Source organism: Natrix helvetica, assembly GCF_964273705.1.
Source record: "Natrix helvetica genome assembly, chromosome: Z".
Taxonomy (NCBI): Eukaryota; Metazoa; Chordata; class Lepidosauria; order Squamata; family Natricidae; genus Natrix; species Natrix helvetica.
This window is the reverse complement of record NC_138554.1, coordinates 86889867-87012653: the sequence shown is the minus strand read 5'-3', so window position 1 is coordinate 87012653 and position 122787 is coordinate 86889867. Positions and strand designations below refer to the sequence as shown.

The window sequence follows — 122787 nt, the reverse complement described above, 5'->3', positions numbered from 1 at the left end:
TGCGATCCCCCAGATAACTAGGTCCTGAGCCATGGAGCGCTTTAAAGATGACAATCAACACCTTGAAACGCACCCGAAAAGCCACAGGCAGCCAGTGCAGCTCGCGCAGGAGCGGTGTTACATGGGAGTACCTAGTACTCCCCATTATTGTCCGCGCGGCTGCATTCTGAACCAACTGCAGCCTTCGGATGCATCTCAGGGGGAGCCCCATGTAGCTAACTAAGGATTGGATTGGATTGGATTTATTAGATTTATATGCCTTAGATTTATATGCCTTATACAACATCCAAATGGAACCACATGAATTAGACAAAATAATTCAAAGTACAGAAAGAAAGATCATAGGGAGAATATATATATATTTCTTCTGAAATATAAAATGGAAGAAGAAATAGTGAAGGAACAAATGGTAAGATGGGCACAGAACATTGGCTATAATATTGAATTAGATAAATGGGAAAAATGGGGGGGGGGGACAAATTTAAAAATGACACTATCGGTTGCATACAAGGAAAGCCAGTACAAAATGTTTTACAGAGGGCACCTGCCACCAGCAAGATTAATAAAAAATCTCAGCAAGTATATCACCAAAATGTTGGAAATGTGAAATAGCACTGCAACATATCACACATGGTGGACATGTGAGGAAGCCAAAAGTATTGGAAAAGATTAAAAATTGGTTAGAATCGATAACAAGAGTTAAAATTCATTGGAAATCAGAAGTGTTTTTATTAGGAATAATGACAACCAAATATAAAAAAGAAATCCAGTATTAATTCTACACATAATCATGGTGGCGAGGATTTCCTTCGCACAGAAATGGAAAAATAAATTGATACCAAGCGAAGACAAAATAATAAGAAAGGTTATGGACTGTGCTGAAATGGACAAATTAACAAAAGAAATTCAGGGAAAAGAAGAGACTGAATATTATCAGATATGGGAAAAATGGTATAGGTGAATGGAGGAAAGAAACAAGGGTCAATGAAAGAAGCCAATAAAGCCCAAAAATAGAAGTTAAGGAGGATTACCATGTATATATGCACCCAAGAGAGTTGAAACTTATTAGAGATAATCAGCCAATATATCAGATAGATAAGTAGATAAGTAAAATAAGAGGGTTAAGAATGGTGAAACACAAATGAAATATATTAAAAAGGGAAATAACATAAGGAGAATTGTATCAATTTGAAACATGAAGAAGGAACATGAAGTTCCACTGTATTGTGTAAATGTAGTTTATGTCTAAGTTTTGTTTGTGTGTATTTTGTATGTGTGTAAATAAAAAAATTAAAAAGAAAGAAACTAAATGCTTGGGAAGTTATTTAAGCTTAAAAATGAAAAATGTCATTCCAAATCGTATAACTTTTATGTTTGTGATTTGCAGTTACAAAAGATGTAACTGACAGCAATCCTCTAGCCAAAATCTGAGCATAATATTATGAAGATCAATTCTCAAAAACAAAGGAGAAATTTAAAGAGCTTTGTCCTATATAAGTAGTGGATCCCTTATTAATTACCTGGAAAATGTTCAGAGGTAGAAGTGATATTTGGAAAACATTTAGCAGAAAACTGATAAATATGCAGTATCTATATCATTAATAAGGGAATGATCAAGACTCTCTTGTGTCTAGCTTATTAATGGTGACTACAAAGATTACAGATAATGTTCCTGGCAAAAATGTAGAAACAATCTGCCACTGGTTCCTTTTGCAATGCTACTTTATCTCCCTAGTCTAGTTTATAATCCAGGGGTTTTTTTTTAAGTAGTCCCACCTAAATACTAATCAGGTCAAACCTTAGGCTTAGCCTTTTCAAATTTTTAAATTCAAAGAATAGGTAATGCAATATAGGTGCTTCCTGGCTTTGACTTTGGAGGTGGCATACTTGTCTGATTCTTCATAACCAAGCAATACTATGAACTAACTATTTATCTATAAGAGTTGAGAGGAAGTATTGCCTAGGGTAGAGTGTTGTTTGAGATTTTCATTAATTTTCTGCATTTTCCTTCAACAAGCAAGTGGGAATGAATTGGCTCCAATCACACCTGCTGGATGGTACTAGGCTTGGCTTGCTGGTAAGAGTGGTCAGTCAGGCTTGGTAGAGTCTGTCCCAGGCTTGGCTAAGTTTTTTCCCTCATGTCAGGTTTTATCAGGATGCAAGCACCAGCAGCCAATTCAAGAGTTATGGTTTGAGTTAGCAGTCCTTTGTTTCTGAGGTAAAAAAAAAAGAGAGGCCAAGAATACAGTTCTTTACAGACATATCTTTAGTCTCATGTTGTGGAATCTCACCCATTCTGTCCAAGTGTGGAAATCCAAACATTATTTCAGAAGGCAGACAATGTAAATTTCATGGAACATGACATTCCCACTGCCTCTATGATTGAAGCACTTTTGCAGTAAGATGAGTAAATGTCCAAAAGGGACAACAACTTTTGTTGAAAACAAACAAACAAACAAACAAAATATCATAGGGTAGAGCACCTTGACTCATAAGCATTTAAAAATGCACTAAGACGTAAAAGAGGGAGGGAAGAACAGCTTTTTAAAAATTGCAATTAAAAAAAGGTACTTTGAGTCAACACTCCAAAATATCAGATTCCATTCAGATGGAAGCAAATTCTCATTAAGTATGTTAAAACATTTACAAATGTAAGCAAAATATCTCAAAATCATTTATTTTTATAGGTTTAATTAAGCATTTTAAACCTCAAAAAGTTCCAGAAGAAAAAAAAATCAAAGTTGTATTCAGAGCAGACAAGGAACTATAACTGCATAACTTTTATATGCAGATGAAAAGATCACAACAATGAAAGGTAAAGGTGCAGGAGCAGGTCACCCATTTACTCCAAATTTCTCAGGAGAGAGAGAAAAAAGTGGTTAAAGTGAGCAGAAAAACTTCAGCCGCCTTTAATGACCCAAAAGGAAGGAGGGGAAAAAGGGGGGGATGCACAGAGGCATTCACAGATATCACTAGGGGCATCTCATACACACACTCATAGTAAAAATGAGCAGACACTCACTCTCCCTGCCTTTCCTGCTTCCCTCCAAAGAATGACCCAGAAGGAAGAGGGGGGGACATTCACACAGGCAATCACAGGTCTCTGGATCCCTTCGCTTATCACTCCCTAGGGCATTGGGGACACATACTCACAATCATACTGCAATCAGACCTTCATGCTTGCTCATGCCAACCAATCATAATAAGTATTTCAGGGAGCGTTTTTTCCCCACAAGCCACCAATCTTCATTTTCTTTTATTTCTTTATTAGAGGATCTCACCCTCCCTTCAGGTTTGGAAATGATAACACACATGCATACACACACATACCATTAAACAACCTTGTAACTTACTATTTCTTTATATGAAAGGGAATCAGAGTACATTTACACCAACTTTTACCATCAACATACTCACATTTGCACTGCAATCAGATTGCTTGTGTAAATTAATTTCACATAGAAAAATCCCATTTCATAAGCCAATGAACTCCATTTTCTATTATTATTATTTTTTTCAAAAAGTTTTATTGGTTTTTTAAAACATTTATAAGGAAAAGGGTAAGTGGAATGGTTACAAATTTTGGCAGTTGCAAGTGTGGCAGACACCCCCTCCCTCCAAACTCATAGGATACATCTAAATATAAAACATTAATACATAATCATAAAAAATCAGCATATTAATTCTAGAAAAAATAGTTTTCAATCAGTTTATATAGTTATGATATATAGTCTAGATATGATTTCATTATTACCTTCGGTCTGTTTATAACATTGTGGTTTTCTTATTCATTTTTGTGATCTGAGCTTTCTTGGTGTTGCCCCTTCACCCCCCGCTGGCAGAGCTCCGGCCCCTCCCGTGTCCTGTGTGACCATTGTGGTGTCTTCTGTTTTTTCTAGGTTCGCTTTATTTTTTTCCATAAAGGCCTGTGCCTCTATGGGTGTATTGATTCTGATTCTTGTCTCCTCCCAGAATATCAGCATACCTTCAGGCATCAACCATCTAAACCACACCCCCTTCTGGTATAGTTTATTCGCCAATTGCGAATAATTTTTCCTTTTCTCCCTAATTTTTTGGGGGATCTGCTTCAGGATGGTTATCTCCCTGTCATGATATGTCAATGTTTGCCCCCTTTGTACACCCAGAATTTCATCTCTTGTGCTTTTCCTAAGGAATTTAATATGAACCTCCCTGGGTACATTGTGTGTTCTGGCATATGCTGAATTCACTCTATAGATCAGATCTATCTCCCATTCCATCTGCTGTTTATCTTTGTGTATGTATTCAGCTAAAATATTAGTCATAATGTCCCTTATATTTTCCCCATCTGCTTCTATTACATTTTGAAATCTAAGATAAAAGGACATTCTCTCAAACTCTGTTTTCATTTGTTGGATATCAAGTTCTTTGTTTCCCTTCTGTAAAGCCTCTACCCCCCCCTCTCGCCTCCGCCACCCCACCCTCCACAAGGTCCAGTCTCTGTGAGTTCTTATAAATTTGGACTTGATTCTCTTTAATTTCTTCCTTCATTTCTTTTAATTGTTTCTTAATTTCTTCCTGGCCCTGTATGAGTTGCTGGAGCATTTGTTGCAAATCCATCTCTGTACTTTTAGGTTGCATCAGTTCTGTAATCTTTGACTGTGTGGCAGGACTGGATGTTGCAGATGTCGGTGCAGAAGTAGCAAAGCCAGGTTTTCCCGGGGGTGGTCTTTTTGGAGACATAGTTTATAAAACAAAGAGATCAGTCAGTGTAGAGACTGGGCAGCTGGAGAAGTAGAGCAGGCAGATGAGTCCAGGAGGCAGAGGATCCAAACAGGTGGGAGTTTCTTTAGTCACTCTAGCAATAGATGAAAGTTTTTTTCTCCAAAGAGTTCAGGAAATAACAATCCACAAGAGATTCCTCTGGGTGACACGGAGACAAAGACCGGAAGCCTGAATTTTAAAGGTGGAGTCAGGTTTCACAGTTCATGAAGACAACGGAAGTGTGCCATCTTGCCCTGCCAGCTTTGGGCTCAGAGGCATAGGAAAAATTTTAAAAGTTCAAAAAGTTCTCAGATCATCAATAAGTTCTGGAACTAAGTCCCATGAAAAACACTTTTACTGGGGTGAGGCATCATTAGTTGGCTCTCCCCCCTCCTCCTTCCCCTGGGGGCAAGAGCAGAATTTTTACAAGCCGCTTGTCCAAGGGGGGGGGAAATCCCCCTCCCCTCTAGCCGCTCCTCCAAGAATAAATCCGAAAGATTAACTTTTAAAATTACTGAAAAGTCCTTCAACTCAAAAGTAAGGGGATGAAGAGAGGAAGCATCTCACCACACCGCTACTGCTTCCTTCAGTTTTGCATTCTCCAATCAGCATGGGGCGAGACGCAGGCGCGTCCTCCAAAACTGCTCCCCGGTGCCTGGAGCAAAGCGGAAAAGCCCCCACCAGCCGCCGCCGGTGCCAGAGCCTTCTGCGAGCCGCTCCTTTGGCAGGGCGCCTCTTCGGGGCGTCCTGTGCCCCCCCCGAGGACGGGGATCTCAACTTCCCTCCAGGTCTGGAAATGATTACACACACACATACATGCACAAATACCATGGAATGACACTTTCAGGCCTGGGGGAGGTTCTGTCCCTTTAAATCTTCAATTTTCTTTCCTTGGGGAACATGTGGCTCATTCTCCAAGCATGGGAAAACTCAGAGAGCAGCTTAAATCCTAACTACACTTCCCTTCCCCACAGCTTCAAGCCCAAGCTGAGAAGCTTACTTATTTTTCCAACTGGTCAAACATATCACAATCAATTCAACACCATTCAATTCCACATGTTATTAGTATAGATACACACCTAAGAATTTCAACAGACATTACATCAAATTAATCAAGTCCAATTAGCTAGATCTTCCCATTCAATAGGCTTTACCTTTTTATTATTTGCTAAATTTCTTACTTTTGCTTGAAGTTATGCCCACTGTTCTATCTCCTTAAACACTAGATTGTTAATGCCTGTCTCTGCCCTGGGGTGTTCTGTGTCCTCTTCCTAATTTGGACCTGCCAGCAGACGCTGGCTAATTTTTAAAGATCCAAACTCTTCTATCTTGATCTCCCAGCACGCGCTGGCATACTGGTAACATTATGGGGATATCACAGATGAGAAATGAGGTCTGGATTCACATGCTCCAGGAAAGAGATGAACAGGTAAAATCATTTAAACACACAATAACTACAAGGATGAAACTTTTCTCGTAAATGAACTTAAAACATTTCCTGGGTTGTTACTTTAAGGTACAGGGAAGGAGGGAAGGAAAAAAATAATTTTCTTTACTCTGTTTTTGTTGGCCAAACAAACACAAAGTAAAGACTCCCCTCTCCCTTCACTCAGTTTTCTGGGCCCAACAAACTGAGTGAAAGCAATTTCTGCCAGTTTACTCTTTTCTTTCTTTGAACAATTTTAAATTCTTGTCTTTTTGGATTGGAGACATCTTAGTTACAATTACCTTGAGGGTGCACAAAGACTTAGACACACATTTACACAATGTGTGTAAGGAGAAAATAATAGGGGAGGAGAACTCCCAGGTTTACACATCCTAGTCATTCCCAGCACAAATCTGTTAAATTAGGGAAGGCACAAATCTTAACAAACAAACCACGTGGTTGCATAGAAGACAGAGAAAGAGACAGACAAGAGAAAAAGAAGAAACCCCAACATTTTCCCTTTTCTTTAAGTACCTTTATGTAGCCAAATTAGTTTTCTGGTATCATCTTTCAGCAAAGCCCATTTCTCTACATATCTGTTTTGCTTTCCTTCTTTTTATTCCGGCCAGGATGGGCATCTGCTTTTCGTCCCAGGCCCCCAACAGCTCCCCTAGGGGGGTTTCCATGGCTGTCCTTGAGCTACCGCTTCCCATGATCCCGCTCAGATGTGGGGCTCACTTTGTCCTAGCCGGGCTTGCCGCTTCATATTCCCCGCTTCAAATTCACGTCCTTAGAGGACCTTTTTGCACCCGTTTAAAATTCTTCAACATACACTGGAGAGGTGTCCTTGGGACACTCCCTCCCCCACCCATGTTCTAAAAACTCTACCACTGACCTGCAGTGCCGGACACTCGACGGTCACTCAACAGGAACTGCAGTGGTTTAACAACCCGCACAACCTAACACCGACTTCTTTAGGATCAACATCCTGAGTCCAGGGCGGTGATCAGGCACCCTTTTCTACTCTCAAGATGAGTAGATACACAACACTATATTATACTCGCCTGCCGGCAGGTTTTCCTCACCCTCTCATCCTGGCCAGGATTCGTTCAGATTCTCTCCTTTCACTTCACACAAAGGGTCTTTGGATTGACTGGAGGTGCCCTCGGCAGCAGAAGGCGTCCTTTCCCCATTCCTCCAAAGCAAAAAGCCTCTTGGCGCCTGAGGTACCCGGGGCTCAGATTCCTTACCCGGGGCAGGGTCCTAGTTGTCTGGAGCAAAAGATAGCCTGGCAGTCCCTTCATGTGTCACCAGAAATGTTGCAGAAATGAGACAAAACCAGCTCTTTGTCGAAGGGAAAGGTTTATTGTGCAAGGTTCAGCAGTGATAGCTCAAGCAGAATCTGAACCCCAAAGGGCAGTTTGTTACAGAGTTTTACACTTTATCAGGCAGGATATTGATCATTCTCCTAAATACACATTCTTCCCATGTCACGTATACCTTGTACACATTAACCCTAGTGACAGGATATCTTGATTGCCTTATGAGGATAGAATAATACCAATTTCCTAGCTAGACCTAGTTGGGTAGATAAGGTATTTAATCCCCTGTGGAATGGATAAGGCTCGTGGTATTCTTGTCTGGCTTAACTTTACATTTTATGTTAACTCTTTACTTTAAGGGGAAGGAAAAAGCTAAGCTTCTGCTAGGGATGGCCTTCTCCTCCTTCTCCCCCTGATTTCTCCCCAGTCATGCTTGTTGCACACCATGGCAAGGGTGGACTGGATGGGACAGATCAGCTGGGAGGCTAGCAAAGAAGCCTTAGTTTCCCCGCTGCCGCAGCTCTCAAAAAAAGAAGGCGAGGATGCTGGCCGGTACTCACCCCGTCGCCGCTTTCCCAGCCAGCTGCCCAGCTAAGCAGGGCAGGTAGGGCCTGGGCTGCAGCTGGTGGGGAGGAGGCAGTAATGCTCCATATCACAGGGATGGTGGTGGTGGGCGGTAAGGGAAGCAAGTTCCAGCCAGCATCCCTACCTCCTTCCTGTTTAAAAGGTTCTGAGCAGCGGGAAAAGGGAGCTGGCCCCGCCAAACCTCCCATGCCCACCCCCACCCCAGGTGTTATGCTTGGAGAAAGCCCTCACTCATCAGCCGATCAATACCCTGTCTGGTTGCATGTGTGTGTGGGTTTCATGCTCTCTGTGTGTGTTTCTGAGCCTCTCTCTTCTTTTTGGAAATCGATTGCCCGCCATGGCAGAGGCTTCCTTTCGGGTGGCCTTCCTCCTTCTCTTCTCGTGACCCTCTTGCTGGCTGTGGCAGGGTTGGGAGCACACAAAGGGAGATCCCCCTCAAGCGAGCACCAAAGGGTAGCAAAGGCACAATCCGGCTGCTCACTTAAGGAGGGTCTTAGCAGGATGGAAAAGAACATGGCTTCTCTCCTGAACTAAGGCCCCAGCTACCACCTTGCCGTTTCCCCCCAGCAGCGCCTCAGCCCGAAGCATCAGGAAGCTAAGTCTGCCTTACACACAAAAGTGGTGTTAAGGGCTATTTCACTCATGCACTAAGGCTCCAGCGACCTCCTCTTCATTCCCTCCCTCCCCCTCCTCTCATGGGGAGGGGGGAAGGAATAACACAACAAAAGAATGGCAGCAGTAATTATATGAAGCATTATATATTGGATATTCTTACTAATTTATTTTATTATTTGTAGAAGAAACAGCTCAGGGTTCATGTCAATTTTTTGTTCTATTATTTCTTCTAACCATTTTTGAATTTTTGTCCAGAATTATTTGGCTTTCGGACACGTCCACCACATATGATAGAAGGTCCCCTGTTGGTGGTTACATTTCCAACTGTTTGGAGATCTATTTGGGATCATTTTGGCCAATCTCGTTGGTGGTAAATGCCACCTATAAAACATTTTGTAGATGTTTTCCTTATGGATGCTGCCATTGTCAATTTGTAATTTCCCCCCCATAATTTTTCCACAGTGCTCCAATTCAATATTGTACCCAAAGTTTTTAGCCCAAATTATCATTGTTTACCTTCACAGTTTCCTCCTCCATTTTGAATTTTAAGAGACAATTGTATGTTTTTATAATCATTTTTTCTTCAGTTCCTGTTACTATTTTGTCCAATTCTTGTTGTTCATTTTGAAATCCGTACTGTTTTAAATCCTTTTTGTATCTTGTTTGAATTTGTAGATATGGCCACCAGCCTAATTCAATTACCCGTAATTTTAACTCCTGATTTGTTTAAAGTTTTCCTTGCCCATCCAATAACTCCTTATATGTCAATATCCTGTTCAAATCTATTACATTGAGGTAGATAATTGCTTCCATGATTGATATCCATCTAGGAATTTTTGTGTAGAAGTTTCTTTTGATTTTCATCCATATTTCTAATAAGGCCCCTCTTACCTGATATCTCTGGAAGTATTTATGGGCTTTACTCTTTCTCTCCCAGATAAAAGCATGCAAGCTCAGATGTAAATTATGGCCCCCTATCATCGATATTTTTTCATTTTGGAGTACTATCCATTCTTTGAGCTATGATACCACTGCTGCCTGATAGTAAAGCTCCCAATCTGGGAGGCCAAATCCTCCTTTGATTCTAGAGTCCTGTAGTAATTTTAATTTTATCCTAGCTTTTTATCCAGCCAAATAAAATTTGAAATTATTTTATTTAGTTCCACGAAAACGTTTTTCTCTAATTTTACTGGTACAGTTTAGAATAGAAATAAAAAATTTGGTAGGATATTCATTTTTATGGTCACAATTCTTCCAATCAGCGACAATTGTAATTTAGCCCAATTTTCCAAGTCCTTTCGTATTTGTTGTAGTAATTTTGAATAATTGTTTTCTTTTATAGTAGAACAGTTAGCCGTTAGCCAGATTCCAAGATATTTTATCTTTTTAACTATTTGCATTTCCAATACTCTCTAATTCCTCATTTTGCCTAGTGGGCATCCTTGTCTGACCCCTTTATTTATAGAGACTTTCTCTGTTAGATCTCCATTCACCATTATTTTAGCTGTCTGGTTTGAATATATTGCCTTAATCATTCTAATAATGTTTTCTCCAAATTTCATAATAGCTAATTGTGTAATAAGAAACTGCCAATTTAAATTATCAAAAGCTTTTTGTGCATCTACCAATACTAGTGCTAATTGTTTCTCTAGATGTGCTTCATAGTATTCTAATACATTCATTATAATTCTTGTATTATTTCTTAATTGTCTTTGGGGTAGGAACCTGTTTTGATCTGAATTTTATTTAATATTTTTAAGTCTTTCACCAATAATCATCATAAATATTTTATAGTCAACATTTAGCAGCGAGATTGGCCTATAGTTTTGGATCAATTATTTGTCTGTTTCTTCTTTTGGAATTAATGTTATAAATGCCTCAGTCCATAAACTTGGCATTTTTGCTTGTTCTAATACTTCTTTGTACAATTGCAACATGATTTCCTCAAAAGTTTCCTTTAATTTTATATATATGTCCATGGGAATCCCATCCGGTCCTGGTGATTTAATGTTTTTTTTTTCTTTATTGCCTCCTTCATCTCTGTTAGAGTTATTTTCTCATTTAGCATTTCTCTTGCTTCCTCTGAAATACTTGGTAGGTTTCTCTCTTGCAAATAATTTTGGAGTTCTTTTTCTGAGATGTTTTTCTGACTGTATAGAGTTTGAAAAAAGTTTTGGATTATACTTTCTTCTTCTTCTGTCTTATGGAACAAATTCCCATGTTCGTCCTGTAATTGCTGTATTAGCTTTTTTGTTTTTTCTTTCTTCAATTTTTGGGCCAGACATCTATCTGGTTTATTTGCTGTTTCAAAATAGTTTTGTTTTGCCATTTTTATATTACGTATCATTTCTTCTTGAAATGTTAGATTGATTTTTATGTTTCACCAAATCTCTCTCTTCTTTGATTTTAGTATTTTGTGGTTCTTTATGCAACACGGTCTCCAATTCTTTAAGCTTCTCCTGTAATAATGTTTGCTGTTTCCTTTTTTCCTTATTTCTCCTTGCCGTATATGCTATTGTTACACCCCGCACATAGGCTTTTGTGGTATCCCATAGATTTTGTAGTGCTGTTTGGCCTTTCTTGTTTTCCTTGAAGAAAATATCTAATTCCTTATCCATCATTTGTATATATGATTTTTCTTTTACAATTCTCTGATTTAGCGTCCATCTTAATTTTTTTCTCTGATCTTTCCATTTTACCATTAGTGGATTGTGGTCTGCCCATGTATTTGGCAAAATGTCCATACCTTCTGTGTTATTGATCAATTCTGTATTCGTTCATGCCATATCTATTCGTGACCATGAATTGTATGGATGGGAAAAGAAAGTGCACTGTCTCTTCTTTGGATTTATCTGTCTCCATGCATCCCTTAAGTTTAATTCTTGCACCATTTCAAAGAAGGTACTCGGTTGTTGTCATCTTTTCTTTTTATTCTTCTTTGTATTCCTATAATCCATTTTATTGTCTGCCACCATATTGAAATCACCTATTATACAGACATTTTCCCAATCCGATTCAATTATTTTCTTGTGTAATTTATTATAGAATTCTTTTTGGTTTATATTGGGAGCATAAATTGTCTCCAGCAGAATTTTTTTTTCATTTGTTGTTATTTCCATCATTAAAAATCTGCCTTCTCTATCACTGAATATTTTCTTCAAATTTAACCAATCTTTTATGTATACTGCAATCCCTCTTTTCCTATTTTGTGCTAACGCTAGATGCAGCTTTCCTAATTTGGGACATTCTAGAATATTATTATATTTTTCTTTGATATGAACTTCCTGTAGGCAGACAATATCCATATTCTGTCTTTTGAGTCTTGTTAATGTTTATTTTCGCTTAGCCCATGAGTTTATACCAGCGATGGCGAACCTTTTTGGGCTCCCATGCCAAAAGCGGGGAGCACAAAGGGACCATATGCGGGTATGCCATGCCCATAATACATGCGCGTGCAACCCCCTTCCCCTTTTGGCCCACGATAGACCCGTTTTTCTTCCTCCTGAGGCTCTTTGCTATCTCCCAGACTGCACTGGGGGTGACTGAACAGCCTGGTCTTGGAAATGGAGGCTGTGGCCGATGGGCTTAGCCCTGGGCTCTTGCTCCACCTGCCCGGAGATGGAGCCCAGGGAGGAATATAATGGTCGTTTTGGAAGGAATGGACCCAGCACCTTCCCCTTACATCCACAGCAGCCCCGCTGCCTTCAGAAGCAACAGAGGAAAGTGCTTCTTTTGATGGGGTGGCCGGCCTGGCCAGCGCTGGGCCCCAAGCCTCACAATCACCCCATCCAGTGCACAGACTTTGTCTCTATTGCAGCCTGCGAAGTCCCGCGCTTTGGCCAGCCGATGCCCTGGGAGACCCCTTCTCTGGCTCCATGTTCCTGACCTGGGTTATGGGGCAGCCCCTGGGCATTATCCTCCACCCCCTACAATGCTGTTGCCACCGCTGCCTCTTCCAGGTGTGTTGCCTACGTCCATGCCACCTCGGCCTCAAGTCTCAATAGTCATTCTGCCTGTTTCATCAGATGCACTAGAAGCATTTGCAATCGGTATCTGCCCCGCCCACTTCTCCCACGGTGGCTTCTCCTTCTTCTGGCTGCTCCAGCATCCCATCCAGAAGCAGCACTGTGACAGCCGCCAAGAGCAAGGGGATGGCAGTGGCAAGGACAGGCAAGAGCTTCCCCCCTCCCCACCCAAATAGGCTACTTGCACAGCTCGGCGGTCTCTTTATGCAGGTAGCTCACCTTCCCATCAGCAGCTCCTCCAGCATCCTGGCTGGAAGCAGCAGTGCAACAGTTGCTCTTACCAGGGATGAAGGGGTGGCAGTGGTGAGAATGGGCAATCACCACCCCTTCATTCCTTCCCCAACAATGGCTGTTGCGCTTCTGCTTCCAGCCGGGATGCTGGCAGAGGAACTGCTGTTGGGGAGGCAAGCTACCCGCATAAAGACACTGCTGAGGGCCTGGCAGAATATATCCTGGCTGGAAGCGGCAGTGCTCTGGACCATTGATCTTCATCAGAGCCATGGGCTGGAGCTGTGCAAGAAGCCTGCTCGGGCGGGGGGAGGGAGGGAAGCCTGGCCAGCCCGTCCTCGCCATTGTCACTCCTTCACCCCTGGTACCGGGACACCACCGAGGGCCTGGCAGAATATATCCCAGCTGGAAGCAGCAGCACTCTGGACCGCAAATCCTCATCAGAGCTGTGGGCTGGAGCTATGCAAGAAGCCTGCTCAGGCGGGGGGGAGGGAAGCCTGGCAAGCCTGTCCTCACCACCGCCACCTCTTCGCCCCTTGTACCAGGACACCGCCAAGGGCCTGGCAGAATATATCCTGGCTGGAAGCAGCAGCACAACAGCCACCACTACCAGGGGTGAAGTGGTGGCAATGGTGAGGATGGGCAGTTCCAGGCTTTCCTCCCTCCAGCCTGCCCGAGCAGGCTTCTTGCACAGCTCCAGCCTGCAGCTCTGACAAGGATCCACAGTCCGGAGCGCTGCTGCTTCCAGCCAGGGTATATTCTGCAAGGCCCTCAGCGGCGTCTTTATGCGGGTAGCTCACCTCCCTGCCAGCAGCTTCTCCACCAGCATCCCAGCTGGAAATGGAAGCATAACAGCCACTGTTGGGGAAGGGAAGAAGGGGTGGTGGTCGCCCATTCTCACCACCGCCACCCCTTCGGCCCTGGTAACGGCGACTGTTGCACTGCTGCTTCCAGCCAGAGTACTGGAGGAACTGATGGCAGGGAGGTGAGCTATCCCCATAAAGACGCCACTGAGGGCCTGGCTCGCTAACTTGGGAGCAACTGTGGTAGTTGCCCGGTTGCTCCTGCCCTTCCCCCTGTAGCTGCAACTGCTGCTCTTCTGGGGTGCCCAAGCCAGCCAGGCACGCCAGACGGTAGATCCTCATCAGAGCCGTGGGCTGGAGCTGTGCAAGCACTCCGGTGGAGAGGGAGGAATGCCCGTCCTTGCTGCTGCCACCCCCTTGCCCCCGGCAGCTGTCACAGTGTCACTTCTGAATGGTGTGGGAGTGGCTGCAGGGGTCTGCTGGCCACTCCTGCCCTTCCCTTTGTGGCTGCTGCTGCCACTGCTTTTCTAGGACGCCCAAGCCAGCCAGGCACTTCAGACCACATTTGAGCCCCAAGCTGGAGGGCTGGGGCCATGCAAGAAGCCCACTCAGGTGGCAAGGGAGGGAAGCCCCAGCCACATCTCTACTCTGCTAAGAAGCAATCGCCGTGAACCCCTTTCTGCGTCTTTTGGCATGCATGGCCGTTGCTCTTCCTGTTGCTGGTTTTTGCATGTGCATGCATGCCAGGAACCAGATCACCAAATGGCTGGTGCGCATGTGCACCCTAGAAACAAAAAGATCATTTTCCTGGCATGCACATGTGCATTGGCAGCTCCACTTCTGCTTTCTGGCACCTCAATGTGCACCAAGACCAGCTGGTTGCTGCACCCGAACCTGGAAGAGCAACTGGTGATGGCTCCGCGTGCCAGGAGAAATGGCTCTGAATGCCACTTCTGTCACACGTGCCATAGGTTCGCCATTGCGGGTTTATACTATTGATGTTCAAGGATATCATCTTTATTTTGTCTTCCATCTTATTTGTATGTTGGTTTGGGTCCTTTCCTTGTTCTTGTCTTAGTTTGTGTTCTTGTCCTGGCTCCTTCTCTCTCCTGTCATTCTGTTTCCCTTCGGTCCCTTATATCCTGCTCTGTAAATTTTTTCTCTGATGTCTGTTCTCCCTGGCTCTTACTTTCTGCTTCCTCTCTACTATCTTGTTCGTCTTCCCCTATTATATAGTGATCATAAAACTCCTATGCCTTTTCTAGCGAGTCAATGTGGATTGCCATCATTTTACTTTCTGTTTTAGCTAGTTTCTTTTCCGTTTGTTCCATTCTAGCTTCCACTATTTTTATTTTTTGCTCATTTTGTGTTATCTTTTCCTGCATTGTACCAATTTTATCATCTAGTTTGCGTACCTCCCCCATATCACTCTTAAGTTCTTCATGATTTTTTGTCATTACCTCCTGCATCTTCATCATTTTCTCCTGGATTAATGTTAGGGTTGATTGCATGTTCTGTAGATTTATAGTGGAGCCTGATTTCTCACCTCCTAACATGCTTTCCACTGAACGTGGTTCTGACGGGGATGCTATTGTCAAAGTTGTCTTCCCCCTATTTTGGTAACTGTGGTGGTTGTACTCGTCATTTTAATGTTTTTAAAAAGTTTTTCCACAGTACCATATATCCCAGTTTTTCCCCTATATCTGTCTTTCTTTTTTTTGTCTCTACCTCACTTCCTCAAAATTCTTCTACCTACTTTACTACTATTATTGACCACAATATAGAACACCCTATATTATAATACAATCAATATCCTATTTATACAATTGCTCAGTACAATTAATAATCTAATAATAATCTAATGATGGTCTAACAGTTCTGACTACTAACATAAACAGTGACACTAATCTTAATCTAACTGTTATTTAATTATAAGAAATATAAAAGTTATAGATATTGCATTTACTATGAGTGATACTTATAATACCTATATCGCAAGCATCTTCAGGCTGGTGCCTTTGGCTTCGTGCTTGTGCGAGCAAAGTGTGGTCAGAGCTGCCGTCTTTCTATAAATATTGGTGGGGGTGTGTGGAGTGCTGGCTTTGTTGCTATAAGTGGGTTGGTTGGCTGTGTTGTTATATCTTGATTAGTTGATGGAGTTGATGTATGCAGATTAGTCAGCTGTTTCGTAACATCCTGTGTGACTGAGGTACTGGCTGTGTGCCCATTAGTCTTTGTGTATAATATACTATATAAGTCTATATAAGTTTGCTTTCACATACGCATATGTCCAATGGGTATTATCTATAAGTATCTATGAGAATATATAGCAGAAAGTATAAAATATAAAGGTCTTTAAGGTATTCTATATAAAGTTCCAAATCTAATTTTAAATGAATAGCTGTACAGTAAATAATATCTATACAGGATTTTATATAATTGTATCAGGTTACTTAGATTGCAAAGATTTCCGGAAACTTAGAAAGTTATTTTTCCTTGTTCTTACTGTTGCATCAGCTTCTCCTCCCTTAATGTCCAGGAAGTTGCATTCTATCTATTTAGGACAGTCACTATCACAGTTCACTCACTTCCCCTGCCACATCAAATATTTAGAAACACTGTTCTAAAGCTTACTTTCTGAGAATATTCCCTGTGATTAGCTAATCTATTAGCAGCTTCCAGCAAAAATGTCCAAATAAGTATCTTACTAACAACCCTTCATAAATTGATTGGCTGATAATGGACAAGCTGGGTTTTGCTTCTTTTCTTAACAGTTGGATTAATGCTGACCTCCAATCTCTCAGTAGCTATGCTGCCCATGTATGCCAAGAATGAGGTGACAGTTTGTCCCTCCCTGGACCAATAGCATGCACTAAGAAGGATCGATTCTATGCAAGCAAGAAACAAAAAACAGAATAACAGAGTTAGAAGGGACCTTGGTGATCTTCTAGTCCAACTGCCTGCTCAAGCAGGAAATGTATACTATTTCAGACAAATAGTTGTCAATGTCTTCTTAAATTAAAATGTCAATTGATCATAGCAGCTTGCATATCCCAGGATTTCATTTACTGAGGGCAGATAGCATTTCAGAAACATTTGGTAAAAAGAAGGGAGGGTGTCTCTGCTTGTATATCAACAACTGATTGTGCAATAATGTAACTACACTAAAGGAATTCTGTGATGTGAACTTAGAGACATTATATTATCAATTACAAACTGTTTTATTCACCACAAGATTTTCCTCATTTTTTTTTTTAAATTTTTTTTATTGGTTTTAAAACATTTATGGGGGAAAGGTAATAGGGTACATAGAAAATTTTGGTAGCTCCCATGTTAGTAGTAGAAATCCCCCCAAATCTCACGCTTCTACAATTTTAAAAATAACATATAAAGGATAGCATAAACAGAATTCTTACTTTATATCAGACATGTGTTCAATCATCTCTTTCTTTGTCACTTTCTAGTATATCAACAATTACAATAATATTTCAGATATATTTATTTTTGTGACCTGAGCCTTTTTGATATTGCTCCCTCCTCCTGCCCCCAGGTGGAGCCATGCCCCCCCCTTCCCCATGTCTTGAACATTGCTGCCTTTTTCCCCACCTCCACTATCTTCATCCTCTGGGAGAGAAAAATGTTTTTTTTAAAAGGCCTCTGCCTCATCCACTGTCTTAATTCTAATTCGGCTTCCCTCCCAGAAAATCAGCATTCCTTCTGGCAATAACCATCTAAACCAAATTCCTCTATTGTATAGTTTCTTTGATAGGAAGAATACTTCCTCCTTTTTTCTCTTATCTTTTTCAGAATTTGCTTTAGATGGTAATTTCTTTATCTTGGTATTTTAGAGGTCCCTCCCTTTGGGCCCCTAGCACCTCATCTCTCGTGGTCCTCCTGAGGAATTTAACATGTACCTCTCTTGGAACATTATGGGTTCTGGCATATGCTGAATTAATTCTATAGACCAGGTCCATATCCCACCACATCTGCTCTTTGTTTCTCTTAAGTATTCTGCTAAAATTGTGCTCATAATATCTTTAAGATCTTCATTTTCTGTCTCTGGTAGATTCTGGAACCTGAGAAAAAAAAGACATTCTTTCAAATTCTATTTTGGCCATAAAATTTTCCAGTTCTAAATTTCCCTTTCGGACCTCCTTAACCTTTTCCTCCATCCCAGCTGCCCCCTCCTCCAGCACTGCAATTCTCTGTTTATTTTATGTTGTGTTATGTTGTACCCCTCTGAGTTCATCTTTGAGGTCTGCCACTTCCTTCCTCAGTTCATTTTGACCTCTCATAATTTCCTGAAACATTTGGTTGACAGATAATTCTTTTGAGCTCTCTCCAGCCATTTCTTTTTGTAGCAATGAAGTAATTTTCGGCTGCTGGGTACTTGGACTGGAAGTCGCTGAGGCAGGAGCCGAAAGTGACTTGCCCGTTGGTGGTTTCTTAGGTCCCATTGTCTAAGTTCAGAGATGGTAAGTCTTTTACAAAGAAAATGGCGTCACTGGAGTGCGCAGTCGGGCTGGTCCAAGGTAGCAGGCGAATCCAAAAGTAAAAAGTTAATTCTCCTTCACTGTTCCAAGACACAGAGGTACACCAGGAAGGGAAAAACCAAATAATCAAATCCAGAAAGTCCACGAAGCAGAAGAGATCCAGAGCACCCTCAAGGGAGGTATTAAAAGATGCCAGAAAATCATTTTTTCCCCAGGGTGGTTTCAAAAGGCAGACTTCATTTATAAGTACAAAAACGGGAATGGAGGGGAGCCATCTTGACTCCTCCTTTTCGCAGGGAGAAGAGCAAAAGTTTTGATTTTTAAAAACAGCTCAGCAAGCACTCTTGCAACTGTGATTTCAGTCTTTCTCACATAGTTAATTCAAGTGGCAAGTCAGCCTTTGTTCTCTCTCCATTCCAAAGTGGAGAGAGAGAGTTTGAATGCCACTTTGTCCGAGGGGGGGTTATAGAAAAAAAACTCCCCCCTCTAATCTTCGGTTTTAAATAGATTGAACAGAAACTTACGATAGCCTGCTGCTTATCCATTACCGATAGTTGAAGAGATTAGGAAGGATCCTCCACAATCAACATTTCAGCCACGCTTCCTTTGATTAACTTATTTCTTCCAGAGCCCATTCGGCGAAGGGGCAAGGATGCCCCCCTTCTGCTCCCCGGCTCCTGGGGTGAAGCTGGAAAACCCACCACCACTGCCGCCGAGTCTGGGGGGTTCCAACAAGCTGCCCTACAGCAGGGGACCCCTCCAAGGCCTCCTGTGCTCCTGAACGGAGCCCACCGAGAAGACAAGCGGCAGACGAAACGTCCGTCACCTGCAGGGACCGGAGGTCGAATCCTCATTTCTTTTATTTACAGTGTATGTTCCTCTACCAGCTTGTATAAACAATGCATTACAAATACTAGCTCACTAGATTATGTGGGCTGAAGAGAAATACCAGATTCAATCCTCATTGTGATAGGAGATTTCAACAGTGCTATCTTAAGCGAAGAACTATCCAAATTTTAGCACATCAACTGTCTAACTAGGGGCAAGAATACTTTAAACCACTGCTACACAACATGAAAATATGCTTCTCAATCTTTACCATGAACAGCTGTGGGACACTCTGATCATTATATGATTCACCTTGTACCTGTTTACATACAAAGTCTTAAAACTATAAAACCAACAATTAAATCAGTGAAGTCTTGGCCTGAGGAGAAAAAACTAAAGCTACAGGCTTGCCTTGACTGCACTGATTGTATTGTTTTTGAAGATATCTCAGCAGATTTGGATGAATTCATAGATACTGTAACATTATATGTTAGTTTTGGTGAAGACCTATGTGTGCTGACCAGAAACCTGTGAATATACAGTAACAACTAGCCTTGGTTCACAGCTAAACTCAAGCAGCTACATCATGCCAAAGAGGAAGCCTACAGAAAAGGAGATAGAAAACTATACAATCCAGCCAGAAATGTATTAAGAAGGGAGATCAGAGCTGCAAAAAGAAGCTACTCTGAAAACCTAAGAAATCAATTCTCAACAAATGAGCCAGCAAACATGTGGAAAACTCTTTAAAATATCACTGGTTACAGCAAACCTCCTTTTCGTGCTGAAGGAAATAGACAACTGGCAGATGACCTGAATGTTTTCTATAGGTTTTACTGTAGGTTTGAGAAGAAACTGCTATCACCTATCTCCACTATCTCCATCTCAGATACACCAACAACAACCAAGCCTTCTACAACCCATCACTTTGGGGCCCCCACCTCTGGTGATTACAGAAAATGATATGCAAAGTCTATTTCACAGACAAAAGCTTGGAAATTTACCAGGTCCAGACAAGATAACTCCTTCTTGCTTGAAAACTTGTGCTGACCAATTGCTTCCCATCTTCACCCGTATCTTTAATAAATCATTAGAGATGTGCTATGTTCTTTTTTGTTTCAAATGCTCTACTATCATCCCAATGCTGAAGAAACCCTCCATCAAGAAACTCAATGACTATAGACTGGTTGCTTTGACATCCATAGTTATGAAAACATTTGAAAGATTAGTGCTGGCCTACCTGAAAACCATCACAGATCCACTGTTAGACCCATTGCAATTTGCCTACCGAGCAAATAGATCAGCAGATGATGCTGTTAATATGGCTCTGCACTACATCCTACAACAGTGACCGGACCGAGTGCCCAAAATGTGTGAGTGTGCCCAAACCCCCAAATGCAATGTGTGTGCAGCCTCAGTGCACGCGCATGAACCCCCACATGCACCTCTCCCCCATGCCTGCGTGGCTGAGACCCAAAGACCAGCTGGCTGGTGGGAGGCACGCATGGATGGCAGAGCTGAGCTGCATCGATGGCTCGCGTGCCAGAGAGGGTGCTGTGTGCCACCTCTGGCATGCATGCCATAGGTTCGCCATCATGGTCCTACAACATCTTCAATCTCCAAAGACCTATACAAGGGTCCTTTTTGTAGACTTCAGCTCAGCATTCAAAATCATTATTCCAGATATTCTTCTAATTAAACTAAATCAGCTAAATGTGCCTGACCACACTTGTAAGTGGGTCATAAGCTTTCTAACAGACAGGAAGTAGCAGGTGAAGCTAGGCAAAATCATTTCAGATACCTGTATAATTAGCACAGGGGGCGCCCAGGGCTGTGTGCTCTCTCCTCTTCTCTCTCTATACCAATGACTGCTTTTCAAAGGATCCTTCTATTAAAGTACTTAAGTTTGCAAATGATACAACAGTGATTGGTCTCATTCGAAATAATGATGAATCTGCATACAGACAGGAGGTTGAACAATTAGCCTTGTGGTGTGCTTGGAACTGAACACACTCAAAACTGTACAAATCACAGTAGATTTTAGGAGAAACTCTCCTATACTATCACCTCTTACAATACTAGACAATACAGTATCCGTGGTGACACAGTGATTAGAATGCAGTACTGCAATACTTCAGGCTAATTCTATTGAACTGCTAGCTGCAAGCAGTTCAGCAGTTCAATTCTCCCCCGCTCATGGCTGATTCAGCCTTCCATTGTTCTCAGGTCAGTAAAATGAGGACCCAAATTGTTGCAAGCAATATGCTGACTCTGTAAATCACTTACAGAAGGCAATAAAGCACTGTGAATTGATATATAATAGCCATTGCTATTGCTATCAACAGTAGAGACCTTCACGTTTCTAGGTTCTATAATATCTCAAGACTTAAAATGGACACCTAACACAAAAGCATCATCAAAAAAGCACAACAAAGAATGTTCTTCTTGTGCCAATCCAGAAAGCTCAGGATGCTCAAGGAGCTGCTGATACAGTTCTACAAAAGTATTATTGAGTCTGTCATCTGCACCTCTATAACTGTCTGGTTTGACATTGTGACCAAACAAGACAGAAACAGACCTTAGCAGATAATTAGAACTGCAGAAAAAACCATTGCTACCAATCTGTCTTCCATTGAGAACCTGTATAGTGCACAAGCCAGAAAGAGGACTGTGAAAATATCTACAGACCTCTTGCATCCTGGACATAAACTATTTCAATTTCTACCTCAAAACAATGCTATAGGACATGTCAGAACAACTAGGCACATTTTCCCCCATGCTATCACTCTACTAAACATTTAATTCCCACAACACTGTCAAACTATCTACTAAGGCTGTATTCTATTCTTCTTTTCATCTTTCCTATTGTCTATTACCGATTACCTATCTCCTTATATTCTTTTGATTATAACTTTGTTGCTTCTTTCTTATAAATTATTTTGTTTACTTAGTATCCTAGTATGATTTATGTTGATTGCTTATTTAGAATCCTACGATTATCACTAAGTGTTGTATCTTATGATTTATGATGAATGTATTTTTATGATAACTGTGATTTATCACTTATTGCTTGCATGTACATTGAGAGATTATGCACCAGATACAAATTCCTTCTGTGTCCAATCACATTTGGCCAATAAAGAATTCTATTCTAAAACCTCCAGTATTAAAGCAAGTCATTTCACTGATTAATTGTTCTCATTATCAGGAAATTTCTTCTTAGTTCTAGGTTGCTTGTCTCCTTATTGGTTTCCGTCCATTGTTTCTTGTCTTTCCTGTAGGTGCTTTCAATAATAGATTGACCTCATCTTCTTTGTGTCAGCCTCTTAAATATATATTGGAACACTGCTATCATATCACCCCTTGTTCTTCTTTTTATTAAACAGACATACCTAATTCCTTACAACTGTTCTTCGTATGTTTATGTGCAGAAAGGGTTTTGAATCCAGTGCCAATGCACCCAGCAGCTCTATAAATTTTGATTGTGTTTATTTTATCTGGAATTATTCCTTAATATGAAGTGCTGCCAATGAATTTCCCCAAATCCTTTTTCTATTAAAACAACACTGCCAATGAGTTGCTAGAGTATTTAGCTATTTAAACAAAGTCTGTGATAAGAATGGAAGGGGAGAGTATCAGATATGAGAGGCAGAATGAAAGATAGCAGCATCATAACCAGCAAAGAAAGTCACAGGAAAAAAAGTCCTCATCTGTCCAGCTGCAAGAACCAGAACGGGAGGGGTGAAGAGAAAATCTTTTATGAAAATGAAAATGATTGTGTATGTAGGATTTTGTGTAGTTTTAAAGGTCAAGGGAGCCTTAAAAGTTAGGAGTAAAAATGTAAAAGCAAAAGGGGGGGGACAGTAACAGCCAAGCTCTATCTTTAATACTTTTGCTTTTGACTTGGATTCAGAACCATGATGCAATGGAATGTGGGAAACAGGCCAAACTTGAAACTTCTCAGCTGGGACAGGCAGGACCTTTTATGCAAATGAATTGCTGTCTTTTGAAAAGATTTATGGGATAGTGCTGATCATAAAAGAGCTGGTCTTTCCCAGATACTTTACAGAAGATGACCTTATAAGCATCCAATTAATTGGTAAGTCATTTGAAGTCATTTTCATGTTGACTATAAAAGATAGTTAGTCTGATCCTTCTCCTGGATCCTTCTCTGCTATTTGGATGTTGAGATACCTTCTTCAGAATAGAAAGATGGCTTTCACATGTTGTCCATTTAACTTTAACTGTTAATTGTTGATATTGGGAAAAGATATTGAGAATTTTTGATATTGGAAATATTTGCTTGATATTGTAAAATAATATGCAAGACAATGGAGAAATTGATTTGACGCTAGAAATAGCATTACTGTCTACTTAATATTGCAATAGTAGTACATTCTTCTCAAATGTATATACATTCAATTTTAAATTAGGAACTAAGTACTGATTCTAGCAATATTATTTTAAACAATATATCATCCTTCCGATGATGTAGTACTGTTCACACATTGTAGCTATTTCTTTCTTTTTTCCTTGCACCTTTCCTAAATTTTCATTCTTTTGTGCAGCTAAAGTGTATACAACTTTGAGATGATTTTATTTTTAAAAAATACTAATAGCTGATATTATCTTGATAAGCTAATTCATTTATTTCATTGAGTAATTGAATCTGTAATTCTATGGACATATATGTAAAAGCATACCTCATTAAAATCAATGTTTCTTAATTTTTACATTTGCATAGGATTATGATTTGTTTCCTTCTGTTATAAATATGCAAAAATGAAGTTTCACTTATTTTAAATTTTGCCTCTCTATGTTTTGGGAATGCTTCAAATCATCTGTTAATATAGATTTTTCTGGAAAAAGACATCATGCAGTCTTGCATGTGTTTACTCTAGAATGAAGTCCCATTAGAGTTAATAAACATATATTACAAATAAAGATATGTTACAACCTGAGTATAATAATAATCCATCTGAAAAAAGGTATTTACAAGGAGTGATGCATGAAGAATTTGGTATTTGCAAAATCTGAAACAACATGATTGATTTGCCCTATGCTGCAAATGAATGGCCAAACCATTATGCAATTATTATTTTTAGCTTGTTGAATTGTTTTAAATTTTGCAATGCTCTTTTCAGTTTTAGAAAATATCAAAATATGTTGAATGAGATGGATTTAAAAATGGATATATTCACCTCAAATCCATAATTAAAATATATTCAAATATGAATACACATATATTCATTTATGTATTCAATGTATAAATATAAAATTATATATACTAGAATTATTTCTTTATTTTAAACATGTTCATAATGAGAAAATGAGATAGACCAGGATTAGGAATGCATGCATAAAACACTTGCTAAAGATGATCTCTAGTTAACATAGTATTTTTTCTTTTACTCTGTTTTGGTATGGAAGTGCAAGCATTTGATTAAATATCAAACTCACAATAAAATGAACTGAGAGTTAGTAGAATGACTCATTCATGTCAGTGTTCAATCATCTTCATGGGGGGGGGAGGAGGGGGGGAGGGAGGGAAGGAAGGAAGGAAGATTTCTGATGATCCCTGCCAGTGACTTTTAATGAAACTAAATGAGGAAGCAGCCAGGAAGTCAGAAGTTGCCCCTGATCCCACTGCTTTTTTGCCCATTCCATCTATTTCTCTGTTTAAGTAATAGTTAAGATAATTAAGAAATAGTTCTGGAATGATTAACCAACACAGTCCAGATTTTCAGTCCATTCTATTTTTTAGCCATTTAGTCATCATCTCTTAAAGATTATCAATAAATCTACCCTCAATAAATTATTAACAACATCTGTTTATAGTTTTAAGGATCTGACATCCTTCTGTTTTGATTTTGGTGTCCCAAAATTTCACTAGATGTCCCGAGTGTTGTTGCCTCTTTCCACCTAATGGCATATGCTTAATCTTAGATAAGTTTATTTGATTATCTTTTTTCTCCCTAATTAAGAAGATTCATCAGAAATGTTTCTTTTTTTTTCTTTGAAGGGGAAAGAATTTGATTGCTTGATCATTCAGATTGCTGTTTCCTGTCTTTTCCAGCTTTATGATATGCTTCTGGAACTGGGGCAAGTAGAAATACACAAATATTCCACAATGTAGTTGGTATTTCTCTTCTCTTTGCTTCACTTCTTTTTGCTTCTCTTCACTTCATCTATATTTGCTCTTAGAGCTTATGTCTTTTAAGAAATAAGTTCAGAACCAATCACATTTACTTAAGAATATGAAACCAGGAAAAATAAAAATAGTAAATCACATATTTGGTTGGACTAGGCCATAAAACTATTTTTATTTTACTTGAAATTACTTCCTCTCTTTATATATATTATAGGTAGGACAGGTACATACTCGTTTCTTATATTTTGACTGATCATCCATTGTTGGAGCTACTATTTTCTTCCTAGCAAATAAAGCAAAACTAAATTCTGTGACACTTTCCAAATGTGATAAATTTCATCAAATATATGACTCAAAATTTCACCACAAGTAGTCTTGGGTTTACAATAATAGATATTAGAATTGCCATTGCCAAGCAACATGGTCATAAAACACAATATCGTGTAACCATGTCACTTAGCAATGATAATCCTGGCAATTCTTGTTACTGTTTAGCAAGAACTGTGCAGGTCATTAGCAATAGTAAAAGCACTTAGACATATATACCACCCGATAGTGATTTATAGCATTTGCTATACAATATCAGCATATTGGCCTCAACAATCTGGATCCTCATTTTATTCACCTCAGAAGGATGGAAGGCTGAGTCAACCGCGAGCCTGTCAGGATGGAACTCCAGGTGGTGGACAGAGTCAGCCTGCAATATTGCATTCTAACCACTGTGCCACCAGGCCTCATAAGTGAAGACTTTATCTGACTGTGACTTTTGACTTCTTGCTGGCTTCTCTTTGACTTTGCTTGTGGGAAATTGATAGAAAATGTAAAAAAAAATAAAGATCAGATGACTAACAGGGATGTTGCAATGGCTAGAACTATGAGAACCCATCATAAGTACCTTTCATTCAGTCCCATCATAACTCGGTAGCCTAGCCAGAAGCCTAAAGAATTGAATTATACAGATATGTCTCTTCTGCAATTTGCCTTCCCTTCAGTTCCAATGACTCTTTTCATTACTATTGTAATCCAAAAACCATCCTCCACCATATATTAGTGAATAAGTTGTTGATTAGCTACAGTTTCAATGGCTCCTTGTCCACAAGGGCACAATCTCAGCTCATTGGTATGTTTTTGTATTGGCCCTTCCAAACTGCTTTGGTAAGTGTATTGCAGCACACTATAATGCCCTTTGGGTTTTTTGGCTGGTTATTTGATATAAATATCTCGCTGCTTTAAAGGGGAAAGGAGTAAAAAAGTTCTACAGTAGTGTTCTGGGGTAGTAAATTTGTAAAATTCATCAAAATATTTGTTTGGGTTGAAGACATTGATTTCTTTTTGCAAAAATTATTTCCTCAGAGACATTTTAATAAAAAAAATACATTTGTGAAAGTTGTATACAAAAGCTGTACACGTTAAAATGAATTATGGACAACACATAATGATTTTTAATGGATTTTAAAGAACTGGATATGAAATAAATGTTTTTATCCCAGGGGGAGATGGGAAAAATAAAAACAAAGGAAATTGACAAAGAAAAAATAAAAATATGCCATAGGCTGCACTTTCTCATCATTCAACAACCTACTTGCACAGTTGGGATCTTCTCAAAAATTGCTTCTGCCTAGGTTAGAAAGCTCAGTAAGGTTTGCAGCCCTGAATTTTTAAAACTTGAGAAACGCAGGAGTAACTGGAGATATATCATCACAGCACAACACAAAGAGCAGGCAATATGCTCTTTTTATGTTAGGAAGCAAAAACGGAAAGAATGTGGTTTATATGAATATTTGTGATTTGTTCACAACCACTCAAATTTTTGTTGCAACAAAATGGAAATTGGATTTTGCTATTGGCTTTCAGCTTCAAAGAAAATCTAATTTCTGGTATACAAGAAAAGCCCTGCACATCTGCAGGAGAGTACACTTTGATAATCAAGTAATGATTCTACAGGGAACAATTATAGATGACTTTTAAATTAAAATATGTTTGTGTAAAATGCCTGCTTGATATATAGTTTTTGAAGGGGGAGGAAAGAATATGACAGATTAAGTAGGAATCAGCTTCTGCTTTGCTGCTTGCTTCAGCTGCCATTGAAACGGGGAGGGGGGTGATATGGTATTTGGGAGGGGAAGTTTTCAGTGCAGGGGTGAATGAAGAAGGGAGTGTTTTTCTCATCATCTACTGCACATGTGGCAAATAGTGGATTTGGCTCCAAGGCAAACTGTCCGGCATACCAACCTGATGATGCCTTTTGAAGATGCAACCCACATGACACTGGCGGGGTGTGCGGATTGGGCTGTGGGATGGGGTTACCAGGGGGAGGGAGTTGGGTCACATATTGATATCTATGATTATGTGCACTTTTGCCTCAGATCTTGCTTTGCCTAACTGCTATCTACTCATAACCAGTAAAAGTACTCTTAATTCTGAAAAATGGAGTTGAGTGGTTTCTTTCTTGGTTACTGATGGAGACTGCCCTGACATTAGATCAAAAGAATGTTAAGATAAATATAGTATAAGCATAGCAAGATAGAGGGACGTAGATGACATGTTTTATTGATTTGAAATATAGGAGAAGTTCTATTTCTCCCATATTGTCATAAATCTGTATAGGGTGAATTTGTGTTCAAGCAGAAGACCCTATACCATTTCTCACAGATGGCAGTCCAGTCTCTTCTTGAAAGCTTCCAGTGATGAAGCTCCCACAACTTCTGAAAGCAAGCTGTTCCATTGGTTGATCACTCTCACTTTCAGAAAGTTTCTTCTTATTTCTAGGTGGATTTCCATCCATTATTCCTTGTCTGACCTTCAGGTACTTTGGAAAACAGGTTGACATCCTCTCTTTCTGTGACAGCCCCTCAAATATTGGAACACTGCTATCATGTCTCCTCTGGTCCTTCTCTTCACTAGACTAGCCATGCTCAGTTCCTGTAACTGTTCTTCACATGTTCCAGTCCCTAACCAACTTTGTTGCTTTTCTCTGCACTCTTTCTAGAGTCTCAACCAGTGGTGAAATCTATTTTTTATTGACACTGGTTCTGTGGGCATGGCTTGGGAAGGTCATGTGAGTGGGTGGGCATGGCCAACATTTTTTCACTTTTTAAAACATTTTTTTCCTGCCAATTCGAGTGAATAGGCAGGGAAAAATGCTTTAAAAAGTGGAGGGGGAAAGGTTCCGATGATTGCACAGCTCACAGCTGATCTGCACGACCGTTGGAAGCATTTTTTCCCACTTTTTAAAGCATTTTTCCCTGCCTATTTGCCCGAACCAGCAGGAAAAAAAGTGGGTGGGGGAATCTTCAGACAATCACACCAATTAGTTGTGACTCACGCAATCATCGGAACCTTCCCCCCCTCTTTTTAAACATTTTTCCTGCCTATTCGCTTGAATTGCAGGAAAAAATGCTTTAAAAAGTGGGGGGGAATGCTTACGATGATCACACGTGGCTCACAGCTGAGCCTCATGATCCTCGGAAGCTTTTTTTTACTACTGGTTCACAGAACCAGGAACAATCATCCCTACCAAACCAGGCCAAACTGGGAGGGTTTCACCCCTGGTCCCAACATTTTTTTATAGTATGGTGACCAAAACTAGATGCAGTATTCCATGTGTGGTTTTGTAGAGTAGTAATAATAATTCACTTGATCTTAATTGAATCCCTCTGTTAATGCAGCTTAGGATTGTATTGATTTTTTTGGCGGCCGCCACACTTTGTTGGCTCATATTTAATTGGTTGCCCAGTAAGACTCGGAGATCCCTCTCACAGTTACTGCTATTAAGCCTGATATCACCCAATCTATTTGGTAATTTTAGTTTTTTCTTGTCTAAGTGTAAAACTTTACTTTTCTCTGCATTGAATTTTTAATGCCTTATTACCTTATTTACATAGTCCATGGGGTCGCGATGAATCGGACACGACTTCGCAACTAACAACGACCACCCTATTTACTTATTAGTACCTCTCACATTCCCTTGCAATAGGAAATCATTATGGGTGAACTATCCTTTTATGACACTTGACATTTTAAAAATATATTTTATTGTTACATTTTTTTTCTTTAAAAACATAAAAAATCCATGTCTATCTGAACAGTGTGTTTTCTGAGCATAATTAAATTTGAGAAAAGGTACAACAATAACTACAGTCATACTAGTAATCTTAATAAACATATCACTTGACATGTTTAATTTAGTATCTGTTTCACTTAGCCTCTTTGTAAGGATTCCATATAGATAAAGTAGGACCAGAGATCATTATTGCTAAAGACAAATTTCCGTAAAGTATAAAAGGGAGAAGGTTTGTTTAATAACTACTGTTACTACAATCAAAATAGTTGTAATGAATTTTATAGTCTTAAGTGATTGTCAAATCTTTTATCCAATAGACCACAAATATTTCACTGAACAGTAAGCCACCTAATTGCTGCCATATTTTCAAATGCGTTCTTTCCCAGAATTAATTAAAATAAATAGGTTCTTCAAGAGAAGAGATTAAATTACATTTTTCTGGAGCTCGTTTTTATTATTCTATTTGTTGGAAAGATTTAAAAACTGAAGGAAAATTTTAAATGGATTCAGGAACAAAAGAACTGTATTAGTTTTGGACACTTCAAAGCCTTGTTTTCACTACATTGGACTATACGGCAGTTGGGGTATGTAATTCATGCAAAATTCCAAAATAGTTTATGGTTTACAGAAGTATATTGTATATGGCTTTTTATGGGGGAGGGGGAGAGGATGGTCAAAATTTACAAAATAGCAGGTGCATGATGCTACACTTATATTGCACATTTTGCCCACCTACTGCAGATGATCTGGAAGTTTACTATTAAAGAAGCCAAACAATTGCCACTAGTGAAGATTATAACACTAGGGTTGCCTAAAATCGCTGTTTTGATTCTAATTCTTATGCCTGTTTCATGTTAATGGGAACTAGCTTGCATTCTAGGATGTTCAACCACCAGATTCTTGGGAGTTTATTCTACTAAGTTCTGCCTGCCAAGAGACATTCCATTTTTGTTCTCATATCAGGGACTGACCAAGCTATAAAAATGAAATTAAATCTTCCCTTTGATTTAGAAACTGAGGCAGGCTATCAACAATGTAGTCATGGGTTACTATTAAAGCTAATGTCATTGTTCCAAGTTTGGCAAGCAAGGAAGAGACATTGACAGCTAATTTGCAATGCAATTATTTTCAAAGGTGATCTTATTCATCCTGGATGCTTTAGAATTATTGGTCATATCGATTGAGGAGACTAACAATTAAAATCCAATCCAGCAGGCATCATGCTAGGGACTAACATAAGAAGGCTTTGGTCAGCTGAAAGAAACATTTAATTTGAAGATATAAGATGACATTATTGTTGATATTGTCATTGTTGCTTTGTTCTTATTTGTATTTCTAGATTTATTCACTGATCAACTATTACAATCTGAAAATGCTTCTGATTTTGCTCCTTGTTATTCTTGGGACCCAGGCTTCTAAAGCACAGCAACCTGGTATTTTATTTTCCTTTTGGAAATTCATCACAACTTGTTAATGCAGCTTGTCCTGTATTTGTATTAGTCAATTTTATGCAACAGTTTTTTTGCAGCAGATGGGTGGTGTTGGTATGTTAAAAATTAAAAATATTGTTAAAAACATTGAACGACTTTGACATTGTTACTTTCTTTGTCAAAATGCATAGGTTTGATTTTGAGTGAGAAAAGTTTTAGGCAAGTAGAAAAACAAAGAAGCCTCAGTTGTATATTAAGTAAATTGGACTAAACTGTGAGGATGGGAGTATGATGGATTATATATGATGATTTATGAAAATGTTTATACTGCTCTTTAATTGCATCCATGCAGTTTACAATAATTTAGGCTGTTGGTTGTAGCTCCAGGTTTGTCAGTTTGGTTGCAAACATTTCATCACCATTCAAGGAGATATCATCAGTGCATTTTGAATTGTGCTCATTTGTCAGAACACAGGTCTTTAAATACCTTTTTATGAGATGCAAATTAGTTTGAATACTGTTTGTTGGAATATTTCTGAGTTTCGGACTGTTTTATTTAGACCATATTCAGAAATATCCAAACAAACAACATTCAGACTAATTTGCATCTCATACAAAGATACTTTTGGTACTGTCCATGGGTTTTTACCCAAAATACATACTTATGAGATGCAAATTAGTCTGAATGTTGTTTGTTGTACTAAAAAGCAGAGGCATCACCCTGCCAACAAAAGTGCATGTAGTCAAGGCTATGGTTTTTCTAGTTGCAATGTATAGCTGTGAAAGTTGGACCATAATGAAGGCTGAGCACCAAAGAATTGAGGCCTTTGAACTATGGTGCTGGAGAAGACTCCTGCAAGTTCCTTGGACTGCAAGACTATCAAACTGGTCAGTCCTAGAGGAGATCAATCCTGACTGCTCTTCAGAAGGCCAGATCCTGAAGATGAAATTCTAATACTTTGGTCACCTAATGAGAAGGAAGTACTCACTGGAGAAGAGCCTAGTGTTGGGAACAATTGGGGGCAAAAGAAGAAGGGAATGACAGAGAATGAGATTGCTGGATGGAGTCACTGAAGCAGTTGGTGTGAATTTAAATGGACTCCGGGGGATGGTAGAGGACAGGAAAGTCTGAAAGAGTGTTGTCCATGGGATTGTGATGGGTTGGACACAACTTTGCAACTAAGAACAACAAAAAAGGTATTTAAAGGCCAGAGTTCTGACAGACAAGCACAATTCAAAAAGGCACTAATGATGTCTCCTTGGATGTTGACAAAACGTTTGCAACCAAATTGCCAAACTTGGAATGCAAACCAATAGCCTAACTACCACCCCAAGCTACTAATATTCAAACACGTTTACAATAATGTTTTATACATTAACTCTTGTTTTGTTTTTGATGTAGCCTCTGAGTCTGTAGATGTTGTCCTTCTGATTGACAGCTCTAATACCCTCGGCAGACAAGGTTTTCTCTCATTAAAAAATAATGTGAATAGAATGATCAGCAATCTTCCAATAGGGCCAAATAAATATCGCCTTGCACTTGTCCAATACAGTGATGATATCCATGTTGAATTCCAGCTGGATGACTTCAGAAAAAAAAACCCTATGCTGAACCATATTAGAAATATATTTTCATTCCGGGGTGGCCCTTTAAGGACTGGGAATGCCATACAAAAGATCCACAAGACTATTTTCAAGGCATCAAGAAGAGACAGACACCAGGTTTTGATCGTTACAACTTCAGGGGTATCACAAGATGATGTGGAAGGACCTGCCACATTAATGAGAGAAGATGGGATAAAAATAATTGCTTTAGGAATGCCGAATGCATCTGAGCAAGACCTACAGTCAATGGCCACATATCCATTTAGTTACCATTTTGATACACTAAAAGATCTCCAAAAGTTTTCCTCAAATATATTGTCTGTCATTGAATCAGCTGTAACAGTAGATGAGAGCTTAGTCATCTCCACAACTACCCCACCAAATACAACCTATGCTCATAGCATACCCATAAAAGGTAAAAGAAATAATGCAACACATTATCACTAATATTATTAGATTAACCATGAAGATTTGGGACGGGTTTTAAAACATAAGTCGGAGCATCCTGGAACAATTAGTATTTAATTTTTTTAAAATCCCTGACTGGGCTTGTGTAGGAGAAAGCGTAAACCTCCAAAACCTACTTTGAAGTTTACTTCATAGTTCATCCATGCATGTCCGATTGAACAGTTGCTATATTGTGTGCAGTATTTGAGAACATATGTGACATATAGATTAAAATGTACTAATTTTTTGCCAAATTGTAGCTCCTAATGAAAGAAGGATTTTTATTCATTGAGAAAAGGATATCATGCAAATTTATCACTTGAGAGAATTGTGGGCCTGCAGTGTTGGAAAAGCACAATTTTGAAGAACCCAAGTGGTCTTCCACTCCTAGAATTCTCCAGCCAGTCTGAGAAACACTGGTATATCGCATAAATGTATTATTCATCTCATGCCATTCTAAAATTGGAGCTCCTACAACATTAGCTGGGAGGGCAGGATGCTTTTTTCTCCTTTCATTTCCTTAGGGGAGATTAAGTAAATGACTTGCCGTTGCAGGTATCTAGGATCCATGATTCCTAAATAAATCCCCAGAACAGAATGATGGTGTAATATGGTACATATTGAACGGCCTACAGAGGAAGATTTTCTTTCTTTTTTAATATTGAACTTCTTCCTCTAAATTTAGTCTTTCCAATAGGAGGGAAGGGAGAATCTTTAAAAAATTCTATTTTGCTAATTGCTTTCAATAAATCCTATATGTACATTTTGTGAAATGATCACTTTGCAAATAGTCATGCTCTAGGGAAGGGCTGTTAAAAAATTTTCTTTGCATCATAGTCACAAAAACCTCTCTTAGGATGATTCACTAAGGCTGGAGTACAGTATCAGGAATTTTATTTTTCTCCATTATTTTCATCTACACATCCCTCATCCATTTCACTGAATTCTATTATTCTTCCCTAGACTCCTACCTGCACTTTTTCTAGCCCAAGGATCCTTAGAGGCTGTTTTTTATATCTCACATCCTACTTTTCACTTCAGTCCTGATCAGGAGTAGACAATCCCTAGGAACACATTATTATTTTCCTGAGATAGCCTACTCTTAAGGGCAAATTAAGGAATTTAAGACTATGTTGTACATATTCTTATAAAATAACTGCTGTAGGAGATTTAGTGCAAGAAAACTACTATAATGGATATGTCTAGTCCAGTGGTGGGTTTCAAAATTTTTTAGAACCTATTCTGTATGTGTGGCCTGTTTTGTGGGAGTGGCTTGGCAGTTGAGTGACTGGGTGGGCGTGGCCAACTTGGAAACTCACTTAACAATGATCTTGCTTAGTAACCAAAATTTTGGACTCAATTGTGGTCATAAGTTCTCTTTCTTTCCTTCGTTTGCTCCTTCATTCCTTTTGTCTTTTTCTCCCTTTTCCTTTCTTTCTTTCTTTCTTTCTTTCTTTCTTTCTTTCTTTCTTTCATCTCTCTCTCCCACTTTCTTTTTTCTTTCTTTCTTTTTTCTTCCTTCCTTCCTTTCTCTTTCCTTCTTTCTCTTTTTCTTTCTCTCTTTTTCTTTCTGTCTTTGTCTCTCTCTCTTACCTCTCCCTCTCCCTCCTTTCCTTCCTTCCTTTCTTGTGTGTATATCTCCCACTTACTTACTTCCTTCCTTTCTTTCTCTCTTTCTCTCTCTCCCCTCTCTCTCTCACACAAACACCTCCCTTCCAATTATATTCGTAGATATATTCTATGAACTAAAACTGGTGCCCGATAAATGCTATGATCATAGCATTCTGTGTCCTACAAGCCAATTCACAGAGCTCACAATTCAGCCTCTTAACGCTCTGGGGGTTAACCGAATATGGTTAGTCGTCCTGTTATCTCTTGGTCTTGGTTCCCGCCTTTTTAGCAGAGCGGCAGAGAGGGCTTTTTTCCTTTTGCCAAAGCCAGATTTCTCTGCCACTCAGCGGGTGACCTGGTGGGTGTCCGAAGGTGTTGGGCATGCCACAGAAGGCATGCATGGCATACACAAACACATACACACACCACTTGCCGCAATGCAAGGTGCACATGTAAGGGGGACTGGATCAGCTGGGAGGCTGGCAAAGAAGCCTCTATTTCTCCGCTGCCACAGCTCGCAGGGATGATGGCCGGCACTCATTCCCTTGCCGTTTTCCCAGCCAGTCACCAGCTAGGCAGGACAGGCAGGGCTGCAGCCAGTGAGCCACAGTGGTGGTGGTGGTGGTGGTGAGTGGTAAGTGAAGAGAGACCCGGCCAGTATCGCTACCTCCTTTTTCTGTGAGCCACGGCAGCGGAGAAACAGAGGCTCCTTTTTTGCCAGCTTCCCAGCTGATCCAGTCCCCCTTACACATGCAAGGTGTGTGTGTGTGTGTGTGTGACACAGAGAGAGAGAGAGAGACATACAGAAAGAGGGGGGAGAGAGAGAGACCTGGTTTCCAATGGGGGGGAGAAATCTATGCATTCGTCCTCTCTCTCTAACACATGGGTTTCCCCCCCCCATTGGAAACCAGGACACTGTCATAGAGAAGGGAGTGCGCACCACATGGGCTATCCCCCAACAGCCGAATCCTCCCCTCCTGTTCCTTCTTCAATTGTTGGGGGATAGCCCACGTGGTGCACACTGCTCCCTTCTCTTTGACAGCCACCTGGTTTCCAATGGGGGGGAGAGAAATCCATGCTTTCTTCCTCTCTCTCTAAAGCATGGATTTCTCCTCCCCCATTGGAAACGAGGCGGCTGTCAAAGCAAGGGAGCATGCCCCGCATGGCTTGTTCAAACAGAAGAATTAACTAGAGGGGAGTTTGGCTGTTTAAAAAGCCCCACGTGGAACTCCTCTCCTGTTCCTTCTTTTGCTCCTTGAACAGCCACGTGGGGTGCACTGCTTTGTTTTTCACAGCCCCCTCGTTTCCAATTGGGAAGGATCCATGGAGGGGGACAGAAAAGATGGATTTCTTCCCCACCCCAATTGGAAACAAGGCGGCTGTCAAAGCAAGGGGCCGCCCCGTGCTTTGCTGGGCAAGTCTGGGGAGGTGCTTTGCTGGCAGCCAGGCCACGCCACGCAAGCTACTGCCACCCCGCCACCCTGTGTTTTGCTGGGCAAGTCTGGGGACCTTGCAAAGACCTTGCGATGTCCCCAAACCTGCCAAAGATGCCAGCCATACCACGTAATCTCCTGCTGCCATCCCTACCCCCGCGGCCTGCGCCATACCTACTGGTGGCCAGGCATCTTAGGCAAGTCCGGGGACAGGTGGGGGGAGCAAGCGAGCAGCGACCGGAGGGGCTGGTGCCAGTTCCCAGGGCCCAGAAGTTACTTCTGGGTCTGGTCACCAACCGGTTCGCGCGGACCGGTCAAGACCGGTAGAAACCCACCACTGGTCTGGTCACTTTTCTAAAAGCACATTTGTGGAAGGTACTTTAGTTGTTCAGAAATATTTCCTATCTTAGTTTTGCTTTATGTTCACATCTAAAGACAAAGAATTGGACTACAGATACTCTAAATTTTTATTTTCTAATATGAATAGAATAGAATAGAATAGAATAGAATAGAATAGAATAGAATGAACTGGAAAGGACTTTGGAGGTCTTCTAATGCAGCCCCCTGCCCAAGCAGGATAACCTATACTATTTCAGATAATTAACTATGTAGTCTCTTCTTAAAACCTCCAGTGACAGAGCACCTACATTTCTAAAGGTAAGCTGTTCCACTGGTTAATTGTCCTCACTGTTAGTAAGTTTCTCCTTAATTCCAGGGTGCTTCTCTTTTTGGTTGGTTTCCAACCATTGTTTCTTGACCTGCCCTCTGGTGCATTGTAGAATAATTTGACCCCCTCTTATTTGTGTTCAAAGAATATCCACACAAAACCTATAGGAATTTCTGGTTAAAAATATACTTGGCTAGCATTTTTTTAAATTAAAAAGAAAATTTAATATATTGGTGAGAGACTCTGGCAAATGTCAAGTGGAAAGCCTGCAAAAAAGAAAGAAACCATTAAGAAAAGAGAGTTAATAATATGGTGTGTTCTTTTTTTGTTGCAGCTGCGGATTGTTCTGATGATTTAATTGCAGATGTTGTATTTGTGGTCGATGAAGTCGTTTCATCTACAAATAGTGAATATATTGTATCTTTCTTACAAAACACAGCAACCTCTCTTGATGTGCAGAAAGGCTGTATCAGAATTGGTCTAGTGGCATACAGCAATGAGCCTCGTGTACTTTCTCAACTTAACACAGAAACAGAGATAAACAATCTTGCATTTAAAATCAAGAGCTTTTCTCACAGGGAAGGAAAAGCTAAATTAGGTGCTGCCTTGAACTTTACCAGAGAAATAATTTTTACTGAAAGTGCTGGAAGCAGAAAGACAGAAGGTGTGGAACAAATAGCTACCATCATCACCCACAGATCCTCTGAGGATAGTGTAACTGAAGCATCAAGTCTCCTTTTGCAGAAGGGTGTGACGGTTTTTGCCATAAGCATTGAAGGGGCTAATATCACACAGTTAGGGGGAGTAGTATCCTATCCCCCAAATAGAAATATTATAAAAGTTGACCATTTTTCAAACCTGGCAGATAAGTCTGAAATTTTTAAAAAAAAACTGTTTGAGCACGTTCATAAGTTTTTTGACCAAGCTGAAACAACAGAAGATTCCCGAGCAGGTAATGTCATTTGATGAAATGCATGTCATCTAGTTAAATCAGCTGAAAATATTTGAACACTTGTTTTGCTTTGTCTTGTTTTTAAACCACCCAACTCTTATTACTCTCATGTTTTTGACGCATTCTGACAAATCAAGGTCCATTGCAGTTGGGTGACTAAAATTCAAATAAATTTTGAGAGAAAATTTGTTTAAAGTATTAGGCTAGAAAGTGGAAGAGCTTGAGTTCAAGCCTCATCTTGAACTGGGTGATTTTGGGCCATTCACTCTCTGAGCACTCCAGTCTTTTATTTTTATCTGCTATTGGTTATCTCGATGTAAGATATTTTCATTTAAATTATTTTCAGTTTTGCTTTTAATTTTTTATTGTGCATTATTAAATTGTAAATCATAAAAATGTTTTTGATTGCAATGAGATTCAAAAGCAATAATAAATGAATAAATAATGCCAGTAGTATGAGATCCCAAATATGAAGTTCTACTAGAAATCTTAACAATAATGCCCATATCCTTCAGAGATATCATTTAACTGCTTTTCTGACCTGCAAATTCCAATGTAGTGAATAGGGTGCTCTCTCATGTGACTCCACTACTTATGTTTGACTCACGACTTTCCTGGCTCCTTCAGGGGTCTGGTGTTTGACCAAATGATTTGAGAGGAAGAATGCATGCCACCAGATCCTAGTAGATTTCTCAGCAGCTTTTGATGTCATTGAGTATGATATCCTTCTGGACTATCTACAAAATTTGGAGACTGAGGAAAACTATTTTGCAGAGACTTTGCAAATCCTCCTCAATGCAGAATTTCAATTAGTAATTGTGGAGGAGAATAAGTTATTTATCTGCCTCTGACCTGCCTAAAATTTGTTTGTTTGTTCAGGATGCATGGAAACAGAAATGGCTGATATTTACTTTCTCATTGATGGTTCATCAAGCATCAGTCCCTCCAATTTTATTAAGATGAAGACATTCCTAAAGGAAGTGATTAAGCTATTTACCATAGGACCTAATCATGTCCGATTTGGAGTTGTTCAGTTTGGAACTCTTTATCAAACAGAATTTGAACTTGATAAGTATACAAAAATCAGCCATGTAGAAAAAGCCATTAATAATATAATCCAAATGGGAGTAGATACGTATACAGGAGCTGCTATACGGTCTATGCAGCTATTATTTGAAAAGGCAAAAAAACAGCGAGGTGGCAAAGTTCCTTGTTATCTCATTGTACTGACAGATGGAGAAGCACATGATAATGTACTGGAACCTTCTAAAATGCTAAGAAAATTAGCTGTCAATATGTATGCTATTGGTGTGAAACCTGCTAATATTACACAGTTAAAAGAGATTGCAGACTCAGAATCAAAGGTTTACTATGTGGAACAGTTTGACTCCTTGGAAAATATAAAAAATGAAATTGTTCGAGACATATGCTCTGAAAAAGGTAAGAAGCAACCACTAGTTCTTTAAATAAAATATGATGCGTTCTGTTATGTAGAGTCCTCGGTGCTTTCTAAACTTGACTGTTTGCTTGCATACATTTAATTACCTGATTAGGTAACATCATCAGTACTAGTGAGTGGAAACTATTTCATAGTTTTTCCTGTGCTGTTGAAACTGTATGATTGTGACTGTTCATATGTTGTGAAATGAAGAAATTTTCATTGTGTTTCTGACTGCTAGTTGATGTTCATGAATGCACGCTTCTAGTCTTCTGCCTGCTTGTCCTACATAACGACTTAGTATATGTTTTAAATGACCATTAACTCTATAGCTAGCATAGATATATTTTCTGTTGTGCACTTGAACTGCAGTGGTCCAGACTTGTTAGAAGATGCTGCATTTGTGAAGGCTTTCTTCCCCTCCAAATACACTGCTATTATCCCTTTCCCCAGTTGAACTCTGAAATAGGAAGATCATCTAAAAAAAATAAACTATAACAGCTATAAATTACTCCATTTTAACTGGATGAACTGTTGACTTCAGTATTTTAAACTTTCAATGACTGATTACAAAGGGAACATAAGTGCTGAGGAAAATCAGTCCCATTATAATTTAGTCTGGCAGCTGATATTAATTTAGTGTTATAAACCCAGACAGATGATCTTTTAAAAAATTATGTTTTATTTTATGTTTATAACATAAACATTATGTTTACTTTACAAATTTTTGAAGAGGTTTAAGATGACCTTTTAGGATGATTGAGGATGGCATTCTTCTGCATTACATTTTGATTAACTGATTTGCTGGTGTAAATATTTCTCAAAAGAAAGCAATGCAAACCATTTCTGCAGCATTGCAAGAAACTGGGATGATTGTATTTGCCAGGAAGATAATTCAAAAGATTACATCTAGATCTATATACAATAACACCAATGCTAAAACAGGCATTCCTGACATGATCAAATAATATTACAAAATAGCTGTAGAAATATAAGAATGAAAAGGCCTGAAGTTATCTAAAGTATTTTAACTGATACTGAAAATATAATGAAATATGCTTCAAACATACTGCTAAGAAATGAATTTCATTCCATATTTAGTATTGTTAAAAAGGCAGATTTGCATGTAAACATAGCTTCTGATGTGGATTTCAGGACTTATTTGGTGAGAGGTAAATAAGAAGCAATGTTCCTGAAACTTGCTTTTCTTTTCTACTAGATTCATAGAAATGTAGTGGTTTAACACAAATAATTATGCTTTTCCCCATGTAGCCTGTGAGAAAATGGAAGCTGATATCATGTTCTTAGTGGACGGCTCTGGAAGTATAAGCGATCAGAATTTTGAGAAGATGAAGAAGTTCATGCAAGAATTGGTAGATAAGTGCAGTGTTGGTCTAGATGAAGTACAATTTGGCGTTGTTCAGTTCAGTAGCACCAATAAAGAAGAGTTCCAACTCAACTCATCAAAAGATTACATTATTAATGCTATTGGGAACATGGCTCAAATGCAACAGAACACTTATACTGGAAGCGCTCTGCAATTTGTTTCTGATTATTTCAAACCAGCAAAAAAAGCACGGCCTTCTGTCAACAAAATTCTTATCCTCCTCACAGATGGGGAAGCACACGATAATGTAAGAAAACCAGCCAGTGCTCTAAGAAAAGAAGGTGTCATTATCTTTTCCATTGGGATTGCTGATGCCAATGTTACACAATTACTAGAGATCAGTGGGACAACTAAAAACATGTTTTACTTGGAAGAGTATGATATTCCAAAATACATAGAGAAAGACATCATGTTTCACATATGCAGTCCATATAAAGGTTAGTATTCAGTCTTTTGCTCTTGGGCATTTATATGAGTGACTACTTATCTAGGTGAATAAAAATAATATAGGCCTTATAAATTTCTGAAGAAAACAAAAATGTTACTGTAAAAAGCATAGAATTTAGTATGAGATTTGCTTTAAGAGTGGACAAAGAGTTGTACTTGCCAGATTTTGTGAAAATACTACCTTAAAATGATGATTTCCTGGGGTCAAAGATCACAAGATCAAAATACACTTTTTTTTAAAAGTGTTTTGGAATAAGGATAATATGTTCTATTTTTTTATTCACACTCATTTTTTTGATACTACAACATCTATATATTCTTGCTAAAGTCAAGAATTGGTGGATGTAGGAAGATTTTTTCCTCACATGCATAATTTGAATCAGTTTTCTTTTTGCCTCTGGTGTCCTTCCCCTTGTAAATCTCAGGATTTACTTTGATGTTAAAAAATGGAAGCATTTGGTTAGATTATTTTTCTAAGATTAAGTGGGGATGTGGCAATGATTACCGTATTTTTCAGGATATAAGATACACCTTTGTCCCCTCCCTAAAAGAGGGTGGGAATCTTATACACTGAACACAGCCATTTTTGGCCTCCAGAAACCCCACCCCATGCATCCCGTTTCTCTTGAGGGATGATCCATATGCAGTTCCTTCATGGAGAGCAGATTGGTCCTCTTCCCTTCTTCCACCCCGCCCCCATTTGCCTGGATCTGTCATGCAGCAAAGAGATACAGTAGCTGGGTGCAATAGCAGCAACAGCAATAAGCACTGTATGACAGATGACAGATCCGGGCAGACGATGGGAGTGAAGGAAGGGAAGAGAACCAATCTGCTCTCCACCAAGGTTTTTCTCAGGGTGCTGGATCTCCACTTTCTCTCTGGAAAAAGCTATTGGCATCATCAGGATCTTGGCTAGTGGAAGAACTGTGCAATGAAAAGGGCATTTTGTAATACAGGAGTTCTGGGTCGGGAGTCTCCCTGCAGCCTGGCACCTGCTTTTGCCCTGAGACTTAGTAAGCGGAGTTGCGAAGAGAGCTGTGAACAAGCCCGGTTGTTCAAGGAGGCAGTCTTACTGGGTCGTTTTCTTTGGGCTTCCCTTTCACCACTCAGGCACCACTGTTAGGAACCATTAATCCAAATGGAAGGGATCCCTACCCCTCATGGCCCAATGGGCCATTCCTGGTTGAACACAATGACAGTGGCGGCCATTCAGCAGCTGCACATGTGTTTCCCTCCTTGCTGAAGAGAAGAAGCAAGCCGCCTGCCACTCCTTGGGGGAAGCACCTCTATGTCACTGCTGGTCAGAGGGAAGGGGGGAAAAATAAAGTGCAAAGAGAGATGTTTAGTGCTTCCCTGCTGTAAAAGGGGTAGAGAAAAGCGGATTTGAGATTGATAAAAAGCCTTACCTTTTAGGAAGATCGAGCCCATCCGGAGTTTTGGAAAGCCCACAGCACAGTGCAGCAGCCTCCTACTTGCCCCCCCATTTTTCCCTCTCAGCCTTTGTAATCACAGCACACACACACACACACACACACACACACACACACACCGTGAATGAAAATCATCCTGCGTCAGCAATTTTGGGAGCCTGCCTTTAACAACCTGCCTTTGCTCAAGGCTGAGCCTTCCAAGTACAGGTGGTCAAGGACATTCGCCAGGTGACAAATGGGAGGTCTCTAGGTCACGTAGGAGTTCCTTTTTAGCCACAGCTTGGGATGGGCCCATTTTTCACCTCCCAAACCACCATCGCCAACCCTTCATGTTTTTGTCCTTCCCCCCAGGAGCACTTTGCATGCCTCCCAAACTTCCCATTTTTCACAAAAAACAGGGCATGCAGAGGGTTTGGGAGGCCTGCAGAGTGCTCCTGGGGGCCTGGGAGGGCAAAAACTTTTTTTTAAATTTACCTCTTCAAAATCTTGGTGCGTCTTATACTCCAGTGCGTCTTATAGTCCAAAAAATACAGTACCCAAAGGAAAGGACTTTGGGTAGAACCGTGGTGGCGCAAAGATTAGAATGCAGTACTGCAGGCTACTTCTGCTGACTGCAGATTGCCAGCAATTTGGCAGTTCGATTTTCACCAGGTCAAGTTTAATTCAGCCTTCCATCCTTCCAAGGTCAGTAAAATGACCCAAATTGTTAGGGGCACTAGGCTGACTCTGTATATGGGTTAGAGTGGCTGTAAAGCAATGTGAAGCGGTATATAAGTCTAATTGCTATTGCTAATCATAAAGACTATTGCAGCAGTTTCAAGAATCTGAAGCTGGCATACCAGCTGCACATTTGGGTTAAAAAAAATCAATGGCAACAATGCTGACCACTGTGAATACACAGTTTCTGCCAATACCCAGGGGCAAACTAATATGTATACTGAATTACCCAAAGTTGGGCTGATCAAATGCTAGGACTTTGGTAGGCTGAAAGCAAATAATTTGATTATGTCTAATTTGTAACCAAATCCTGACACTAACTAATTTTGTTTTTCTCTCTCCATTAAGTATATAAGTGGAACATTATTTTATTTATTCATATTGATTCTCATATCCTAGCATGTTTTTTTCATGTTATTATTTACTGGATTTAAATATCAGTATGTCAATTGTTTTAAAATTTCAATATATTCTTGAATATTGAATTATTCATATATTTGTTCATTTAAGAATACCAATATTTATCTTGGTGGTACAATTTTAAAAGATAAATATATATTTCTTCACCCTCTCACCTGTATATTTATTGTTTAAAAAACTAAAATCATAATTAAAAATGATTCAATTAAAAATAATTTAAAAATTAATAATCATAGTAATTACTTTTCGGAGTATAAGATGCACCTTTTTCCCTCAAAAAATCTGGGTGCATCTTATACACTGAAGAGAGCATTCTTTTGCCTTCAGAAACCATGCCCCCTTCACCAAAATGGTCGTGCGTAACTTGTAGGAGGCGTTCAGGGAGCTCCTGGGGGCTGGGGAGGGCAGACATGAGCCGGAACACTCTACAAACCTCCTAAGGGCTATTAATCCTATTAATGTTTTTCGTGAAAAACGGGCCGTTTTGGGGAGGTTTGCAAAGTGCAAAAATATTTTTTAATTTGCCTCTTCAAAATCTTGGTGCGTTTTATACCCCCAAAATATGGTAATCATTTTACATTTAACTTTTAACAATTAGAAAGAAATAATACTACAATACTACACACATTTAAAATCACAGATCATTTATAAATATTAATAAGGAAACAGAATTAACAGATCCAGTCATTGGCATAGGCAAGCAGATTAAGCTGAAAATTTTTTTAAAGGGGAGAGGGAGAGGTCATTTGCAAAGTATCAGTGAGAGAATCCCACAATGGAGGCATTTGCAGCAGGTCAGCATACTAGCCTCATTCCCCATTATTGCATAAATACCAAGAGTGGATGGGACAAGTCTACATCTCCTTGCTACTTTCATTACCCGGGATTGCAAAGCAATGTTTAAAATCCAATGGATGATGTCTTGTGTCACAAATTAGTCTTAATGAGCATTTTGTTCATTATTCTAACAAACTTAACATTATTCATTATGCTCTGTCCTGGGATAGATTTAATCTGCCATATGCTAACCTTTACGTTTCTTGCATCCATCCAGTGTTGGGTTCCTACCGGTTTGGATTGTTTCTGCCAAACAGGCAGTGGTTTGGTGGCCTGGGTTGCTGGAACCGGCAGTGACCCAGGCCTGCCACGCCTCCGAACCAGTTCTTCAGGCTGCACTATAGGTGCCACCATCTGGTTTTTCGCTTCTGGGCATGTGCAGAGCAATATTAATTGCATATGCGCAGCCTGCACACAAGCAAACCGGCAGTAGTGCCTGCCAGAACCCACCCCTGAATCCATCTAATAAATATCTAATTTATACTGCTTTCTGCAATGGCTTTCACAAGCCATTCCCTCTCCATATTAGACAGTTTATCCACCATCTGACAATTATCATGCAGTATTGCAGTCTCTAAGTGAACAGGTAAAGGCAACTTTTATTTACCTTCTCTTTGGATTAGATTGTGAATCAATAATTAGAAGAACAGATTCAGCCAGATATGAATGTACATGGAACCAAAACTTCTGTTAAGAATGCTTAGGGGCTCATAGTATTTGACGAATTAAAAAAAAAGCCATAATATATTAATCAATTGAAAATGAACACTACTTTAACATTTTGGAAAATTATAGTTTAAAAATGGATTAAAACAAATCTGCTTAATATTTCAGGGAGCAAAACTGCACTTTTTTTAATATGGCGAGGGAGAGAAGTTAGCCTTGTCTTCTTCTTAAGAAAAACCAATAATAGGGCAAAGGAACTGGATTAGGGAACAATGTAGCAGGTGGTACAAGCTCTCCTATTACTTAATCTCAGCAATGTGCTTTGTGCTCATAATAGCAAATGCTGTTGAAAACTTCTTTGCAGTGATCTTGTGATACAAATGTTCATGCCATTCTTATAATGGCATTTAATTTTTAAACTGTATCAAAATTGATTGATAAACATAACAATAGAAAGAATTTTCCAATTATCCCTAGTCTGGATACTATTTTCTTTAAAAAAAATAGAATTGAAGAAAATATGATTAAAGTATTGCTACATGTTGTGCACATTCATTCCAATAATAAGGAAACCACTTTTTCAAAGCTATTTCAAATCAAATCCCCATACTATCAGTGAGAAAATTTCAGATGATATTTATCTTAACCATTTCAGTAAAAATGCATGTAGAACTGTGTTAACTTTAATTATAAAACAATTAGATTCTTTTTCAAATAAATGAAATATTAGCACATCAGCAAGGTAACCTATTTATAATAAATATAGCATTAATGAAAATTCATACACTTTTTATTTGTAAAGGAATATGAATGTAGGCATAAAGATATATGACAATATAAATATTTTGTAAATGATACCTTTATCTTTTCTTGTTTTCTTTCCAGAGTGCAAAAGGATAAACCGTTTAGATCTGGTTTTTGTAATTGATGGTTCTAGCAGTATTGGTTATGCGAACTATGCTCTCATAAGTAACTTCATAATTGGCATTGTAAATAAATCTGATGTAAGTAAAGATCATGTTCAGTTTGGAGCAGTAACGTATTCCAATAATCCAAAAATTATGTTCAAGCTGAATGCTTATAGTAAAAAATCAGATATCATTGAATGTATTCAGAACAGCACACTTTTAGAAGGAGAAACATATACAGCAAAGGCTCTTCAGTTCTCAGAAGGTCTTTTAACTAAAGAGAATGGCAGCCGCAGAGACCAAGGTGTCCCTCAAGTTCTTATGGTCATAACTGATGGAGATTCTCATGATAAGGCAATACTGGATAGCACTTCAAATGAACTCAGAAAGAAAGGAACTATTATTTATGCCATTGGAATAAAAGACGCAAATCGTGAGGAACTTGAAATCATGGCTGGATCAAAAGACTACTGGTTCTACATGCCATCATTTGAGGGACTAGAAAAAATAACCACGAATCTGTCAAATCAATTGTGCATTGATTCAAAACCAGGTAACATATTACCTATTTTTTTCCTACTATATGTGATGCTTTTTCCCCAAGAATAAGTGATTAATTTAATTTAAATAATTTATTTAGCTGTCCATCTTGAAACAACTCTGAGTGGCTTACAACCAATTAAACAGTATAAAAGTATGTAAACATTATGTAAACCAACACAATAAAAATAAAAACAGAAAAATCTGGCACTGTGACCTTACTTCTCTAATGCAGTGTTTTTCAACCTTGGCAACTTGAAGATGTCCGGACTTCAACTCCCAGAATTCCCCAGCCAGCGAATGCTGGCTGGGGAATTCTGGGAGTTGAAGTCCGAACATCTTCAAGTTGCCAAGGTTGAAAAACACTGCTCTAATGCACCCACATTCTCATTATATCTAGCCTCACCCTATCCCATTGCCTAGGAAAGGAGCCAGGATTTAAGTGCTCCCTGGAAAGATAGAGGGGTAGTGCCTGTTGGATCTCGGAGCAGGAGGGGGATGTTCCATGGGGCAGCGCCTGCAGTAGAAAAGGCATGCTTCCAACTTCCGACAAGATGTCAGTATTTAAGGGAAGGGATGTATCCACCCTAGTGGATTGGGTAGAGAAAGGCGGTCCTGCAGATTCCACGTAGGACTTTTAAAGTAATAAGTAGCACAGACTTGTACCTAGAAGAAAAATGGGAGGCATTGCATCTTATAGGTGAATCTAGGAACACCCAACACTCCATGTATCCCTACATTCTGGACAAATTGTAACTTCCACGTCATATTCAATGGCAGCGGCATGTAGAGTGCATTAGATTTCTATATTTATCCATAAAATTAATGGCTGGCAGCAGACAAATGGGGCCTTAAACTTTTTTTAAAAATATATTTTTATTTGACATTTTCCAAACATTAAAATCACAATTATACTTTTACAACTTTCAGTTATCAGCATTTCTTTTTTCTGGTTTCCAGTTTTCCATTTTCCGTTCTATTATATATATTCTTCTTTGTTTCATACACTCTCATTTTTACAATATATACATTTATATACAATATTTCCATCTCTATTGCTTTCTAAGTATATGTCATCTCTTTTCATTGTGTTTACTATGTATTCCTTATGCATTGATTTTACATCTCTTTTCAAGCCAGTTATACCACCTGTTCCATATTTTGTAGTACTTTGTTTCCTCTCTATCTCTTAGTTCCATTGTTAGTTTGTCCATTTCTGAGCTTGCTAGCACCTTTTTATGATTTCTGTATTTGAGGGAATGATTTTTTGTTTCCAACTTTGGGCATATGAAATTCTGGTAGCAGTAATTATATGAAGCATTATATATTGGATATTCTTACTTTTTAAAAATTCCTAGTAGAAACAGCTCAGGGTTCATGTCAATTTCTTGTTCTATTATTTCTTCTAACCATTTTTTAATTTTTGTCCAGAATTCTTTGGTTTTCGGACACGTCCACCACATATGATAGAAGGTCCCCTGTTGGTAGTTACATTTCTAACTGTTTGGAGATCTATTTGGGAACATTTTGGTCAATCTCGTTGGGGGTAAATGCCACCTATAAAACATTTTGTAGATGTTTTCCTTATGGATGCTGCCATTGTCAATTTGTAACTTTCCCCCCGCCCCCATAATTTTTCCACAGTGCTCCAATTCAATATTGTACCCAAAGTTTTTAGCCCAAATTATCATTGTTTCCTTCACTGTTTCCTCTTCCATTTTGAATTTTAAGAGACAATTGTATGTTTTTATAATCATTTTTTCTTCTGTTCCTGTTACTATTTTGTCCAATTCTTGTTGTTCATTTTGAAATCCGTACTGTTCTAAATCCTTTTTGTATCTTATTTGAATTTGTAGATATGACCACCAGCCTAATTCTCTATCACTGAATATTTTCCTCGAATTTAACCAATCTTTTATGTATACTGCAATCCCTCTTTTCTTATTTTGTGCTATATATATGCTCAGCTTTCCTCATTTGGGACATTCTAGAATATTACCATATTTTTCTTTGATATGAACTTCCTGTAGGCAGACAATATCCATATTCTGTCTTTTGAGTCTTGTTAATGTTTATTTTTGCTTAGCCCATGAGTTTATACCATTGATGTTCAAGGATATCATCTTTATTTCATCTTCCATCTTATTTGTATGTTGGTTTGGTCCTTTCCTCGTTCTTGTCTTGGTTTGTGTTCTTGTCCTGGCTCCTTCTCTCTCCTGTCATTCTGTTTCCCTTCAGTCCCTTATTTCCTGCTCCATAGGTTTTTCCTCTGATGTCTGTTCTCCCTGGCTCTTACTTTCTGCTTCCTCTCTACTATCTTGTTCATTTTCTCCTATTATATAGTGATCATAAAACTCCTGTGCCTTTTCCAGCGAGTCAATACGGATTTTTTTTCCCTGCCAGGTTATTAGTATCCCCTCAGGGAAAAGCCATCTAAACATCATTCTGTATTTGAGCAGTTGGGTTGATAGGAAATGGTAGTTTCTTCTCTGTTCCCTTATCCATTTTGGTATCTCCCTTAGTTGTTATGATTTATTTTTCCTTATAGACTAGAGGTTCTTCTCTTGTTTTGCTGTAGACTTCGTCTCTTGTCTTCTTTCTTGTAAATCTTACATGTATCTCTCTTGAAAGTTTGTGTCTGCATGCATAGACAAGTCGTTGCGTTCAAGTCATTTTCCGCTTCCTGCTTGCTTCTTTGCAGAAGTTCAGCCAGGAGTTCGGCCATTAACTTTGGAATATCTTAGTTTCCACTATATTTTGGATCTAAGATAAAACGTTGATTTCTCCATCTCTAAATTTATAATGGCCTCTTCCATTTCTTTGTTTAATGCCATAATTTTACTTTCTGTTTTATCTAGTTTCTTTTCCGTTTGTTTCATTCTAGCTTCTACTATTTTTATTTTTTGTTCATTTTGTGTTATCTTTTCCTGCATTGTACCAATTTTATCATCTAGTTTGCGTACCTCCCCCATATCGCTTTTAAGTTCTTCATGATTTTTTGTCATTACCTCCTGCATCTTCATCATTTTCTCCTGGATTAATGTTAGAGTTGATTGCATGCTCTGTAGATTTATAGTGGAGCCTGACCTCTCACCTCCTAACATGCTTTCCACTGAAGGTGGTCCTGACAGGGGTGCTGTTTCGCAGATGTCTCCCCCCTATTTTGGTAACTGTGTGGTTGTACTCATCATTTTAATGTTTTTTAAAAAGTTTTTCCACAGTACCATATATCCCAGTTTTTCCCCTTTATCTGTCTTTCTTTTTTTTGTCTCTACCTCACTTCCTCAAAATTCTTCTACCTACTTTACTACTATTATTGACCACAATATAGAACACCCTATATTATAATACAATCAATATCCTATTTATACAATTGCTCAGTACGATTAATAATCTAATAATAATCTAATGATGGTCTAACAGTTCTGACTACTAACATAAACAGTGACATTAATCTTAATCTGATTGTTATTTAATTATAAGAAATATAAAAGGTATAGACATTGCATTTACTATGAATAATACTTATAATATAATACTTATATTGCAAGTTTAATAATTTAAGTCTTTGCGTAAAAATATAAATATAAATAAATATATGTATTTTTTTACTTAATTATTAAATTAATTGTGTTATAAAATATCTAGAATATATAAATATACTATATAAGTCTTTACAAGTTTGCTTTCACATACACATATGTCCACTGGGTATTATCTATAAGCATCTATGAGCATATATATGTCAGAAAGTATAAAATATAAAGGTCTTTAAGGTATTCTATATAAAGTTCCAAGTCTAGTTTTAAATGGACAGCTATATAGTAAATAATATCTATACAGGATTTTATATAATTGTATCAGGTTACTTAGATTGCACAGGTTTCTGGAAACTTAGAAAGTTCTTTTTCCTTGTTCTTACTGTTGCATCAGCTTCTCCTCCCTTAATGTCCAGGATGTTGCCTTCTATCTATTTAGGAAAGTCACTATCACAGTTCTCTGACTTCCCCTGCCAGATAAAATCTCCACTGTCTTCTTCTCAGGCAGAAGCTTCTTATAGTTGGTTCTTTTCTGCAATCCGCAAAGTTTAGTCCCAGTCTAATCACAATCTCAGCTCATGTTCCTTCTGCCTGTGGTAATTCTCCAGCAAGCTCAAGCCATCAGTACATTTCCTCCATTCCTTCTCTGAATGTTCACTCTGTCTTCTCAAGGCTCTGCTCCCACTGCTAAAGTGCTGCTTTTTTTCTGCCTTGGAGACTCACTCACCCTCCAAGCTATAGATTCATTCTTTCTGGAAGTCACACCAGTACTTAATTCCAACTCCTCAAACTTCATTGATACTTTCAGCTGTTTCCCTATATTTAAAAGGCTGTCATGCCCCTGGATCCAGCCATAAAGGCCAGTCTCTCCCCTGCCGGATTTGAGAGGTTTCTTCTACTATAACAGGGGATTGCATCTCTCCCTGTTATCCTCCAAGCTTCTGCTCTTTGTTGCTGGTCCCTCCAAGACCAAGCTCTGCTTTTGCAAGCCTCCAGGCATGGAAAATCAGGCAGAAAGAACAGAGCCAACGTTACTCCACCCCAGAAGTCCAGGGCCTTAAACCTAAAGGCTATTGAGATGAAGGCAATTCAAATGTTTCCATAATTGTCAAAGGCATGTAACAGTTTGACATCTGCTTTGTCCTATTGCCATATATTACTATACAACATCTCATCTATATTTTACTTACTTGAAGATCAGGACAATAGGAAGCTTGCAAACTTTTCCTTCTTCTCAAAAAAGGGGGGAAATGAATCTTTGGCAATGAAAAATGTAGTCCTAATTCAGATAGATGAGCTACGTAGTTAGTTTCAAGTAAATGAAACACAAGAGGGACAGCTATATACTGATTATAAAACATAATGATATATGCTAGATAAACCCAAGAAAAAGCAAATGGAGCTGCCACAACATGAATAAAATCCTGCAGGCTTACAGATTCTTAAAGTGATCCACTGGCTGGCCTCTTTTTTTAAATAACAGACTTGTGCAAATTGGAATTCATATTCTCTCTAACCTGTTCTATGTGGTTCCCATTTCTCTTTTGGTGCAATACCAAAACTGTATATCATGTTTTTTATTGTATTCCTTTTGCAGAATGTGATATTAAAGCAGAACTTGTTATCCTAACTGATTCCAGAAGTATCCCTGACAAAGAACTGAAGAGTGTGAAGGATTTTGTGATAAATTTGCTTAAGTCAATTATAAATAAAGACAATATTATAGTTGGGATGGCCCAATTCAGAAATACACTTCAAGAAGTATTCCAGCTGGGCGCTTATCAAAATCTACCAGAACTATATAGTAAAATCACTAATATGTCACTGATCACAGGGGACTCCACACTGATTGGACATGCCCTCAGAGAAGTCAAAACCTTTTTCAAAACCAGCAAACAAAGAGTAGCTAGAAATGTTAACCAAAAGTTGCTCATATTTACTGATGGAAGATCAGATGATGAGTTTCCTCAAGCAGCAAAAGATCTGAGAGATGAAGGTGTGGAAATCCATGCAGTTGCAGTAGGAAAGGTGATGGATTCAAAACTTCTGCAGATTACCAACTCCCCAAGCAAAAAATATAAGGTTGACGATTACAGTGATCTAAAAAATCTTGTAAATCATGTAAATAAGGAAATTTGTAAAGAGACTACTGATGCAAGTAAGTTTCTTTCATTTAAAATAAATGTTTGGTTACTTGCATAATAATAGATTTAGTTGCTAGTATTAGTTTCTTGTCAAAGAGCATCTCTTTTGTTATTTGGTTTGTTGGACAAAATCTAGAAGTCTATTTGATTAAACCTCTGCCTGAAAAAAAGGACCTTGTCCTTTTCTAATTTTCCTTTCAAAACATTCTAGGCTGCAGAGTGAAAGAGTGAATAAGGCAAAAAGATCTTGTTAAGCATAAGTAAACATTTCATTAAGCACCCATAAACATTTCTAATGTTTAATGTAACTAAGTAGATCAGATCATCTGTGTATTTTTTCAGTGTTTTAGTGAATATATTATTTATATTCTAATCGTTTTTCCTATTACAGCCAAGCTAATTATATTCCATTGTTTGGTTCTGGCATGTGATTTGAGAATGCTTTAAAGCTAATAGATAGGAATAAATTTTTAAGCCATCTTACTAAGTAAAAATAACCATGCCAGCATTAAACTGAAGTAAAATTCACAAACTATTGAGAAATTAGTTGTGAAATATAAATAAGGACAAAATTCTATTTAAAATGTTTAAGTAAAAGTTGAGTGTGGTTGCTTGGAACCTCTGAGCTTGTTTTTTTCTTGCAGATATTTCATTACTAAACTCAATAACATTTTTAGAATTGGTAATGTTACCCACTTTGGTAATGAAATATCTGCAAGAAAACAACCAATCTCAAAGAGCACAAAGAACCCCACAGTTCAATGCTGAAGTACAAATCTTCCCTTCTATCAGATAAGTACTTTCTTAGATATTTCAGAAAAGACTTCATTCCTCTGGTATCAAATACAAGGAACTTTGTGGATCAGATTATAAAGTTTAGATAATTATTTCTTTAGATCTGTTTTTGACCATGCTTATTAACCAAGTTCTACAAATCCACTGTTTTTAATTACTCTCAAAAACATACTTGTGTGATTAACATATAATTATCAGCTGACTGTGTTTAACTATAACATTTATAGAGTGCTTATGAGTTGCATGAGTTGCTTATGTGACCATAGGGATGATTTGCAATTTATACTAATATAATCTAATATTAATTTTATATGTATAGTCTAAGGAAAGGAGGGAGGGTCAGATAGTATCAAATGTTTCTGTTAAATGTGTACTGTTATTAACCAAGTTCTACAAATCCACTGTTTTTAATTACTCTCAAAAACATACTTGTATGATTAACATATAATTATCAGCTGACTGTGTTTAACTATAACATTGTACTGTAGCTAACGCAACAGTGTACTGTAGCTCAGTTCAAAGCATCTCATTTGGTTTATCTTTTTATACTGTTTCAATATAAAGATGGCCAAAAATTTTAAGTCATGGTATGTTTAATGTAGCTACATGTAACTGGCTATGTACAACCTGTCCACAGATGCTTATCTAGATAACCCCTCAAGAAATGAGAAAAAATCATTTTATTACAGTGTTAAATATTGTCACAATTTGTTTGAATTTAACTGCAAATATGGGTGGTTTTTTTTTTTGGTTATTTTCTGATGTTTTGCCTTTGTATTCATCTAAACAGCATGTTTTGTAGATATTATTATTGGATTTGATATATCATCTCAGAAGCCAGGAAACAATTTATTCAATAAGCAACAACATTTGGAGATTCATCTTCCTGATATTGTAAAACGCCTAACATCTTTAAGTAGGACAAGTTGCTCTAAGAGTAAAAAAGCACAATTCAGTGTGACTATTTCAGTAGAAAATACAAACGAACCTTTCTGGGCAAAATTTCATCATGTTGATGACCCAAATTTAGTAACAGAACTTAGAAACATTGTGGTCAACAGACCATCTCATCTCAACATCAACTTCTTGGATGCTATTTGGAATTTAGTTAAAAATGTGACTGACATAAAAAATCGAAACACGGTAATTTATTTTAATTCTTAATAGTTTTTATTAAAATACTGCATTATATCAGATAACAACTTATTATTTAAATTGGTATAATTTAAGTTTCCTTAAATAATAATATTGCACATCCTTAAAATTGCATTGCATGAATCAAAGTAAAGGAATTATAATCATTTTGATATATTGTATATTAAATTTTGTGTTTGGAATTATCCTTGAGCTAGTCATTTGCATTAAAACATTTTGAGAAAATTGGAACATTTATGTAACAGCCTTTCATAATTTCAGTTTATGTTTTACAGGATGAATGAAATGATATCATACAAAAATATTAATTTTTTTCTTGTTTTCTGCAAACTTTACTATTGTAAAACAATGAAGATTTAAACCGATATCTATTGCAATGTTGAATCTGAGTCGGTTACCGGGACTATAGATCTAGTCTAATCTATAGTCCTGGTGACCAACCCAGAGCTGATTTGCAACATTATTCTGGGACATGTATGTTTGCCTTCATTCATGAGAATATATATATATATATATATATATTTGTACCATCAATGTTAAAATTGCAAGAAACCCCCATTGGCTGAAAATATTATATGTCAATCAATTTTCTTGAACAATCCCAAAATTAAAGATTTTGCTCACATTTCATCTCCATTTTTAATTAATCCAAAGACTATTTATGGCTATTTCAAATGATATATCTCTCTTTAAGATTATAAATGGCTTTATATACTCTCAACTGGTGCATTGGTTTGATAATTATTTCTTCTTATCTATTATGCCTTTTCTATTTCCAATATTTTCTTTAAATAATTTTCAACAGAAGAAATGCATCTTCTTGTAATCTTTGTCAATGATGGTTTATCTAAGTGCATCATTTCTCCAAATGTATACATTTCTCTTTAAAGCTCACCATATTATTTGATGAATGAATCTGTGTTATACTATATAGTTCTTGTTTTGGTTCTCTTGGTGTATGTCCCTATTTTAATCTCATTGTCCTTATTTTTTTTAGGTTTTACTTCTTTTCTCAGATGGCTTGGATGATAATATAATAGCACTTGGACAAAAATCTGAACAACTTAGAAAACAAGGTAATCAGCAACAGTGACGTGCAGTGAGCTTTACGGCTGGTGAGGCTGGTGACGTCATAAGTGTGAGCCGCGGTCCCCTTCATGTTGACTCAGGAAGGCGGGGAATGGGACCATGTCAGCCTCCCTCTTGCGCACGTCCCATTCCCCGCCTTCCTAAGTCAACATGAAGGGGACCGCGGAGCGCGCTCCACGGGACAGCGGCTCACGCTCCGCGATCCCCTTCATGTTGACTCAGGAGTCAGGAAGGAGGGGAATTCACCTCCTTCCTGACTCCTGAGTCAACATGAAAGGGACCACGGAGCGCGCTCCGTGGGACCGCGGCTCACAGTGCGCGATCCCTCCTCCGCGATCCCTCCAGCCTCCCTCCTGCGCACGTCCCATTCCCCGCCTTCCTAAGTCAACATGAAGGGGACCACGGAGTGCGCTCTGCGGGACCATGGAGCGTGCTCCGCAGGACCGCAGCTTACGCTCCACGGTCCCCTTCATGTTGACTTAGGAAGGCGGGGAATGGGACGTGCGCAGGAGGGAGGCTGAGGCTAGAGGAGCCTCCTGCACACGTGGTCCCATTCCCCTCCTTCCTGACTCCTGAGTCAACATGAAGGGGACCACGGAGCGCTCCCATTCCTGACCACGTGTGCAGAAGGCTCCTCAGCACCTTTTCCCTTTTCCCTTTTTTTTTTAAATTTTCATGATGAGAGCGGTGCGGCTCTGCCTCCCCTGCCTCCCCTGACCGCACGTCCCTGATCAGCAAATCAAATGTAATACTTTAGCTCAAAGTCTTCTTTGTTGGAATTCAGGGTTGCAAGTTCTCATCTGCCCTTCCTTGCTTAATCTAAAAATAACCTTATCTAGAAAATATTTTATTGAATAGAAATATTCAATTAAAAAGTTGAAAGAAAAAATTGTTTCACATTTAAAGGCAAGAGGTGAAGTGATTATTTAGTAATTTAAAATTCTAATAAAGAATTTTCATCTCATGAATAGCATTGCAAAAGATCTTACTCTTGTACTATCTATTTACAAAAAGATGTTACAATTTCAACACAATTTCTACTATATTAGAAGGATTCAACAACTGCAGTTATCCAGTCTGTGTCCATGTCATATCATATACCATGTTTCGTTGAAAATAAGACCCACATAAACAGTGGGACGGAAGGACATAGCCGGTGGTAACTGTCCAAACACTTTTTGCCCAAAGGGAAATGAAGCTTTGTCTGCTTGCAAATGAGACGCTTTGAAAAAGAGCTAATTGCTCTGTTTCAAACCATCCCTTTGCAAGCACATGAAGCTTTGAGTCTCCATCATTTCTCTGTCTGGATGAAAAGTGTTTGGTCACCCATGGGGTGCTTGGGAACAGAGTGATTTGCTCCATTCCCAAACACCCCATAGGCAACTATTTTTGCCTGGATAAAGAAATGATGGAGACTCAAAGCGTCATGTGCTTGCAAAGGGATGGTTTGAAACAGAGCAATTAGCATCCCCTTTGCAAGCATACAAAGCTTCATCTCCCTCTGGGCGAAAAGTGTGCAGCAGAGCCAGGCGGAGGCAGAGGCAATCCCAACATGTGGCCCACTCCATCCCATCATCTCTCAGCTTGCCCACAGCCATATCTAGCAGGCACTCACGGGGGACATCGGGACCACCTGCCTCCCCATCCCCCATGCCTCTACCTCCACCTGCTGCCGGTGCCACCATGTAAACTTCACACGAGCCTCCCATGAGTCAGGCAGTCACGCAGCATGTCCAGATTGCCTGTCTTCTCCCCCACCCCGCCTCTGCCTCCATGCTCAAACTTACAGAAATTTATACTGTGCCCAGGGGCCAGCGGGCTGCAGTTGCTGCCGGACACCATTGAGCCTTTTGTGCTGGCCATGCCCATCCCCCATGCTTATTTTCAGGTAGGGCTTATATTAGGCCCAACCTAAAAAATCAGGCTAGTGCTTGTTTTCTGAGTGGGTCTTATTTTCAGGAAAACACGGGTAGATTTAAATGCATTCACTCCATTTATTATTATTCTTTTTAAACAAATATCCATGAATTTTGGATGCAGGCATCCATTTGCTTCTAGACAATTTTCTATATATTTACCCCTTTTAAAGTCACAATTATGCACATCTAAAAAAATAGTTCTGTTGCTATATCAACACAGGGAAAAAAAGTCAGAGAAGTCTTATTCCAGATTATGAATGGGCAAATGTAGCTGTCGGAATTATTCTGCTATCTTTATATTTGGTATATGTGCCCAACTGTTCCCAAGAATGTGTAAAAAGGAATAATTTATAATAACCAAAGAAGCAAATATTAAAAAGTTATTGATAATAATCACTGTTTCAAATAGGACTAGATGGACTAATAACAGTTGCTCTGGAAGGAGCCAAATATATTGATCAACTTCAGCATATTGAGTTTGGAAAGGGATTTGGATATAACACTCAATTAACTATTGACACAGAAAATGTTGCCATGAGGCTCTTTCAGTATGTGGTAAGTTCATAAGATAAAACCAATAGATTAGATTTTGAGACTTAAAGGATCCTTTTTATGCCTGAGTAGCATAATATAATTATAAGAGGCAACCACAGAAGAGAGCAATTGACATAGGCAACTTTGCCTTTGCAAAACTGCAAATATTGCAACTTTTGTGTGACATGAAATTGCATACATGTATAGGTGAACCTTGCTTTTGTCATTTTGATGAAAGTCTTGGATGCTGCAGACATCTCTAAGAATTAATACAAATAATAATACTCAGTAATAATAATAATACTCAGTAATTATAACTAACCAAATTTTCTAAGGATAAAATAATAATTTCTCAATTTGGTCTTTTCAAGGATCAAATTGCTGAGCGAAAATGCTGCTGCATATTTTGTAGGTGTGAGGGAGAAGAAGGACCCCGTGGAGAAAGACGAGAAAAGGGGCACAAGGTAAATATAGTATGAATTATTTAATTCTGATCTCAGTGTCATAGGGCCTTGGACTGAAAACTTTACTTCAATTAGAAATTTAAGATTGTAGAAAATTAATAGTCTAGGCAAAAATAAAAATAATAAAGAGAGTATAACAATGGGACTAGTGTAGTAGTACTACAGTTTTATTATTAGTTATTAGATTATAAACAATACGTTTCTTCACATTTATTTCTTCATAAAAAAACAAATATACAAGAGTGTTAATGGGAGTGTAAAAAAAAGATTATGTCTGTAACTATGCAATCAAAACCCCACACCTTTTCACATGTGGAGGCCATCTTCATTTTTTTACCATCCTGCTTGACTCTGTATCCACCAACGCTGTTCACAACCAGACAACTGAAACAAGGCGGGAGGTGGGTAGGTTTGGTATGCAGAGGAAACTTGGGAGGGAATTGTGGAATGCAAGAGCTGACTGACACCTGGCATCATCCTAGTGCCCAAGGTCAAAAGATGAGGAAGCCCCAAACTCCAAACTGTTTCCCAAAACAAATTGGTTGCAATTGATTGGTGGACAATGAACAGTGGGTGGCCCAGAGGAGGAAAGGGGATTTTATCTATGCAACTTTTTTGTGTGAAAACTCCAGACCTTGCTTTTTTTTTTCTTCTGTGCCCATGTGGAATTATCAGTAAAATTATACTCTTGGTAAAATAATGTCACATTTACGCCCTTTCAGACACCCCTGCAAATTAATCAAGAGAAGCCAGAGTTAATTTATACTACAGTTGTAACTGTATGTGGGAAAGACATTGGGAGACAAATAGATGCTGCCTTGGGAATAAATCAGATAGGAGAAAGAGTAATCTGCAACTGCATAGTTTGTGAACTGAGAGAATCAAAAGGGAACATTCCTAAATTCTCATGCTGTAAAGATGACTATGGAAGAATTGTACTTGAAGACTTGCAAGATTCTGTTGAAGTAGCTTTACAATAACATAGAATTAGCTCATCTTGTCATGTTTCCTGTTTGGTCTACCTGATAAAGCTGATGTTAGACTTAAATTATTATTATTACTTCAAAATAAATAAATAAATATTATTATTTATTAAATTAGATTGTTTGTTTCTAGGTTTGTTCTCTAAATTTGTCTATAAATAATAGTTAATGTTTCACATTACCTGGTGTATGGAACCATTTGTGAGATGATTCATAGAACAATGCAATAATTATCTGAAAACCAGTTAAAGGCCTTGGTCTAGAACAGTGTTTTTCAACCTTTTTTGGGCAAAGGCACACTTGTTTCATGAAAAAAATCACGAGGCACACCACCATTAGAAAATGTTAAAAAATGTAACTCTGTGCCTATATTGACTATATATAAAGTAATTCTCTTGAATAGGAATCAAATAAACACAAAGAAAGTATTTTATAATTACTTTATTATGAAATAGTAAGTAAACAGAAATATGAAAAATTATAAAATACTTTATTCAGTGCGCAACCTGGGCCTGTTTGGCTGAACACAAAGCTGATATTCTGGCTGGAATCGAATTCTGAGAGTTGAAGTCCACCAAGGGCATCAATCATATTAGCCCAGGCAGGGATCTGCAAAATTGGCTCTTAAGACTGGTAGACTTCAACTCCCAGAATTCTGAGAATTGAAGTTCACCGGTCTTAAAACAGCCACCTTTGCAGACCTCTGTGTTAGCCCAAAGCCTGGCGCTGGGCGGGCCTTGCTCCCCCATTGGTGGAGCCCCAAGAAGCGAGGAGGGAGAAAAAGAGACGGAGGCAAGGAGCTTCTCCCCCCCCCCCCCGCAAAAATATTATCAGGGAGCCGGTGGGCAGTAGCAAATTAGCTGATCACGCGGCGTGATCGGCTAATTTGCTACTGCCCGCCCGGCTCCCCGGTTAGATTTTTGCTGGGAGGAGGCGGGGGGAAGCTCCTTAGCCTCCGTTTCTTTTTCTGCCTCCTCGCTTCTCGTCCCCGCCAGGCGGATCTGATTGGAACGCCCGTGTGCAAGAGGCGAGCCCTTACTTTTATTATTACTTTTATATTTACTCCGTCTCCTCCTGCTCCGGTCCTCCTGGTGGCTCGAGTCGCGAAGTTGCACACTGTGCTTGGGCGGGAAGGAAGGCTGGAGTCTGGACCAATCACAGCCCGGACATCAGAAAAGTGGAATTTTTCGAATTTTTCAATTTTTCCCACGGCACACCAGGCAACATCTCGCGGCACACTAGTGTGCCGCGGAACAGTGGTTGAAAAACACTGGTCTAGAAGATGCTATTATTCATACAGTACAGTGGAAATTGCCAATAAAGGAACTATATGCTACTAGAAGTTCTTGATAATTAAGCAGGAATTTCTACCTACAGAAATGTCCTTTTTATGGTTTTCCACTTCAAAGATATCTGGAATTGGTCAGACCATACTGAAAAACATCTAGATGCAGACTCTTGTTAAGTCTAACATGCATTTGTTTCTTTAAGTTAATAATAATAAATAAATGTGTCATGCCTTTAAGCCCATCCCATTTTTCATCCAAAAATACTCAAGAAACATTCAGATAAAACTTCAGATATAATAAAACAATTTCATCTGGAAAATTGTTGGAGAATTGGAAAATATGGTGCATCTCATGTTATTTCAAGAAGTAGAGAAAATGAGGGGTTGCAAGGAAGTGATTTCCATAGTTGAGGAACTATAAAAGAAAAGATATCTGCTTCTCAGATATTTAACAATGGAGTTCTATAAATGGCAATGGCTTCAGAACAGGCCCTTCAACGTTTATTTTTTGTGTGTCCTTGAGTGAGCACTGACTCCTGGCCACTGCCTGGGGAAGTCTCTGTACTTTTCTTGGCAAAATTTCAGAAATGGCTTGCCCTTGTTTCTCTTTCCTATGGCTGCAAGGGAGTGACTTGCCCAATGCCACCCAGCTCATTTCATGCCGACAACAGAACTAGAACTCATGGTCTCCCAGTTTCTAGCTTGGTGCTTTAACCACTATACTAAATTGGTTCTCTCAATGTTCTTCAGATATGTAAAAGTTTAAATCAATTATTCATAGAAAACAAAAGTCCATTATATTAAGTGTTGACAGTAATGGTAGCAGGTTCTCTTCATCACAGGCCATTAGGATATCCTGTTAGCCATTTTGAAATAAATATTTTCACTTGAATGTATCTGGTATTTTAATATTTACAATTTTAATTGATATTTTCAGGGTACAACTGGTTTTATGGGATATACAGGATACCCAGGAAATGATGGAGACCCGGTAAATTGTATAATCTTTGAATCAATCCCTTAATGTTTGGGGTAAGTACATATTTGATTATGTACTTACATGATATTTGATTTTCTGTTTCAGGGTCCCAGGGGAATCCCTGGAATTAAAGGAAAGCAAGGTGATATAGGAGAATGTGGTACTAGGGGCCAAAAAGTAAGAATTTACCATCATTTCCTTTTGATCTTTTGTTTTGTTTTGCTTTTAATGTATGTGCATTACATTAGTTTTATGTTTTAATACATAACTTTAAATCTTTCAGGGTCAACGAGGACTGCAAGGAAAAAGGGTATAGTAAGAAAATATTTAATGTGTGCAAAATTTTAATTGCTGCAGTTTATTTAACATTAATTTCTAGTCTAAAGCATTAGATTTTTCTGATTCATAAGATAGACAGGCTTGGGTTCAAAAAGAAAAAAATGAAATTGTAGCAAGCACAATATAAAAAATTTCATAGTATGTTAGGAAATGAAATTCAGGTCAAAGTGATGGGGGGAAAGCAAATATAATAACCGACAGTCTTTTCCTAGTTTTGAACACCTACTGAAACTATATATTCAACTTCTATGGGTATTACTATGTTGGATAATGAATAAGTGAAAACTGAGCTGATACTAATTGATTTTATTCTCTCAGGGAGAGCATGGTGCTGATGGATTTGATGGAATTCATGGGGAAGAGGTAAATAAAAGTTACTTATTATTTTGTTATGTGCCAGGGGTGTATACGTGTACATATATGCATGTCAGTGTGCATATTCACCCAGTGATACATAGTATATACACGCATAAACATCAGGGGTGGGTTTCAGCAGGTACACACCGGTATGGGCAAATCGGATGGTGAAATTTAGCATGCCTTCCTGTACTTGATCTTCCAGAGATCCTGTACCGGAATGGTCCCTCCCCTGGCCTCCCCCCTCCACTCACTCACCCCGCCCGTCCACACCATGTTTGCCCCGCCCACCTACTTCCTTTGCCCACCGAGCCGAGCCTCCGAGTCTGCAGATGGCTGGGGAGATGGAGGGGAATGCTGCCCGTCTACCTGCCCCCTCCAGAAGCAACCAGGCAGGCCCTGGGATGGTCAGCAGCCCACGCGCCCCTGCCATGTGACTGCTCTGGGGGTGCAGCACGGCCATGGCTGCAGCTGGCAACAAGAAGCGAAGGAGAGACCATCCAGCAAAGTGTTCCGAGGTCAGTGGGTTGGTGGGGAGGTTGTGCGGGGCTTGAGGCAGCAGGGAGGCAGAACATCGAGGCCACATTGGGTGCCTGCAACAGAACAAGGCAGCTGCTGGATGGCTGCTCCTTTGTGCCCTGTTGCCAGCAGCAATTGGCTTTCTCCTGCCCATCCTTCCTCTCTGGGCTTTCGAGCGGGCCCTGGGTTGGTCAGCAGCTCACGCACCACCGCCATGTGATACTCTAGGGTTTCAGCCAGAAAGATCACTAGGAGAATGCCAACTGCAGCCAGGAGTGTCTCCAGGTCAGTGAGGTGGTGGGGAGATTGTGTGGGACTGGACTGGAGGCAGCAGGAAAACAGGGGTCAAGGCTACACCCCCGTACCAGTGAAAAAAATAATATCCTACCATCCTGGAACTGCGCCTCAAGGTAAGGGAAGCAGGTCTTGGGAGAGATCTTCCCTCCCTCTTTAGAGAGCCCGTGTGGAGAGAGAGGAGGCAGCCTGGTTTGAACATGGGCAGGAGGTGGCAGTGCCTCCTTCGCTTGTTTGGGCAGGCAGAGAAAGAAAGGAAGAATACATGGGTGCTTTATCACATGCCTTTCTTTCTCTGCCTGCCCGAACGAGCAAAGGAGGTGCTGGCGTCCAGCCCCAAACCGCCCACTCACCCACATTCAAACCAGCCCGCCTCCTCCTCTCTCCAGGCATGGGCTCTCTGAAGGTGAAAAGAAGGTTCTTTCCAAAGACCAGTTTCTTTCCTTCCCTCCTGCAGCTGGCAAAACAGGCATTTTCACAGTGGCAGCGTAGCACAATCCCAGGCTGTCAGTTCCGGCTTTCCCTTCCCCAAGCATGTCCCGTTGCTTACATGTTCCGGCATGGCAACGATGGCAAGAGGCAGGTGCCAGCAAAGCTCGCAATGATGGCTGCCACGCCAGATTCAGCAAAGCAACTCAAACAGTTTAGGGCTGGCCACCGACACCTCCTTCACTTGTTCAGGCAGGTGGAGAACGAATTGTGTGTGATAAAGCACCCCCGCCACCAAGGGCAAAGGGGAGCACCTTCGCCCTTGACTATTGCATGCCCCCTTTCTTTCTTCATTCACCCGAACGAGCAATGAAGGTGGGCCGTTAAACCACCCACTTGCCCGCATTCAAACCAACCCCCCTCCTCTCTTTCAGCATGGGCTCTCTGGATGGGGAGGGAAAATCCCTCCTAAGACCTTGCTTGTCCTGGCGTTACTCTAGTGATAGCAGCTGAGCAAGGGAAGGAGGAATTCTAAGGGTTGAAATCCACAACTGGACTTCCTGCCTGAAGCCTGGAACTGACTGCCTGGGATTGTGTTTCAATCCCACAGGGTTGGGATGCAAGGGTCTTGTAACTTGACAACTTTAAGATTTGCGTGCTTCAAATGCCAGTTTCTCAGTCAACATTTTGGTTGCTAAGCAAGAGTGTTGTTAAGTGAGTTTCACCACATTTTATAAGTTGGCTATGCCCATCCAGTCACATGGCTGCCAAGCCACTCCCACCTGGTCACATGATCATCAAGCCACTCTCACAAAACAGGCCACACCTACATAATAGGTTCTAAAAAAAATTGACACCCACCACTGATTCACATAATATACACACTTATTTTATTTTTTAGGGATCACTTGGATTTCCAGGACTAAAAGGCAAAAAGGGAGACCCAGGAGAAATGGTAATATTTAGAAATCTTATGCTGCCCTACTTTTGAAAATCAGCAAAATTCTGGCCTCACTGGTGCATTCTTTTGGCACTTGAAAGATCCTGGTGCTTCCGAGCAATCGATTTGCATAACTTTTCAAAATTCAATGGTTTCTCCCTCCCAATTTTTTTTCTTTCAGATGAGGTTAGATGCTTTTCTTGATTCTCTATGAGATACTTCTTTGGGGGCAATCAATAATATTAAAATGGTGGATGCAACAAGGCAATCAATGCATTACTCCATTTTGTGCATGTAAGAGAAATTGGGTTTTATAGCCAATTGTGTCCACTATTTGATGTTGTTAACTACTCTGTGGATACCCCTTATTCTCCAACTTTATATTTTGTCAGCTTTGTTTGTCAGTCAGTGTGAGTGGTGAAAGAAGAGACAGGGTCTAGAATGAGTATAGGGATAGATGAATGTGGACTAAATATCAAAATGAGTGAGCAATTTGAAAGAAGTCTTTTGGAGTACTGCTGTCATGTAGAGATAGTGAAAACTGAATTGCAAAGAACTATATAGAGGAAGAGTTAAGCAGGGACGTGCGGTCAGGAGAGGCAGGGGAGGCAGAGCCTCACCTCTCTTTATGAAATAATAGTATATAATAATAATATATATTTTGTCCCATCCCTTTTACATGGCTCCCGCTAAGTTCCGGTAAAGAGAAGAGCTTTTGGGGAGTGAAGAGGAAGAGGAGGGAGGAGGAGGAGGTGCGCACGTGGGGCGGTGCCAGCTGGGCAACCGGCGGAGGCAGGAGGGTTCTCGGAAGTGCCAATAAACATAAAGATAAACATGAAAAGTGCAAGAAAAAGCAGAATTGATATATAGCACTTTTCCATTAGCAATATTCCCTATGTAGAATTTACATGTATTTTTTTTATTACATTTTAAGTTGTAAAAATACTTTTAGAGGTGTAAGCTTCAATGGGTGAGATTGAATTTACTTACAACCAGTATGTAAGTCATGTTATAGCACGGGGTTATTATTAAAAGATCATCAAAGTGAAATGTTTCTCAATTTAATGCAATTGCAATTCAGTCTAACATTAATTTTGAAACAAATAAATCTAAGCAGAATGTTTTTACACTAGTATCATATATCTTTAGGGCAATACAGGACCCAAAGGCCCTCCTGGTGACCTGGGACCAAAAGGTTTCCAAGGAGATCATGTAAGTTTATTTTCAAAAATAATACTTGTAATACATTATATTGCATTACATTATATTATGTGTATGCATGTTTGTATGTTCAAGAGAAATAAAAATGAAGGATATTTTCTGTTTGACTATAGAATAATTACTTATAACTAGAAAATCTTAGCATCCATGAATGTAATAAGCAATGGTATCTGCAGCAGTAGAAAAAAAATCAGGATGGCAACTGTGATTCCATAATTAATATCCTCCATATTTTTCACACACACACTTACCATTTTTATGCTTTTGCTTCTAATGCAGACACTTCAGGGTGGTATATTTTGTTCAATGTTTACCAGGCTATATGACGTGGGAATCTAAAATGAAAATATAAGCGAATATCATACACTAGTGAAGAAATAAATTATCTAAACTAGAGATGTGATATATGTGTTGGAAGTTTTACAAGTGATTCCTAGAGTTTTTTGGGGTGTGAACCCCAAAGCCTGTAGTACCTAATTGTCAAAAACTAGCAACATGATTCTGAAAAATGTACTGCAAGAACTAAGTGAAAGAATTATCTTAATTATTTAATGTAGTGCTTCTCAACTTTAGCCGTTATAAAATGTGTGGACTTCCAACACAAAGAATTCTTCACCTACATGCTGAGTGGGGAATTCTTCAAGTTGAAAAATACCATATTAAAATGATCAAGGTTGAGCAATACTGATTTAATAGGGTTACTGTTAGATCGGGTAATGGATAGGCACACACAGGCTAACGGTAACAACAGCTCTTTATTAAATGCAACAAGTGACAACAATCCAGCGAAGGTTGAGTCTGACAGCAGCCCTTTTATAGGGAGCTGTCAGACACTTCGACCAATGAGATTAAACTTCTGTTTCTGCCGGAACAGAGGACCTTGATGGAAACCACTATAGTTGAAGCTAGTATGTAACACCTCTCCACTCTTACATGGAGTGATCCTACTGGTCACGTAGTCACGCAGGTAGGTGGGCTTTTAGATAGCTCTGCCTGACCTGCGCAGTGGGACTTTAGCCGGCAACCCATGAGAAGCTCAGACGGGCTTCTCTCTGTACTGGCACTGGGTGTGATATGTTGGATTAGCAGATAATGGTCAACCCGTGTTTGCCAATCTCCCAGGCCCATCCTAGAGAGGGCCTCTTTTGCAGATCTCACCATTTTCTCCACCTGACCATTGGAGGCCAGTTGGAATGGCGTGACCAGGGCATGTCTGATTCCCTGTGCTGCTAAGAAAGTCTCAAATTGCATGGCCGTGAATTGGGGCCCACTGTCAGAGACCAAGACATCAGGCAGGCCGTGTGTGAAGAAAAGTCTATTGATGACCACTTCTGCCATAGTGGAGGTCATCAGGACTACCTCTAGCCATTTCAAGTAGGCGTCCACAACTACAAGGAGTGTCTAGCCATGAACTGGGCCAGCAAAATCAATGTGCACCCTAGACCATGGTGCTTGAGGTCGCTCCCACTCCTTAGCGGGTGCCTCTGGGGGAGCTGGTCTGGACTCCTGGTACGGTGTGCAGGTAGCCACCCATTCTTCGATCTCCCTGTCCATGTTAGGCCCCCACACGTAATTCCTAGCCAAAGATTTCATCCTGACAATTCCAGGATGCCCTACGTGTAAAGCCTCTAATAGTGCAAAGCACAGTTTGAGTAGAACAACGATCTGATCCACCCACAGTAAACAGCCATTTACAACAGATAATTCATCATGTTTACAATGGTACATTTTGAATTCAGACCCAACAGGCCCCTTGGGCCACCCCACCACACCCAGTTCAAAATATGTCTGATGGTGGAGTCCTTTGCAGAGTGATGGGCAACGTCACTGGACAAGACAGGACTAGTCTCTAGGCAGTCAATGAGAAGGACTGGCATCTCGGGGTAGGGTCAGCAAGAAGTTCTGGCAGCAGGCAGTGGCTCAAGGCATCGGCATGCCCCAAAGTGGAGCCTGGTCAGTGGATGAGACGGTAGGAGTAGGCAGCAAGGAAGATGGTCCATCTGGTCATCGGCGTTGATAATGACATAGGAGTAGGTCAGTCCCCAGCCAGTAAGCCCAGTAGCTGTTTGTGGTCCATAATGAGTTTGAAATCATGGCTGTATAGGTACTCATGGAACCATTTTATTATTATTTTATTATTTATTAAATTAAATTTTACTCCGGCCACTGCAGCCAAAGCCTCATGGTCCAGCTGGCTGTAGTTCCGCTTGTCAGTGCACAAGGTCCTAGAGCAGTGGTTCTCAACCTGTGGGTCGGGACCCCTTTGGGGGTCAAATGACCCTTTCACAGGGGTTGCCTAAGACCATCGGAAAACACATATTTTCAATGGTCTTAGAAACCGAGACACCAATTTTATGGTTGGGGGTCACCACAACATGAGGAACTGTATTAAAGGGTTGTGGCATTGGGAAGGTTGAGAACCACTGTCCTAGAGTAAAAGGCTATTGGAGCCTCAGTTCCATTGGGCATGTGGTGGCTGAGGACAGCTCCGACGCCAAACGGTGAAGCGTCACAGGTCAACACCAGTTGCAGGGTCTGGCTGTACTGCACCAGGAAGGTGTCCGCTGAGAGAAGTCTTTTTACCATGGCAAATGCGGTGGCTTCAGCTCTGCCCCAGGACCACTTTGCGTTCTCAGCCAGGAGACAGTGTAAGGGTCAGCAACACTTTCTGTTTAAGAAAGATGCTGTAGAAATTAAGGAGCCCAAGGAACACCTGTAGCTCAGTTTGATTGTGAGGTGTAGGGGCATCCTGGATTGCTTTAATTTTTTTCAGGGTTGGGTGAATCCCAGAGCCGTCGATTAGGTACTCTAGGAATTCAACCCTTGGCATGTTAATTTGGCATTTTTCTTTCTTGAGACGGAGGCCTTTGTCTCTAATTCGAGCCAAAACAGTTGGTACAGGTTTGAATAATTGTGCCTCATTTGCAGCCGATACCAAGATGTCATCAAAATAGGGGACGACTCCTGGAATCCTCTGCAAAAGCCATTCCATGATGCTTTGGAACAGTTCAGGGGCGATACTAACACCAAATTGCAGGCAGTGACATTTGAATGCACCCCTGTGTGTCACAATGGTTTGGGCCTCCGTCCTAGCACCATCTACAGGCAATTGTTGCTATGCCTGTGCCATGTCTAATTTAGCGAATACTTTGCCAGGGCCTAATGAATGTAATAGGTGCTGTACAATTGGTACAGGGTAAGCTTGTTGTAACACTTTATTGATTGTGCATTTGTAGTCTGCGCAGATGCGGACAGACCCATCAGATTTGACAGGTGTCACTATAGGGGTCTCCCAACGTGCATGATCAACCAGCTCTAGGATTACCTGGCCTACGAGCTTGTCAATTTCCAGATCTATTTTGGGGCGGAGAGTGAAAGGTACTCTCCTGGCTTTAGTCTTATGGGGGCTATGTTGGGGTCCAAATTAAAGGATATTGGAGTCCCCACATACTTACCCAGACCGGTGCCGAAGACGTCCTCGAACTCACTTAAAAATCACTTCAGCACTTTCGTCTTTCAAGGCATTGATACCGGTCACTTCTAGGCCCAGGGATTTGAACCAGTCAAGCCCCAGGAGGCTCTGCAGGTCACCACTGACCACCATCACTGGGAGTTGGCCGCTGTACTTCTTGAATTGCATTTGGAAGGTGCCCTGGCCCACGATGGGAACTTGGTTCTCCTGGTAATCGTGAAGGCAGAGGTCAGGGGCGTGTTGGTGCTGCTTCTTCAGGCTAGGGACAGCCTGCTTGAGCATAGACCATGGCATGATGGTCAGTGATGACCCTGTGTCGATCTCCATCTCGCATGGAGAGCCCTCGATGAAGACTGACCTTCAGCGTGTGGACTTGGCCGATTGAGGTTTGGTAGGTGACTCTGGCATCGCACTCTGAGCGCCGTGGTGGCTTCTGCCATGCCCCTTGGTTGGGCCTCTGCTGGTGGTTAGCTTAGCTTCTTGGCTGCCAGGTTGTCATAGGGTGCTCACTTCTTCACACCTTGGCGATGTGCCCTTTTCGCTCGCAGCGCTGGCAGGTAGCGTCACAGAAACAGCAAGCCATGTTCTTTTTTTTATTAAAAGTTTTAATAAATTTTACAAATATTACCCCTTCCCCCTCCCTCCAACCCCGACCCTACCCCCCTCCAACCCTCCCTCCCCCCAACCTCCCAGAGCAAAATACAGGGTATAAACATTTAACAATCATACGCTAACATAAGCTAACTGATTTTAACATCCTACCTCCTCTTGTGCTTTAATTCCCCTTTTGTTAAGCTAACTTTAGGTAAATTGTAACATTCCTTGTGCCCTCACTCATAAGCTAATTGAAATTTTTTAGTCCAATATTTATTTTGAATATAGCCAATCCATCTTCTCCATTCCAATTTATATTTCTCATCTGAATGGTCCTTCAAATATGCTGTGATTTTGGCCATCTCTGCTAGATTTACTACTTTTAGCATCCATTCTTGAATAGTAGGCAATTCTTCCCTCTTCCAGAACTGCGCTACCAACAATCTTGCTGCCATCATTAAGTTCAAAATCAAATTAGTCTCTATAACTGTACAGTCTGCAATTATACCTAACAAAAACAACTGGGGGAGAGGAACGTGTTCTTCTTGCAGCCTTCAGAAAGGCTCATGAGGTCGTTGGCCGCGAGGAAGTAGTCGAACCATAGCATATATGAGTCCCAGTGCTTGGTGACTGGGTCATACAGAGTCAGTGGGGCATGCATGGCCATTTTGTGTCCTGAGGGAATTTTGAGTTTGCCGCTCAAAAATGGCTGCTCGAAACCATGCTGAGCTCCGGGCTGGATGTACTTGCTGGATTGCTACACTCTTTTTGTTTCGCCTAGTTGCCTTCCAATCCCACCTTTGTCGCCAGTGTTAGATTGGGTAATGGATCGGCACACAAAGGTTAACGTTAACAACAGCTCTTTATTAAATGCAACAAGTGAGAAAAATCCAGCGAAGGTTGAGTCTGACAGGAGCCCTTTTATAGGGAGCTGTCAGACCCTTCGACCAATGAGATTAAATCTCTGTTCTCGCCGGAACAGAGGAACTTGGTGGAAACCACTATAGTTGAAGCTAGTATGTAACAGTTACTATATCTGCAAAGATAAAAATCCTCTCCTTGAAGTCTCAAATATGAAAAAAGGACAAATGGAATGATTACTAACCCTGGATATCTCTTAAGGCCCTCATTTACCATCAATGAATAAATAGGCATTAGCTGCAAAAGAGTTGTTTCTCCATATCTAAGATCAGCCAAGGAGATTCAATAATTTTTTCAGACCTGCATTGTTTTATTATTGTGTAATTGAAACTTCAAATAAGATGTGCATAGAAAAAGACATGTGTGCTTATTTTTATCATATTTTATTTCTCAATCCCACACCCATACAGAGGAACAGGGCTTCAAAGGTGTATCTGCAAGGCATATATCATTTTTGTTAAGGGATGGGTTGCTGTTGGTGTTGCTGTCAGTTCTCATCACACACTGGTTTGCTGCACATCCATGCACAGTTGACTGTAAATTGTTCTGTGCATGCACAGAACATGAAAAAATAACTAAAAACATGAATTCAATGGCAGCGGTGACCAAGGAGCCAGTTCAGGGACGTGGCCAGCCTGCATCACTGCCAGTTCTGCAACCAAGGCCAAAATATCACTGTCAAGCATGCCTCCTTCAATATCCAAGAAAGAAAAGCCTCAACATCATTTGAATAGAGATAAAGTACTTTTACTAGATATGAATTGAAAACAGCGAAAAGGAAAGCAAGATCTGAGCCAGAAGGGCGTGAACATGTACATATCAAATTTTTACCCAGCACCTTCCCCCCAATTCCTCAACCCAATGTCCAATCTGAAACTCCCTAAGGTGTCATGTGGGGTGCAGCTTCAAAAAGCCTCATCAAGTTGGTATGTGAGATGGTTGGCTTTGACCAAGTCCAAATCCAGGCCATCAGCATGCACAGAAGATGGTGAGAACAAAACTACCTTCTTCATAATTCCTCCAGCACCAGTAATTCCCACTTCCAAATATCTCAAGTCCCCTCCCTCCCCGTTTCTATGGCAGCTGATAGGAAGCAAGGAAAGTAGAGGCTGACATTCGGCCCTCCTTCAGAAAGGACATCAACCCTGGAGAAGAAGATAAAATAGACAACAAAATAGACAACAACAATAACCAATTATATATATCACACATAGGGTTTATTACTTAGAATGGAATTTTCTGAAGAGTGTGGGAGCTCTAACATCAGACTTATTCACCCACTCAGCATGGGATGGAGGGAAATGTTTCCAGGCTACCAAATATTGAATTCGCCCCCTTTGTTTCCTAGAATCCAGGATTTCTTTAACCTCAAAATGTTGTTCTCCTTCAATAAGGAGAAGAACAGGGGGCGGGGGTTTAGATGAGCGCATTAAAGATGTATGTTCCGGTTTCAATAAGTTCACATGAAACAGAGGATGGATTTGCCTAAGGGTTTTTAGCAAATCCAATTGTACTGACACAGAATTTACAATTTTAACAACAGGGAAAGGTCCCACATATTTAGGACCAAGTGTCTTCAATTTCTCGGTAGTCTGAAGAAACTTAGTGGACAAGAATACCCCTAATCTGGTATTCTTTTGGTTTTGACCTTTTTTTATTTTAGCTTTTTATCATTTTAGCTTGTCTTTTGTGTGCCTTATGAGCTGTGTCTAAGGCTTTGTGAGTCATAGGCCAGAGACTTTGAAGCTGATTACTCCACTTGAACAAAGATAAGATTTGTGTTTTTTTCCTGAAGCAGTTCAGGAATGGGAACAAACTCTTGGCTGAACACTACCTTAAAAGGGGTCATTCCAGTACTGCTATGTACTGAATTGTTGTATGCCACCTCTGCATGGGGCAAGAGGTCAGCCCAATTATCCTGATGATAATTTACATAGCACCTAAGATACTGCTCTAGAACCGAGTTAGCCCTCTCACAGGCCCAATTAGTTTGCAGATGGTGGACAGAGCTTAGACTCTGAACTCTTTCCAGAAGAGGGAGGTGAATTGGACCCCCTATCTGAAATAATGCATTCAGGAACTCCATGTAACCTATACACGTGTAAAATAAATAGTTTAGCCAGTGTTTTTGCCAATGGAATCTTTGAACAGGGTACAAAATGCACTTGCTTGGAGAACAAATTGGTGATCACCCAGATCACAGTATTTCCCTGGCTTTCTGGCAACTCGACAATAAAATCCATCGATATCTCCTTCCATGGAGCACCAGGTCAGGTGACACTTTGAAGCAATCCTTGAGGTTTCCCTGGTGGTCTCTTTGCAGCTGCACATACAGTACAACTAGCAATGTAGAATTCTATGTCTTTTTTCAACACAGGCTACCAGAATTGTCTTTACGAACCCAAATTGCCCCACCAATTTTGAGTCATGGGGCTCTTGAAGGACAACACTTTTTAGACTAGCAGGAACATATAGTTTGGCTCCAACCCATGCAAGGTCATCCTGCATGGTGCACTCATCAGAGTGTAGCTTGAACCATTCATCAGATGCGAGGCTTTCCCTCAGTCTTTTCATCAAATCAGATGGCACTTCCAAATCCACTTTTCCCTGGCTCCTGGTGCCAAATGGCATTCAAATTTTTATAGTTCACACATAAGTGCAGAGAGCCATCTTTTCTCTCTCAGAATAAGACCAGTGCAACTACCTGTGGCCTACTTGGTTGGGTGAACCCCCTCTTTAAGTTTTTATGAATGAAATTGCATAATTCTTTCAGTTTGCATGGGGTCATCGAATAAGTGTGGTTTAGGGAGTTTCTCCCTTGGGAGGATCTCTATGCTGCAATTAGTGGCATGGAGGGGGGGAAGCTTGTCGGAAGCCCTTTCGCTGAACACTTCTTTGAGGTCCCAATATTCTTTCAGAATTCTTTCCTCCCCCACAATTTTCTCATGCGTGACAACTGCTAAGTCCATTACAGCTCTGGCTCAGTAGGAAGTCTTTCCCTCCCCCTCTGTTGGCTTAGCCAAACGGATGCATAGCCACCCTTTCCACCAGTTCATGTGAGGGTTCCATTTCCGCAGCCAAGGTAATCCCAGTATGAGGGGCTTTTCCATCCCAGGTGCCACAATGAAACTCAGGGATTCTTGGTGGTCCCCATCCACATCTCCACCAGTTCTGTTACAAAATGCCCCCCCAGCAACAGACCCATCCAACTGGCAAAAGGCAATGGGTACTTTCATAGTTCTGTCTTAAATCCATTAAATCTACCACCTCCTTAAATCTACCACCTCCGGACTGATTACACATCGGGTGCATCCAGAGGGGCCAGAATCTTCCCCTGGGCTCCAGTCATGGATACTTTTAACTCTATTGGGATGGTAATGGGGCCTGACCAGGGACTTACTAAGTGGCCATCATTGAGTCAGTTTCACTTTCTCCTGAAGAAAAGGAGGGTTCCTTCTCCTCCTGGCCTGGAGGAAGGTCATCAGCACCTTCCACGCCTTCCAGGGCAGTTTCACGGCATCACCCTAGCTACAACAGACCTCCCCCCACCGGGTTAAGGTTTTCATCCTGCTTCTGGTCTTTCAATTTGGGAGGGGGTCATCAAAGTGTTTCCTCAGGGCTGTCATGAACACATTGTAATCCCTCAGCAGGGGGGAATCATCATTATGCAAAGCTACTATCCAGGCAGCCGCTTTGCCTTCCAAAACCATAGTAACACTTCTCACTTTGGCAACTTCCAATGGAAAATCATCACCATACTCTTGCATGTAATCCCAAATTTACACTACCCCGCCCCCAGTTCTTTGGGATCTCTTCCATACTTCACTCCAAGAGAAGAAATCTTTGGAATTTGGTGCCTTTGGGGGGGTTAACCCCCTTCTTGGGGGAGCTTGAACTGCTGCTGCTGTGGCTGGGGCCCCTCCCTCTTGCCCAGTTCCGGTAGCCATTCCCAGGGATGTTTCAGGGCTAGCCAGGTCTTCTCCCTCCTCCGCCTGCTCAGCTAATCCACTTTCAACGAGATTTACATGGAAGCAGCATTGTTCCCAAGCCTTCTGAAGAAGGTGTAAAGCATGGGTCATCATGAGATCCTCTCTTTCAGCTGCCTTCCAGTCAGCCTCTGATTGTCGGCTGGTTGCGACCCTTGCCATCGTCTTCTCCTGCTCACTGCAGGGGTTAGACATTTGGGTGTTCCCCCTACAAAAGCTTTTAACTCCAGGATGGGTGCGAAGTGAGATCTTGCTTAATGTCAGGTATGCCTCCTTCAATATCCAAGAAAGAAAAACCTCAACATCATTTGAATAGAGATAAAGTACTTTTACTAGATATGAATTGAAAGCAGCGAAAAGGAAAGCAAGATCTGATCCAAAAGGGCACAAACATGTACATATCATACATTTACCCAGCACCCTCCCCCCAATTTCCCAACCCAATATCCAATCTGCAACTTCCTAAGGTATCGTGTGGGGTGCATCTTCAAAAAGTCTCATCAAGTTGGTATGCGAGATGGTTGGCCTTGACCAAATCCAAATCCAGGCCACCAGCATGCACAGAAGATGGTGAGAACAATACTCCCTTCTTCATAACTCCTCCAGCATCAGTAATTCCCATTTCCAAATATCTCAAGTCCCCTCCCTCCCTGTTTCTACGGCAGCCGATAGCAAGCAAGGAAAATAGAGGCTGACAACCACTACTGGTTCGCCCGAACCATGCGAACCGGTGGCAACCCACCTCTGTTGTTAACCTTCTGGCCCCACATAATCCCTACTGTCTAGATTAATATGACTAGATTACCTATTACGTGATAAAATTTATGAATGGATATACTGATTGTTCAAATTTGATAATCTCAGAAGTATTTCTCTAATCAAATGGCTATCGCATTTATATTACAGGGTGAACCTGGACAAGACAATAACATAAGAGGAGCAAAAGGCTTCAAAGGACTGTCAGGAAATATGGTAATTGTTACATATTCATATTCAAATCAGGACTCTCTTATCAGAAGATATTGAGGAATGTAATCACCATACATAACTTGTGTTTTCAAAGTAGAATGGTTTAAGGCACAACATTTGTTTGTTTGTTTGTTTGTTTTGTTTTTGTTTTTATTGGATTTATATGCCGCCCTTCTCCCAAAGGACTCGGGGTGGCGTACAACATTAAAAAACACACACTCCAAAAATTAAAAAGAAATTAAATACATCTCCAAAAAACCAAACCGAATTTGCCTAGTAATTTTGTGCAAAGCTTTCCAAAGATAGGGGAATAAAGATACTTTCTGAATTGTTAAAACTGTTGCTTTCCTTTACATGCAAAGATTATAGGAAGCAGCATTTGAAGTAGCTGTGGGAAAGATATAGCTGCTTTAATGAAGAGAAAGGCTTAACTGTGGCTTTTACATGATGCAAAGCATCTCTTGTGAAAGCCTTGCATAACTCTAGATAAAATTTATGACAAAAGAAAGAATTCAGGCACTTGACAACCTGTTGGACTAGGATGCGGACTGGGGATAGAGAGAGATCTTTAAATCCTACCATGACACATTAACACCATAAAAAGAAACCTGGTGCCCACATTTTAGTAAGATTTGAATCTTGATGACCTTCAAATTTCCTTCATTCCTATGATGCTTTTAGCCTTAGAAGGGGGAAAAAAGAGGGGGGATCTTCTATTGAGGTTAGCTGCAGCCTAGTGATAACAGCTAGGGAGAAAATAGTCAAATCATGCTGAAACTGAGAGGCATGTTACTAATAGTTTACTTATTAAACATAAAATTATGATTTCTATTGGGGGGGGCAGCCTTATTCCAGGCGACAACAATAAAATGCAAGTCAAAGAAGAAACAATGTTTCATCAGGAGGGAACTATTAAACGATTTAGAAGATTAAACTTATTATAATACAATATTATGCTAATGTTTGATAATAATAGTACTTACAGATTGGCATAACAGTTAGGTTTCTCTGATATTGCTTTTTATGAGTTTCATAAATGCATGTGCTAAGTTGTCCCTCCCATATACCTTTTTATATCTGACCTAATAAAAATGAATAGCACAAAAATGGAAATGTTACATATTTGTTACATATCAATTAACAAAAACTAATGCTCTATTTAGGGAGAAAGAGGATTGAAAGGTTCAGATGGCTCAGGAGGATCCTCAGGAAATAAGGTGAGGCCCTTTATCTTCACTACCTACTTATCCTGGATGTGACAGAAAATTATATCCTCATGGAATTGGCTGCCCATGCTGTCTAATGCAGCATTTCTCAATTTTGCAACTTTAAGATGTGTCAACTTCAACTCCCAGAATGGCTGGCTGGGGAATTCTGGGAACTGTCAAGTGACAGTCTATGCATCTTAAAGTAGCCAAGGTTAAGAAACACTGCTCTAATGTTTCATCTGTTCCTAGTTACTGTAGTCAGCAGGTTTCCTTGAAAGTAATGGCTGAGGAATTTAAAAGATTCTGTATGCTTTGGGATTATATTTGGAATAAATCAGACTAAAGAAGGAAATACTGTAATATTTATATATATTGGAACAGCTTTAATCTGTCTGATGAAATAAAGATCATGAGGACATGAAAGAAAAAAGATCTTGGTTGCTTGCCACAGATAATTATTCTCACAGATCTCACAACTATTGTTGTTTTTCCCTTATTAAAGAAAAGGATGCAAAAATTCCAGGATAGACTAGAAGAAAACATAACCTCAGGATCACTGAAGGAGAAACTTATTTTTCTACTTATTATTTACACATTGTTAGCAACCAGAAAGTGAATGTGTCTATAAACATGTTGGAATGCTCACCATCAAATATATTTTAAACTAATATTCACTTTTTTCTTTGTGGCTTTTTTTAGCAGCTGGAGAAAATAAAATTCTTTGTTGAACTCTATTAATTACCATTGAATCACAAACTTTTTTTTTCTGCTACAACATATGGAGACATATGGAGTCTTCCTCGGGACATTTCATTTTTAATGCAGCTCTGTCAAAATAGTTTTCAGCACATCTGTTCTGCTACTGTAGATTGGGAAAGTCTGGATTTTTGTTTACTGTTCTTTTGGCATATCAAAATCATGTTCTCATTCACTGGAAGGAAAAGCAGATAAGGATTGTTCCATAGAAATTCTAGACAAATAGACAAGAGAATGCTATAACAAATTCAGTTCAATAGGCAGAAAATACTTAGTTCAGGAAACCCTAAAGAATCCAATTTTTTTTGCTCAGAAAGATTAGAAGAAAGAAAACAGGATTTCTTAACACTTGGTCCTATCTCCATTTGGAGAGAGAGAGAAAACAAGACAATTTGAATGCCATAAATCCAAAGCCATTTCTTGCAGATTGTAGGATTGCTAATTAACCAGTGTCCTTTTTATATTCACCAATTTCTGTTTCTTTTCTATTTCAAGAACAGATAAGTTCCAATACAACTTATAGGTGCTAAATATCTCACTAGTAAAGGCAAGGCTATCAATAAATATTCAGATATGGAGGATTCTAAAGCATTACATTATCTTTTAGAACATTCCATTATTTTGCCCATTCCTCCCATTCCACAATAATTTAGCATTGTAAGGCCACTAAATGCCACATCAGGACAATTTATTCATTCAATTTAAGAATTTATTCATTTCATTTGTATAGCTACTCATCTCATAAATGTGAATCTGAGCTGATTACAACAATTAAAAACAATATTTAAAATAAAAATAAAAATAGCAAACATACAACCATATTATAAATCTCAGTTCAGCATACACATAATCACAATCAGCAGGTGAATACATTCTATGTAGTACATTCATAGAAAAGATCATCACTATTTCTTGGCCCACAAGTATGATGGCGCAATCATGTCTTCAGATCTTCCTAGAGGACAGAACAGTAGGGGGAGAATCTAAGTTCTGGACAAATTATGATCCAAAGGGCAGGAAAAGTTCTCTTCATGAGTTCTGTTATATGACAGTGGAATGGAAAGTACCTGATGTGTTAATAACCAGAAAAATAAAATATAAATGTTGTTTAATTTTAGCACAAACAGGGTCGAATTGCAGATTTTTGGGTGTTCTCTGAGTTTGGTTGTTTGCTAACAGACATTTCATTACCCAACAGAATTAAGTTTTGGCAATAAAAATGACACTTTCTATTACAGGGAGCTGAGGGAGACCACGGACCTTTAGGTCCAAAGGTAGGTTTTTCTTAATTTCACACATGTACAATTACTCTGGTGTAAGGAAAAACATTTTTACTGAAAAAAATTAAGTCAATATAAGGGATGGAAGCAATTTGATGGGAAATCAAGATACATAGCTGTATATGAGTAAAACTGTGGAGCAGTTAATAAAAACTTAATAATATGAGAAAAAAACCACCAAGTTGATCCAAGCAATAACAAAGAGAAGGGTTTTAAAAATTCCTTCTAAATAAATCTTATTCCAATGAACATGAGATTTAAGGAACTGGAATTTGATTCTCCCTCCATTTCTGCTTAAGACAACTTCCTCATTGCCTTTGCCAGCTCTGACCCTTCATAATGGAGTAGGTGATGACTGATAGTTGGAGTAGGTCATAACTGATGTGCCATCAAATCATTGTCGCTAGGAAGAACTATCACAATCTGGTCTTTTAGGCCTTCTAATAGTGCATCCTACCATTTAATCAGTTTACTTGGTGCATAGGCCATAACGTATCCAATTCCTTTGGCCTGATTTCAGGATTCCTATTCTGGCTGCAATTCTTCATAAGTATCAGGCATGGGAATCCTTCATAAGCATCAGGCATGGGAATCAACTTCTGTTTCTGTCTGGTTCCAATCCTTTCTTCCTCACAGGTTTGGGATGAATAATGATTGTACCACTGTCCAAAACAAGTGCTCATTAGTATGGGAATTCTGCATGTATCCCCCATATCTTCTTCCAGCTCTTTCCCCCATGCCTTGCAAATTACTTGGCTTTTGAGCTTGTATAATTTGTTTCACAAGACAGAGCTAGTTGGTCAACTGCAAATTCAGCAAGGCATTTGACAAGGTAGACCACAACCTACTTCACAGTAAACTAAAAAAAAGTAGGATAAATAGCATCACCATCACATGGATTTGTAACTGGTTGACAAACCATACTCAATGGGTAGTCCTTAATGGTACTACATCTACATAGAGGAAAGTAAGCAGTGGGGTACCACAAGGTTCTATCTTAGGCCCAGTATTCTTCAATATCTTATAGAAAGGGAGCTTATCAAATTTGCAGATGATACTAAGCTGGCAGGAATAGCCAACACCCTAGATGAGACGTTCAAGATCCAGATGGATCTTGGCAGACTTGAACACCTAACTTACAAAATGAAATTCAATGCATAGAAAAGTAAACTCTTACACTTAGGCAAGAAAAACCAAAAATATACATATAGATTGGGAGAAACCAGACTTAATAGCAGTAACTGTGAGAGGGATCTTGGAGTCTTAGTGGACAACCAATTAAATATGAGCCAGCAGTATGCAGTGGCAGCCAAAAAAGCCAAAGCAACCTAAGTTGCATTAACAGAGGGATTCAATCAAGCTCATGTGAGGTACTAATACTCTATAAAGTTTTAGTAAGACCAAACCTAGAATACTGCATCCAGTTTTGGTCACCATGCTACAAAAAAGATGTTGAGACTAGAAAAAGTGAAGAAAAGAGCAACCAGGATGATTAGTGGACTGGAGACTAAAACATATGAAGAACAGTTACAGGAACTGAGCATGGCTAGTCTAGTGAAGAGAAGGACCAGGGGACACATAATAGCAATGTTCCAATACTTGAGGGGCTGCCACAGAGAGGACGGGGTCAAGCTGTTTTACAAAGCACCTGAAGGCCAGACAAGGATAATGGATGGAAACTGATCAAGGAGAGATTCAAATTTTCTTTCAGTGAGAACAACCAACCAATGGAAAAGCTTACCTTCAGAAGCTGTGGGAGCTTCATCACTGGAAGCTTTCAAGAAGAAACTGGACTGCCATCTGTGAGAAATGGTGTAGGGTCTCCTGCTTGGGTAGTGGGTTGGACTAGATTATCATCAAACTCTATTATTCAGTTATTCTTTCTAACATAGCTCATTCCTCCTTTGTGCTCTTCCAGATAATTGGAATAGCAAATTTCAGAATTCTAAATCTTAAGAGAAAATTTTATACTGTAGTAAAGTTGATGTTCAAGAACTGTGTCTTCTTGCAGGGAGAGAAAGGAAATCCTGGTTCAGATGGTTTGGAAGGAGATCAAGGAGTGCAAGGTTCCATGGTAGATATTAGCATATGCTTCTATGTGTAGTCACATTCATGTGTGTAGAAAGAAAAGATAATGATATTAGAACACACATAATTTGCAATTAAACTAATCAACTGATAAGATTCAAACAGATAGCACTTAGTGGCAGAAGTCCTCTGTTACATCTTAGAAGTTATACATGACAGAACAACCAATTTATATATTATTTCTAGGCTATGTACAGTACAAGTGCAAGCCTTTTTATCACGTAAAACACATCATAATTTGTTTTACCCACTGACCCCTTTTTAAATGGCATCTGGATCGGTGAGCCTTATAAAGCTTTACTTGACACTATCATCTCTGCCACCATACACATTTTACCTATTCACAAAAAAACTAAACTTCTAATTAGCAAGAATTTTGTATGTGTTATACATTGTTATTTTGTAAACATTTTTAAATGATACATTAAGGATTATATTGTTAAAAACTCAATGAGTCATTGTCTAAGAAATAAAATAGTACACATTACACATAAAATTATTAAGGGAACTGTTTTGTATAGAAATGTTCCTTGTGTACACTAAAAACATTTTTTTCTCAGATTTCTCTGTTGATGAGTCCCAATTACTCCTTTTTAAAAATTAATTCTGTTTCTATTGTGTTATGCAAAGCATTCAGAAGGTCATTTCACAAAGCAAATATAGCATCTATTCTATTCCCTATCTGCCTGAAGCATCAAACAGTGCAGTGGATCCACTTTTAGGAGTCTCCCCATACTGTATAAACATATGTGCGATATACATAAGACAATTCTGGCACAAGTGTTACCAAACTAAAATGACTGATGATAAAAGTGTCATCTGGGCATGCACATGTATTTACCATGCTCACTCAAGTGCTAAGACACTGTAAGGTCTGCCTCCCCTCCCCTTTTAAGAAAGCATGAACTCTTGAAACTTCAGCTTTTCAAAAGGAATCTTTTATTGAAAGGAAGGTGATTGCAAAACAAAAGCAAAGCAGGCTCTAAATTGCCCTTAGGCAATTCTGTTAGGATAAAGGAGTTAGAAACCCCTCCCCTCAGTCCGGTGTTAAATAAGCCAATCCATAGGTGTGAAGGTGTTGTGGAAACGGCCGTCCTGGAAAGGAGATAAGGAACTGTTCCCAGGTGCTTCTTTCAGGGAGCTTCAGAACTGAGACAAAACAGATAGCCCTCCTCCGTTACACATTCCCTCAAAGATAAATCAAAGCATAGGGCAAATAGGTGTCACAGCTAGGGTTTACAGTAGAGGCAGGAAACAGGAAGAGGGCAATAAGTGAATAAAGGGATCCAGGCCCCCTCCACCCAAAAATGGAAGTATAACAGTAGGGATCTGACAGGCACTAAAAGTAGCTGCACTAGACTTTGGATAGAAAATGATATTTCAGAGCTTCAAGCAGTTGGTTCAGAAGATGCTTTGGTTGCCTTTAGCACTGAAAAAAATTGCTTTTGTGTTATAAAAACAATTTGGCATTTTATTATCCTCTTTCATTAACAAACAGTCCAGAGCACTGTTTGTTAATGAAAAGACAACATATAGCTCTAATAGACAAACACATAAATAAAAGAAAATTGTCTTTTAAATTGTCTCTAGGTCAAATAATGAAATTATTTTTTTGCATGTAGAAAGTTTAAAGACAGCTATTGTATATCTGTAAGCATATTTTGAAAAATGTAAATGCGATACAAAAATGAGAGTTTACCGACTTCATATTTTGCCAGATAGAAACAAGTATAAACAGAATTATAGTTTGATAAAAATAAACATATATTAGAAGTTTAATAATGTTATATCTCTCTGTGATTCATTAAAAAGTTTTCTGAAACATAGTTAAAATTCTTGGCAAAAATTATTATTCATATTGTCTTGCCACACTGCAAGTTATAATTTCTTTTCTTATATGGAAATTGATATAAAATATATTTCTGTTCATTAATCTGAATTATTAAAATAGGAAGTATATAAACTATGTATTTTATAATATATATTAATTATTTTTATTGCCATGTTTTTGCATTTTTTCTTCTCAGGGAACAACTGGTATTCTTGGTGTGAAAGGAGAAAAAGGACAACCAGGGAAACTTGGCCACCTAGTACATATCAACTTTCAATTCTCTTGACTTTCATTTTTAGTGCAGTGTTTTGCAAATTTGGCAACTTGAAAATGGATGGACTTCAGTTCCTAGAAACCACCAACTAGCATGCTGGCTTGAGGATCTGAGAATTGAATCTACTCATCTTCAAGTTGCCAAGATTGAGAAACACTATTTGAATGCAATGTTTCTCAAACCTTTCAAAGTTGGGCCTAATTATAAATGTATTCAGCACAGTAATACACAAAATAGAAAACGTTCTGATGACTAATTTAGAAAATTTTGCATTCTGATGAAAGAAAACTTGAGATGACTCAAAGTGTTCCAGTAACAACAGATCCTAAGTACAAACCGCATCCCTTCTTTACTTCTGTTAGGACACAAGCCCTTGGAATGGCAGCTGATTGTTACCAGGCAATCCACTAGCAAATGCATTGGCAAAAAGAATGCTTTTAATTTTGAAAACATTAAAACAAATCCCAAGAGAAATAATGGGAACACAGCTCTGCTGTAATCCATTAAATGTTTTGTTAGCTTAAATTTAGCATTAAAAAGCACTTCTTTTATTTACAAGGCTTATATGCAGTTGAAGCTGATTCTGAGTAGTCAATAGTTCTCTTCTTTATAACTCAAAGAGATAAAACCCTAATAATGCTTTAAAAAAGCAATATGTATGTAAAAACTGGACATATAAGAATTGATTGTTCAAATTTAAAATACCATTTATCATTTGAGGAGTACAGTAATCATAACATGTTATACCCTAAAGCCTCATGAAATAATCATGATTTAACATATTTCTTCAAAGTCAGGAAAGAAGCTATTCATTGAGGATCATGATTCAAAAAAAAAGGAAATATATTTTCAATTCCCTAAATAAATCTTAAATGTTGAGCCATTACTGAAAGGAGTACCAATAAGATTACTGTTTAGACTTGCTAAAGTCTAATCAGCTAATCTTATTGGTGCTCCATTCAGTTTTCACTTCTCCACTCTGAAGATAAGCAGAGCAATTCAGCTGGAAGCAGAGCTGGGATAAAGTAAAAAATAAATAATTAAAAACCAATACTGCAAAGAATTTCAACAATTACAGTTAATCATGGAATAGTTTTATATATAAAGGCAATGTGTACATCGTTTAAGTTTAGATGATTTATTTCTATCTTTAAAGTTTTTATATGGTTCTCTGAGATTGTTTAAGAATTATACTCTTACAGCATTACAGTATTTATAATGTTACATAAGGTTTTTTTGGTTAGATTGTTTTTTTAAAAACAAAAAATTGAACCATATTTCTGCATTGTAGATGCAATTATTTAGCAAGATTTGACAACGGCTTTAGCACAGATCTTCTTGCCGTCTCCTCCTTCTGGTGAATACAAGTCCAGTATGGTCTATTGCTCTTTGCTATTGTTTTGCTTGCATAGAGGAATGGCTGAAGAAAAGGGGTGTTGCTGGTGCATTTTCATTGCATTAACTAACAGAAATATATGCAAGAATAAACTGCCATACTAAACACTATCTCTTACAATGGCCCAAGCTGATATCATTTTTACATTTTTAAATGCAAAGTAAAACATAACTGTAACAAGACACAAGAGCAAACAGAGAATCATACAAAAACACCAAAGCTCAACAAATCATCCCAAACACCATAGAATCTTTGCCATTTAAATATTACCAGAAGCTAAGAGTAATAGCATATAAGAATATCCACACAAAAAACTAGACACATATGCAAAAGTTCAATAAACCAATTAAACCAAACCTGTACTGTAATTTTGTACTCACACAGTGTCAGCAGCTTTGCCAATACCAATGCAAATATGGCATGCATATATTCATATTGCACTAGCTATCTGAAAAATAAAGCATAAAACAACTGATATTCAGATATGTCAGATTGCATTTGGAATAGTTAGAACACTTAAAATGATGCAGCTACATTTTATTCTTATGCTGAAAAAAAATGATCAAAATCTGAATACTTTGTATCCTATCAAACCATTTCAAGGTTGAAATACCAGACTGATATATTTGCACATTTCTATTATTTTGCCTTATGAAATCTATTTGCAACTATTTCAGCCATTCACACTTTACCTTATTTCTTTACAACAAAAAATATTGAAAAGTATGCTAATCATTAATGGGAACACATTTTTATATCTAAACTACTAAAGGTATTAGGTGCACACTTCAGAAAGGATTTGAATGTATCTCAAATCTTGTACAAGTAGCCCTTGGTTTATGACGGTAATGGAGCCTGCCTATTATTGTCATTAAAGATGATAATCATAAAGCGGGTCACTCACTTGACTTATTTGATTTTATTATCTGTTTTGCAATGGTCATAAAGCAAATGCTGCAGTTATAAAGCAAACCCATTGTTTCTCTGGGGTGTTTTTTCAAAAAACTCAAAGTAAATGCCAGTTTTCATCATAAATGTAGTCACACAACTGTAGGACACTGTAAATGATCATAAATGCAGGAAAGTTACTAATCACTCAACATGTGGTCACATGACCTGTGGAACTTCATAACTGGGTCATAAGTACCTTTGAGGGGGTCTATCATAAGCTTAAATGGACATAAGACTGGTCATAATTTGAGGACTTTTGTTGCTCATTAAAACGGTTCATTTTTTTTCCAGGCTTTTGCATGGGTTTAAAAAATGCTGAAGTTTAAGGAGTTGGTTCACTGAATAGGTTTCCAAGCTTATGAAGAAATCTGAAGTTGGAAGGGGGAGGGGAGAGAATGGTTTGCTTTAATAAACAATAGAGAGGTTCTATTCTTATGTAAGCCCTGAGATATTTTGGAAGCATGCACAACCCTGCAACTTTCTACAGAGCATTTGACTTGGTAGAACTTGTGCTTGATATATAAAATGAAGGAAGGGAGAAACTTGTACCTTAAAGAGATAAAAAGCTGAAAAGGAGTAGACAGAAACATTAGAAGGCAACCCAGCCAAAGCTATCCCAAGGCTGACCTAGGAGTTGCCATTCACAATTTGAGAAGGGAACAGAATGGAGAAAGTTCAAGGGGTATTTTGCTCACTTTACAGATGAGAGTTTCTAACAACATTAAACATTTGATACAATATTTGTTTTATTTACAGGGAGACATTGGAGATGAAGGCTCTAAAGGGAATCAAGGGAAGCTGGGATCCAGAGGGAATAAGGTGAGATCTCCAATTTCTGTTACTGAATTTTTCTATACAAAGTGTAAAGTATACCTATTATGTAGATCTGGATTGTTAATGCTGAATTCCAGACATAAAGTATCAGGAGCTGTTTTTCTCATTACTGATGGAAAATGGACCAGTTGATGTTTAACTATTTTGCTACAATGGATAACTTCTGTTAATTAACTTAGAGGCAACTACACTTCATGTCAATCATCAAAAGCAACTGAAATTGTAAAAACAGCATAGCTAGGAATCCTCCAAATTTCATAGTATATTCAGATTAAGCTGTAAACCAACAGTGTTAATGTTGATAATGTGTACTATTAAGAGTATTTGTCAATAGTAAAATAAAGCCAGTACCTTAGGACTTATTAAGTGATAAACCAATATAACAGTAGGAAAAATATCTCCAAAATATCTGATCTTGATTTTATATTTAAAATATTGACACTAAATGATTGTAGTATCATGTATTATTTTAGAATTATTCATACCTCTATTTATGTTTGTCACATTTATTTGTTTCTCACACATAATGACTTACTTATTTTGGAAAACAGGGAGAATCTGGGGAACCTGGAGAGAAAGGAAAAAGGGGCTTCCCTGGCCAGCGAGGAATGAAGGTTTGTTCTTCATTTTCATTATCTTCTTTGATAATGAAATTTGATTGAAAAATAAATTGCCAAAGGATCAAAAAGGAATATAAAATGATCCATAGAAATAAACAGAAGCATTCTGCTGTAGACACATTTTCCCATGAAAATACTGTACTACTTGAGCTCAATAACTTTAAAATCTAAAAAAGTTTACCCTTAAAATATTTGAAAAATCTGCATATTAGTTTTTAAGCTCTTTTAAAATTTGACTGATTTGGACTTTAATTGACACCATATTCATAAAAGCCAAAAAGTATGAAATCAGACTCTATGATGAATGGAGCCAATAAGCTTCAGAGCAAAAAAAATGAGTTACTTATCTGGAGTAAAACCCTGGAAACAATGCAAAAGGTATTTCCTTTATTTATATGGATTTTCAAATTCTGTAAACTCTAGATGATAAATGAATTAGTTTGAATCCCCTTCTGCTGGAATAAAAGTAGAGTTACAGTTAAAAGAGAAATAATCATAGCTCTCATTTTAGTATTCCAGTTGTGCACTTTTCTACACCAAGAAACCTTTCAGGCAATCACTAATATCCTTTTCACCTCTCAAGTGGATTACTGCCATTTGCTTTACATGGGGCTACCTTTGAAATCTATTCAAAAGATACAGGTACTCCAGAACATGATGGCATACAGTGCTGGATGCAACACATTATGCTAATGTATTATCCCTGCTTTGTCATTTTCACATGAAGTCATTTGACTTTTGAGTGTAAATTTCAGGTGTTGGTTACCTCCTTTAAAGCCCTATATAGTATAGAGCCTAGCTATATCAAGAGACCATCTACCTCCATTAGTTTATCTGTGCCAAGTGAGATCAAGAAGAATGGGGAAGTCTCCTCAATACAATCATCTATTGGGACCTAGGTAACGCAATTTCTCTATTGCAGTGACAGATCTCTGGTACAGCACAATCCCCAAATATTCATATAATTTCCATCAAACAGCTGTTCTAAAAGTCATGAAAAACATGACTTTACTCCAAGGTCAGAAATTAGCATGGAATGTTAAGCTTTTATTAGATTTTGGTGGTTTGACATATGTGTTTCACTCTTCTGGATGCACGTTTCTTTTCATTGTTCTATTTCACTCTGTGTGTATTGTAAGCCTCTCAGAAATTTGGTGGATGATTTTCAATTCTAATAAATAAATAAAAGCTTACTGTTATTTAATCTGAATGCTTGGTATTATTGAGATCTGAGTTGAAGGCAATATTTGAAAAATATCAGGATGTTCTCTTAATTATTTTCATGTCATGATCATTTTAACATATAATGGACTGCTCATAGATTATTCTGAAGCAATTCTTGCAGCGGCAACCCTATTTCTTTCATTTACTTAAATTACAATCTTTGCTGATCCTGCAGAAATGGAACCTGCAATAACATACATCGTAGAAAGAGTTTTGTTCTCAGTAACTAAACTAACTAACTCAGTAAAAATATGACTTCTTTTTTGAAGAAAAGCTGTAGTAAGATGTACTATAAGCAATAGCATAATTCTGGGCACTGCACATTAAAAGTTACAAATGCAATGAGTTGAAGAAAATATGTGTTTATCTGTTCTAGGGAGAAGAAGGAACTGTTGGTTTTGGCAATATAGGAAGAAAAGGAAGGAAGGTAATCATATCAAATTAACTGTAAATTGGGCTTGGGTTCTTTTGAGAATATAACCCAATTCACAATTGTTAATTGTACTACATAAAATATGTACAAACACATACAATAGAAGAAAATTTACATAATAAATTATGCTTCCCTGAGATGGATAAGCACCTAAATCCACTGATTGATTGATTGTGTGACATCAGGTCATGGGGGGAAGGGTCTTGGGAGTGATGATCAAAGTATATCAGGAGTACATACTAGTCACTCAAAGTGTGAGGGTCATCCCAGTCACTCAGTTAAATAAACAGGCACCTATGTTGGGCAATATCCATATAGAAATGTTGAAGGTGGATATCATTTAATGGCAATGGCAAAGACATCAATTCATATTGTGTGGAAGAAGAATAAATCAAATACATAACAGCCTACTTATTTAGCCTCTTATCATTTTAACTGCTGATTAGTTTGGCTATAATTAGTAATTATTTCCCTAAGGTGCTCAATTTTTCAATTTTGCTAAATAAACTATGTTTCCTTAAGTAAATGAATTTTGTGTTACTTCTAGAAAATAACTATAGGATATTGTATGTTTTCATTATAGGGTATAGAAGGATGCCTTGGAGACTTTGGAGACCAAGCAAGTATTTTTAGCAGTGGTTTGCTCTCCAAGCTTGTTTCAATTTAGTTTATGAACTTTCCAAACTAGGTAACATCATCAACAGGATTTTCTTGTCCTATTCTCCTTAGGTTATAAATGTCTTGTGCAAGACTATACATAAAACTTATGATTGTATGTACACAAATTTCTAAAGCAATTTCCATAGGGATGGGATGACACCAATTCATGAAAAATATCCAATGGTGACTTTCAGTAATACTCAGCTTGTATGTTAGCTCCCCCCCTCCACTATTTTTGTGGTTCCCAAATGACTATACACTCTTCAGTTTTAAAACCATTCAATAAACTTTGGGAACATCTGTGCCTTACAAGGCATAAGTACAATTGCTGCAATTTTTATGTTTGGTGGTTCTTTGTGTACATGTTAGAAGTAACTGCACAATCATCCCACAAAAGGGTAAAAAAAGAGAAAATCATAAAATCCATTTCATCATATTGCTTTGCAAACTGCATGACTTACATACTTGCACTCGTTTTTTGCATCTGTTTTTAACAAAGGCCAAGATAAACCTATCAAAATCAGCACTGAGGAAGACAGAACAGATATACAAATCAAACAGGAAAGGAATTAGTAAAATAATCCCTATCTACCCTAGATGAGTACAAATCACCTGGCCAAATGGTTTCTAGCTAAAGGTTTTGAAGGAGCTGGCAGATGTAATTTCAGAATCACTGAATATAATTTTTCAAAGCTCATGTAGCACAGAGAAAATACCAGAGGACTGGAAAAGAGCTGATGTAGTTCCAATCTAGAAAAAGAGGGGGGGAGTGAATCCAGAAAATGATAGGCTAATCAGCTTGACATCAATATCTTGAAAATCCTCCATCCTAAGTGGAGGATTTGTGAGCACCTAGAAACAAACAAGATGATTACTAAAAGCCAGCATGGGTTTGTTAAAAGTAGATCATGCCAGACAGAACTCATTACCTTTTTAAAATAAAGTAAGTAAATTAGTGGATCAGTAAAATGATGTGATATAGGATTCTTGAACTTCAGTAAAGTGTTTGACCAGGTAGACCACAACCTACTTCTTAGTAAGATAGAAAAATGTGGGATAGACAGTACCATCATCATAAGGATGTGCAATTGATTGATCAATCATATTCAGTCTTCAATGGAACTATATCTACTTGAAGGGAAGCATGCAGTGAGGTGATACAAAAATGTTGTTGAAACCCAGGAAAGTGTGCAGAAAAAGGCAACAAAGATGATAAAGGGTTTGGATGCTAAATCATGACAGACAATTGAGGGAACTAGGTATGTCTAGCCTGTCCAAGAGAAGGATTAGGGGGTGAGATGATAACTATCTTCCAGTACTTGAGTAGTAGTCACGTATTAGAGGGTTTGACTTTTTCTCTAGGGCACCAGAGGATAGGACAATAAATAATAAGTGGAAGGTTGTGAAAGAGAAATCCAGCCTAGAAGTAAAGGAGAAATTTTCTGACAGTGAGAACAAATAATCAATGGAATAATTGATCTCCTGGGGTTGTGAGTGCTTCATCATTGGAGGTTTTCAAAAACAGCCTAGATAACCATTTCACCGGGATGATGTAAGACTCCTGCTTGAGCAAGGCATTGGACTAAAAGACCTCCAAGGTTCCTTCCAATCCTATGATTCTATGTTTCTATGTCACAATTTTCTTTTTGCAGTTTCTACAGGATGCTTATCATCTCTTTAAATATCTAATTTCAATTATATAGTTGAATTATTTGTAACATTAACTAAAATAGATAATTCTGCCTATCAGAATAAGCAGTATATTATGTTTTGCATTGTTATACATCATATATTTTATATACATTTTATTAATTTTGTTTGTACTATATTTGGCAGGGAAAACCTGGAGATATGGGGAATCCTGGAAAACCTGGACTAAAAGGAAAAAGAGGAAGAATGGTATTGTGAAACAAGCTGTACAAAAGCTATTTTAGTGTTAATGGTTTTGTTTGATTATTACCGTGTTTCCCTGAAAATAAGGCAGGGTCTTATTTTCTTTTGACACTTGAAATAAGTTCTTGGCCTTATTTTTGGGGAGGTTTCATTATTTTTGAGATACGGGAGGTGGCGAGCGTGATCACCTCATGGCTGCTGTTGTGTTACAATATTTTCAGGGAAAACTTATTTTGGGGGGAGGGCACATGCGCTCAAAACTCCGATTGGGCTTATTATCTGGGGAGGTCTTATTTTCAGGGAAACAGGGTACATGTTGTGTTTTTAATATATTCCTTTTTTCTCTCCTCCAAATAATTCAAAATGTGTTTTTGGGAGTTATGCAGTCCTCTTTTCATCAAGTTCTCAAAATTTCCAGGGGGCATGGATCCTTTACCATCAAATTTCTAAAACCAACAGTGTACTTATGATTATGATTCATTTGGTGGCTTGAAATAACTGACATTCATTTCAGCATAAAATAATCAAATTTCAAATACACAAGAGTTGGGCTCAAAATGTAAACTTCTGTATGACATATCTAGTTATTAAAAAATTCCACAGAAATCTTCATGGAGAATCATGCTTTGTTTATTTGTACTTTGAAATCTGTATTGACAGTACAGCTTGGGCTTTGTCTCATAATAAAACTGAGATCTTTCAGCAGGATCTCTGTCAATATAATGTAAATGGATATGAAAGGTGATATTCAGAGTCACCTATGACTTCTTCAGGTGGTTCTTCTGAGTCCTAAAATTATGTAGCTGAAATCTTACTAGATTTCCAAACTTTGTGAAATTAGTTTGTCCATTTAGATTATAACTTCTCAAGCAATTGCTGATATTTTTGGCCTAGAAAACAGCAGTGACACGTGGACAAAAATGTATTTGATGGAAACTTTGCAATACTTATCACACTCAGGCTCTGTCAGAACTACCTTACCTTGGGCTGTAGCCTATATTTGTATAAGCAGACAACATCATCATTATTCTTTGCTAGCAAAAACTGACTATGTCTAAGGAAATCCTAGCATTATGGTAGTGGTCAGTGGTGAAATTCAATTTTTTTTACTTTGCGGTTCTTCGAACTACTAAAATTTCTTCTACCGGTTCTCCAGCAACTTGTCAAAACCTGCTGAATTTCACGCCTGGTAGTGGTGCCCTAGATACTGTACAATTTTTGTAAAAAAATTCATTATTAATATTTTTTTTACTATACTATTCTTTCCCAGATTTGCTTCTGAAAGGCCTCTGCCTCAAAATCTGGTTGGGAATATATAAATGTGCAATCTTTTATATTGCTCCTGAAACAAATCAATTTTTGTTTCTCAGGGTATTCCAGGATTAGTTGGTGATGATGGCGAACGAGGAACAGGGGGCTATCCTGGACACCTGGTAAGTAATTAATTAATTGAAGCTGTGCTGTTGTATCTATACAAGTGTCAACTTTAAGTAGAAGACAGTTAGAATTTAATATGCACATTTTTCTTGTTCCATCATCTTCCCTCCCCTAAAGATACCAAATTATCTGAGTGGTTTATCAAGTACAGCCAAAATTAGGTATCTTAATCTACTTGACCTTGAATGGATTTCTGTTTAGATGTGAATTGTTTATTTATTTCAATTATTTCAGCTAGATAAAGTCTTAATAAATTATAATGAAGCTTTTAAGGGTCCACAAAGCCCTTGATCATGGTCCTCTTGAAATTTTAAACGCATTTATTTTGATCTTCTGAAGTTAAGTTTCATATATAGGCTGATTAATCCTTGATTGCAACTATGTTTTTCCCCTCCCTTTATTTGCATGTCTGTGACATCTTGTTTATTGAAAATATAAGAATATACACTGACTGTTCTCACAATGACAAACCACATACATAAGGAAGCCCTCTAGTGCCCCGGTAGATGGCCTATAGAGGCAATCATAATCTGCTATCCAGATTAATAGCCATTGATCTCCAGGACTACAATGATTTGTCCTCTTTTGATGCCAACAAAACTGATAACCAGTACCATATCTTCTGATAGCAAATTCCAAAATTTAATTATATGTAAAAATAAAAACCTTTTTATCTGTTCCTGATTCTTCCAGAATTCAATTTCATGAGGTAACCTCTGGTTCTAGTTCTATAGTAACTTACTGGATCAATTTATAATTTATAACTATCACAAAGGAAGGTAAGGTAAGGTAGGGTTGTTTGGGCTTAATGCAGTAGTAGGTTGCAAGCAATACACCCTAGTACGGTGCTCCAGAGGGTACCACCAGCTGGCCCAAGCACCTTACCTGTATTTGAGCTCTTTGGCGCTTCTGCGCACGTGCACGGACCATATGGCACCTGCGCAATGCTCCACCGAGCAGCTGGAGCGTCGCGGAGAAGTCACGGAGGTGTCAAAGAGGCATCATAGAGGTAAGAACGTATGCACATGATGCGTGTGTGTGTGCACGTGTTGCGTGAATGCTGCATGCATACATGTGGGGGACGCCAGGCCTGTTGCACCGTACCGGTTGCACCGGGATCTGGAACACACCACTGGCTTAATGCAATGCACACATATACTTAATTATTTTGGTCTATAATCCACAATTTATGCACAGCAATATGTGTATAAACCTGACTGTTTAAAAATCCATGTAATTAAAAATTGTTTAGCATAGTGTGTTGACTTTAGCCATAGAGGTTTACTAACTTTTTAACTATAGTGAAATAAACTATAATGAAGAAACCATTCTAGATAGGAATGACATCTTAACATTCAGTTCGGGCCTTCTTTTGATTAAAACCTCTGTCACAATTTTTAGCATTAAATATGTCCCCATATTATGTCTGCAGTAAGTTAAGAATGCTAATTTTGATTAGGTCATAATTGTATACCTTTTCATTGGGGGACATTTTAAAATTGACACTCATTAAAATTAACCATTGTTAGTTTTATGTCAGAGCAGATATTCTTTGTTGGGATTTAAAGGACTTAGAGGAAGACTGGGTTAATTAATTTTCAAGACAATGAAAACCACCCCACTTAAAATAATTTGGACAATATGATATTAAGAAGCTCATTTTTAAATCAAGAGGCCACTGAAATAAGAATGGGGTTACATGCAAATAGTAAGTTTCCTACCCCTGGAGATTAATGATGAAGGCAAGGAAGGATCTGCAGAGTGTAAGAAATTTGTTGGGCATTCTCAAACTGTTTTCTTGTGGAAATGTCAGAAGATATTTTCTGCCTCCAACCTAGATAACTTAGTTATATGTTGTATGTTAACTCTGAAACAAACCTGGTTGAAGCCATCTTTTGCTGTCTCATAGTTGCCACAAATCCTGAGAGAGGGAAGGGAGGGGGAAAGTAGATAGCTAACAATCAAAACAAAAAGTTTTCTTGTGGGAACTAAGATCATCTCAACAGGTAGCAGTTGAAGGATTTCTGCTTTTAGTTAGGTTAAAACCATGGGAACTTGTAGAACTTGGTTTTCCCTAGCAGTGCTAATATGATGTATCCAATAAACATGTTCTTTGAGGAATCTACTGCTTTGGAGTTCTGCTTTTGGTAGATGCATTACTCAGAACACTGACATTAAACCAACTCTCCTAACTTTCCGCCAGGACTGAGTCCCAGCTGCTCACCCGATCTTTCAAGGGAGTAGAGGAGACTCAGGAAAGGTGGTGGAAATGGAGAAAGAGGGAGAAGGAATTGCTAGTGCCTACTGAAAGCCTGCAGATGGTAGCAACGCTGGTGGAGGTCACCCTCCCAGAAGCGACCCAGCCAAAAGTCTAGAGGGAGACACTGGCTGTTGGGGACTTGTAACAGACCGAAGAAGACCTCAGGTATTAGGGCTCCCATTGATATCCACGTGGGACTCAATTGCCTTCACCCCACACTGGAGGGCAAGGGAAACCCTTTAGCTGGACAAATCCAGGGAATGGTGATGCCTAATCATTCTCCTCTGGTCAGACAGAGGAGAACTTGCAGGAGAGGTTTGATCAGATAAGCATCAAGGTGATGGGACAGGCTTGTAGATTTGAACTGCCCAGAGTGATCCTGAGCTGACCTACCATGTTGTCTCTACCCTGCTGTAGCCCGGGTCTAGTCACAGCAGCTTAGTCGGCTAGCCCTCCCTGGGGCCATTGGCACAGTCAAGGCTGCAGCAAAGCCTTCCATGCCACCATGAGGTAGTGAACTCTACCCGCCACCTGCACAACCCTATGGAGTGGCAGGTACCCCCACCATGGGCATACTATCCAAGAGTCAACTGAGTCTCTGGGCATTGGCTTGGGTGCCACTACAACCTCCTCCTCAGTCAGCCTCCCTTCCTCCAATGAAAGCCACATTTGACAGGGACCCGGAGAAACGTGCATTCTTCCTGAATCAGGTGTGAGCTCATATAGATGACCATGCAGCAAACCAAGTGACCAGCCAATTGTCTGTGCAGTGACCATGAATCTGGAAGGAGAGGCAGTGGAATGGGTGACCCAACTCCATGATGAGGACACACCAGAGCTGGGGAACACCGACACCTTCCTTCAAGAATTAAGAGCTAGATTTGAAGATGATTACCAAGCCCTGCAAGCCAAAGTAGAAATCCACAAACTTAAGAAGAGGGGCCGGCCCATCAAGGAGTACATCTGAGAGTTCCCAAGAGTGGTTGGGAAGCTGCGACAGTGGCCAGAGAGGCTACTGGTCTACTTCTTTAAGGAGAGCCTGGACTGTGAGCTGCTGCACACATACATTTACTGAGAAGTCCCCAACCAGATCCATGAATGGTATTGGATAACTGTGGCAATGGATCTCAAACTCAAGCCATACATGAAGCATGGAACCATGGAGCAAAAGCCAAAGGCCAAGCTAGAGAAGCAGCAACCTGGGAGATGATCAAATCCCAGCCAAATCGCAGACCCCTCTAGCAGAACCTTGGGACTACCCATCAAATGCGTCCATTGGGCAGCCAAATGTGTAGACCCAGATCCCCAGCCAAGGGGGAAGCCACCAGAGTCCATCAAGGCAAAGAAGTCCAATGAAAGGCAAGCGAGAAGGGGAAGTTCACCTGACTGGGCTGTTAAGGTCTCTCCTCCCCTAAGTGAAGGAGCAAGAACTCCAACTCGGGATACCCAGTAGCCTGCACCCTATGACAGCAATGTTGAGGACAAAAGTGACCTGATGGTAAGTGAAGCCATCCACCCCTTTGCCATCCCTGCAAAAGTTGTTGCACAAAAGTCTGGGGTCCAGGGGGATTTGGAAGCCCTAATGGACTCAGGATGCACCTGCTGCCCAATCAGTTTGCAAACTGTCCTGAAACTAGGGACCAGGGCAAAACCCCTCATCCGGCCTATAAGATTCAAGCAGGTTGATGGATCACTGATAGGGGAAGCCCCTTCCATGCTCCTCACAGAACCAATAAGGCTAGAGATGGCAGGTACTGGGAGATCATCCACTTTGTACTGCCACCAAAAATGACTGAGACAGTGATCCTGTGACTGTCTTGACTAGACAAATGGGCCCCCAACATCTAGTGATGGGTAGTCCCAAGGGGAAGAGAGAAAGTTAAGGCGAGGAATAGCCCCTCTTCCCCCTTCTAGCACATCCAAAAGAGGAGCTGTCCAGCATCTGAAGGACACTAAGTGAAGCAAGAAGTTGAGGGCCGCTCAGAACAACTCTCAGGGACCTCCCAGTTTCCCAAAGAATACCAAGATCTAGCAGAAGTTTTCAGTGAGGTGGAATGCAACACACTCCCTCCCCATCACCCCACCAACTGCACAATAAGAGATTGTGTCAGAGGTGAAACTACCCAAACCAAAGCTGTACTCCAGACCCCAAGGGAAATGAAGGCGCTAAGGGAGTACATTGATAAGAACCTGACCAGAGGGTTCATACAGCCAGTGAAATCAAGAGTGGCCATGCTGGTGCTGTTCAAAGAGAAAAAAAACTCAACAATGAGGCTATGTATAGATTTTAAAGGCATTAATGGTGTCTGTGCGGAAAATATGCATCCAGTCCCTCTGATGAAAAACATGCTGTCCCACTTAGCAAAGGGGAAGATCTTCACCAAACTAGATCTGCAAGAGGAATATTACTGGGTGAGGATTAAGGAAGATTAAGAAATGAAAAGAGCATTAAATTGCCCGCTGGGGAGTTTCCAATTCAAAGTGATGCTGTTCGGCCTTCAGGGAGCCTGTTGTATTCATGCAACTGATCAATGAGGTGCTACATGAGCACCTGTACAAAAGGATCCTTATATATTTAGATGACATTCTTATCTTCACTGAAACCTTGGAGGAGTACATCAAATTGGTGCGCCAGGTGCTCAAGAAACTCCTAGCGGCAAACCTGTATGCAAAAGTATCCAAGTGCGAATTTCACAAGACCAGCCTACACTATCTAGGATATCAGGTGTCCAGTGAGGAGGTGGAAATGGACCTGGGAAAAGGCATCCTAGACTGGCAAGCTCCTTGAACCCACAAGCGATTCCAAAGCTTCCTAAGGTTTGCTAACTTCTACAGACAGTTCATTCCCTCCTTTGCTCAAATCACCCTCCCAATCACTGAGCTATTAAAGACAGGAGGAGGGAGTGAAACCTTCACCAAGTCAGCCCTTAAAATGGACCCTTGAATGCCAAAAAGATTTTGAGGTGCTCAAACGACTCTTTGCCAAAGAGCAAATTTTTAAACACCCAGACCAAAGGCAGCCTTTTATCATCCAATCAGATGCCAGCAACATGCCAGTGGCCACAGTTCTCCTCCAAGAAAACACAGAGGGGAAATTACAGTCATGTGCTTACAGCTTCTGAAAGCTAGCAGAGACTGAAAGAAGGTGGGCAGTATGGGCAAAGGAAGCATATGCAGTATTCTGGGCTCTGCTAACATGGCACCACTTCCTTGAGGGAAGCTAAGTTCCTTTTGAAACTACAAAAACCTGGAGGCACTTAGGACATCCTGGGGAGGGGAAGGATATTTGGCAGACACCTTGTCACAAATGCTACAATACAACAGGAAGCACAAGTTCAGCCATGATGCCTCCCTCCCAGAAAGCGATGCAAGCCACCATCAGGCAACAGACACAAAGGCAAAGAGCTGAAGAGGGAGGGGGTCTGACTCAAAAGCTAAAAACCGAGGTGCCAGCAGATCCATGGTACAGGGGCAAAAAAGGACTACTGTATTGACCTGGCTCCCAAAGGCTCCCTAGACTTGTAGGGCTGGTGCAACATGCAACATGTTCACATTGGTGAAATAGGATTGTATGGTTGTTGATATGATTTATTGGGTATGGGATTTTCTGTCTTCACTGTGAGTTGTATGTGTTGGGTGGGGGAATACACTAAGGGAGGCTCAACCAATCTCAATTTACACATGTTGTGCACTGACAATAAAGGTTTGAATTTGAATTTGAGTTAAGGGGTGGAGGTCTGACTATCAACTCTGAAGTGAACTGCTGAAGCCATCTTTTGCTGCCTCATATTTGCCATGAACACTGAGAGGCAGAAGGGAGAGGCAAAGTAGATAGACAGGCTAACAGTTAAAACAAGTTTTCTTATGGTAGTTAAAAGAAGAGAGGAGTGACCAAGCAGCCTACCAGCCTACTTTCATTGGACAATGTGACCAGTGACATCTGGAAGGGGGAATATTTGCTCTTTTAATTAGACTAAAACTGCAGGAACTTAGATATGCTGATATGATGTATCCAATAAACATGTTCTTTGAAGAATCTACCTGCCTCAGAGTTCTGCTTTTGGTGAATGTGTTACTCATAATGCTGACATTGTAATTATGTCAGTACAGAAGGTTCTCACTTTATGATATCAAAATCTTAAACTTGGAGATGATGCTATACTGTAAATTATTTTGGAAAGCTCTAATTCTAATTTTATTATTCTAGGGTCCAAAAGGAGCAAAGGGCCAGTCTTATTCAGTATGTATTATTAGAATGAATAGATTGTATTTTCTCATCATACATTTATTTCTACACCCAGATACACACTGGCTTCCATTAAAATAAGGATGTTCCATTGGGACCTTTTCTGACATGAATACTAATAAACATGCAGGCATCAAACCCATATGTTGATCACATGGATATCTAGAGGGTGCTACATAATTTTTATAGTATTATGAGCATTAGTGAAAATGCTCAGTGGTAAGCATGTCCAATATCCAAATAGAATTAATGGAAAGCTGAGTTGGGATTACTCACTCAGCATTTAAATTTGAGAAACTGAAATCTGAATATCCCTTATGTGTTGAAACAAATTGTAATATTTTCAAAATATATTAGAATGATGATTCTTATAAATCCTTGACAAAAAAATCCATAGTGCCTTGATATTGCTGCCTCAGGAGTCAGGACACACAGAAGGTGCCAACTTTGGAACATTGAATTAAGCGATTAATACACATTCTTAAAAACCCCTTTATCTAATAATATTTTTATATTTCATTTTTTTCAGTCTTGTGAACTTATTGAATATGTACAGAAACACAGCCGTAAGTGTCTCCACTTCATCTTTAATGATAAATAACAGAAATATCAACCAAGAGCATAAATTGGGAAGAACAGAGAATATGATATATAAGAAAATACTGGTTTAATTTAATTATCTATAATGGGAACAGTGAGGCTGTTAGTTCCAATTAATTGCATTTTGTTTATTTAAAATATGTGTATACTGCTTCCCATTAAAAATGGTTACAAGTTTGGTTAAGATTCAAATCATGTTGTTTGATTCTTATGGGATTATAATAGCATAAAAACATAATAGAATAAGCATAGGTTATGTAACCAAAAATACATCACTAACCTTGTTAGATCAGGTAATGAAAGGCACAAAAGGCCAGCTCTTTATTGATATAAGGACAGGCATCCCCTGAAAGGGGAGCTGTCCAGCGCTCCAGCCAATCAGGGGCCTCTCTGTTCCCATACAAAAGAGAGGACCTGAGTGGAAACTACTATAGTCTTGCTGCAACACTAGGAGGGGAGGGAGTACCTAACACCCCTCCCCTCTAGGATGGAACATTCTAACGGGTGACATAGTCACGCAGATAGGCGGGTCTTTGTGTCGTCCTGCTGGACCTGCGCAGTTCAGTTGGTTGGTTCCCCTCGTGCTGGTCGGTCGGACCTGCTGCCTCTCCAAACCCGTCTGATGGAACCCTCTGGAAAATTTCGGAGGCCTCGGCTGGAACTTCTGGATGTGGATCTTCCCGGGCCCCATTGGAATCAGATAAGTCCCCTGACGTTTCCCGCTCGGTCTGGGATTGGTGAGGCTCGGCTTGCGGTGGTGTTGTTGGCGTTTGCCGGAGTGGGGAGCTTTCCACCCATCCCCAGAGTTGGTCGATGTGCCTTCTCCAATGTCATCCCTCCTCGAGCCGGACAGAGTAGGACTGTGGGCCTGAAATCCCGATGATGGTTGCGGGTATCCACAGGGTCCCCCCCCCCCTGTGTAATTGGGGCATAGACCAGGTCGCCTATGTTGAAAGTCCGAATTTTGCTTGTGGAATCAGAGGGCGTCTCCGATGAGTAGTTGGGGTGTAGCCGGTCTAGGTGAGACCTGAGCCGGTGCCCCATGAGGAGTTCGGCCAGGCTTCTGCCAGTGGTGGTGCTGGATGTGATGTGCTGTATAAGCAGGTAGTGGTCTATTTGCGTTTACCAGTCTCCCGGGACCATTCTGTTTAGGGCTTCCTTGGTAGACCTTACCATCCATTCCGCCTGGCCATTTGATGCTGGATGGAATTCTTCGAATGATTTGGCCATGAATTCTGGGCCATTATCTGATACCAGCACATTGGGAAATCTGTGGGTCGCGAATAGCTTGCATAGCATCTTGATGACTGCATCCGTGGTGGTGGATGTCATCAGGGCTACCTCCAGCCACTTTGAGAAAGCATCCACGATTATGAAGAATGTCTGACTGTGAACTGGGCCAATGAAATCTATGTGGACCCTGGACCACAGTGCTTGGGGTCGCTCCCATTCTTTTGCGGCTGCCTCTGGGGGAGCCGGTCTGGACTCTTGGCAGGGTGTGCATGTGGCTACCCACTCCTGTATGTCACTGTCCAAATTGGGCCACCACACATAACTCCTTGCCAATGCTTTCATCCTCACAATTCCCGGGTGAGCCATGTGCAGAGCCTCTAACACGGCTACTCGTAGTTGCTTAGGAATGACTACCCTGTCCCCCCCCCCAGTAGACAATCCCTGATGGCTGACAGTTCGTCCCACTTTGCAAAATACGGTTTGAATTAAGCTCCAACCAGCCCCTTGGGCCACCCCCTCCACACCCAGTTCAATGTTTGTTTGACAATGGGGTCCTTTGAGGAGTGGCAAGCGACGTCGCTGGAGGAGATGGGGCCTGAGTCTAGCAGTCAAGCAGGAGTACCACAGCCTCAGGGGTGGGGTTGGCGAGCAGGTCTGGTAGTGGGCATCGGCTTAATGCGTTGGCGTGTCCCAGTGTGGTGCCTGGACGGTGGATGAGCCGGTAGGAATATGCCGCCAGGAAGATAGTCCATCGGGTCATGCGGAGGGAAAGTGATACTGGTGTCGGGCGGTCCCCAGCCAATAGTCCCAACAGGGGCTTGTGGTCGGTCACCAATTCAAAATCCCTGCCGTACAAGTTCTCATGGAACCGCTTGACTCCTGTCACTGCAGTCAGGGCTTCATGGTCCAACTGTATGTAGTTCCGTTTGGCGGCGGACAACGTCCTCGAGTAAAATGCAATGGGGGCACTTCTGCGTGACACCATAGACGTTGGAAGATGTTTCTTTGGGAACACCAGCCTCGAGATCGCGTTTAAGCTGCTAGAACAGCATAAACCAACTGTCAAGCTGCTTGAAAACTCTCCCCTCGGGAAGAGGGGGAGGAGAGCAGCTGGGCATTAAGGGTAGAGCCCCCGATAAACCCGCAGGAGTAATTCTGTGGTGAGAAGGGTAGCTCCCCAGCAGCCTGACAAAGCTCTGCATCTCGGGATGCTTCTGCGGCAGCAGAAACAAAATGTCGTGACCACCCCCTGCAATCAATCCTTATCTACATCTGAATACAGGCAAAGCAAGTATGGGAGTTTTTATAATTGCGAGCACAAACCTTAACTCCGATGCAGTTTTACTTCCTTCTGTGAAAATTGAAAAGAACAAAGGGTAATAAAGATGGCGTCGGCAAGTCAAAGGGTGTGATCAAAGTGAAACTTAAAAGGAAAGTATTTGTTAATTGTTTGTTATCTTTGCTAAAAGTCTCAAGAGCTCATGTCTAAAGTTACAAGATTTAACAAACTTGGGGATTAAGTGGATTTTCTGGACTCAATAAATTGGTTGCTGGAAAGTGTGATTTGGATATTCAGAAATGCTTTTAAAACAACCAATATAAGTGCCTCTAAGAGTGCTGGAACGGATACATAAATGGTGACATTTGAAGCTCTCCGGGGTGCTTTAGAGGCACAAGTTTTGTTTTTGCAGGAGGGGATTGCAACTGCCCTTAAAAATGTGTCTGATGAAATGTCTGAAATTAAGGATTTAATTCAAACCCGTAGTCCACAAATAAGAGAGGCTACAGTGGGAGTGTTTAAAGGTTCGTTTGTTTTTGCAACATCATTGGGTGATAGGGTGGAAGAAATCACTCAGTCTAATGGGAATTTGGAGAATAAAGTCGATGAGCTTCAAATTAAGATTGAAAAGTCAGAGGCAGAAGTTACAATGATACAATACACAGTGATGGAATTTGTTTTGAGAATAAGAGGTTTGAAAGAATATGACGAAGAAAATTTGAAAGAAATTTTTGTAGAAGCTTTTGCTCAGTTAACTGGTGAACTAAAAGTAGAATATGGTTGGCAGATTGAAAAAACTTATCGGGTTAGTTCATGGATCGTCAGACAGAGACAACTATCAAGAGATAATACAATCTACTATGTTATCTGGGAAACAAGGAATGGAATACTACAAGTGTTCCACGATCCAGGATAAATCCAAAAGAAGAATCAGAAAAAATTAACAGGATGTGAGATAGTAAAAAAGGTTACATAAATTTATGCAAGAATAAAATTTGATAGAGACTCTTTATAAGATGTTGTAGATGGTTTTTAGATCTTAAAAAGTTAGTTTGTGTGTATCTCAACTTATAATTTAAATGGAAATGTGATTGTGTTGATGCTGTGCATTATTATGTATGGTGGATTTGTAAGGAAACTAAAGCATTTTGAAGTTCACTCCTCAGTTGTTTTTGCTAGGTATAATTACGGACTTTATATTTATACAGACTAGGTTGATTTTGAACTTAATAATGGCAACAAGATTGCGGGAAGAAGGAAGAATTGCTTATCATTCAAGATTGGATGTTAAAGGTAGTAAATCTAGCAGAGATGGCGAAAGTTTCAGTATATTGGAAAGACTGTTCAGAAGAGAAATACAAGTCGAAATGGAGAAGATGCACTGACTATATTTAAAATAAACATTGGATGAAGAAACTTTAATTAGTCTAGGAATGAATAAGGCATGTTATAGTTTATCTAAATTTGGTTTAATAAAAGGGGGGTTAAAGTACAAGAGGGAGCAAAGATGTTATAGTTAGTTAGCCTATGTTAGTGTATGATTGTTAAAGGTTTATACCCTGTATTTGCTTTGGGAAGTTGGGGGGAGGGAGGCTTGGAGGGGTTGGAGGGGTGGAGGGAGGGGAGGGGAGGGGAGGGGAGAATATTTGTAAAAAAATATTAAAACTTCTTAATAAAAAATCCCTTACTTCCAAAAAAATAAATAAATAAAATAAATAAAAATAAAATGTGATGGGGGCTTCTGTGCTGTTTGGCATCCGGTGGCTCAGGACTGCGCCAACGCCGAAAGGGGAGGCGTCACAGGTTAGCACCAGGGGCAGGGTCTGGCTATATTGCACCAAGAAAGAGTCTGCCGATAACAGTTCCTTCACGGCGGTGAATGCCTTGGCCTCGATCCTCCCCCATGTCCACTCTGCGTTCCTCACTAGCAGGCAGTGGAGCAGTTCAGCAACCGTCGCTTTCTGCTTGAGGAACACGCTATAAAAGTTAAGAAGCCCTAGGAACGCCTGGAGTTCGGTCTGATTCCTCGGAGTAGGGGCTTCCCTAATAGCTCTGATTTTCTGGTTAGTCGGGTGGACCCCATAGCCATTGATCATGTAGCCCAGAAATTCTACCCTGGGTACATTTATTCTGCACTTTTCCTTTTTTAGGCGGAAGCCCTTGTTCCTGATTCTGTCTAGTACAGCGCGAACTCGTTTTAGAAGTTGTGCTTCGTTTGCGGCCAATATGTTGTCAAAATAGGGGATGACTCCCGGTATCCCTGGCAAAAGTCGCTCCATAATACTTTGGAACAGCCCAGGGGCAATACTAATGCCGAATTGCAGGCGGTTACATTTGAACGCCCCCCTGTGCATCCCGATTGTTTGGGCCTCCACAGTGGCGCAATCTACTGGCAGCTGCTGGTACGCCTGCACCAAGTCCAGTTTTGCGAATATTTTTCCCGGGCCGAGGGAATGCAACAAATGCTGGACTACGAGTACGGGGTACGTGCTTTGTTGTAACCCCCTGTTGATTGTGCATTTATAGTCAGCGCACAATCTGAGAGACCCATCGGGCTTAACCGGGGTCACGATCGGCGTTTCTTTGGCGTGATCGACTGGTTCGAGGATTCCCTGACTCACCAGTTTGTCAATTTCTTTATCAATTTTTGGTCAGAGGGCAAAAGGCACTCTCCTAGGCTTTAGCCGAATTGGTGCCACGTTTGGGTCTAGGCTAAAGGAAATAGGGTCCCCCTTGTAGTCACCCAGACCAGAGGCAAAGATGTCCTCGAACTCCTTAAATATTGTTTCTGCAGCGTTCCCAATGGCAGTAGCTGCTGGTGCTTTTCCCGTCTCGTTCAGGGTGTTTACTTCGGCTATGACCATCCCCAATGCCTGAAACCAGTTCAGTCCAAAAAGGCCTTGGAGATCGTCCCGGACCACGATTGCCTGTAGTTCCTTGGTAATCTGTTTGTAGCGTACTCGGAACATGCCTTGGCCCATGAGGGGAACCAGGTTCCCCTGGTAATCCCGCAGGCGGCCGTCTGGCCGTCTGAGGTCCTTCTTCTGTATGGTCGGGACCATCTGTTTCAGGACCAACCATGAGATGATTGTCAGAGAAGATCTGGTGTCGATCTCCATCTCGCAAGAGGTGTCTTCAAGGAAAACGGTGACCTTTAGTTTTTTGGGGTGGCTGGTTTGGATGTGCCACACAGGAACCATGATGTTCGGCTTCCTGATGCAACCCTGGCATCCCTGGGCCATCGCCGTGAGGTTGGCTATCTGGTTGCCAGTTTCTGTCCTCCTGGGAGACCTCTGGTTGGGTCGCTGTCTCCGGTTTGGTCCCTTCTCTGCTCTTTCAGGGTGACTAGTGGCTGCAGGGAACTCGCTGCAGCACACTCTGGCGATGTGTCCCCTTCGCTCACACCACCGGCATGTCGCGTCTCGGAAACGGCAGGATACTCTAGCATGATCGCCTCCGCAGCTGGCACAGGGCAGGCCCAGCAATTTGAATTTACATGCCGGTGTTTCGCGGCTACTGCGCATGCCGTAATGCTTTCCTCATCGCTCTCGGACTCGATGGCCTCGCGGTGGACACGGCGCTCTTGGGTGCCTCCATGGGTGCATGGAGGCATTGGAGGGTCTCCACAGACTTGTTCGCTGAGTCAGCTGTCCTTGCCTCATCGAGAGCGATCTGGAGGGAAAGGTTGGATCTCATCAGCAGCCTCACCTGTAGAGCCCGGTCTCGGACTCCCATTATGATTCGATCTAAGAGAACATCATCCAGCTCACGGAATTCACAATGGGCTGCAGCTTTCTAGAGTGCTGCTGTGTACTCATTTATCGACTCACCTTCCTTCTGGTTCCACATGTTGAAGTGGTATTGCCAAACATACTTGGATGGCTTCGGGGCATAGTGGGTCTTCAATGTCTGTTGCAATGCAGACCAGGAGATGGCATGCAGCGGCGGCAGCTCGGAGAGTTTTTTGCGGTCTCCAAAACTTCGGGGCCACAGTAACCCAGGAATAGGTTCTTTTTACGGGCCTCCAAGAGGCTGCTGAGATTGTTCGCCTCCAGGAAGACCTCAAAACGCAACAGATACGGGTCCTAATTGTCTGTGGCTGGGTTAAATGGAGGAGGTTGGGCGTAGGTGGCCATTGTGATTCTCTCTGGGTTCATAATGGCCTTGCTGTTGCCTTCCTGCGCTCCGGGCTGAATGCTGCGTTGTGATCAAGCTCTTTTGTCAGTGAGTTTTGCTCTTTTGTCCGCCTAATTGCCTTCCAATCCCACCTTCGTCGCCAGTGTTAGATTGGGTAATGAAAGGCACAAAAGGCTAGCGATAACAACAGCTCTTTATTGGTATAAGGACAAGCATCCACTAAATGCATGGTCGGGCAGCTCCCCTTTTTAAAGGGGAGCTGTCCAGCGCTCCAGCCAATCTGGGGCCTCTCTGTTCCCATACAAAAGAGAGGACCTGAGTGGAAACTACTATTGTCTTGCTGCAATACCAGGGGGGAGGGAGTATCTAACAAACCTCTTAACTGAGGACAACAGAAATTGTTTTTGCGCCACTAAAAGGTTGTGTTAGATTACAGTTCTTTGACTAGTTTAGAAACTACAGTATATTAATTGTCTACTATTTTTTCCACTTAGAAGTGATTATACCACTAGTCATTCACAGCTTCTGGTAATGTAGATACATCAAGAACACACTAGGTCTTTGGTCAAAAATATGAAAAGTGTGGCTGTTTACATATGAGAGCACTAGCAAGTGGTTGAGGCTATGTGATCAAACCCAGTGTGATGGTGTACTGGTGTGAAAAATTCAAACATTTACACAAAAGAGATAACACTACCAAGATAACCAGCTTCCTTTTTTTACACATTGTTCCTTGCTGAGGCAATTATAGGATACCTATAACCATTAATAAGAGCATCTTATAAGAGTATCTCCTCTCTTTAAGAATTTTCAATATCGTATTGCTTGAAATAATATTTTCCTTTCTTTCTTCTGTTTAGCTTGCTGGACAGGTAAGTATTTTTCCCACAGTTAATTCTCCTTTTGTTCTGTATGAAAGAATAATGACTTCAGGCCTGTGCAGCTTAATCTGCTATTTGTAAAAACTATTTTTCCGTTTTCCACATACAGCCCTTGCTCCACTATTAATAGCAGAGTGGGAACAGGCACTTGAAGCAAGATTATTGGAGAGTTAAATGCAGATAAAGGATGCAGCTGCTTCAGAATGCATGCCTTCCAAAGGATGCAGCTCTTTTATTAATGAAGGATAGGTGCTTTTCTTGCTCTTTTAAATGCCTTGTACCATTATGTTTTTATGTTGATTGCTTTTATTAGTATACTATATGATTTATGTTGATTGCTTATTTAGTATCCTATGAGTATCACTGACTGTTGTATCTTATGATTTATGATGATTTTATTTTATGATTATGTTCATGATTTTTCACTTGCTGTCTGTATGTACACTACAGCTTATGCATCAGAGACAAATTCCTTGAGTGGCCAATCACATTTGGCCAATAAATCCATTCTGTTCTGTTCTTTTCTGTCCTGTTCTGTTTTCTATTCTATTCTATTCTTTCTATTCTATTCTATTCTATTCTAGTATACATATGTGTCACAGTTCTGCTTGTTATGTTTTGTTGTCCTGTCTACTTTTGTAACCCTAAAGAGTCCTAAAAAGGGAAGGATAACTACTCCATCCAAAAAGATTGTCTTCCAATATTTTTGATTGCTATCCTTGTGCAAGATATGATTATTTTTATAATCTTATTTGCTTTCCAGACATACCAAAATGTCCAGCATATCCAACAGAATTAGTATTTGCTTTGGATGTATCTCAAGATACCAATTCTGAGATATTTAAAGAAATGAAAAAGATTGTCATTAATATTGTGAACCAAACAAACATCAGAGAGAGCAACTGTCCTGTGGGAGCAAGAGTGGCTGTTGTGTCCTACAGCTCCAACACCAACTATCTGATCCGCTTTACAGATTTCCAGAGCAAGAAGAAGTTATTACAGGAGCTCAATAAACTTTCTTTGCAGAGAACAACCAACAGACGAGACATTGGTGGATCAATGAGGTTTGTTGCCAGGCATCTCTTCAAGCGAACTCTCCAAAGTAATAATGTGAGGAAAGTTGCTGTCTTCTTCAGCAATGGAGAGTCTGACCATCCTGACTCGATTGGTACAGCAGTCCTAGAGTTCAGTGCCTTAGGTATCCAGCCAGCAGTCATTTCTTTTAAAAACATCCCTGAAATTATCCAAGCTTTTGAGGTGAGAAATTTGCCTTTTTTCTTTTTGGTTATCAGAAGCACTGCCTCAAAAAATTTAGCATATACTGTATGAAGCCTGATAGGATATTTAAATGTTACAGATCAAATTACTATAAATGAAGGCCTTTTCATTGGTATAGACCTTTTATTCTGTCCTGCAGATTTGTGCTATTCAATAAATATTGATATTGATTCCATCTACTATTCCTATGGAGCTACTAAGGACTCCTTCCAGATAGTCAATGGGTGGTAGTTAGAGTGCAAAAACCCAGACACTAATGTGTTTCTGGCTTTGTTGTGGTTATGCCTTTTGCTGAGTTTCTTTTTCACTGTGAGAAAAGAGGCATAAAACTGTATCCAGATTCTTTATGGGGAAAGATAAAGCCATTCTTTGAAGGAGCCAAGGAGGAAGAGGGGATCTGGCAAATCAGCACAGTTTTTTAGTTGCAAGAGGAATGTGGGAATCTCTTAAATCAAGCAACAGAACAAGGCAAGAATTTCTACATCACAACTCTAGGAGACCCACTGCAAAAAGTGTTTTTGCAAAATATTTTCAGAATAATTGATTGGCTCATCCTAATGAAGTGAGTTGGACATAGGAAGGCAGTATTGATTTAAAATTGAAATAACTTCCACCCATAAAAGGATCCTGAAATGAAGACCAACTAGCTTAACATTATCTTGTCTGGCTAATTCACTCATATTCTCTTCACAGACTAGGATTCTGCGCAAAGTGTTATAATCTTGAAATCCGAAACAGGGGTGTGAGTTTGTCTTGCCAGCATAGCACCATGTCACAGTACCAAAAGACAATGTATCATATCTATATCATGAAGCCATTGTGGATAAATATGGAAAACTGTACTTATCCTTTGCTACTATGCATTTCATGGGCAGAAAACAGAAGTTTTTCTGTTCTTGCAGTTTTATTACACTTAATTAGTTGTGGCTTAAGGACATCTTTCTTATGATGAAGAGAATATATATTTTATGAAATCCCAGCTGTCAAGCATCAATTCTTATCAAACATTGTCCTGCAAACTGTCATTGGATTTAGTATGATGCAGATAGAGTCAGACATCTTGTTGCCAAGCTGTGCCAAGCTATATTTTTATTTTCCATTACTTTAGATGGACAGCACAGGATTGTTTCAAGTTATCGACCTCCATCAGCAGAGTGATCTTTCAGCCTTAAACAAACTTCAGGTGTGCGTAATTTGCTATGGTAAGAACACATGAAAATTGCAAAGTCATTGGATCTCAATTTCAATAATTTTCTATAATTAAAATATTTATGTTTTATTTGTAGACAAATGCAAACCAGAATCTTGCTTAATAACTCCACCTTTCAAACCTGAGGTTTATATGGATGCTGCATTCATTATTGAAAATTCCAGGAAAATAAGCACTACTGGATTTGAAGAACTAAAACATTTCCTAAGTAGAGCATTGGAAAGCTTTGACATTTCTACAAATCCAAAGACCTCTTCGATAGGTGATCGGATAGCTGTTGTGAGTCATGCGCCACCGAATTTCCAATTCAAAACAAAGAAGAAGCTTCCAGTAAAAGTTGAATTTGACTTGGTGACATATGAAAGTAAAAGACAAATGAAGAGGCATATTGAAAAGTCTTTTGAGAAACTAAATGGAGAAGCAGCACTTGGCCATGCCATAAATTGGACAATCAATCATATCTTTTCGGAAGGATTTAACCAGAGAGAAAAAAGGGCTATTTTTATCATATCTGTTGGAGAAACAAGTCCTTGGGATAAGGAAGAACTGAGTGATGCAGCCATAAGAGCCAAATGTGAAGGCTATATTATAGTTGTGCTTTCAATAGGACCTGAATATGATTACATAGAACTTATGGAACTGGCAAGCCTTCCCTTGGAACATCACATAGTACAGCTTGGCAGAATCCACAAAGCAGAACTTGAGTATGCAGTCAAATTTCTGAAGCCATTAATACATCTGCTCAAAAGTAAGTTGCACAATAGCTGACTGCTTTGCAGAGAACTCCAAAAAAAGAAAAGAAAAATACTGACAGAGAATGGTGCTTCTGTTTCTATTGAATATGCAGGACTGGTATGAACATTTTTTTTAGGGAAATGCTTATATCTTTTAGAAAATGAAATGATGGTTCATTAAAAATCTATTTCAATTGTGCATTAATAGAGATAAAAACAATGTTTGTATCAAGCCCTTTGAAAATATTTTAGCCAAATCAGCTAAAATCTTTAACTCATAACTAGAAATAGTTATTCATAACTAGAAAGACTGAAAGAGTCATGAAAAAAAGATTGCTACAAAAGTTAATGCAAATTAAAAGACACAAAACATGGGTTGGATTCTTGGACTGAGTTGCAAGGTTAGCTGAGATGCTAACCCAGTAACTTTGTGTTCAGATCAAGTGCCGTGAGAAGAACCAGGTTATTACTACCTCCTTAGAGATACAGTATCTCATACTTAGCCCAAGTTTTCTGCAGGTAGGTAAATATCTGCAGGAAGACAAAAGAAGAAAAAAGTTGGCTATATATTTTATAACAACAGTAAAATACATTAACCTGTAATTATGAATAAATTAATAAATAAACCTTTTAAAAAGTTAATTTTTCCAACCTGCAACATTTATTAACTTTAGAAAGTTAATTGTTATCTTCCTAGTAATATTTTCTGAGCTGATGTAATTAAGAAGTTATGGCAATAATTTAGAATGGGAAAGTGGAGGTGATAAATCAGAACTAGATAGGAAAGAAACCCTGCCCCATGACCTTTGCACCCCAAAATATGTTGAAACTTTGATAACTGGTTCTGGTCTGGTTGTAAGAATTAGCCTTGATTTGAAGGCATATTATGAATTTATCATGACATTCAGTGTTCCCACATTTTACACTGTGTTTTGCACAGTGCCATCACAGGGTTCTGGAGAAGCAAACTGGGGACTCTGTGCACACCACCTAGAAACAGTATGGAATATTGTCCATGTGCATCTATTCCATCCCAGGGAAACAATCCTTTTCTGCTTTGAAATTCTGAGTTCAGTCAGAAATATTTATAATAAAGAAATATTTCACTCTTTGAAAAAAAAATCCAAACAATGTTAGAGAACAAAGATTAAAGATTGAGTTAGAGTTTATATCTGAGATTTGAAGAACCACTGTGTTTTGAAAGTACATGATAGTAAGATAAATAAACCACTGGGTTACATTTTACATCAAGATAGGAATGGAAAACAGTAAAACCATATTCTGGCACAGAGTTGAAGATTGCAATTTTCTCACATGTGAAAGTAAACATCACTCACTTGCCATAAAGATACAATTTGTCTTAATAGGTGAAATACGCAGCTATCCGCATCCAGAGCTCAAGAGAATATGTGCAAAAATCACTCATCAAAAACCAAGGTATGTTTCATGGCATCATGTCACTCAGCTATACATCTCCACCCCAAACCACCCCAATGAGGCCATCGAAGTGATGTCCCGGTGTTTGGAGGCCGTACGGATCTGGATGGATGGCAACCGACTGAAACTCAACCCTTCCAAGACGGAGTGGCTGTGGCTTCCGGCGCCCCGGTTCAACCAGGTGTTTCCATCTCTGGCCATTGGGGGCGTGCAACTAGCCCCTATGGAACAGGTGCGCAATTTGGGCGTCCTCCTGGATGCCCGGCTGTCCATGGATGACCATGTAACAGCCGTGGCAAGGGGGGCGTTCCATCAGGTTCGCCTGATGCGCCAATTGCGCCCCTTATTGGACCGGGATGCCCTACGCACAGTCACCCATGCGCTGGTGACGTCTCGCCTGGACTACTGCAATGCTCTCTACATGGGGCTTCCTTTGAGATGCACTCGGAGACTACAGTTGGTCCAGAACGCGGCCGCGCGGGTGATCATGGGGAGGACTAGATTCTCCCCTGTAACACCTCTCCTGCGCGAGCTGCACTGGCTCCCTGTGGTCTTCCGAGTGCGTTTCAAGGTCTTGATTATGATCTTTAAAGCGCTCCATGGCACAGGGCCTAGTTACATGCAGGATCGCATCCTGCCCCACACATCCCTACGACCAATCCGCTCTCACAGAGAGGGACTTCTCCGGGTGCCGACCGCCAAACAGTGTCGGGGGGCGACACCCAGGAGCAGAGCCTTCTCTGTGATGGGCCCAGCCCTGTGGAATGACCTCCCCCGGGACATCAGGATTACTTCCGATCTCCGCTCCTTCCGTGTACAACTGAAAACCCACCTCTTCCAACTATCTGGCCTGGCTCAACCGTAACTCCTCCTGACTGTCTGTTTTTTAACATTTTGAATTTGGATTGTACATGGGGTTTTGTAATTAGGGTATTTTAATGGTTTTTAATTGTCTATGTATTGTATCTGTTAACCTCCTCCGAACATGTGTGTCTTTGTACTTATGTATGTCATGGATTTATGTAAATGTTATATGTTTTTTACTCCATTGTACGCCGCCCCGAGTCCTTTTCGGAAAGGGAGCGGCTAATAAATTTAAATTATTATTATTATTATTATTATTATCATGAATCCAAGTGAGTTTCTTAGTGATCTTTTCAGAGGCATTGTGGATTCCTGCTTCAAACCCGCGTAATAAATCTTCTTCAATAATCTTGCTAGAATTCAATTACTCCTAAGGCAAAAACCTTGCACTCAGTTCCTTTGGAGTCTTTAGGAATTGGCTGGTCTGAGCAAAAGTTAGTCTCTCATTCTTCCAAGTTGTAGCATTTTTATGTATTGCATTAAAACCTTTGCCAATATATTGATTCCAGTCTCTATTACATTATTTTATTCGCAGCACTCCATTTGACAAAACTCCACCAAATAACATGGATGAGAATGGTTCTGCTTTTCCAGAAAACCTGCAAAGTGATTCTTTATTCTCTGAAAAGATAATCAATGCTTATCCATCTATTGTAAGTAGTTTTTCATTTTTTAAAAAGCACCTTTTTAAGATGCTTTTTTGCCAAGTTACATTATTTGAATTAGCCAAATATGTAATACTGTAAATTAATATAAACATTGCAAACATTGCTCCTTTCGTTAAGTGTGGGTCTAGTGAAGAGGCAGGATGCTCCGCTAAACAACAGCTCTTTATTTGGGAGATCGGTATGAAGAAGTGCAGGTGCTGTCCGACAGCTCCCTCTTTTAAAGGGAGCTTTCCGACAGCTCAACCACTGAGATCTCTTGAATTCCCCACTTGTAGTGTGAATCAATCAATTTAAAACACCAGTCTTTTCTGCCTGACCTTGCCCAAGGTTTCCCTCCCTATTATCATATTCAACACCTTTCCTTGCAGTTGCATAGATAATGCCCCTTGTTTTGATTTCTTCCACTATCCACCATTACACATCTATGTATAAAGAACATCTGATGCTAAACATTACTTGGCTCAGGCCATGTAGCTGTATAATAAATAACATATAAAGATATTTGACAGTTAATATTCAAAAGATAGTGAAAGGGATAAGCTTTCAACCTCAGAGTACTTTACCATACTTCTGCTGGGCCAAATGCAGAAGGTATAAACTACAAGTTATAATTTGACCACTATGTGGAGTTCAGAGCAGATATAAAAACTTGACACTCATTTCCAAACTTCCAATTTTGGTTGTAGTAGGATGAGTTTGGCATTGGGTTCTCTTTCTTTCCTTCCAATTTGTTCATTTCTGCAAAGTGCATAAGCTTGTGAGTAGTGTAGTTATTCATGCCTTGATGACCACCATGTAGAGGTAAGCTGACTGTCTGAACAATCCCAAACTTGCAGTTAATTTGATATCAGTAATCTGGTACCAGACATCTCCTGGATGTTTAAGATTCCAGCTTCTGTTTTACCAGCCAGTGTGGCCAGGATAAAGTGACTGTAGCAGTGGTGGGTTCCTACTGGTTCAGATCGGTTTGGCCCAACCAGTAGTGGTTTGGTGGCCTGGGTCGCTGGAACTGGCAGCAATCCAGGCCTGCCACCCCCCCAAACCAGTTCTCTGGGTGGGCGGCGCCGTAAGCATTGACATCTTGTTTTTTTGCTTCTGCGCATGCACAGAACAATTTATATTGCACTGCGCATGTGCGCAAAGTGTGTATCAAGTGCACATGCAGCACCCATGAGCAAACCAGCAGTAGAGACTGCTGGATCAGCAGATCTGTAGATCAATAAATGTGATTAGCATCAAGTTGCTTGTTACTGAATTAGATGGGTCACTATTCATAGACCTGTAAGTAGTTTCAGTGTATGCTCAACTGTAATGGAAAGTATATAATCTATTCAATTTTAATCTTCCTGAGTTTAAACATATTTTGGTAATAATTTATGGACAACACTCAAGATTGGATCTACAATTTGGGGTGAGGGACATGTGTATCTCTGCAGTTTTGAGTTTTATATCTTTTCTTAATCCAGTGGCCTGTAGCCAGTTAATAGGATTGGCATTGATCAAGGATTTATGGAAAATATAAATCATATTTTAAGGATGTCTTGTGGGAAAAGGTGATTATTCTTTTATAACAATATAAGAAATTACATTTTCATCAGTAACCTTTTCCCTTTCATTTTCAGATGTTTGGAAATTAATGAAGTGTTCAAATCTACAATTAGACTAATGTTGAATGTTGCCAAATATTGTATGTAAATTTTATTAAACTTCTACCTTATTTCTTTGGAAATCTGAAAAAGCAAACCAATTGATGTCCGAACAGCAGAAAAAAATTCTAAAAGAATTGAAGAAAAATTGGGAAAGAACAACATGATCGTGCTAGCAAGACAAACCAAAAGCTATTAAGGACAAAAGATTTTCATTTGTGAATCTATAACCTCAATTTTAGTTTTTTGTTCAAATGGGAAGGTCGTGAAATTTAAGTAGCTTGAGGAATTTTGGACAAAAAAGGTTTTAAACACAATAATTGCATATTGCCAGTATACTATTTATAAGTGGGAACTTGCTTTATATTCAATGCTATAATATTGGTATGCAGAATCTGTTCCAGTTTATATAAGTCATTTGAGTATAATGTCATTAATAATAAAAACTTGAAATCTCAATCTTGGCTGGATTATTATTATTATTTTTACAAAATGCTTAATGTCCCAGTTTATAATTTTCTAATGCCCTTGACAATTGTGCTGAAGCAATAGAAGATTGTTGCAATGTAGTCCTTAATTAGAACAATACATAGGATAAAATTATGAAATATTTTAAGCAACAATTGCTGTGTTTTCTTAATTTGTGATAGGTGCATTAATTCTTCAATCTGAATTTAAATTTGCAGGGGATCAGGAAATACAAATTGTGTATACCTGACAAAAACAGACATGCTAAATTATATAATGCTTAAACAGCATTTTTGAAGCTCTCTTCCATCCTATATCTAGATAAATTAATATATATAAACCAAAATGAGCCACAAATACATGGATATAAATTTTTGAAACTGAACAGATATGAAAACATATAAAACTTAAACTATTTTGATCACTTCAATAATATTTCAATAATAAAATATAGATGACAATAGCTATTAGGTGAATCACCACAACTTTCTGTCTAACATATCTATTACTAGTTATTGAGTTTCAGTTTTTCTGCATAATTGCCCAAAGTACTTTTGCCACTTCTTGCTATTTTAAGTCATATGGTGTCAACACAAGCAGTTTTTTTCAAAATTAAACCTTGTATACTATTCTATTGGGACTTCTAGGTCATTAACATCAGACTGCATTATTATAGCACAATCAAGTATAAAATAAATTTGTTCTGGGTCCTTGGTTTTCCTCTGTTGGATTTCAAACAGACTTAACCAGCAAGTTTAGTGGCCATATATTGTGTGTTGTTCAATAATATCTGGAGGGCCACAGATTACCTACTGCTGCTGTAAATTTCACACAAAAGTAATTTCCTTGGACATATGTTTCATTCCATGAAACTTACAGATAATCATTCTTGATTTATGATACTTATATAGGTTCACTGACCATTATAGGTACTAGTTATTGGTTTTTTGTCTTGCATGCATTTGCCAAATCTCTTTTTCATTACTCAGTTTTGGTATCTGTTATTAACTATCTCCATAGTATGTTATTAAAATATAGCTTTTTGTTTTTAAATTATGTTTTATCTGTAAGATGCCCAGTCACTGAGAGTAAGCTGTAAGGCCATATAAATTTTATTAAATAAATAAATTTCTAGTGACATAATATAAAAATTAATGCCTAAGGAACCAAATGGAATCTTTAGGTATCCAATTAAATATCCTATATGAAATAATGAATAAGAAACTAGTCACTCAAGTTTTAATGTATTATGAAAATAAGTGTAAATCATGAGCAATAATGCCAGATAAGTACAAGTTATGCATCTTGGGATAGCAGCAACATTACATTTTAGGCCTTTTCTCCTTAAAACCTTGAGATATTGTAAAACAGTTCTATTGTAGAACTGTTCCAGTTCTATGTGGAGAATACCATGATTGAAGTTTTTCAAAAACTGAAAACTAACAAGGCTCCTTTCTTTCTCTCACCCCTCCCTCTCAAATACATACATTCAATATTTAGAAGTGAAAGATATCCAACGTACATTTCCCTTCTCAAATAATGTAGAAACCTGACTGAAATAGGTGTGAGTGAGTGAGTGAGTGAGTGAGTGAGTGAGAGAGAGAGAGAGAGAGAGACAGAGAGAGAGAGAGAGAGAGAGAGAGAGAGAGAGAACACCTCAGTGAGACAGACAGAAAACCCGTAGCCTCACGTAAATTCTGGCTGACAAACCGATGCCAGGGATCTTCGGATCAGAACTTTCCTGTAGGGAAAGTGAAGAAGGAGCTGCATCTCATTAGATCTAGAGGAACGCAACTGGTTCCTTGTAGGTCAGAGATTAGCTCTCTGAATTGGCATCGGGGGAGGCGGCATTGTAAAATGGCTGCTACAAAGCTGAAACTTCTGGACTAAGCATTGAGCAAGAGCAGTGTTTAGAAGGAGCATTGTGACCTGGTGAGAAGATTTAAACAACCAACGAACACAAATAAAAATTTGGAAAGGTAAAGAATCTTGTGAGTAGAAAATAATATTAATGGACAGATTGGAATTTTGGTGGAAAATTGAAAGAATAGGAAAACAGAGCTATTTGCCAGAGGGAAGAACAAAGAAAGCAAAGCATTTAAGGAGGTTTTGAATTTGCACAGATTGTTTGATTTTGCAGCTGTGGAAGAAAAGAAGAATGTGTCCCCCCCCCTCCCCCGCTTTTCTTCTTCTTCTTCATTTTAGCTGAACTGGAATATTGGCGCTGGATCAGAATTGGGAAATAAGAAGAAACTGTAGAACTTAAATTTTAATTAACTTTTGAACTGGACACTATGGAAAGTTGGGGATTTGAAGAAATACATGAGATCATAAAAATATGCATGTCATTAAAATTAAATAGAATTTTAAAGTTAGAAATTAGGGAGAAACAAGAAGCAAGGGAAGAAGAAGAGAAAGGTAGTGGAGCTACAGAAAAAGCAATAGAAAAAAAAAAGATTTCACTGGGTTTCACAGTGGCACAGGGAAAATTGAAAAGGGGGGATATGTCCCAATAAAGAAATGGAAAGGGATTATAGAAGAAAGGAAACGGCCAGACAGGCATAGAGAAGAAAAAAAGAAGTGACAAAAGAGGAAGAGAAAACAGGGAGATAGAAGATACTTCAAATGACACAGCAGAGGGTGATGGAAAAGTCAGAGAAGGAAGAATATATACCCAGTAGAAAGAAAAAAGGTGTTGGTCCTTACCTGAGACGCCTCTTCTCATAGGGTGGAGGTAGCATCCAGACTGGGTTGACCTTCATCCATTCATTGCGATGACTGAGCCTGACAGTTAATTTAAACCACGCCCCCTGTACCTAGGCAAAGCTCAGTTCCGACGAAGAATGACAGACTCGGTGCTTCATCGCTTCCAGAAGTTCAGTACATCAGGTTGTGAAGTGTTCATTGTAGAAAAGTCCTGTAGAAAGTCTAAGGCAGAAGTCATTTACATGTGTATGTAGAAAAACCACAATGAGAACACCCCCATTCAAGGTCTTGATCAGTGAACCAGTTCTGTCATGGGAGGGGCTGGATGCTACCTCCACCCTACGAGAAGAGGCGTCTCAGGTAAGGACCAACGCCTTTTCTCCATAGTGGTGGAGGTAGCATCCAGACTGGGACGTACAAAAGTAACCTTCATCCCCACCTGGGTGGGTTCATGACTGGTTCTATAGAGTGCTGGTCCTGTGGACCAACTGTAGCACCCTATGGCCAAAAGCTGCATGTGCGGATGCGAAAAGGTCCAGTTTATAATTCTTGATGAACGGTGAAGGGGTGGCCCAAGTCGCCACCCTGCAAATCCCCACCAAGGATGCTTGGGCCACCCAGGCTGCCGAGGTAGCAGTGCTTCTAGTAGAGTGAGCGGTCAATCTACTTGGAACTGAAGCAGAGTGGGAAAGATAAGATGAAGCAATACACGCCCGTAACCATCAGCCAATGGTAGCAGAGGAGGCCTTCTTACCCATAGATGATGGCTGAAAGGACACAAATAGAGATTGTACTGTGCGAAAGGGCCGGGTTTTCCTCAAATAAATCTTGAGGGCCCTCCTCACATCCAAGGTGTGCCATCTTGCGTTCCAAAGGATGGGAAGGATTTGGACAGAAATTGGGTAACACAAGCTCTTGAATGCAGTGGAAACAGGAGCACACCTTGGGAATGAAGGAGGGGTCCAGCCGTAACACCACCCGATCCTGGTGGAATACGCACAGGTCTTCACTTACCGATAGTGCTTGCAATTCTGGGATCCTTCTGGCGGAGGTGATGGCCACCAGAAAGGATACTTTCAGAGTCAAGAACCTGAGTGAAACCTCCCGCAGTGGTTCGAATGGAGCAGTGGTAAGAGCGTCCAGAACTCTGGGTAATTCCCATGAGGGATACCTGTGCACTGCTGGTGGGTTTAGATTGGACGCCCCCTTAAGGAAGCGGCGCACCATGTGCTGCTGGGACAGAGAAGAGGAAGCCCCACAAGTCAACACGGAAGAGATAGCTGCCAGTTGACATCGGATAGTGTTTGTGGCTAAGCCCTTGTCCAAACCATCCTGGAGGAACTCCAGAACATGAGGAATAGAAGCCTTAAAGGGGTCCAATGTATTACCCGTACACCAGGAGCAGAAAGATCACCAGGTGGACTCATAGATGTGATCAGTTGAAGGACGCCATGTGGCCTGGATCGTCCTGATGACCCTGAGGGAGTAGTTGCCCTCCCTCAAGACGCTCCACTTAAACACCAGGCAGTTAGCTGGAACCAGTGTGGATCGGGATGTTTCAGAGATCCCTGGCTGAGGGAGATCCTGTCCTGAGGGATCCTCCAGGGCCTGTCCACCGAGAGGGTCCGCAGGTCTGCAAACCAATGCCTGTGCGGCCAGTGGGGAGCAACCAGCATTACCTCCGCCCTCTCTCCCAAGATCTTTTGAATGATGCGGGGCAGGAGTGGGAGCGGAGGAAACACATAGAGGAGACCGGAAGGCCACCTGCATCTCAGGGCATCCACCCCGTCTGACCGTTGATCTGGGAAGCGGGAGTAGAATCGCGGGAGTTGGAAGTTGAGGGGGGTGGCGAAGAGATAGATCTCCAGCATACCGAACCTGTTCACAATGTCCCTGAAGATCGATGGGTGCAGATGCCATTCGGCATTGTTCTCAACCTCGCGGCTGAGCCAGTTCGCCTGTACATTCGCCACCCCCGATATGTGCTCCGCTGACAGGGACAGCAAGTGCCTCTCTGCCCAGGATCCCAGCTGCATGGCTTCGTCCATCAGGAGATGCGACCAGGTCCCCCCTGGCGGTTTATATACGCTTTGGCTGCCATATTGTCTGCAGTATCAAGACGTGTTTGCCCGCCACTAAGTCCTGGAAGTGGCAGAGGGCCAGATGGCCGCCCGTAATTCCAGCCAGTTTATACTGTGAGTCCGGTCCACCTGATCCCACTGCCCCTGGGCCATCTGCCCCTGCAGTTGGGCCCCCCAGCCAAACAGGCTGGCGTCTGTGGTAAGAGTCACAGAATCCTGGTCCTGGAACAGTCAGCCCTGGGTTATGGCCTGAGACATCCACCAAACAAGTGAGCAGGAGACCTCCGCAGGGATGCAAATTTTGGCCCAGGAGCAGCTTAAGAGTCTCTTCTGAAACGGTAAGAGCTGTAGCTGCCGGGAATGCAATCAGGCCCAAGGGACTATCCCAATGGTGGACACCATGGTGCCCAGCAGTTTGGAGAGAGTGGCTAAAGAGACCCTGCGTACCTTAGCGACCTGAGATGCTAAAGATCTAAGGGAAACCTGTCGTTCCTGTGATAGGAATACCCTACATTCAACAGTATCAATTAAGGCACCGAGGTGCACCAACCTGGATGTTGGGTGGAGGTGACTCTTAGGTACATTAATTGAAAACCCATGAACCGGAAGGAATTGTATGGTGGTGGCAAGATCCCTTCGCGCCTGGCGAGGTGATGAGGATTGTATAAGGATGTCACCCAGGTAGGCCTGTAATCTGATGGGGACCTCCCGGAGGGCCGCAACCAAGGCCGCAAGTACCTTGGTGAACACTTGGGGCGCAGAGGAGAGTCCAAATGGCAGTGCCGCATATTCCAAATGATGATCAAGGTAGGAAAAACGTAAAAACTGCCTATGCTGAGGTAAAATGGGAATGTGGAGATAAGCTTCTGTTAAATCAATCGATGTTAAAAAAATCTCTATGTCTAATGCTACCTAAAATTGTCTGCAAGGAATGCATCTTGAAACGTTTATAACAAATAAACTTGTTTAATTTCTTAGGATCAAGGATGGCTCTCCATCCCCCCGAGCCTTAGGAACAACAAAAAGTATAGAATAGAAACCGTGGCCGTGTTAATCCACTGGCACCAGTTGTACAGCCCATATATCCAAGAGATGTTGAATCGCCTCTTGCATGAGGTGTCGTTTGGTTGGGTTGTTTGACAACGGGCAGACCCTAAAAAGCCTTGGGGGGTTGGAGATGAACTCCAGGGTGAGCCCTGAACGAACAGTACCTCTAACCCAATCATCGAAGGTGGTCCTGTCCCATTGATCGGCGAAGGTCAATCTACCTCCGATGGGAGGACTGACCGTTGGCAATTTAGGACAGATGGTAAAAACGCCCCCCGCCACCACAAAAGGGGCGCCTGGTGGATTTGCCCTGCTGGTAGCGGTCTGACTGACCCCACTGTCTAGGGAAATATCCCCCCTGCTGTCTATACCCCTGTGTGCCATAATTTGCCCCCCGGAAGGACGAACCATAATCTTGGTTCCGAAAGGACGACCCCCCATCGTGGCCACGAAAGGAAGAACGTCTGGGTTATGGAGCAGGGCGAGGGAACCCCTTCTTGGGCGCAGTAGGTAGGACCTTTCTCTTGTCCTTGTTCTTGATGAGATAACAATCCAATGCGTCCCCAAAAAGTGATTTGCCCTTGAAAGGGACCGAAGCCAAACGCCATTTGTGGCACACATCCGCCTGCCACTGGCAGAGCCACAACAGCCTGCGAGAGGCTACGGAAGATCCCATGGCTCAGGAGGCAAGCCTGACAGATGTGAGGGTAGCATCAGATGTGAACTGTACCGCCGCCACCAGTTTGGTGATATCTTGATGGGCACGCAGATTTGCGATTAGGATATGTTGTTGCAGGTCTTGTAGCCATAGGAGTCAGGAGCGGGTGAAGATAGAGGCCGTGGTCGAAGCCCGGATTGCCCAAGCTGCTGCCTGGTGCCCACACTGCAGGGTGAGGTGTGCCTTTTTGTCCTCCGGTTTTAGGGCATCTTCAGGATCCCCTGGCATATTGGCTGCAGTGTAGAGAGCAGTGACCGGAGCATTGACATCTGGGACTGACAAGAACTGGGCCAAGTCGTTGGCCACGTTAAAGATTTTTTTTTGTCTGAAGCCGATGGAGTTGGGCCGGAGGTGGGGGCTTCCCACTGACGTTGAACAAGATCAATGAAGATCTTGGGAGTCGGTATTGTTTCCGATGGAGTCTCCTGCTCAGAGAACAGGGTGTCAGCCGAGACCGCAGTAGGCCGAGGAATAGTTGATGTTGGTTGGGAACCAAATTTTGAGGCCAATTTGGCCTTGTATAGCAGTGATGGGAACAGATTCGGAGGAAAAAGGCCAGAGAAGGACTTCTGGTCTGGCTCCCTGCCCTCATCCTCTGACATTTCAGCCTCCTTAATTTCTCCTTCCTTGGAATCAGGACTCAGCTGATGACTCTTCATGTGGTGTAGTGATACTCGCTGTAGGCAAAGGAGTTTGAGGCACCATTGGCCATTCAGACACATGGTTTGCTTCTGGTGTTGGTCCCTCTGTTGCAAACCAGCTGCTATTCCCTGGGAAATTGCATTTGCAATGATGTCCTGAAAGTTTATCATGCAAAGTGGGTTAGGTTGATTAATGCCTGACAAAACAGGTGGTGCTGTTGAAGTGGATGGCATGGTGTCCACCCTTTGGCAAGTGGGAAGCACGATGTGAGGCGTAGGAGGTGCAGGGTGATTGACATCCTGCGCTGGACCCCAAATGCCAGAGGTATCTATAGGAAAGAGAGGATTAAGGGAAGCCTCCCTATCCTGGCTGTCCCCAGGAGAGAGCTGCAAGGCTAAATGCATCTGTGCCAGTTGGGGGGCATCAGTGGAAGATTTTTTGGATGGAGCCTTCTTGTGGATTTGCTCTAGGGCTTTTTCCCTCCTTTTCTCATAACTGGATGATTTGACAGGCTTTTTAGATTTTTTAGCTCTTGCTGCAGACTTTATAGACTTTTGTGCCCTTTTGCAGTGTCAGCAGAGACAGAAGTGAAAGGTTTGGGGGACGATTGAGGCCCTCCCTGT

At 40.0% G+C, this 122787-nt stretch overlaps 2 protein-coding genes across 2 annotated transcripts; both read left to right on the top strand.

Annotated features, from left to right (window-relative positions):
- Positions 1 to 25159: 25159 nt before the first annotated feature.
- On the top strand, positions 25160 to 106934 carry LOC309381661 (collagen alpha-6(VI) chain-like). The gene is made up of 32 exons (XM_081932890.1): positions 25160 to 25167; positions 30619 to 30712; positions 32112 to 32729; positions 36807 to 37424; positions 38304 to 38864; positions 40135 to 40686; positions 45652 to 46227; positions 51351 to 51911; positions 53483 to 53835; positions 54845 to 54923; positions 57265 to 57410; positions 57761 to 57853; positions 61062 to 61115; positions 61209 to 61280; positions 61387 to 61413; positions 61761 to 61805; positions 63943 to 63996; positions 65131 to 65193; positions 75082 to 75147; positions 76308 to 76361; positions 78347 to 78382; positions 80400 to 80462; positions 82504 to 82566; positions 85685 to 85747; positions 86314 to 86376; positions 87983 to 88033; positions 88623 to 88658; positions 90536 to 90598; positions 91963 to 92025; positions 98497 to 98529; positions 99065 to 99101; positions 106645 to 106934. Exons 2-32 carry the CDS (start codon positions 30652 to 30654, stop codon positions 106677 to 106679), a joined length of 5259 nt encoding a protein of 1752 aa, XP_081789016.1. The 5' UTR covers positions 25160 to 25167; positions 30619 to 30651; the 3' UTR covers positions 106680 to 106934.
- A 121-nt stretch (positions 106935 to 107055) lies between these two features.
- Positions 107056 to 114974, top strand: LOC309381662 (collagen alpha-6(VI) chain-like). Its single transcript, XM_081932891.1, has 6 exons — positions 107056 to 107922; positions 109052 to 109145; positions 109230 to 109901; positions 111255 to 111324; positions 112724 to 112841; positions 114479 to 114974. The coding sequence occupies exons 1-6, from the start codon at positions 107515 to 107517 to the stop codon at positions 114491 to 114493; spliced, it is 1377 nt and encodes a 458-aa protein (XP_081789017.1). The 5' UTR covers positions 107056 to 107514; the 3' UTR covers positions 114494 to 114974.
- Positions 114975 to 122787: the final 7813 nt, after the last annotated feature.

Bases quoted from the DNA above. Each gene is read 5' to 3' on its own strand.
- LOC309381661 (XM_081932890.1), top strand. From the start codon at position 30,652: ATGCTTCTGATTTTGCTCCTTGTTATTCTTGGGACCCAGGCTTCTAAA. The intron at 65,194-75,081 runs GTAAGTTTATTT...TTTATATTACAG, and splicing joins AAGGTTTCCAAGGAGATCAT to GGTGAACCTGGACAAGACAA. The intron at 75,148-76,307 runs GTAATTGTTACA...TGCTCTATTTAG, and splicing joins AAGGACTGTCAGGAAATATG to GGAGAAAGAGGATTGAAAGG.
- LOC309381662 (XM_081932891.1), top strand. From the start codon at position 107,515: ATGAAAAAGATTGTCATTAATATTGTGAACCAAACAAACATCAGAGAG. The intron at 107,923-109,051 runs GTGAGAAATTTG...CCATTACTTTAG, and splicing joins AAATTATCCAAGCTTTTGAG to ATGGACAGCACAGGATTGTT. The intron at 109,902-111,254 runs GTAAGTTGCACA...TTGTCTTAATAG, and splicing joins ATTAATACATCTGCTCAAAA to GTGAAATACGCAGCTATCCG.